The sequence below is a fragment of the Hyperoodon ampullatus genome (assembly GCF_949752795.1).
Source record: "Hyperoodon ampullatus genome assembly, chromosome: 5".
NCBI classification, from domain to species: Eukaryota; Metazoa; Chordata; class Mammalia; order Artiodactyla; family Ziphiidae; genus Hyperoodon; species Hyperoodon ampullatus.
Window position 1 is genome coordinate 15243629 of NC_136918.1, and position 144179 is coordinate 15387807.

General features: G+C 39.2%; 3 protein-coding genes across 9 annotated transcripts; 1 reads left to right on the plus strand and 2 right to left on the minus strand.

Annotated features, from left to right (window-relative positions):
- Window positions 1–2646: 2646 nt before the first annotated feature.
- On the plus strand, window positions 2647–42799 carry HPS3 (HPS3 biogenesis of lysosomal organelles complex 2 subunit 1; the record flags this gene model as incomplete). 7 transcript variants are annotated; one of them, XM_079704602.1, is made up of 17 exons in its annotated part: window positions 2647–2863; window positions 12683–13174; window positions 13722–13893; window positions 13994–14079; window positions 17192–17428; window positions 22062–22165; window positions 24745–24899; window positions 26282–26390; window positions 28977–29158; window positions 30184–30364; window positions 31301–31534; window positions 32527–32712; window positions 33054–33242; window positions 34298–34405; window positions 38339–38545; window positions 39147–39237; window positions 42672–42799. In XM_079704602.1, the coding sequence occupies 17 exons, from the start codon at window positions 2647–2649 to the stop codon at window positions 42797–42799; spliced, it is 3078 nt and encodes a 1025-aa protein (XP_079560728.1). The 7 variants fall into 7 exon arrangements, with proteins under 7 accessions (XP_079560728.1, XP_079560729.1, XP_079560732.1 ...); XM_079704603.1 differs by having other exon boundaries at window positions 17192–17384; window positions 22084–22165; XM_079704606.1 differs by having other exon boundaries at window positions 13079–13174; window positions 17192–17384; window positions 22084–22165.
- CP (ceruloplasmin) lies at window positions 37227–100047 on the minus strand (the record flags this gene model as incomplete). The annotated part of the gene is made up of 19 exons (XM_079704601.1): window positions 37227–37330; window positions 48899–49061; window positions 50606–50745; window positions 51170–51386; window positions 52854–52960; window positions 55720–55848; window positions 57162–57301; window positions 58811–59018; window positions 59848–60060; window positions 62196–62346; window positions 78915–79129; window positions 80165–80302; window positions 81461–81600; window positions 85535–85706; window positions 86996–87250; window positions 88856–89029; window positions 89392–89604; window positions 91402–91649; window positions 99902–100047. 19 exons carry the CDS (start codon window positions 100045–100047, stop codon window positions 37227–37229), a joined length of 3273 nt encoding a protein of 1090 aa, XP_079560727.1.
- Window positions 100048–127222: 27175 nt separating this feature from the next.
- On the minus strand, window positions 127223–143186 carry LOC307053682 (ceruloplasmin-like; the record flags this gene model as incomplete). The annotated part of the gene is given in 8 exon segments (XM_079705185.1): window positions 127223–127338; window positions 131526–131654; window positions 138998–139240; window positions 139919–140016; window positions 140018–140081; window positions 140584–140796; window positions 141947–142197; window positions 143032–143186. Coding segments are annotated over 8 exon segments (1269 nt in total).
- Window positions 143187–144179: the final 993 nt, after the last annotated feature.

Sequence of the window (144179 nt, forward strand, 5' to 3'; positions counted from 1 at the left end):
TATCAAAAGGTGGAGCCTTGGGAGGTGATTAGGTCATGAGGGTGGAGCCCTCATGAATGAGATTAGTGTGTTTTTGTTTGTTTGTTTGTTTTGTTTTGTTTTTTGCCACAGGCTTGTGGGATTTTAGTTCCCCAACCAGGGATTGAACGCAGGCCCTTGGCAATGAGAGTGCAGAGTCCTAACCACTGGACCACTAGAGAATTCCTGAGATTAGTGCTTTTATAAAAGAGATCCCACAGACTCCCTAGCCCTTTCCAGCAAGTGAGTACAGAGCAAGAAGTAAGCAGTCTGCAAACCTGAAGAGGACCCTCACCCAGCTATTCTATGCACCTTGATCTCAGACTTTCCAGCCTCCAGACTGTGAGAAAGTTCTGTGGTTATAAGCTGCCCAATTGGTGGTATTTTCTTATTGCAGCCCAAGTGGATTATACAGTGGCCATCTGCAAGGTAAGGAGAGAGACCTTAGGAGAAACCAGAACTGTAGACACCTTGATCTTGGACTTCAAGCCTCCAGAACTGTGAAAAAAAACTTTTGTTTTTTAAGCCATCTATTCTGTGGTATTCTGTTATGACTGCCCTAGCAGACTAACGTAGCCTCCCATAAGGAAATGATGACATGCCCACTGCTGCCCCTGCATTTGTAACAGGAATAGACAGCTCCTGTTTACAGCTATGGACAAACACGGAAACCAGGCACATTCCCCACCTTCCCTTGGCTGGCATGTCTAGTCCCTAAGAATCTTAGATGAGCCAGGTGCAGGTGTAAGGGAGAAGTGGCTATCTCTAGAAGGGATTGGAGTTCAAGGCTTTGAGCAAATCTCACTTCTTCCTCCAAAATAGACATTTTTAATGTAGGTGAAATTACAATAAAATTTTAGTCTTGAAATTTTAATTTAGTACTGAAATTGTCATTTTCAGGCTTGAAGCAGAAAATTAATCAAAGGAGGGTCATAAGGCAGGTATTTGTGGAGACGGGGGTATTCATGAGTGTTGTATCTAAAAGAATGAGTTGTGGGCTGTGTTAGGCTGGTTGTTTTCTACAGGAGCCTTCTATGAGTTTTCGGCCCCAGCTGGGGCTGACAAGAGCAACCTCCTTGTCCACTTCTTGGCCTCACTGACTTTGGTGAACTGTTGTCTCCCAGAGTCCCTATTGGTTGGGTGAAGGAGAGGCTATTACTTAGGGCAACTTTATTCATCTAGAGCAGCGGTCCCTAACTTTTTTGGCACCAGGGACCGGTTCTGTGGAAGACAATTTTTCCACGGACCAGGTTAGGGGGAAATGGTTCAGGCGGTAATGGGAGCGATGGGGAGCGGCAGATGAAGCTTCGCTGGCTCGCCCGCCTCTCACCTCCTGCTGTGCGGCCCGGTTCCTAACAGGTCAGGGACCGGTACCGGTCTGCAGCCTGGGGGTTGGGGACCCCTGATCTAGAGGGTTTAGGAAATGGAGGTAGAGTTTAATTGACTTCAATCCAATCGCACCTAACCTGCAAATTCTTAGAAGAGCTCATGAGGGTGACGAAAGGAAATTTTGCTTCTTCTTTTCAGTTCTCTCCCTGCATGCCAAAAGTAAGACAGCATCCCTCAATCCATACTGTACTTACATTTTTTTCTGTAATGAATTGGAAAGAGTAGCTCCAATACCTGCTTCATCTAAATCTGTTTTGTTTTTTTTTTAATTGGAATTTGCAACCAGGAGCTCCACATTGAGATGTCAGGAATTGGTACAGAATACAGATTAGAGGATAGTTTTAGGAGCACTGGAGTGAGAACCAGTGGATTTCACCCCTAGTGCATCTATCCTCTGGGGCTCGGACTAATCTTCTCAAATATTTGGAGTTCATTAGATGACATCCACAATTCTTCAGCAATTTTTTTTTTTTTTTTTTTTTGCCAAGCATGTTCAAGGCGCTGCTTTCCAACTAAACAATTCTGAAATTTTCAGTACTTTTGAGCAACTCTTCAGTGTGTTTAGCCGGGAGTTGAGCTGTGTGCACTCACTTCAGTTTTTTTTCTTTTTAATATTTATTTATGTACGGTGCATTGGGTCTTAGTTGTGGCATGCATGCGGGATCTAGTTCCCGACCAGGGATGGAACCCAGGCCCCCTGCATTAGGAGCACGGAGCCTTACCCTCTGGATCACCGGGGAAGTCCCTCCACTTCGGTTTTTGCAGCCCTGTTCTCCCGAAGCTCACAGGCTGAAGCAAGTATAAAATGGTACAAGAAACTGATGATCAAGCGTTTAAATGTACTCAAGGGTGTAAACATCTCCCCTGGTCCAAATCAGTAACGTGAAAAGACGAAGGGAAGGACACAGTAACCCCTGTGCCCACCAACTCCTGGGCGCGGAGGCGTAGTCAGCCCTGAGTGGCCTGGTCCAAGGCCAAAGGACTAAGGGCCCGCAGGGCGCGGGGGCGGCCGGGCGGGGCGGGCGCGACCTTTCCTCCGGCTCCACCCTCGCCCGGTAGCGGCCTCTTTAAGAATCCGAGCCGCTAGCGGGCCTGCTGGCACTCACGTGACTCCGCTCAGCTCAATCGCTCGCGGAAGTGGTCCAGCTTCCGCCTCCCGCGAGGGGGGTCTCCGGGTGCCCCCGCGGGGCGGGCTGGCCGGAGCGGGCACCGTCGGGCGGCCCGCAGCAGGTTGCTGTGATGGTGCAGTTGTACAACCTGCACCCATTCGGGTCGCAGCAGGTGGTGCCCTGCAAGTTGGAGCCTGAGCGCTTCTGCGGCGGGGGACGCGATGCGCTGTTCGTGGCGGCCGGTTGCAAGGTGGAGGCGTTCGCAGTCGCCGGCCAGGGGCTGTGCCAGCCAAGGTGTGCCTTTTCCACGCTGGGCAGGGTGCTGCGCCTGGCCTACAGTGAGGCCGGTGAGTAGCGGTGGGGTCAGGGGGCTCCTGGGCCCCGGATTGGGGCCTCCTTCCTAGAGGACCGAGCGACGCTTATAGCTCTGGATGGGGAAGTACTTCGTGCTTGCCGGATGGTCTTGCCGGGTCTGGCGGCTGATGGAAGGTGTGCGCTGTGCGGTTGTCCTGGCAACCACAGGTTAGAGCCTGCCTTTGGTGGGCGGGGGACGCTGATTGTTCCTGCTTCTCTGGCGTCCTCGCCGGGAAGTCCCTTGGTTGGGTGGCTGGATTCCACTCAACCCAGACACTTCACACCAAATAGACTTCTTTTAGTATAGAAAACAAGTACACACAAAAGTAGGGAGAATAGTATCCTGAACCCCCAGTTACTCCCATCTTCAACAGTTATGCCAACTCATGGCCAGTCCTTTATCTACTTCTTGTCGATTTTTGAAAGCTCACATTAAATGCTGATTTTTAAATCTGTATAAATAGAACTCAGGTCTTAGACCCCTTTTTCCCCAAACAGGGTAACAGCATCCACTACTCTTTTTCCACCAGAAACGTGAAGCAATGCCAAGGGGTTACTGTGTGGGTGTATCCCTATTTTAGAAAAATCCAACATTTAAAAATAGGTACTTCAGATTACAGAAAAATTCACCATAGGATTCTTTTAACTGCCTGATAATACACTTAAAATTTGAATCCTGCTTTTCAAGAGGGGTAAAGGTGTAAATTGCAGTATTTAGGGTGGAAAAGACTTTGGCTGAGGTACTTTACTAATAAAGTGGAGAGCATGAACCTGGAGGACTGGAGATCTCTGCCTAATCGCTACTCTGTCCGCAACTGATTAGGTGTGAGTTTATAGAAACTTCTGGGACTCAGTTTCTGTTTAAAAAAAAAAAAAAGAAGTAATTTGAATGCTAGATAAGTGATTTCCAGACGTTGGAATTTTGTGGATCAGCAAAGAATTGTGGGGCTACCATACACAGTATCTGACTGTTCATTTTGTCAAGATATATATTAAAAAAAATGAAAAGCCCTACTGTTTACCGTCATCACTATTTATACTGATAATAGGAGAAACACTTACCTCCAAACATTGGATGTCTTTCTTTATGGGCAACTTACTATACTGTTATTATTTTTTCTTTTTGATTAGTGAAGGCATCAATAGGGGCCTTCAGGCCCACAGACCAGTTTGAAAACCACTTATTAGATCTGTAAGTTCTCTTTCAGCAGAAGATTCTGATTTTGATATTTTTATGATATTATTCTCCTAATCATTTCACAATATTAGTAGTTTTCCCCATCCCACCTCCTTTTTAGACCTAGGAGTTCTCACCTTCAAGAGCTCTGCTGAGTGGCAAACTCACCAGTTTCAACATTAGTATGTGTGTGTCTGCTGGTGAGGGAGAGACAGACAGACACTGTTTACATGATTTGTACCATTTGTCTTCCAAATGGACATTTAATCTAGAATTGGATGTGGCAGGCATTATGTAAACCTCTAGCTTTCTTGCCTGTCAGTAGTGGTGATTCTGGGGAATCCTTTGATGCCACTACTTGTGTATAAGAATCACCTGGGGGAGCTTTAAAAAACCCAATTCCTGAACCACAACCTTAGAGAAACAGTGTGTTTCCTGGGGTGTGGCCCAGCATTGGGTGAGTCTGGTGTTTAGTCAGGATTGAGAATCACTGACCTAGAGCCTTACTGGCTGCTGTAGGCAGTGAGTAGTATGGTACTGAAGCCTTGAAAAACAAAGATATTTTTGTAATTCAGTTGGCTGTCTTAAGAAACTTCAGGAGTCCTGTGGTATGGCATTAGCATGAGTCAGATAGCTCAAGGGTAGCTTTCAGCTTGAACTTAATGCCTGGGTATAGCTTCTATCAATCCACAGGTAGTGGACTCCTAGGTATGCTGATATCCAGATAACTCGTCTTACACTTTTCAGCTTTTTCTTTTTCGTCTCTGTCCTTCCACTCACAGTAACATGGACATGGGGGTTCTTGCTCTAAGCCCAGGGTCTCCTCCACCCGCTACCCTGTCAAAAACAAAGTGAATCTTAGATCAGGGATTTATATTTACTGTAAATGCTTTGCAGGTCTCTTATCCAAACAGAAAACATTTTCAAGTTTTTTTTTTTTCCATTTCTAATTAGCAGGATGCCAGTCTCCTTTCATAAAGTTTGGGGGTATTAGAATGTAGGTCGAAATTTTGAAGGATGGGCCCTAAATATCATCATCAGTAATGGAAATTTAATATAGATTTTGTGTGCGAAGGGAGGAAGAGGAGATGTGAGAACTCGCTTTCGAGGGAGAAAGACCTGGTGGCCAGGGTTGAGTGCTGTGTGGGGAGCTCTGGTGCTGGACACTTGCTTATGGGGTGTCTGGAGGTGGTGAGGCAGAGGGGACAAGACCTTGTGGCCCTCAATGCCTGTCCTTTAGCACAAGTACATTAAAGAGCCCTAGAATGTCTATTATCTTCCCCCCAAGCCCTACCCTCCCTCAACTTTTTTAAAATCATAAAACATATTTTCATACGTTGTATGTTATTTCTGCCTTCTGATATCCATTTTGTCATAGGAGTGCAGCCTTTTCCTTAATCTGGTATTAGTGGTAACCAGGTTTATGATCTTGCTGCATAAAAGGAAAAGTTTACTTATTTTTTTAAAAAATCAATGACTCTCAGCTTAAGGATAAATATAAGAATGATTTTTTAATTTACTTAATGAAGACAGCCTGTTGTAAAATAAGTAAAATAAAGCCCTGGGTACATAATACCTTAAAAAGTTTAATTCCTTTCTCTTATAAAGGGCTATAACCTCCACAGAATCCTCTAGACTTCTATCTCCTTTGGAACATTTTGAGAGACAGCGTGAAATGAACATTGGCTTTTGAGCTAACCAGATTGAGGTTTAACCCCAGTGCCATCCGTTTGTTGGCTGTGTTGCCTTAGGCAGGTTACTCGGCTTATCTGAGTCTCAGATTCCTGATCTATAAAATGGAGAAGGGGATAATGTCTTGAAGAGTTGTGAGGATTAACTGAGAGAACTCTAAAGCTCTGTTCAAAAGGCTTACCAGGTAGACACAACAAGTTCTAGTTCACCATTTGTAAGACAAGTTATTAATTTGAAAACATATTAATATAAGACAGCATAGGCACTATCTATAGTTTTCGAATTATATATGAAACAGTTGGTTCCCTCTGTGCCCACCTTCTGGAGAGTTTTTGTCATAAATGGGTGCTGAATTTTGTCTAAAGCTTTTTCTGCATCTATTGAGATTATCATATGGTTTTTATCTTTCAATTTGTTAATATGGTGTATCACATTGATTGATTTGTGTATATTGAAGAATTTCTTGCGTTCCTGGGATAACCCCACTTGATCATGGTGTATGATCCTTTTAATGTGCTGTTGGATTCTGTTTCCTAGTATTTTGTTGAGGATTTTTGCATCTATGTTCATCAGTGATATTGGCCTGTAGTTTTCTTTCTTTGTGACATCCTTGTCCAGTTTTGCTATCAGGGTGATGGTGGCCTTGTAGAATGAGTTTGGGAGTGTTCCTCCCTCTGCTATATTTTGCAAGAGTTTGAGAAGGATAGGTGTTAGCTCTTCTCTAAATGTTTGATAGAATTTGCCTGTGAAGCCATCTGGTCATGGGCTTTTGTGTGTTGGAAGATTTTTAATCACAGTTTCAATTTCAGTGCTTGTGATTGGTCTGTTTATATTTTCTATTTCTTCCTGGTTCAGTCTCAGAAGGTTGTACTTTTCCAAGAATTTGTCCATTTCTTCCAGGTTGTCCATTTTATTGGTATATAGTTGCTTGTAGTAATCTCTCATGATCCTTTGTATTTCTGCAGTGTCAGTTGTTACTTCTCCTTTTTCATTTCTAATTTTATTGATTTGAGTCCTCTCTGTCTTTTTCTTGATGAGTCTGGCTAATGGTTTATCAATTTTGTTTATCTTCCCAAAGAACCAACTTTTAGTTTTATTGATTTTTGCTATTGCTGTCTTCATTTCTTTTTCACGTATTTCTGATCTGATCTTTATGATTTCTTTCCTTCTGCTACCTTTGGGGTTTTTTTGTTCTTCTTTCTCTAATTGCTTTAGGTGTAAGGTTAGGTTGTTGATTTAAGATTTTTCTTGATTCTTGAGGTAGGATTGTGTTACTATAAACTTCCCTCTTAGAACTGCTTTTGCTGCATCCCATTGGTTTTGGGTCATCGTGTTTTCATTGTTATTTGTTTCTCAGTATTTTTTGATTTCCTCTTTGATTTCTTCAGTGATCTCTTGGTTATTTAGTAGCGTATTGTTCAGCCTCCACGTATTTGTATTTTTTACAGATTTTTTTCCTGTAATTGATATCTAGTCTCTTAGCGTTGTGGTCGGAAAAGATACTTGATACAATTTCAATTTTCTTAAATTTACCAAGGCTTCATTTGTGACCCACAATATGGTCTGTACTGGAGAATTTTCCATGAACCCTTGAGAAGAAAGTGTATTCTGTTGTTTTTGGATGGATATTCTATAAATATCAGTTAAGTCCATCTTCTTTAATGTATCACTTAAAGCTTGTGTTTCCTTATTTATTTTCATTTTGGATGATCTGTCCATTGGTGAAAGTGGGGTGTTAAAGTCTCATACTATTATTGTGTTACTGTTGATTTCCCCTCTTATGGCTGTTAACATTTGCCTTATGTATTGAGGTGCTCCTATTGTGTGTGCATAAATATTTACTGTTGTTATATCTTCTTCTTGGATTGATCCCTTGATCATTATATAGTGTCCTTCTTTGTCTCTTATAATTTATTACAAGACTTTATTTTAAAGTCTATTTTGTCTAATAAGAGAATTGCTACTCCAGCTTTCTTTTGATTTCCATTTGCATGGAATATCTTTTTCCATCCCCTCACTTTCAGTCTGTATGTGTCCCTAGGTCTGAAGTGGGTCTCTTGCAGACAGCATATATATGGGTCTTGTTTTTGTATCCATTCAGCCAGTCTATGTCTTTTGGTTGGAGCATTTAATCCATTTGCATTTAAGGTAGTTATTGATATGTTTGTTCCTATTACCACTTTCTTAATTATTTTGGGTTTGTTTTTGTAGGTCTTTTCCTTCTCTTGTGTTTCTTGCCTAGAGAAGTTCCTTTAGCATTTGTTGTAAAGCTGGTTTGGTGGTGCTGAATTCTCTTAGCTTTTGCTTGTCTGTAAAGGTTTTAATTTCCCAGTGGAATCTGAATGAGATCCTTGCTGCGTAGAGTAATCTTGGTTTTAGGTTTTTCCCTTTCAGCACTTTAAGTACGTCCTGCCACTCCCTTCTGGCTTGCAGAGTTTCTGCTGAAAGATCAGCTGTTAACCTTATGGGGATTCCCTTGTATGTTATTTGTTGTTTTTCCCTTGCTGCTTTTAATATTTTTTCTTTGTATTTAATTTTTGATAGTTTGATTAATATGTGTCTCGGCATGTTTCTCTTTGGGTTTATTCTGTATGGGACTCTCTGTGCTTCCTGGACTTGGGTGGCTATTTCCTTTCCCATGTTAGGGAAGTTTTCAACTATAAGCTCTTCAAATATTTTCTCAGTTGCTTTCTTTTTCTCTTCCTCTTCTGGGACCCCTGTAATTGAATGTTGCTGTGTTTAATGTTGTCCTAGAGGTCTCTGAGACTGTCCTCAATTCTTTTCATTATTTTTTCTTTATTCTGCTCCTTGGCAGTTATTTCTAACATTTTATCGTCCAGCTCACTTATACATTCTTCTGCCCCAGTTATTCTGCTATTGATTCCTTTTAGAGTATTTTTAATTTCAGTTATTGTGTTGTTCATCACTGTTTATTTGCTCTTTAGTTCTTCTAGATCCTTGTTAAATGTTTCTTCTGTTTTCTCCATTCTGCTTTTGAGATTTTGTATCATCTTTACTATCACTACTGTGAATTGTTTTTCAGGTAGGTTGCCTATTTCATCTTCATTTATTTGGTCTTATAGGTTTTTACCTTGCTCTTTCGTCTGTAACATATTTTTTTGTCATTTCATTTTTTTTTTTTTGATGGGTGGGGCTGTATTCCTGTTTTACTGGTTGTTTGGCCTGAAGCATCCAGCACTAGAGTTTGCAGGGAGTTGGACAGAGCCGGGTCTTGGTGCTGAGATTAGGACCTCTGGGAGGCCTCACTCTGACTGATATTCCCTGGGGTCTGAGGTTTTCTGTTAGCCCAGCGTTTCGGACTCGGAGCTCCCACCACAGGACCTTGGGCCCAACCTCAGGTCTGGGAACCAAATCCCACAAGCTTTGTGTTGTGGCAAAAAAAAAAAAAAAAAAAAAGGAGCAGTACAATATCAAAGAATAAAAACAAAATAAAATTAGGAAGATAAAAACTAGATTAGGAAAAATAAAAATATAATTGAAACAACTGCAACAAGGTCAAATAAAACTGCAACAGAAAAAAGAAAAAAAGGTGGGGGGGAACAAGCCAAAAGGAGAGAGCAATAACAAAGTATAAAGAATAAAATAAAATGAGAAAAATAAAAGATTTATTAGGAAAAATAAAAATATAAATGAATCAACGATAATGAATCAGCAAGGTAAAACAGAACTCCAATGTAAAAGAGGAAAGAAGAAAAAAGAAGCCTTGGCTATGGGGGCAGAGTTTAGGCAGGGGTGGAACTTAGGCAAGGGTGGGGTTTAGGGTGGGGTGGGACCTAGGCTGGTGGGGGGGTGACGTTTTAGCATGGGGCGGTGCCTAGGCTCAGGACCCAGTTGCTGGTGGTTCCTCCTGTCCCCTTAGGTGTCCATGATCCCCCACCGGTGCCTGGTAGGTGCCTTGGTCATGCAGAGATGCAAATTCCTTGTCCTCCTAGTCCGCCATCTTGACTCCACCCCCTCACTTTTATTCTTAACGCGCTTAGTTTTGCTTTCAATTTTATGTACCTTAGTTCTGAGTTAGATCTGCAGATGTGTACAAATAGTTCATATTTATGTATTGCACATAATCATGCTGTTCAGCATTGGTGCTATACTGTATTATGTAAGTAATAAAAGCCATGTACAGAGGGTAGGAATGGGGAGTTATCGTTTAATGGATTCAGAGTTTTGGGGAAGATGAAAAAGTTTTGGAGATGGTGGTAATGGCTGTATAACAGTGTGAACATACTTAATGTTGTTGAATTGTACACTTAAACATGGTGAAAATGGTAAGTTTTATGTATATTTTACCACAATAAAAATTTTTGTTTAATGTATTTACTGAGGAAGATGGAGGCTACAAGGCATCTGTTGCCCCCAACTCCATCAGACTGCTTCTCTGGAACAGAGTGAGCAAATGTATGGTGCCTGCAGGGTATATTTAGGCATTCCACCAAGATCTCCGGGGAGAGAACAGGTACAGGCTCCACCTCTGTGGCATCAAAGGAGCCAGCACAGGAGAAGGTTTGCTTCTGTTGAAGGCTGGTTCATTCTGGAGGAGGAGGGGCTTGGCCAGCCCACTTGGTGTCTGCAGAAAGGGGCTGCCCCTGCTTGCTTGCTGCATCTGTATATGGGAAGTTCGTGTGCTAACAGCAGCATTTCAGTTTCAATTCATTGGAATAGGGCTTGTTTACCTAATAATGTTTAGCATATAGTAAGTTCTCTTTTTAGAATAACACTGACTTATCCCCTCTGACCCACAAAGTTCTAAAGATAAAAAATTTAAATGAGGACTTCCCTGGTGGCGCAGGGTTAAGAATCCGCCCTCCAATGCAGGGGACACGGGTTCGATCCCTGGTCCAGGAAGATCCCACATGCTGTGGAGCAACCAAGCCCATGTGCCACAGCTACTGAGCCTGCGTGCCACAACTACTGAAGCTTGCATGCCTAGAGCCCGTGCTCCGCAACAAGAGAAGCTACTGCAGTGAGAAGCCTGTGCACCGCAATGAAGAGTAGCCCCCGCTTGCTGCAACTAGAGAAAGCCCTCACGCAGCGATGAAGAGCCAATGCGGCCAAAAAAAAAAAAATTTAATTTAATTTAAAAACCACTAAAATAGAATATGTAAGTGTGTGTTTATGTAACTGCAGGACATAAGAGACTGTTTAAGCAAGTTAGGAAACACGGAAGCCAAGAAGGAAAAGACACATAACTGGTTACATACTATAAAAGATGCCATACAAAGTCAAACCATAGCAAAGTCAAAAGTCAAACTATAGACTACCAAAAATGATTTGCTATTCATGGCCAATGAAGGATTAATTATCACTTTTACCCAGAGAGCTGCTCTTCCTCGGTAAGAAAAATCAACTTAATAAAATAGTAGATAACTTGCAGAAGGGAAATTATACATGGCTGAATAAACATAGGATAAGATGGCCAGCTTTATAAGTGGTCTGGAAAATATAAATTAGAATAACCATTAGAGTCCATGTTTCCCCCATCACATGGAGTCAGTTCTAGTGAAGATATGGGGAAACAGGCCTGTTTAAACAGCACTGGTGACAACATGAATCTCTATTACATAATTGTGATTGTAATCTGGCAATATGTGTTAAAATTTAAAATGTACCTGCCCTTTGACCTGATAGTCTTACTTTTGAGAATCTGTGCCGTTGAGACTTACCCCTCCCCACTAAATAAATATATAGGTATAGGCCTATTTATTACAGTATAAAGTATAGTAGCAAAAAAAACCTGGAAATACTTGAATGTAGTATCTCAGTAGGGGAATTGTTGAATAATTTATGGCACATGTACATACAGGATATTTTGCAGATATTGAAAAGGATGTTAGATATCCATGTATCTAACCTGGAGGGAAAGATATTTGGTAATCTTTTGGTAATACATTGGTAATTTTTTAAAGTTGAAGATTGTTAAATATATTTAGTGTGATTCCATTTTGGTAAAAACAAAAACAAAAATGACAAACTACCACTCTATGATCTAGGTTTATATGAAAGAAAGGTTTAGAAGGACACGGGTTTAGGCTGTGTGTGTTAACATTGTCTCCTCATGGATCGGACTGCTGGGGAGAGATCATTATGCTTTTCATTTTGCACCTCTTTATCACTTTGACTTCTCACAACAAAGAGTAATTCCAAAATTACTTTGTAATTTAAAAAAGTCTAAGAAAATCAACAATTAAGGGAAAATTAACTTGGATTGAAATTTTATTTAATATGTATGGCTTTATCCTATTTCTCAGAGTTGACATGAAGATATGACTTTTTTTTTTTTTTTTTTTTTTTTTTGCGGTACGCGGGCCTCTCACTACTGTGGCCTCTCCCGTTGCGGAGCACAGGCTCCGGATGCGCAGGCTCAGCGGCCATGGCTCACGGGCCCAGCCGCTCCACGGCATGTGTGATCTTCCTGGACCGGGGCACGAACCCATGTCCCCTACATCGGCAGGTGGACTCTCAATCACTGCGCCACCAGGGAAGCCCCAAGATACGACTTCTGCGGGAAGGGGAAGGGTTGTAGTATAATTTCTGCTAACCTCTTCAGAGTTCCTGAATTTATACCTAATTTTAACATCACACTAATACCAAACTCTTTATGTCAGGAGAACTTTGTTAGAGCTGTAGATTCAGAGGTACAATAACACTTAGCGCTATCATAGGAATAAATCGTAGAATTTCTCTGTAAGCTTCATGAATAATTAATGGATTATCTTAAGACATTAAAATGGGGGGAAATTGTATTGCAGAATCTAAATGTCTATTAGTTAAAAATACACCTAAGATCCTGTTACTTAGAGTTTCGTTCTAGTCAATCTTTAATTCAAACATTCACATTAGATTCAGTTATAGTTCCTTTTCATGGTGCAAGGTAAGTGGTGGTTTCTAATTGCAAATTCTAAGTATAATCTCATTTCTTTCTCAGGAGACTATTTGGTAGCAATTGAAGAGAAAAACAAAGCTACGTTTCTACGTGCTTATGTGAACTGGAGAAGTAAAAGGACTGAAAACTCCCGAGTGTGTATCCGAATGGTCGGACATGACGTGGAGCCACCCTTCAGTGAAACCTTCAGAGACCAGATGTCTATTGTGGAAATGCCGCTTTCTGAGGCCCCCCTGTGCATTTCCTGTTGCCCTGTGAAAGGAGACCTTCTTGTTGGCTGCACAAATAAGTTAGTTTTATTTAGTTTGAAGTATCAGATCATTAATGAAGAATTCTCAATATTGGACTTTGAACGTTCTTTAATTATCCATATAGATAATATCACCCCTGTTGAAATTTCTTTTTGTATTGGATATGTCGCTGTCATGTCAGACTTAGAAGTTTTAATCCTAAAACTGGAGTCAGACCCCAAAAATGGAGAGAGTGTTAACCACCATCCACGTAAGATCAACAATCCAGTGAAACTGTCAGAAGGTAAATAATGAATTTAGCTTACTTTCTTGTTTTGGGTGCAGAGAAAACCCTTATTTCTGGCAATCTCTGAAAGGCTCTAGTATGTATATTACAAGCCACATTATTTATGATGTAGTTGGTCCTAATACATGGGATTTGGATTTATGATCTGGCTGCCCATATCTTATCCTGTAGCATGTAAATGTATTTCAACATATATTTGTCATGAGAAATAATGAAACAGCTGCTGCTGGATGAGAAGTTTCTGGTCCCAGTCCTCATATTTACTAGCTGAATGACCTTGGGTTAGGAATACCATCTCTGAGTTTCAATTTCCTCGTGTGTAAAATGGGGATGATAATATCCCATTGTACTTTATCAGTTGTGAGGGATAAATGAGCAAGTGCTGAGACTTTTCAAAATCATAGTGCTTTATAAATACGTGAGATGTGTGTGCATAAATTATTACTGTGTCTGTTTAATTGGTGGGAGGATATTGTGAAATCTAATTTGCATTGGAGGGGTACTTGGAGTTATTAAATAATTTTCTTCCATTTTATTTTTTAAGACATCAGTAATGAAACTTTGCAGCTTGAGTCAGATGATTTTGTTATCTGCCAAAAGCCCATGGAACTTCTTGGTGAAAAAAGCAAACAGTCTGGAATATCTGTTACACTGGAGTCAACAGGATTAGCTGATGAAAAAATAAAATATTTCCACGTTCAGCACCTGCTCTATAGGTATTAGAAAGCTTTTTATTCACCAGCATTTAGTATATATTTACCTACTTAAAGTACATGGAAATTAGATCTCTCCCCCTCTCTCTCTTTAAACTCACAGACGTTTTGCTCCTGATATCTCATCCTGTGTCTTGTCGGATGACATCAAGTTGCATTCACTTCAGCTGCTACCCATTTACCAAACAGGTAGGTATGACAGTGCTGCAGTGCAATGAGGTGAAAAGGCCCTCTGACGGGAGGGGAGCCCGGTGTGAGAAATAGATTAGCTTCTTCTACTGAGGCTCCCTGTGGCCTTGGGCAGATTCCTTAGCAAATAACAGTGAGTGCTAGAAAGGGAAGCCGTGACTGCTAGGAGAAGCCATGGAGAGGACGTGACTGACGGAACCCATTTCCCTTTTTGAAATGGTCACTAGGTCCCAGAAGGGAAATGGAAGCCCTGTTATAGCTGAGGTTCATCTGGGTCCAGCTGGGTCATTTGCCAGAGCTGCTTTTGATGGCCTTGTGAGCCAGGTGGGAGAATGTGGACTGAATGGAAATCCATTTATAGCCGTGGTTTTCAACCTTACTGCACATTGGCCTTACTTGGATGCTTTTTAAGATACTGTTGCCCAGTCTTTACGTGTTGGAGATTCTGACTTAATTGGTCAGCTATGCAGCCTGGGCATCAGTATTTTTTAAAACCTCCCCAGCAATATGATGGGCAACCGAGATTAAGAATCACTATTAAGTTTTGTACTTAGTCCTGGCCTGCTTAATATCTTTAGGAGTTGCCTAGGGAAAGATATGAATATTTTTCCGATTAAATGTGTTTGTAACCTTCATTATTATTTTCTTTCTTTTAGCAAACATTTACTGAGTACCTACTATGTCGGGTATTGCGCTGAATACTAGGGAACCAATAATGAGCAAAAGTAGGCAAAGTCCTTGTACTCAGGGAGCCTGTTGTCTCGTGGGGGGAGGAGGACATGAATAGAATGATCCCAAGAAAAAGTACACAATTACACTCTGACCTGTGTGCTCTGTGAGAGAGGAACCCTGTCTCGAGAGTGTATAACAAAAGATCCTGGCCTCCTCCTGGGGTCAGGGAAGGCTTCCTGAGAAAGAGGATCTGCAGAGTGAATCGGGGCTGATTTGGGGATAGGGTTGGTACAGAGGAAGCAGTGAAGGCCTTGTGGCCGAGGGAGAATCTTTGCTTGCGGAACTGAGAGAAGCAAGGGAGAGGGAGGTGTAACACGAGGCAGGAGACCAGAGGGCACACAGCCATCTTAGAGGGTTAGCTCTTTATCCAGGGGTTTCCTGCAGCACCTGGAACAAAAGTCCAAATCCTTTTCATGGCCTCCATGACCCTGACTCGGAGCTCTTCTTGTCCCACTCACCCTCTTACAATTCTCCATCCATCTGGCTTTTCTCTGTTCCTCAGATACACTGAGCACACTCTTATCTAAGACCTGTTATTTACTCTTCCAGTGCTCAGAAGGAACCTCCCTCAGAGCTTGCGTTACTTGGTGCCTTCCAGTTCTTCAATTCACAGCTCAAGTATCACCTCGCCACAGAGAACTTCTCTGACTTCTCTATCTAAACTGTCCCCTCTCCACATACTGCAGAGTTTGTTTATTCTCCACCCCATTCCCCCTCACTAGAATGAATGCAGTTACTTTGTCTTGTGCACTGTGGTATACCCAGAACCTGGAACAGTGGCATGTAGTAGGTGTCTGAGGTGTCTGATGGATGTTTACTTAGTGGACAAATGAGGGTATGGGTAGTACACATATGAGCTGGGCCCTGATGGATGAGTAAAATTTTTAAAAGTTGGACATTTTGGTAAGGTATTACATAAAGGGAACCAACACGGGCAAGGTGTAAAACCATCATGTGTGTTTAGAGATTAGCAAGCAGCAGCTCTGTCTAACTAGAGCACAGATGTGTGTAGGAAAGAAGAGGAAGTAGAAACTGGATCAGTTGCTTTGGGCCAATTGTGGAAAGTGCTGTAATTGAACTTTCTTCTGTTATTGATGGGTGTCCTTGAAGGGTATCAATCAGAGCTATATGTTTTTTTTAAAACACTTTGATTATGAAAAATTTCAAGCACACAGACATAGAGAAAATAGTACAGTGACCCCTATGTACCCATCACACAGCTTCAACAGTGTTGCCTCATAACCACCCCCCACCCCATGCCAGATTATTTTTATGCAAATCCAAGAGTTTATACCTTTTCATCTGTAAATATTTCAGCATGTGTTTTTAAAAGAAAAAGATTCTTTTATTTAAACAAACCCCAAATGTAATTTCGCATTTTTAAAAAATGGCTTGATATCATCAAATACCCATCAGTTGTTCAAATTTCCGTGATTGTCTAAAAAAAAATTTTCTGCAATTTAGTTGTTTGAATCAGATTCCAAGTAAGGTTCATACGTTGCAATTGGTTCCAGTGTCTTCTACGTCTCTTTTAATATGTAGGCTCTGCCTTCCCCTCTTTCTTTTTTCTTTGCAATTTAGTTACCAAGAAACTGGACTATTACTGCAGAATTTCCCACAATCTGGATTTTGCTGATTGACTCCCACAGTGTCATTTAACATGTTCCTGTATCCCCTGTATTTCCCTGTGATCTAAAACTGCATTGTTCAGTATGGTAGCCATTAGTCACATGTTGCAATTGAGCACTTTGAAATGTGACTAGTCTAAATTAAGATATGCTGTAAATGTAAAATTAACACTAGGTCTTAAAGACTTAGTACAACAAAAAAGAATATAAAATCTCAATTTTTTATTGATTGCTTATTGGAATGATAATATTTTGGATGTGTTGGATTAATACAATATATTTTTTAAATTTGGCCTGCTTTTTATTTTTAAAAAAGGGATTACTAGAAAACTTCAAATTACATATATAGCTCACATTATATTTCTATTGATGGTGCTGTTCTAGATAGGCTTGATCAGATGATGGTGATGATCATGATTTTTTTTTTGGTAACACAAGTAGTGTTGAGTTCTCTTGGAAGGTACATAGTATTAGGTTGGCTCTTTTTGTTAACAACCACTGGTTAATCAATGGTTGACAACCATTGATGGTGATCACCTAGATCTGTTAATTTATTAGGGGTTTCAAATGGTGATATTATATCACTCCTTTTTCTTTTTTTACTGGCATTCTTATATAAAGAGCAACTTCCCCTAAGCAACTCTTTGGTTCTCCACTTATAGACTTTTTTGCATAGAAAAGTCAAAATATTGGTTCCCTTTATTTACTGGTTTCATGGTTGGTTTGTTTTTTTGTTTGTTTTTTTCATACAGGGTTTCTTACTTCTGAGAGAAAAAATTCATCTCAGGAAAAAGAGTTGCTGAGCCTCTTTTGTTTTTTCTCATTACCTCATGTGGGCTATCTGTACATGGTTGTCAAATCTGTTGAATTAATGTCAGTCTACCAGTATCCTGAGAAGTCTCAGCAGGCGGTGCTCACACCACAATTTTTGCATGTCATCACAAGGTATGTTCCAGTCACTTGCTGGCTTTTGAGTCACTTATTTCTCTGTAAATTCTTGAGGTGCTTTCTGAATCCTTAAATGAGAATTATGTGCACCAGTGTATAGCACTATAAATTAATGATATACATCTGGAGGTTTTTTTGGTTCTTTTTTTAATGGCCCATACCTGCCTTTTCAATGTCAGAGATGTAGATTCCGGTTTTGCCTTTGTTTTATTTTCTTAGGCTGGATGGGGATCTTTCTAAGGAAGTATAAAGTTCTTCATGATGGAAGATTTTCATAGGGAATTCTAATGAAAAGTCAGTGGGGCCAGTAAGGGCATCTCTTTAGACTTTGTTTTAGATTTCCTAATTTTTTTTCACTGCTGTTCTGTCTTTTCCGTATGAGTTGAGTTAATTGATAATGGTGTAGGACTGTCAAGCGGCCAGAAAGACTACCTGATTCTACCCTCTGAGTAGTGTAGATGGGGAAAGAATCCAGAGGTTGGGGGTGGTCAAGATCATGTGGCTAACTGGTGGTGGATGTCTTCTGAGTTGCCTAACCCTAGTAATCTGGCATGTAAACTGGGTTCCTGAGCAGGGCTTTAATGTCATTTCCTTTTATCTCAGCAGTAAGTGATGCTTATGGTTTTATTTCCTGTTTTTTCAGTTTAGATTATAGTCAAGGCACTGCACTAAGCCCTCTGGCCAACCACCTGTGAATAAGGCACACCATCTGCTTTCTGAAGCAACAACATAAGAGAGGGCCAGAGACAAGGGACACAAACACTAGGAGATTAGTGAAAAATGTCTTAAGACTTCGTGAAAAGGGCGTAGGCTGTGGGAGGAGGGAAATTACTTCTAGCTGAGTCACACAGGTAAGGTTTTTGTGTTTGAAGTGAAGCCCGAAAGCTAGTTAGAATTTGACAGGTAGAGATTGGAAGAGAAAGACATTCTAGATAGAGGGAAAGGTATAAACAAAGCTATGTCCAGGTTTGCAGGAGTGTCCAATAATTAATTGCATAGGACAGTGATTTTTTTTTTTCAACTGAGTGGTAATATCAGAATCTCCAGCAGTTGCTGGAGTGTATTTCACACAGCACAGGACCCACCTGGAGATTCTGACACCCACTCCTAGCAGGGGTACTCCCCTGTCTTCTCACTCCCTGGTGTAGGGAGAAATGCTATTGTGTGTTCCTTAAACGAACAGTGTGGAGGTAGCTAGTCTTTTTAATTTCCAAAGTGTTGTATAGTTATGTCCTTTAAATGTAAAGGAGCTGAAGCATAGAGAAATGGGGAAAACAGTGCTGGGGAGAGAGCTCAGGGCTTTGGAAATTAAGGAATTTTTTGAGATTTTGACCAAAGAAAGGGATGTGAATAGAGCATTGCTTTAGGAAAATGAGTGGTGGCCACTGCGGAGGATGGTTTGAACATAGATAATGAGCTATTGGGATGGCTCAGTAAGGATAATGAGGGGTCGCATTTGGGCAGGGCAGTAGCAGTGAGAAGAGAAGGAAGCATGGATGGGAGAGAATTACAAGACTTAATGTCTAGTGGGATACTGGGAATGGAGAAGACATGAGAAAACCCACCAGTTTTGAGCCTGCTTTTATGAAAGAATAGAGGCTGCTATGGCATGGGGTGAAAGAAAAGTTTGGTTTAGACATTGGAGTTTGAGATGCTTAGGGAATACCAAGAGGAAATGTTGTTAGGTTTTTGGACACATAGGACTGAAGATTAGGGAAAAGAGGAAAGGTTAGATATTTTTATTACCAACAAAAAAGAGCTCATTATCAAAGTAGTGATCATGACCCCAAGAATGTGTAGACCGAGAAAAGTAGTTGGAGAACTAAACTGGTGAAAGTCATGTTTAGAAAGCGAGGGGAAAAAGAGAAGGGTCTGTATAAAGATGCCGAAGAATCCAGAAAACTATAGCTTCTCAGAAACCAAGGAAAAATTAGAGGGAGAAAGAAGGAAGAAAATATTTATTTCTAGCCCCAAATATTTATACAACAGACTATCTTTTATCCATCTGATTGCATAAATGTACAGGACACTGAGAATTTAGTGAGAGGACCCTCTAAATGCCCCTCCACCCAAAGTATAAGTCATGAACTAGTTTGGAATGTAGAGTCCCGAAAACATAGTATAGTGAGGGCTTGAGGAGACTTAAAATCTGTGGGTTTTGCCTGCTTCCAGGTGGGAAATTATTGAAGCTTTTCTTAATATTAGCACCAAAAGATACTCTGACTTATTAACTAATGATAACTTATTATCATTAACCTGACTATGGGAGCATTAGACATTAGAATAGCAGTTGTTATATATAAATTCAGATTCTTAATAAAGATTCCCCACCCCTATATTTAAAATCCTATATTGTTGAACTAATTTTTTTTTTTTGCGGTACGCGGGCCTCTCACTGTTGTGGCCTCTTCCGTTGCGGAGCACAGGCTCCGGACACGCAGGCTCAGCAGCCATGGCTTACGGGCCCAGCCGCTCACGGGCCCAGCCGCTCCGCGGCATGTGGGATCTTCCCAGACCGGGGCACGAACCTGAGTCCCCTGCATCGGCAGGCGGACTCTCAACCACTGCGCCACCAGGGAAGCCCTGTTGAACTAATTTTTACATATTTTTTATTTTACCCAATAGATATGTATTTTAGAAATATCTTGATCCATAAGTTTGTCTTGAAAAGGTTCTTGAATAGTGATGTGTTTATATACCCTTAAAAAAAAGCAATAAAATATTTTTTAAAAGCCTCTAAGAACAATATAAAATCATGTAATAAAATGTCATCCTTGTAGACATATATGAATCGGAAGGCCTCCCATAATCTGCCTTCTCAGAGTCAACCTTGTCAACACTTGGTCTATATTCATCCAACGTTTTTTTTTTTTTAAAGAATACACACACAACTGTGGTTTGTTTTTTAAAGAAGTGGATCGTATGATGTCCACTTTTCAGCAACTTGCTGCTTCGCTTAGCAGCGTATCCTGGACGTCTTTCCAGGCCAGCACACACTTCAGTTCACTTTGTTCTTCTCTTATACTGCTGCTTAGTATTCCAGCGATAGCTAGTAGCTGGATTAATGTTGCTGGAGGTGAGTCGGAGGATGCAGGCTTTTTATCTCTAGAACCTAAAGGTCATCTTTGTGGTCATAGCTACTCTGACCTGTCATTCTGGCCCCACTGCAGGTACTTCTTTTGGTTCCCAGTATCTCAAGGTCCCTTCTGTTCAGTTTCCTTCGTGAGGGCACCCTCTACCCCAGATTTCTAAGCGGTGGTGCTACCGTCCCAGCTATTGTCACAACTCCAGAGGTCACATCCTAGAGCTCTCTGGACATGGACACAGTTGACAGTGGGCTGAGACCAAAGTGGAAGCCCCAAGCAAACAGATGGAGAGTCCTGACTGATGCCTCTACATCGTGCCAAGTCTCGCAGCTGTGAAAATGTCAGAATGATTCTCTTGTTAGAGAAGTATTTCTTCTATTTTAAGGTTATTGTTAGATTTGCTTTAGTCCTTCATTTTTTTATTTCAATAGAGTTCATTTTTACTTCTCTCACTTTCTGATTTTTAAAAAAATTTTATTTATTTATTTGGCTACACTGGGTCTTTGTTGCTGCGCACGGGATTTCTCTAGTTGTGGCGAGCAGGGGCTACTCTTCGTTGTGGTGCATGGGCTTCTCATTGCCATGGCTTCTCTTGCTGCGGAGCACAGGCTCTAGGCGCACGGGCTTCCGTAGTTGTGGCTCATGGGCTCAGTAGTCGTGGTGCACGGGCTTAGTTGCATGTGGGATCTTCCCGGACCAGGGCTCGAACCCGTGTCCCCTGCATTGGCAGGCGGATTCTTAACCACTGCGCCACCTGGGAAGCCCTCTGATTTGTTTTTTAAAATCATTCCTGGGAACCCACGACAAGATGGGTTTCGTAGCAATTTCTAAGTTAACCATTGATGGTTTTCAATGTCACTGTTGGAGGGTTGACTTGTAAGTCTCCAAGCACTTACTGTGGGGTCTCCGGGTTGCTTTGCTGTGCAGATATAGCCTGGGGTTGTGGAAAGAGCTAGAGGAGTGTGAAGAGTGAGGAGACCTGGGGTCTAATTTAACTCCATTCTCCAGAGAGGACTTGGACCAATCATGTACCTTGCAGGCCCTAATCTTTAAAACCAAGCTGCTGGACTAGGTAATTCTGAATGTTCCTTCAGACAGTCTCTGATTTTCTCTTCTACCATTGGATTGGGTTTGCATAATCTAAGTGTGTTGCCCAGCATAATCCAGGCTCCATTTCATCCCGAGATAATAATCAGTAAACTTGGGTTCTAACCTTGGCTTTCATGGTCACCTCTCTGTACTTTGGGCAGATCCCAGGGGCATCATTTTGTCTATGAGATGAGGGTATTGACCCAGATCCATGGTTCTTAACTAGGAGTGTACATCACATGAGGAGCTTTGTAGAAATATACATGTCTAGATTCAGCCCCTAGAGATTATGATTTGGGTAGGAGTGAGGTGGGGACCAGTCATGTATTTAAAAAATCACTCCATAGGGTTTCTGAGGTACTCTCCTTGTTAAGAAGCAGCCTAACTTGTCAGCATTTGACAGATACTTGGGTCTTCCCCCACCCCTGCCATTGCTCTGTGCTCCTGTGAAATCCTCCCAACGGTGGGCACACTGGTTCCTGGCCTCCACTTGGTTCAGTGGCATCTCTCCTCTTCCTCAGTAACAACCTGCAGTGTTACACAGTGCGGTGCAGTGCGGCGGCCGCTCGGGAGGAGGACCCGTATGTGGACACCACCCTGAAGGTTAGAGCTGGCTTATGACGGTGCAACCTGAAGATCACAGTATGAGTTGCTTGCAAATTTGCTCTTTGTGTCTAAGCTTGGCAAACATTAAAGTCTTGTTTTTTCAATTAGAATGTTGGAATGTAAAATGATAAGCATTTTGTGATTCGTGGTTCAGCTGGTAATTTTTAAGATTACTTTGAAAACATTTTACTCAGAATTTAGATATAGTGCCTAGTTTTAAAAATTTGGTAAAGAATATATATATAGTGTAACTTCAGAGAGAGCACTTCACAACTATGGTATACTACAGTTTTATTCATCTAATAGAAGTATTGGTGGCAATTGTATAGAGCTGTTAGCAAAACAGTACAGAAATCAGTACATTCAGGAGCACAAAAGTGAATACAGCGCATTCAGATGATTTATTTATACTTTTATCAGATATGCCTTTAATTCTTGAATCATTTTACAAAGCCTTCAACAACTATCCTGTAGCTCTGTAGTTTTGATCTAGTGTAAATGGATATTCTAGATCAATATCCTCGTTTTTAGTGAGTAGTAATACGCTTAGTCTCTGAAAAGCTCTTGACCGCCAAATAAACAGAGGCAGTTTTATGATGAAATCCTCTGTTTTCTGACCTTGAATTTCTGTTCTCAGAAATACACTGATCGTTTGCATCATATTCCTCATGTGCAGTTTTACCTCTGGAGCATAAACTATTTGAATGGGTGTTTGTTGTGCACATCCGTGCTGTAGGGAACCCCCAAGTTATGATGGCCTCTATTTCACAGGTTAATGTCCATCTGGCACCTGGAACGCCTTTTTCTGGAAAAATGAGTGTTCAGTGATGATGGTGTGTAGTACCTAATGTGTCCGAGGCACTCTTCCATTGTCACTGTCACCCAAATTGTGATATGCACTGGCGTTTTCTGGAAATTGTGTCTGAGTTCCTTTTTTGCTATGGGCGGCCTATCACTTTCTGTTGCTGACCAGGCTTACTGCCTACCTTCAGCCTCTTGGGAAATAAGAATCATAGATTTCCCATGCCTTTCTGTCTGTGTTTAAGATATACACATAGCCTTTCCAGGAGATTTATTTATTCATTCATTTATTTATTTATTTGTGGTACGCGGGCCTCTCACTGCTGTGGCCTCTCCCGTTGCGGAGCACAGGCTCCGGATGCGCAGGCTCAGCGGCCATGGCTCACGGGCCCAGCCGCTCCGCAGCATGTGGGATCTTCCCAGACCGGGGCACGAACCCATGTCCCTTGCATCGGCAGGCGGACTCTCAACCACTGCGCCACCAGGAAAGCCCCTTGTTTTTTGTTTTAAACCTCAGAGAGACATAGGCTTGTGTAGGTAGTGATGGTGGAGTGAGGGGTACGTAACAGATTGAGGTAGGATCCATCTGCATTTGGAAATAAATCTCAGTTCTAGGCCTTCTCAGAGTCTCATAAAAGCAGAGGGAAGGAACACAGAAGAAAGGAAGGTAGAAAAGAGGAGAGATGGGCCGCTGGTGGGGAACGCTGCCCCTGAGGCCAGTCCTCCTGAAGGTGGAGGAGGGAAGGACGGTGACGATCACACCTCCCGGCTCCCCCTTCCCTGCGACTCCACCGTTCTGAAACCCTAGATTCCCCTGAATGAGCACACCATCATTCTGCTCCCTTGCTGACTCAGGCTCTGGGAGCTGCGGTGTCTGAGAAAGGTTTCACAACCTCAGAGTCGGGACCAAAGTACACGCGATCTTCATTTCCCTTTCCTCTGAGATTCTGGCTCAGCATCACCAAGGCCAACTTAACTATTCTTAGGAATGTAAAAAATAGATGGAGGTTTTCCCCCACGGGCTTTGTACAGAAGGGACGATGAAGACCCCAGAATGAAAACAGCATTAATGGAGGAGAGGGGAAGGCCTGGCAGCATCATTTTGTGAGTCGCAGAAAGAGCTCTTCCATTATCTTTCGTATCCATTCTACTTGACTGAATGGTCCCTTATAAGGACAGGAGGCTGGCTCTTGGTCCAGACTTTCCTACAGTTTGCCTGGCACACCCCAGCCTGTTGGCTGTTCCAGGCAGTGTTCACATCTACAGAGCTAACAGAGGCCATCGGAACATGAGAGTGTTTCGTACACACGCAACCACTAAGAAACCATTTTATGTACTCTACCTGAAGTACAGTGTCCTTTTATGGTGTCTCATTTTGTCTAAAGAGGCCACTTGAATGTACCCTGAGCCAGCCCACTGTTAGTGGGGAATTTCCTGGGTGGCAGGTAATCAGCCCAGGGCTGGGCTCCTGGAGGGTCTCTGTAAGGCAGAGAGTTCCCACAGCTTTGAGGGGCCTCAGGTGTACCCACTCTCTGCATTCCTTAAATCAAAGTCAACAGATACTAAGTAGCTCTTTGGCAGACACATGGATGAGAGAGTTGGTTAAATAGTTTAGATAGGATAACCTCTTACTCTGATAAGAATAGGAATTTGAATTATTTGGGGGGAGAGTGAGGGGGAAGGAGACATTGTATCAAATAGATAGATTTTTGAAGATTAAAATTCATGCACTTTATTCCTTAGCTAAATTTCCGATTTTTTTTTTTCCTTATTAGGCTTGCCCACCTGTCAGTATGGATGTCTGTGCTTTAAGAATACAGCTTTTCATAGGCTTGAAAGCCATCTGTCACTTTAAAAACCACGTTATACTTCTGACCAAGGCAGACCCTGAAACAATTCCAGAGAGAAGAGAGTCACCCAAGAGGCTTCTGTAAGCATATTTTGCATACATCTTTGTTGATATTTTTTTTAAATGAAAGCTTTGAATGATCAGATAGCTTTTCTAGGTGTTCTTTGTCCAGAGTAAGAAAAGAAGTTTCTGATGATCTCTATAATATCCTTTATAATTGACCTTGAACTTTTAGAAGAAGATGAAGTATAAAATTAGTTCAGTAAATATCTGTGGTGTTTTAGATAAGAAGTTAAAGGGCATGCCTTTTTGTGTAATTAACAAGGAAGAGAGAGCCTCTTATGCTGATCCAAATGACAAGGCTCTTTATTATTTGTCTTCTTTGGCCTTTAAGTGGCTACATTTTTATCCAAAGATTATTTTCTGGTATTTCAATGAAAAAGAAACTAACAATGCATTTCTTACCTTAAAGCACATTCATGATGTATAGATTATGTGTTAATCTACCTTAGAGTAAAAGTGCATTATTCTAATCTCAGGTTGACACTTCGGTTTTCTGCTTTCACATTGTTTGGAATAGAATGCTTAATTCCAGAGTAGTTAATGCTTCTATTCGATGTTTTCTATACTGTGAACTTAGTGGTAGGGAATGCAATCTAATCTGAACATTCCTCTATGGAAAATTAAGTTGGAAAGAAATCTGTTTGCAGGGGAGGAACACAGATTGTATTTCAAGTCAAACATTGTTTTCCATTTTTAACATAAGTTTAAGCTTTTTTGAATTATTTGTGCCTGTGCTTTGTTCCACCAGCAGGAATAACCAGGTTCCCTTGGGTAACTGCTCACTTAGAGTGTGCACAAAGTGGTCTGAGACTGACTGATCCTAAAAGCTTTCTGGCGAGAGGAAAAATAGCTTGTAATCTCACACTTTTGACATCTTAAAAGTATCATATATTTTTAAATGATTTTTTTAAAAAATTCTAATTTATTTGAAAATTCATTTGGTCTAGGGTCTGCATTTTCAAAAGATTGCATACTACAGAAAATGCATCATATAGTGAAAGCAAGAGATAAGATAGTGCTTCCAGCAGATGTTCAGTTCTGTCTTTTACATTTTCCCAGCAGCCCTGGCCTCATGAAGGCCATATCCAAGTCTTTCTTCCTTTTGAGGGGTCTTGCCTGTTCTGTGAACTTATTGCCTATTTAAGAATACTTGTGGAATGAATTGGAAGGGCTTGGTTTATCAGTCATGAGAGTGCAGTATGTTAAATGCTGTTAACAGGCCTACATAGCATTGTGCACTAATGTTCTCTAAAAATCGACTGTGTCGTTAATCAACAAAGAAAATACTAAATGAAAATGATATCATAGTTACAATATTTTAGGTATCTAATATTTACCATTTAAAATTCCTGTTTATTAATAATATGTCTTATAATTCTTGTCCTTTGTTTTGCTTTTAGTTCTGGAAAAGGTACCAGTGTTAATCTCAAAACACCTCCTGTAGCTGAGGCTGGGTGGAATTTGTATATTGTGAATACGATCTCACCAGTGCAACTGTACAAAGAAATGGTATTCCTTTCAGACTTCTAATTCTTATTTGTAGAAACTTTTAGAGTCTAATTGATGACTAGAAATTGATTCTAATTATCATACATTCAGAATGCCACAGCCAACCAGCTTCCAGGCTCTGTCTGACAGTGCAGTGTATATCTTCACCTTCTTGTTTTCACAGCTCCTGATATTTGATGAGCCAGGAGAAATTCCCTTCACTAAAATAAGATTCCCTTGTTCATACCCATTCTCCTATGAGAATTGATTAGCCAGTCTAAACATAAGTAGCCTTTGACCTTTATTTTGAACCCTAGCAAAGAGAACCATGAAATGGAGCCCAAAGAAATCTTAGATCATATGTCCCTGTCTCATGCTTCTTTGAAATATTAGCAGATAGTCCCAGGGCACTGCAGCACTTGTAGCATTGTCCCATAGGCATCCTTATTCCTCTTCTAAGAGTGACAACTGTCTACTCATCCCTGACAATTGTTATAAACTCTTTATTTTGAAATAATTTCAAACCTACAGAAAAGTTGCAAGAATAAGAATAGTACAAATAAAACCTGTGTATTCCCCATACAGATTTGCCCATAGCCAACATTATACTCCCTTTGTTTCTCCCTCTCTTTTCTTCTTTTTTGCACTCTTGTACTTTCTAAATGCACAAGCACGCATGTATATTTTCTCCTGATCCATTGGAAGGTATGTTGCATACGTCATAGCCTAAGGCCCCTAAATATTTCAGTGCATGTTTCCTAAGAATTGAGATATTTGCTTATATAACCACAGGACACACATATGCTTCAGAAAATTTAACAATGACACAATACTTTAGTCTACGGTTCATATTCCAGTTTTGTCAATTGACTCAATAATGGCCTAGTCCCCCAGCACCTCCCGCCCCAGGTCCAGGATCCATCAAGTAATGTATTTAACTGTCATGTCTCTTTAGCCTCCTTTAATCCAGAATATGTTCACAGCCTTTCTTTGTTGTATTAAAAAAAATTTTTTTTTGTTTGTTTTTTGTTGAAGTATAGTTGACGTACAATATTATAAGTTACAGGTATAAACAAAGTGATTCACAGTTTTTAAAGGTTATAATCCATTTGTAGTTATTATAAAATATTGGCTATATTCCCTGTGTTGTGCAATATATCCTTGTAGCTTATTTATTTTATACGTAGTAGTTCGTACCTCTTAATCTCCCTCTCTTATCTTCACTGGTAACCACTAGTTTGTTCTCTGTATCTGTGAGTCTGTGTCTTTTTTGTTTTATTCACTAGCTTGTTGTATTTTTAGATTCCACTCTTTGATTTATAACAGTTTTGAAAAATATTTCTCCCCCTGCCACCTTTTAAAAATTTATCTTTTCATTTCATTTCATTTCTCATTTCATATCATTTCTCATGATTAGATTCAGGTTGTATATTCTTCTTCTTGGCCAGAACATTGTGTAGGTGACGTATCTTTCTCAGTATCACACTGGGAGGTGCAGAATATTCATTTTCCCTTCACTAGTAGTGTTAATTTTGGTCATCGGGTGAAGGTTTTGCCTGATTTGGCCCTGGCATTTTAATGCTGATGATTTTATCAGTCTTGTTCTGTGTTTTCAGTCTTGCTTAATTGAAAGTCTTAGACTCATCTAGGTGATTTGCCTACTGGAGTCTAAAAATACCGATTGACTCAGATTAGCTAGTGATAATGTTTTAAAAATTTTTTTTATTTTTAGCTGCATTGGGTCTTCGTTGCTGTGCGCAGGCTTTCTCTAGTTGTGGTGAGCAGGGGCTATTCTTTGTTGTGGTGCGCAGACTTCTCATTGCAATGGCTTCTCTTGTCGCGGAGCACGAGCTCTAGGCGCTTGGGCTTCTGTAGTTGCAGCACGCGGGCTCAGTAGTTGCAGCACACGGGCCCTAGAGTGCGCGGGCTTCAGTAGTTGTGGCACATGGGCTCAGTAGTTGTGGCTCGCAGGCTGTAGAGCACAGGCTCAGTAGCTGTGGCCCACGGGCTTTGTTGCTCCAAGGCACTTGGGATCTTCCTGGACCAGGGATCGAACCCATGTCCTCTGCCTTGGCAGGCAGATTCTTAACCCCTGCACCACCAGGGAAGTCCTACCTAGTGATAATTTTAGTAAGCCCGCTGTGAGTTACAGAAATAGATGTAGCAGAACCTAAATTCACAGATTGAAACTAAGATAAAGGAAGCATACTCAATCTGAATTTGAGAAAGATTTAAATCATAGAACTTAAAAATAAAGTTAAGGTTTTCAGATATGTTCATTAGCCTTATCAAATTGTGATCAAATTATTGCTAAGTTAACAGTATTATTAGTATTACAGTATTAATTGTACCTTCTCTAATGATTAGCACTGTTTAACAAGAGAATATTTATAATCGTGTGTGTTAAACTGGCTCATAGATCGTGGGGGAAAAGAAAACCACTTTATCTAGGCCTTATCAGAATGATAAATAACCACTTTTAATTTTTAGGATTTAATGTGTTCAGATATTGATTTTAGTAACCAACTGGATAGATATTCTTAAGAACCGGGAAACTTTGGGGAGATGTCTAAAGCAACATTAGCTGCTTGCCTTTTTTTGTGTTAGGTAGACTACAGTAACACCTACAAGACTGCAAAAACGCAGGGCTGCATCCACCTTCTCAGCGAGGCTCACCTGTTAGTGAGAGCTGCCCTGATGGATGCCAGTCAGCTGGAACCTGGAGAAAAAGCAGAGCTTTTAGAAGCATTTAAAGAAAGCTGTGGGCACCTTGGAGACTGCTACAGCAGGTTGGTGATGCTACTTGGAAACTTGTCAGAGAAGCCATCCTGAGCTTCCGATGTGCTTACTAACTTTTCCACCTCTGGCAGTTACCTGACAAACGGGAGGACGCATGAGGGGAGATGGTTTAGTTATTCATTTATGCCACGGCATTTGTTTAGCACATCCTGTGGGTCAGGTACTGGGCTAAGCTTAGAGAGATGAGCACGACCTGTTGCCTGCCTTCAAGGACTTACAGTTTATTGGATGAGCAGTTCATGAGTCTCCCATCAGTTAATTTAGGAATTTGAAGTTTCTTTTCAGACCTTTGGGCGGGGGTGGGGCACGACCAGTGAACATCCCTGAGACAACCGTATTACTGTTAGCTTTAAGGGAGAGATACTAGTTGGACACTCTGTGATTTTAATCTTAGTAGTCAGTGCTTTTATGATGTCAGAAAAGGACACTAGGATCAATAGTGATTTCTCTTTTTGAGAATGATTTTTTTATGTTAATAGATTTAATGGTAACCATTACTCAATATTTCAGCTTTTTGAGGAAACTTTAAAAAAACTTTTTAATGGAGTCATACATGTAGAAGAGTACACAAGTAATAAGTGTACAAGTCACAGCAATTTTCACAAAATGAACAAATCCTGTAGCCATTGTCCAGATGAGAATGATCTTTATAATTTTTTTCATATATAATTGTTTCCAAGGCTTACTTGACCCATGGGAGTCATTATAAATTAATAAAAGACTTTTCCTACTTATAAACACCATTATTTTAGAGCCATGTTATGAATATTAAAATTCACTTAATGAATTGTTTTTGTTTTTCTTATGAGCAAGCAAAAAGAAGCTACATTAATTAGAATGACTTTGCAGAACAAAACTCAAGAGTTTGTTCCAACTCCTAATGGCCGTAGAAAAGTATTTTGAGATTTATATCTTCTGGAAATCATGATCTGTTTTATTATTAAATGTGTTAGACATCCAAACTTAAACATGACAAATCTGAAGTTTTTTTTTTTTTTTACTTCCTTCCCCTTAGGCTTGACACCCAGTATTCCCACCTTGCCTTGCCATACTATAAGATGTCTGGTTTGTCTATGGCTGAAGTTTTGGCCCGAGTGGACTGGGCAGTAGAGGATGGATTGCAGAAATACGAGAGGGGATTAATCTTTTACATTAATCATTCACTTTATGAAAACCTGGATGAAGAATTAAGTGAAGTGAATACAGTTTTCTATTTAGTTATATCTAATATTTTTAATTTTTCATTTTAGCAATTTATTTTATGTAATTCTGTTGAGAAATCAAGTTCCAAGTATTTTTCATTGGTATTATAGTCTTTTTTTTCTGAAAAAGGTAACTAGATTGTGCCCTTTTCTTCATTAATAATACTCAGAATTACAGCTTGGAAAATAACTTATAATCATCTTCTCATACTTTCTCATTACATAGACAGGGGGGTGTGGTCCACTGTGGATGAGTGACCTGCCCAATGTGACAGTGGCATGTCTTTAGAAGAATGACATAGAACCTGGGCTTTGCCTGCCTTCTTCTCATCTGCAGCCCTTTTCACAACCCTAGTTGCCCCACTCTCCAGGTGTCCAAAGTTTCCCTTATGAAATCCTGGCCCAGCAACCTTCAGACATTATTAAGGATCATTTTTAGCTCCTCATGTATTTTTAAAGAGTTGAATGCCAGTATGCAAAGTTGGGTATTGTGATACCAAGTGTTTTAAGGTTTTAAGAGAAATGAAATTTTCTCTTATAAATATTAAGTATATTTTGTACATTAAATATAAGTAAATTTTGTATTAAGCAGTAATTTTCTATAATGGACCTTTGAGTATAATTTAATCCAATATTTGTTTTCTTCTTCTGAACTCTTGTTAAAATTAGAAATGCTGGCCACAACTTGGTATACACTTTCCCTGCTTTTTCTTCATTATAACTCAGCAAAGAGATCACTTTAGGTCATCTCAGCTCTCCCATGCTATCACCATCAACTCTCTTTTTAAATCGAAGCATAGTACTGTAATTTTATCTTAATTGGAATGTTTGTATCTTGGCTTTTTATCCTTTTTTTTTTTTTTTTTTTGCTGATTTTGTTGCTTTCTATTGGCTGACTGACCTTTTATTTCTTGTTTACTCTAACCAAAGGAATTGGCAGCAAAAGTGGTTCAGATGTTTTATGTTGCTGAGCCGAAGCAACTGCCCCATATTCTCTGTAGTCCTTCTATGAAGAATATTGATACTTTAACTGCCATAAGCTATTTAAGGAAGCTGGATACTCCTGGATTTTCATCAGTCTTAGTGACATTGACCAAGGCAGCAATGGCTTTGAAAATGAGAGATCTTGACATGCACAGAAATGAAATGAAAAGCCATTCAGAGGTACGGTGCCCTGCCTGGTATTAACAGCAATCTAAAATAGGACTCAGTGGTCCTGAGGTGTTTAATTTTCTTCTGACTTCTGTGTAGCTCATTTTTTTCTTAGTTGTAAAGGAAAATAGACTTAATATTAAAAAGGAAGTGGCCCAAAGTGGGAGTGCTTGGGCTTTGGATTTGGCAAATGAAAAAGAAAAATGAAAGATAAATGGCAGCAATGGGTATCCAAAGACTTTTCAACTTAGTGTCAGGTATGTTCAGAACACAGTGCTTGGCAGTGAAGAGTATACAGGCTCTGCCCTGAGCTGACAGTCTGACCTGGCATGAGGGGGTGGTGTGATTTGTCCCTGAAAACAGAACAGTGATGTATATTCAAGTACAGTAAGTAGGTTATTAACCTTGAGTCTTAGGAGTCCAGTAGTTGCAGAAATAGCCTGCATTTGGGAAGATCACAAATGACTATGGGGGAGATTAGGCATTTGAATGGTGTATCAAAGAAAAGGTAGCTTCTCATTGGAAGAGAGGCCATTTAGGGACATAAGCCAAAAAAGTTAATCACTAGAGAAAGAAATTAAGAAGTGACATTAATTGAGCACTTATTATGTCTCAGGTCTAACCAAAAAGAGCAGGAGTGCTTTATTGCTGTACAAATGGCACATTTTATTATGATGAGGAGAGCAAGTCAACACTAAGATGTCCTCTACTTTGAAGAGTAGAATTCTAGAAAGATGAATTTTCTTTTCATAATTTTGAAAAATCCTATATAGATCTAAATTTAAAGCTGTCTACAAAATAGGACATCTTGATGCTTAATTAAGTAACAGTAACTTCTACAAAGACAGTTACCAATGATGTCCTTAGAACTTGTCTTTGTAAAGAAAAAATTAAGATTACAATAAATTATTAATGGCTTATCATTGATTCTTGAATTCACTAGCGTGTACTTCCAAGATGAATGCAATGTTTATTCTGTTCCTAAATTTTTTTTTAATCTGAAGATGAAGTTGGTATGTGGCTTCATTCTGGAACCTCGACTATTGATTCAACAGAGGAAAGGACAGATTGTTCCAACTGAATTTGCAGTTCACTTGAAGGAGACTCAGCCTGGATTGCTTGTGGCTTCAGTCCTTGGCTTACAGAAGAACAACAAAATTGGAATTGAAGAAGCAGATTCCTTCTTTAAGGTTTGTCACTTTGAAAATGCAATTGTTCTGGATGGCCTGATGAAGTTGGTGGGGGGATGGGAAGCAGAATAAGAGAAGTGAGTTTTCAGTTGTTTATTGAAAAATGAGACTTACACATAACCACTTATAAAAGTACAGATTAAAAAAATGTATCTAGAAAAATTCTGTTCATGCAACCTGGAGTCTGTTAAAATGTCTAAATTTGCTTTTGCCACGGCACTAATGCTAGAGATAAATTATTGAATACATGGCCCACATGATGGAGTGCTGTTCAGACCAGCTGTAACTTGATCAGTACTATATTTATCTGAGTTATGGGGGCTTGTTTCACTGTTCTCAAGGTGCTTTGTGGTAAAGATGAAGATACGATTCCTCAGCTCTTAGTAGACTTTTGGGAAGCTCAGCTGGTAGCATGTCTCCCAGATGTGGTACTTCAGGAACTCTTTTTCAAGCTCACATCACAGTACATCTGGAGATTATCTAAGAGGCAGCCACCTGACACCACACCATTGAGAACATCAGAGGATCTGGTAAGATAATGGAATAGTACAGTGAATTAAACTTTATGTACATTACACATTATGATAATGACCCTTCTTATTTTTTTTGTTTGTTTGTTTTTGGGGTTTTTTTGTGTTTTATGTTTTTGTTAAATTTTTATTTCTTTTTTATTTTAGTTTTTGTTGACCCTTCTTATTTTTAACGGCATAAAATCAGTCATAATTCATATTACCGGATATCTTTTTAAAGCAAGAGTTAAAAATACATTTAAAACTTGTCTGTGAGTGAAGTTGCCCACATTTTAAACACTTTTGTATCCTAAAGAGCGCCTTCTACTGCTCCTGTATTACTCACCTACAGTGGTACTTCAGTAGCCAAAGTGTGGGAGAAAGGGCTTTTCCCCATATCCATCTGTGCTCCCTTAGGCGACAGTCATGAAGTGGAACATGAGAGAAGAGACATCTGCAGACCTCCCTGCTGGGAGAGGAACTGCAGAAGGCTTGTGGGAGAGAGACTTCCTTACCAGACTTCCATTTCCTGTCAGCTGCACAGACAAGAGCTGTTTCGCAGTCTGCAGCAGCCCTAACAACTCTACTCTTATCCTTCCTGTTCCCCCTGACCCCCGGCAGCCCCTTTGTCCCTCACAGTGACAGAGTGGCTAATGTGGGTTTGCTTGAATAAGGGAGTCTTTACGGGAATTGTCTTGAGAACTTATGGAAGAGATTTTGCCTCCCAAGGGAAGTAGTAGAAATAAAAATTATTTTCAGTATTACTGTTAACTTTTTTTGAGTGTAATTAGCTTAAAGGAAGTATTGCCCTTTTTGTGAGAAGGTGCCTCTTTGCAGTTTTTTGAAAGTTAAAATATTAGGAAATACTTAGTAAGGATTTATTCAGTGAGAAGCAGCAAAACTAAAACTTTTTCCAGGGGAATACATTCTAAGACTTTCTTCCCATTACCAGGAAAATGTATACCTAATTTTGGGACATGGCAGAATATTAGGGATTGCTTGCTGTTTGTGGGATGGATGAAGAAAGTCTTGTTTTGTTGTATTTTTGTTTATGATAAATTTCTTTTACATTTTAGATAAACACCTGTAGTCATTATGGCTTAATCAGTCCGTGGGTTAATGTCTTATTATCATCTGAATCCTTGGCTGATAAAAATTATATGGAAGACCTTTCAAAATTACAGGTAAATAAAAATGCCTCCTTTTCTTATGAATATGCATATTACCATATAGTATAGCACTTAAATTTGGTAAGACCCTGGGTGTCCAGTTAATTTAGAGTGTATAATTCTGGGGACAGAATCTATAGGTAGGCATACTCAGGAGCTCTGGAGGGAATTCCTGCCTCTGCCTGAAACTGCTGACGGGAAGTCTGGTTTTGTTGCCAGTCGGTGAGTGAGCTTCCAAGTCCTGTGACTCTTGCCTCATTCCCAGGATGTGCTTGAAAACACGTTGTGAAATGAAAGTATGGCAAATGTTTCGCAGTGTTTTCATTGACAAGATTCACTTTTATTTTAGCGTTCGCTCACACAGTTTAGGCCTCTAGACCACACTAAGCACTACTATCTGTCTTACAGGAAATAGGTCAAAGTAGCTAGCTTATCTGGCTCCTGAAAGGATTTTTTTAAAAGTAAGAAGTATGATCAAGAGAATGTAGACCATCCTGCTAGAATTCTGAACGTGAGTGTTTCTGACTGAGAATGAGAAATAAAGTCCACATTTGACTTGGTGGGTTGGGCTGGGCTCAATGTGGATGTGATTTTGTTTAATGTAATCCGTGGCCCAAGGACTGAGTATAATCCTCACATCTGTTGTGTTTGGTCTTCCCAGTGTAGCTGCCAACACATGAAAATTGAGATTTCACATTCAGAATTTTGAGTTTCAAGTTTCTCTTTGAGAAACTCAGCAGAACTTTCATTCAGCAGTAACCCTGGGCCCTCACTGCCTGAGACCTGACGGTTGGAGCCACCTACTGGCTCCCCTCCTTGGGCAGTGCTCGTGCTGGCCTGTCTGCCACAGTTCCACCTCCATGTCTCCCTGGTCCAGATGCCGAGTGTCTGGCATCCATTTTCCTTATACTCAGCCGCCTTCGTGCATTTTCATCATCTGGTTTTCATCCTCTGGTTTGGCCTTGTTAAGCTTTTGAGTTTGCAACCCCTGATTTACTCGGGGAACTTAGTGGAAGTGTGGTTATTGCTTATAGAAACCAAAATGTCAAATTGGGGATGGGGTGTCAGGATGCGAAGCTCAAGAGACCATATTGCTTAGTCTTAGCCTCTAGACAGCCTGTGATGTCACCAGGAATGGAGTTACTTACATTTTTTAAAAAAATTGCCAAAGGAGGTTCTTGTTGGTTCTTATCTCTAGTACCCTTATGATACAGAGGCTGCCGAGCACTTAGTCTCAGATTTGTTCATTCCACAAATATTCCTCAATCGTGTACTGTAAATGTGATTGATGTACAGAATTGGACGAGGCAGGCAAGACCTTGCCCTCCTATAATGTATGTACTAATTACATATTTAAAATGCTAATTGTAATAAGTGCTATAAAATATCCCCTGATAAATCTTCAAAGCATATTTATAATCTCTGCTTGAAAAAGTATAATTCAGTGATCTTTAGAATCCATTTTAAGGTATTTGAAAAGGGTATCTTGGGACTTCCCTGGTGTCACAGTGGTTAAGAATCTGCCTGCCAGTGCAGGGGACATGGGTTCGATCCCTGTTCCGGGAACATCCCACATGCCGCGGAGCAACTAAGCCCATGCGCCACAACTACTGAAGCCCACGTGCCTAGAGCCCGTGCTCCGCAACAAGAGAAGCCACTGCAATGAGAAGCCCGGGCACCGCAACGAAGAGTAGCCCCCGCTCGCCGCAACTAGAGAAGCCCGCGTGCAGCAACGAAGACCCAAGGCAGCCAAAAATAAATAATAATAAAATAAATATATTTATAAAAAATAAAAATAAATAAATAGGGTATCTTCTTTCTGGGAATCATTGCCATTAAAGGATAGAAAGTTTAGTCAGTCTAGACTTTTCTAAATCCTTTTCCTAATTATAACTCTTTCTAAATTATCTGGGGTCAATTTGTCTTAGTCATTAAGAAAAAACTAACCATCAAGAAACAAAAAGATCTCTCCTGCTCTCACCTAGAGGAATGGAGAGTCAGTTCAGAATCACTTGGGGAGCTTTTTCAAAATTGTATGACTCCCCTCTACCCACCAGCTCACCACCACCACACAGATTTGAGATAAACCTTTGTCTCTTGTTCTTAATCACTGTAATAGTATATTTGTGCAAGAATTAAAAACAATCTATAAATCATCTATGTGTCAAAAAGCCACTGTTCAGAACGACACAGTAACTAGTAAATGCCGTGCCTTTTACCAGAATTGTCCTGGTCTCCTCCCCCCGCCTCCTTGCCATCCACCCCTCTGAGAGCCACAGGTGTGACTGTGTAGAGAATTCTGTGGGTTCCAGCCCTGCAAAGTCAGCTGAGCATGAGGGATCTAGATCAGAAAGGGGAATAAATAGTGCCTGTGTTGGGGGTGGAGAGTCCATTTCCAATATTGAAAAGAAAAAAAAAAAAGGAACACACTGCTAAGCAGCAGACAACACTAAGAGTATTTTAAAGAGTGGTAGTAACCTGTGGGCCATTTTTTATCCAGTGATATATGTGTTGTCTGGTGTTTCTTATTTTGAGGGGTTTTGTTTGTTTTGGTCGCCCTGTGTGGCTTTGGGATCTTAGTCCCCCGACCACAGATTGAACCCGCGCCCTCAGCAGTGAAAGTGTGGAGTCCTAACCACTGGACCGCCAAGGAATTCCCTGGTGTTTCTTATTTTTAAACTTCTTGATGATATGGATATAACTACTTAAAAGTTCATTTTGTACCACTTTGACTCATTTCACTTTAACCACCTTATTTCATATTTGCTATCTTATTGGCAGGAAAATTTTCAGATGAAGGTGAATATTAAACTTGCAGGAAGGAGAGGGACCAACCTTATTTTCCTAGCCATTCCTTGGTAGATATTTGGAATAAAATCACGATGCTGACTGTAAATGGATAGTTCATGTTCCATGTCCTCCTGTGAGTCTGAGAAGATGCTGTAGTAAAAAGGATACAAGAAGAAGAAAATCAGGATATGAGCATTTCATTTTTATCCAGAAGAAAGGGAAAGCAGAGATTATTTTGGTGGCAGAATCAAAAGTAGTATTTATAGTTTAAATGTTTAAAAGTAAAATATTGTCAGGTTCTGACTACTGAAATAATAGCTGCTCTGTGTCATTCAGGTTGTAGCAAATGGTATTGATACAAATTATTAAGTTCTTAATGATTGCTGTAGTTTTCTTAAATGTTAACTTTTACTTTTGGTTCTTTGTGTAGTGCATGCTTATTATAGAAACCTTGGAAAATACAGAAAAGTGTGAAAAAGAAAAAAAAAGTTGGCTTTGTCCTCCCATTCCAGTGAACTGGTCTCTGTTTCAAATTTCGATGCTCTTCCAAAGGCATTTCTAGATGTGCATGTACCTATGTAGATTTTATAAAACTGATCATGCTCTGAATATAATTTTGTATTGAGATTTTTTACTAATTTTATCATGAGCATTTTGTCCTTTGGCCTTTGAAAACAATTTTGATAGCTATAAAATATTCCATCATTTGAATATATCATAATTTATTTACCCATCCCTTCTTATTTAATGTTTAGATTTCTTCTAGTTTTTCAGTATTATAAATATTCTTGAGGTGAACATCCTTGGACATAAATCTTGACCACCATGTTGATTCTATCCTAAGGATAGAATCTTAAAGCATTCTCATTAGTTTAAACTTACAGTCTATTCAGAGCAAACACAATCATGTTATTTTAAAAAATCATAGCTTTGTATTAAATAGATTTTTTTTCTTTAAACTAGAGGTGGTGTCAAGATTATTTAATACTTTGGTCTAATTAGACTTACTAAGTAAATATATGCGTGTGCTCTAAAATTACATTCTTTTTTTTTTTTTTTGGCGAGTGAGATTTATTCTTTTTAAAAACTGTATTCTGTATGTTGTGCTTTAGTTTTTTGGGTGCCTCATTCCATAACATTTCACTTTTCTGTTCATAGTCTCTCATATGTGGTCCTTCATTTGACATAGCTTCCATTATTCCATTCTTGGAGCCACTGTCAGAAGACACTGTTGCGGGCCTCAGTGTCCATGTTCTGTGTCATACGCGTTTGGAAGAGTATGAACGGTGCATAGACAGGCTGTTAGAGAGATGCCCGGAGGCAGTCATCCCATACGCTAATCATGAACTGAAAGAAGAGAATCGGGTATGCTTTTCAGATTACGGTTTTAGGCTTTATCAGTGATAATCAAATGTTAATCTTGTCGCCTTATCTGCAATACGGGGACAAATTATGCCAGTCCAACCTCACAGGGCTGTGTGGGTTAAAAGATCATACATGTTACATGTTTTGAGTACCATTAGAGGCTGTTAAAATTTATGGTGCTTGTATGTTATCTTCACTAAAGGTCTCTTGTTTGGCGATGAAGTAGGCTATTACCTGAAGATTTGGAAAACATAATAAATGATGGGAAAATTCTTTGTGGACTATCTGGTCTTTAGAAATTAGAAGAGTTTCTGACTTTAGAACTTTCTTCCTACCTAAAAGATGAAAACAAGACACGTCTATGTTTCTTCTTGAAAATAGCGGTGTACATATGTACAGTGTATATATTATTAGATTTTCAAGTTACAGATCTGACTTTTATGTTCTAGCTTAAGCAGAAGACTGTTCTAACAAAGTCTGTTCCTTAACCAAGATGATGTATTTTTGCCCTGGGCTTCCCTGCACTATCTTTTTCTTCTTGTTGGAAATCTGAATGTAAAATGCATCAAACTTAAAAAGTATTCATTTTTCCCTAAGATAGACTTTGTGGTGGAAAAAACTGCTGCCTGAACTTTGTCAGAGAATAAAATGTGGTGGAGAGAAATATCAACTTTACTTATCATCACTAAAAGGTAAAATAATCTTTTTTGCTTGATTATAAATTGAATTGAGGGTACTCATTTCCATAACTGGCTGAAGGCTTGCTGTCTCATTTTTCATGTGATTCTCAAGTGTGGGGAAGAGGGTCTTCGCAGAATCAACTGGAGAGCTTATTTTTAACATTCATGTGTTCTCGCCACCACATTTGATATTCATTTATCTCTTTTAGCTCTAGAGCTGATGCTTTTAAGTTAATCTTTCCAAACACTTAACAAATTATCACAGTCAGAGAAACTCACAGCCTCAGTATTTTAAAAATTGGAATAGCCATTAAAGTCCATTTTATATTAATGGTCTGGGTGCTTAATTTACTTCATGTAGGAAATTAAAATTATTATCATTATTAATCGTGATTATAAGCAAGTACTGAGGAATGATAAATTTCTCAAAGATTTAGAAGTGTAGTGTGTCTAAATTATGCAGTATTTTACAGCGTAGGTAGTTATTGTTTGAATTTTTATAATTCATAGTCATTTATAAATCTTGATAGCTATATGGTTATCAGTTTCGCTACTCTTGTGTGTTAATATCACCAGTTAATGGTTGGCCTGATGACAAAGGTATGGTTATATTGATACCAGTGTGCATAAAATATTAGAAGTTGACAGTGTTGGAATTGTATTTTCCAGCTGAGGGAATTGACTTTCAAAGTGTTAGGCAAAGCCAAGTGGCCATTGGATGGTGTTTTTCTGGAAATCCCCATTAAGTAAAGTTGTCTGTTTGTGATTGGGAAGACAGGGAGGGGCCTTTATACTATTTGTCCTACCCACCTGTGTGATTTTTTTTTTTTTTTTTTTTTTTTGCTATACGTGGGCCTCTCACTGCTGTGGCCTCTCCCGTTGTGGAGTACAGTCTCCAGACGCGCAGGCTCAGCGGCCATGGCTCACGGGCCCAGCTGCTCTGCAGCATGTGGGATCTTCCCGGACCGAGTCACGAACCCGTGTCCCCTGCATCGGCAGGCGGACTCTGAACCACTGCGCCACCAGGGAAACCCTCTGTGTGATTTTTTGGTTGTCAGAAGGTGGAAGTGTCAGGTGTTCGATTGCCCAGCCCCATCTGCATCAAATTTATCACATAAATTTGAACTGATGATTCTTGTTGGTCGATCACTTCCGGTGCAGATAGCCCACATCTTCACGCCCCGGTGACATCATTATCTTAGTCAAACGACTCCTTCATCCTTTTCTGATCCACACCCACCAACTCATAACTACCCCATAATCTTTCCTCCATTTTTCTATGTCTTTAATATGTGTGTATTCACACACATGTGCATGTATAGTATGTGTGTGGCTTATGGGACTAAATGCTGTGTGTGATGTACCTTTATTGTAATACCTCCAGAGCTGTTACAGTGTTTTATTCATTTTTCATGTTGCACTTTCCTTGCCAGCAATGTGCTTCTCTATACGGAGTATTCTATAACTATTTATGGATTTGAAGGGAAGACACCTGAATAACCTCAGGTCCGTTTTCATGGGGAGTCTCTCTGTTGGCAGCTGTGGTATACCAAGAAGGGACCAGGATTGGAATTAGGAGAATTGGAACTGAGTTCCAAGTCTGCTACTTACTGAGTATCCTGAAGCAAGCCAATTTTTTTTAATTGCCTGGGACTAATGGGAGGTTCAGGACTGACTGTAGAGTAAAATGTTAGGCAAAAATTGCAAAATGGTGAGGTTGGAGATGGAGGTCAGGGACTTACATAATATGCTTAGGAGCTTGGATTTCTTACTCTCTAATGCAGCATTCCTCAGCCTTGTCACTGCTGACATCTTGGACCAGATAATTTGTGTGTAGGTGTCCCCTGTGCATTTTAGGATGTTACCAGCATCCCTGGCCTCTACTTACTAAATACCAGTAGCACTTGCCCAGTTAAAACAGAAATGTCTCCAGCCATCACCAAATGTCCCCTGGGGGACAAAACTGTACTAGTTGAGAACTGTTGCACTAATGCAGAGCCATTGAAACTGGGGTTAGTGGTTGACTTCTTTGTTTCAAGGCAGTACTACTTATGACTGTTTTTGTGACAGTGAGCTGTGCTTATTAATAAAAATTCTAGTACTATAGTAAATTACAAAGTTTAAAAAGTCATTTTAAACTTCACCAGCCAGAAATAACTATTTTCAACATTTGACACGTATTTTCTAGACACACTGGAAGATTTAAAGTACTCTATGGATTTAAGATATTGACTTTGTTCTTGGAGTTGTAACCTGTATTAGCCTTCCACTAATTGGAGGAAGAGGAGAATAGAGCAGTGGCAAGATTTTTGTTGGCTCTATACCTACTTTACACTGGCCCCCACCTCAGTTTTTTGTATCTAGGATACTACTTACAGGTTCCACATTTAGGCAAAATAAACTAGTTTGATAGGAAAACCTTGGTAATTCATGGGTTTTACAAATTAGTTAGCAGTTATTGTTTATTAAAGTTCTATTTTGTGTCAGATGTGCATCACTGTATTTTAAATTAATTCACAAAGGGCTCTGGAAGCTAGCAGATGGTACCACTACATTATAAATGAGGAAACCAAGACCCAGGAGGTTGACTTTCTTAAAGTCACCCAGAGCATAAGTAGAAGAGTGTGATCCCTGCCCGAGTCTGTACGATTCCAGAGCTAGGGAGCTTTCTCATACGTCACACTATTCATTAACTTCTTAGCAACAAGAGCATGTCATTCCTTTGTGTAAGGGATGGTTTAGGTTGCTGGATATTGGACAGATGACTTTGGATGGATGCACACACACCTGAGCCGGAGATTTTATATTTCGATTACTCTGCAAATAGAATAAGTGGTGGGCATGCAAGACTCACACACGGAATGGACTGAAGAAGGTTTGGGAACATTGTTCTTAAATGTCACCCCCTTCTCTTCCCAGCAGAGGGCAGCATGCATGCATCGAGAAACAACAGAATCATAAAATTACATAGTTACCTTTACAAAAATGTTTACTAAATTGCTTAATATTTAAAATATTCATTAGAACACATTATTTTGCAGTTTGAGAAAAAAGTAAATGGTCTTGAAAACAGATTTGTGCTTATTAATAACATAAAAATCTTATAATTGAGAGGAACTGATTTAGGAAAATGTCATCCAACAATTAATAGTATTTCCTGTCCTAGCAAACAGTCTTTATAAATCAGCTGCAATATAGTCCTAACATTAAAAACAGTGTTCAATTGACTGTGTTTTCCTACAAATGATTCTAGAAAGAATAAATAAGAAGTTGTTAGAACCATAAAGCAGTCTGTGGATTTAAAAGACTGGTTTTTTGGGGTTTTTTCCTCTCTCGTAGTTATAACATTTTGTCACCTGAATTAGCTTCTAACTGGTTGAGTGATAAGAGAATAGTATGAAAGACAGAATTTCAGTTCTAACTCAGATATTCTTTCCTACAAACAGAAATACTGTCAGTTGTTGCTGTGGAACTACAACTAAGGGATTTCTTAAATGTCCTCCCAGAAGATGGCACTGCAGCATTTTTCTTGCCATATCTTCTTTACTGCAGTCGAAAGAAATCATTGACTTGAAGGTATCATTTGAAATATACCACAATGGCATATGAGACTGAATTTTTCAAAACTGAATGCCAGATAAAAATATATATATAAAGGATTTTATATTGAATATGTACATATATTGCAAATGCCTTCAGGCTGCTTACCTCAGTGGTATTATTAGTTTCATAATTTATGACCTGAGTCCATTTAATTGTCCAGAATGTAAAAAAGCTACAAGATATAGGATTTTCCTCAAAGAAGGCATATATTTTTAAAGGTAGAGACTGACTTCTATTCCAAGGAACATCAATTTACTGTTGTTGGAGACATGACAATCTTTTTCATCCCGGGAACACAAACAATTTGTAAGTATGCTCGAAAGAATGTCATTCCAAGTGGTCCACAATTTAACCTTCTTGATTTTTCCAGATTTTTCTACTGGGCCACTTTTAAAAACAGTTATTTTCTTTGAGAAAGATGTTAATGTTTTCCCACAGTAAAAGATTTCAAACTTTATTTTCTTGTTACTTTTAAAATTCATGCTAAGTTTCTCTCTGAATCAAACGAAATAGAAGTTTACAAAGCTGACTTTCTTCTTGTCTGGCTATTAACATGATTTGTTGAGTGCATGTCTTTCAGCCAAAGCCTTCTTTCCATTTTTTGTTGATGTGTACTCTTGCTCTTTTAGCCAGAGTGTATGTGAAAATAAAGAAATATAAAGAACTGTGTCTTTTTTTTAGCCTCTTATTAAATAATTTTGAGTCCCAGTTCAGTTCATTGATAGTGTGCTTTGACTTTCGTTAAGGCTGGGCAAAAATGTTACTCACCTGATGTTTGCACAACGATATTTTGAAAACTTTTCTCCTGATGGCAACATTCGTCTTTGCCAGGATTTAATTTATAGATTGTTTCTCAACTCTGCCTTTCTCCAGTTCCATATTAACTTCTTTTGATCATCATTTCGAGGGTTCACAAAACTCAGATTGGCAACATTTTATTTTATTTTAAAAATTTATTGTATTTTATTTAAACATTTTAAAATTTAAAATTAACAAAAAAAATTTACCAGCTTTATTTAGGTATAATTGACATCTTCAAAGGGTACCCTGTTGATTTTCTATTGCTGCTGTAACAAATTATCACAGGCTTAGTGGCTTAAAACAACACAAAATTAATTATCTTACAGTTCTGTAGATTAGAAGTTCAATATTGGCCTCACCGTTTTGAAATTTTATTATTAATATTTTATTTTATCTTGTTTAATTTTTTATTTTACTTCCTCTACACCTGTGCCCCTATTCCACTGGTCCATTAGGACTGTTGTCAGCAGTATGTTAGAGGGATTGATGGGAAGCCAAAGTTTGGAAACATTTCATTGAATCTTATTTGTTTGTTTATTTTTTTATTTATTATTGAAATCATTGAATCTTAATAGTGATCCTTTGAGGACTGTCCAGGACAACATCTGCTCATAGATGTTTTTTTTAATACAGTTTTGTAAAGCCCTAATGGTGGTGATATGTGTATTAGAGTCAGTCATGTGTCGTAATACAGTCTATTGATCTTTTCATATGAAACAGTGTAACGCAGTTATCCTCATAAATGCACAAAAGTATATGTTTTCAGTCTTTTTTTTTAATGCTTATAGCCATTCCAAGTAAGCCTTCTATTCAACACTTTCACATACATTGTTATGAATCATTGTTTTTTCTTTTTTTTTTTTCACTTATCACCAATTTATTTCTTTCATCCAGACTTGGTCTCTATAGAAAAAGAAATTTTAAGACCATTATTAAAAATAGTATATATCATATGGTTTAAAAAATTGGCACATGGTGTTTTAAATATATTCTAGTTTTTTAAAAGTTATTTTCTTTATTCTTGATTCATTTATATTTTTCTGCTCTTTATATATTTAAAACACATCTCTCACTCTAGTACTGCTTTATTTAAAGACAAATTAACTTTCCTCCCTGCAAGATCTTTATTTATTATCAAGGGAAAATTTGTCATTTTATAGTGGAGAAACCTGGCAGACACCACCATAAATCCAAATGCTCAAAATGAACACAACCAGTAAGGGAACAAATCAACATCTTGTGTCCCTTGACATGTATGCTGAGAAAACCACAATATCCCTTCTGTGAGAATCTTGCCAAAAAATGCATAATCCGAATCTGATCATAAGAAAATGTTAGACAAACCCAAACTGAAGTCACAATCTACAAAGTGACTGCCCTGTATTCTTTAAACATGTCAAAGTTAGGAAAGACAAAGACCAAGGAACTGCTCCAGACTAAGGAGACAAGAAGACATGTCAGCTGAACTCAGTGCATGAGTTGGATTTTCTTTTTCTCTGAAGAACATGATTAGAATAATTGGTGAAATATGGAAGGGGTCTGTAGTATTGAATTGTTTTTAATTTCCTGATTTTGATAGGTATACTTTGTTTAGGTATAAGAATATTCTTGTTTTTAGGAAATAGGAGTATATGTATTTACAATATCTGTAATCTGTGTGTGTATAAAGAGATACGGAGATAGAAGAAAGGATGAGAAAGTACATGATGCTGTGCAAAATGTTAACATTTGGGGAATCTGGGTAAAGGGTATACAGGAATTCTTTTGATACTGCTCTAGCAACTTTTCTATAAGTCTGACGTGTCCAAAAAAGTTTTAAAAATTCCTTTTTATTGAGTTAATATGTGGTTAGATATTTACCAAGCAGGGTATTGGATTGGATTTGTGTACCTACTAGAAGTACAGAGTATACACTCCCTGCCTATAAGGAACTTAAAGCTAAGTAAGCTTTTCCCCTCAGACAGCTCCAAGAGGTTATCTGACTGTCATGGAAGTGTCAGTCTAAAAAAAGTACCTTTTATATTTGTCAGAGGAGGTCTTTATTATGCTTCCTCTGGTAGAAATAACACGTTACATTAAGCATGACAGGATATCCGCAATTCTTTTCTAGTGATTTTTTTCTTTGTGGAGAAAATTGTCTCCCTGTGCAAAATGTTGAAAGATTTCACTATAACTTGATTTCTCCCTTGTCTCTGTCATGGTAGGCTGAAATTCTAAGATTTAGAATTAAGGTAAACTTGGTCAAAGCTTTATCAAACTTTCATTTAAAGATAATTCAGACTGATAAATGTGGCTCCCCATTTTTCTGTGAATAGTTCAAACTATCTTTTTTGTTCATTACTGCTTCTTTCAGTTCCATGCAATACCTTTTCTCTTTGTAAAAGTAAAATTTCTCTTTAATATTTTTCTCCAACATGTGTTTTGACTTCACATTGCTATTTGTTCTACAGTTTTTAGTAGGGCTTTTAAAACAGTCTCCCCTTTCTTAACCAAGGAAAGAGTCATTTCCCTTATCTCCTCCCAGGCTTATCCTACAGGAGGAATTTTTTCATGGTCTTTGTGTGTAGGCTTAGCCTGTAGCAGCATCCTCTACATGTCAGGCATTTGCACACATGAATTTCCAGAATGCCTGCCTTGGTATTCCTTCACTTTTGATTATCAATCTGAGCAGGACCATCCTTTTGTGTGGTTTACATGTGTGCTAATGTCCTTTAAGCTCTACTTAAGGTTTTCTTTGCCATGTCTGCCTTTTCACCTTGTTCAGCAGTTACTGGCATTAGACCCAGTGGTTTATATGTTTGTCTGAGTCTTTGGTGTTCTGGTGCTTTCAGTACCACACTTTGTAATAAAAAGTTTTAGTGGAAATAGTTTTTCATGTTAAGAGGTCTTTGTGTAAGACCCAGGAACAGAAATTAAAACTTTTCATTTGCACTGACAAGTAATCTTTCAGTGATGTTTAGGTTTTGAAATATATTTACTTCTGTATTTTCTTCCATTTATATGTTCCCTTTTATGCCAGTGTGAGGAGGAAACACGAGTTGTTTTCTCTACATCATTTCCCCTCATTGGATTTGCCATTGCCAATTCCAACAGTTCTGAACTCAGAAGACTCAGGAAACACCAAAGCCTGTGACCAAAAAGCAGGAATTTTACTTTTTTTTTTAACCTCAGTTTTTAAAATTGAAGTATAGTTAATTTACAATGTTGTGTTAGTTTCAGGTGTACAGCAAAGTGATTCAAATATATATGTATTCTTTTTCAGATTCTTTTCCATTATAGGTTATTACAGGATACAGAGTATAGTGCCCTCTGCTATACAGTAGCTCCTTGTTGTTTACATATTTTATGTATAGTAGTGTGTATATGTTAATCCCAAACTACTAATTTATCTCCTGCCCCTGTCCCCCCCCACCAATATTTCCTTTGGTAACCATAAGTTTGTTTTCTATGTCTGTGAGTCTATTTCTGTTTTGTAAGTAGGTTCATTTATATAATTTTTTTATATTCCACATATAAGTGATATCATACGATATTTGTCTTTGTCTAACTTACTTCACTTAATATGATAATCTGTAGTCCATCCATGTTGCTGCAAATGGCATTTTTTTATGGCTGAGTAATATTCCATTGTGTTTATGTATGTATGTGTGTGTGCATGTGTATATATATATATATACACACACACACACCATATCTTCTTTATCCATTCATTTGTCGATGGACATTTAGGTTGCTTCTGTGTCTTGACTATTGTATTGATAAATAGTGCTATTTTGAACATTGGGGTGCATGTATCTTTTCAAGTTAGAGTTTTCTCCGGATATATACCCAGGGGTGGGATTGTAGGATTATAATGGTAACTGTATTTTTAGTTTTTTAAGGAACCTCCATACTGCACCAATTTACATTCCCATCAACAATGTAGGACAGTTCCTTTTTATCCACACCATTTCCAGCATTTTTTATTTGTAGACTTTTTAACGATGGCCATTCTGACTGGTGTGAGGAGATACCTCATTATAGTTTTGATTTGCATGACTCTAATTATTAGTGATACTGAGCATCTTTTCATGTGTCCATTGGCCATCTGTATGTCTTTGGAGAAATGTCTATTTAGGTCTTTTGCCCATTTTTTTATTGTTTTTTTTTTAGATGAAGCTGTATGAGCTGTTTGTATATTTTAGAAATTAATCCCTTGTTGGTAGCAGGAATTTTACTCTTTATATAACTCATTTCTTTAGTTTTTAGTGTTTATCAATAAAAGGGCTGCTTGTTTTCCTGTGTTTTTATTATGTGTGTGTATATGCATGTGCCTGCATAGGAGGGAGTGGTCTTGCTGGGGTGGGCGAAGCAGCAAGATTTTAGAATCTAAAAATAGATTCTGTTTTTTTTTTCCTGGATCTTTGCTATGGTCTAAATGTTTGTGCGCCCCCAAAATTCATATGTTGAAAGCCTAATGCCCAAGGTGATAGTGTTAGGTGGTGGGGCCTTTGGGAAGTGATTGGGCCATGAGGGTGGAGCCCTGGTGAATGGGATTAGTCCCCTTATAAAAGAGGCCCCTGGAGAACTAGCTTGTCCCTTCTGCCATGTGAAGGTATAATAAGTCTGCAACCTGGAAAAGGACCCTAACCCAACCATGTTGGCACCCTGACCTCAGGTTAACAGCCTCCAGAACTAGGAAAATAAATTTCTGTTACTTATAAGCTACCCAGTATGGTATTTTGTTACAGCAGCCCGAATGGCCTAAGACAATCACTGACAAAACAATAATCAGTAATTCCTCCCCTCCCCCAGAAGCACAGAAAGACACTGTTCTGCCTGATTGACTATTTGAAATTATATTAGTTATATGGGTTTTTTTTTTTGTGGGGGGGGATGCTTTTTCCCGTACCAGGTACTTCCTAGAAAAAAAGTTAATGTTTTCTATTAAGAAAGAAATTAAATTTTAAATGTCTTTTGTTAAGTCACAACTACTCTCTTACACATGTCAGTTTTAGGAATATTAATTACACTGCATCAAATTGGTGTCAATTTGTATTAGTTTAGAGACTATTGGTGCTGTTATCAGTACCAGCTATCAGAAGATAAGCAGTATCCCACACCACTTAGCAGTAAAAAAAATTCCTGTTTGGAGGTAGAGAAGGAAGAAATCAGGGCAGCAAATTCAAAAAAACTTCATTTGGGGGGAAGTATTGATATATAGGCAAAGTAGTACATCTTAATTATATTTGTGATATATACCTTCTAGAATTACTAAGTGGATATTCACCTTCATTTGGTAGAACAGTGTAAGTAGTTTCCATTCCAGCATGAATGTGGTCAGTCACATGGCAGTGGAGTAACCAGATTCCAGGTGTTTTTGGAGACATTTCTAAGGTTTGGTATGTCCCAGGGAAAATGTCGAAGACATCAGAACTATAAACGCCCCTGTGCTTAATTAGAAAAATATAATGTTTATTATATGTGAGAGTTCATTCAAATAATCTTTCATTGGCCAGCTCAGGGATATTAGAAAACGGATAAATCTGTTAAAAAAAGAAAGAGAGAGACCCTGCACATTGCTATGTCTAATACAAACAATGAGGTAGTGGTCTTTGCTAAACCCTTCGCACTGCGGGCTATTAAATGGGTGTGAAGGAAAGATGTGATGAAAGTGAATTCATCAGTCAGGAACATCTGACTCTGGTTTGCCTTTTTTTTTTTTTTTTTTTTGCGGTACGCGGGCCTCTCACTGCTGTGGCCTCTCCCGTTGTGGATCACAGGCTCCGGACGCGCAGGCTCAGCGGCCATGGCTCACGGGCCCAGCCGCTCCGCGGCATGTGGGATCCTCCCGGACCGGGGCACGAACCCGCGTCCCCTGCATCGGCAGGCGAACTCTCAACCACTGCGCCACCAGGGAAGCCCTGGTTTGCCTTTTTATCAGAGCACTTAAGTTACACAAAGGAATTTAGCTGTGGCCTCATTTCAGTCTTAAATCTCACTCTTGCCGAACCTACCCTAGATGAGCTTGTCTGTTGAACTTTAAGGCTGGTAGGTAATGAAGGGAGCAGGAAAGGAGGCCAATGGAGAAGCCCAAACCAGGGGCAGTTCAGGTAGAGTCTTGACAGAGTATTTGGGCGGTATTTCGGCAGGGATGGAATTGAAAGCCTGCTAATAAGTCAACCAAAAAGCAATAATAAAATGGTTCTGCAGTGTGCTTTGTGGTTGCTTCTGAATTTTCTATGTTAACGTGAAGGTAAGACAAAAGCATTTCCAAAAGGGTTATTGATTCCTGCTGAAATCAGCACTGGGTGAGAAGTCAAAGTAGGATTGAGATCTAGGGACCAATCAGTTGCTTGACACCAAACTGCCAATCTTGTTCACTTCAGGCCATTTAAGATCCAGAACTTAGAAGAGGCAAAGGTTGTAAAAAGTCTTGTCTCTACTCTCTAATCCATCATTATGTGAACATTCCTACCCTCTCTGCTGACAATTCTATTCAAAGGCCTTGCCCGGGAAAATGTGAGCAGAGCTCCAAGAAAATCCAGTAAAAACGAAATCTAAGGGAGAGCCCAAGGTGTAAAAAGTTTCATAATGGCGATTGAAATTGCTGTGTGCCACACTCTGAAAATAATTTAGTTGTCTCTCTCTTTTTTTTTTATTGGAGTATAATTGCTTTACAATGTTGTGTTAGTTTCTGCTCTACAACGAAGTGAATCAGCTATATGTATACCTGTATCCCCTCCCTCTTGGACCTCCCTCCCATCCCCCACCCCCATCCACCCATCTAGGTCATCATAGAGCACCGAGCTGAGCTCCCTGTGCTATATATATTTGACATAAATGCAATACCATGTGTAAAATAGATAGCTAGTGGGAATTTAGTTGTCTCTTGAAACCTTAAACTTTTCATAAGTCTCTCTGAGGAAATATTTTCTTCATTTGCTTTAAAACATTTTCAGATAGAGCAGGAATAATGACCATGGTTGGCCCTTACCTGGTATTGGAAGCTGTGGCCATGGAAATGTACCGAATGCAAGTCTATTTCATTGCCCATTCCCATCAGATACCAGTTGACTTCATCTCCCACATGCATTGTGAGGCCTTGTAAGTTCCCAAACATTCTTCCATTAATAGCTGGGGAAGACACATGAGTTTTTATTACCTTCCAGGATATTTTAAACCGACAGCTATTTCACAGAAAATAGGTTTATTAGGTTAATATATGGGATCTTTTTGAGAGAACAGAACTTATTTCACTACAGATAGGGGAAATGGGTACTTTAAGGTCAATAATATCACACTGCTTTTATAGTCACTTAGCACCAAAAGCCTTATTCCTAATTTTGCATTTAAAAGGGAATGAGACTTTGGAACTGGGAGAGAAGTTAATGGATGATTTCGAATATAGTCCCCTTTTTGCTTTGAACAGAATTCTGCCTCACATGCAAAGTGTGGCAGAAGTGGTTTATTATAAAATAAAACAAATGAATAGTTTCCAAAGTAATTTTATTTGAAAGAAGAAAAGGGAAAAAATGGGTTTTAGAATAATGTATCATACCATGCATTTTATTGCTTTCTATGAATTCATCATTGGCTTTGTCTACTTTCTCAGGGTGATCAGAGTATGTTTTGATGTTGTCATCTAAGTACCAAGATTCATTCTCATCAAAAACAAGAAACAGAAGGGAAAATTCCAGTTTCTTTATGGGATTGTATACTTGCAAGTAATGTTTCCGACAAACAATCAGTGGGCCAATTAATCCACTATAGAGATCCTGAAAACAAGCAAAAACTTAGTCATCCTTTTGATATAGGTCTGGATTTTAGAGAACTGGGACTTTATCCCCCATGACCTCAGGAACTTTGGAGAGACTGATTTAGGTAGTAGACTTTGCCCCACGTGGTTCTGTCAAGTCAGTAAATTTCCACTTGGAGTAGTTAAATTGGAACAATGTCAAATTTGTGTGGGTGATGCTCAAGTAACAGAAATGTGTTGCAGAGGCCAAATATTGGCTCAGCTAATGAGCAGCAGTTGAAAAGAACCCCAAGTGAACAGTGCTGGTTTGCTTATGGAATCATAAGCCAGGCACTATGCCAGTCACTAAAAATCCAGAGATGAATCAAACAAAGACCCTACCTCCTACTAGGGAAAGTAGATGAATAGAAGAAATGAACCACTTGCTGCGATGGAGGTACAAAAAGTGCCAGTGAACACAGGGAACACCACAGTGGACTTAAATCTACAAGAACTTTGGTTTGGCTGGGCATCAGTAATGGCAGATTAGATCTTGAATGGCCTTTGAGCTGTATTATGTTCTGGAATTTTAGATTTTGTCTTGTGGGTCATAAGTAGTCATTGAAAAATTGGACATGGAATGGCAGTATATGCATTTTAGACCAGTGATCCTGGTGGTAGAGTGAAGGAAGGTTTGGATGGGGAAGAGACTGGAGACTAGGAGGCCACTGCAGTAGTTGAGACAAATTACTAGCACCTGATCTGTGGAGATAGAAGGAATGGACTGAGCTCTGTATAGGTGGGTGAATTGCCTGGGTGAGCCAGGGGTAAGAATTAGATACTCTATATCCAGGGTTCTAGCTTGAACAAATGACTAGGTTTGGTACTTGTGCTATTTATCACAACTGGGAATGTAGGAGGAAGTGGAGGGAGATCTCAGTTTCCACTGCAGACTTGCTGAGTTTCTGTGCCTGTGGGGCATGCTGGTAGAAGTGTTCAATAGGCAGGTATACAGACAGGTCTGAAACTCAGGAGAGAGATTTGGACTAGAGGTTTAATTCTACAAAAGAGTCTTGGTACATGTTCTGATTTACAGTTGTTGAGTGCTTTTTTGGCTTTGAAATATTTAATCAAACAGTAGCTGTAGCTGTGCTGTGATTCACTGCTGAGATCAGCATTTTTATTATGTGATAATAGAACTCTGAAATCATGTACCTCAGTTCTTTAGTATGTATTTTCATATCAAAGGGAAATAGAATACCATATTAATATTTAATCCTGTGGTACCCATAATCAGCAGTTACAGAGTTGATACATTTATAACTGTATCCTTAAACAAACCAAAAAGAAAACAAAAAAACAAAAAACCCAAAGTGAATTTCAGAGCAGCTTACTTTCCTATAATTTTAACATAGAATTGGACCACAGGAAAACTCTAACCTCATCTTCCTTCAACTGTGTGTGTATTTTGAGAATTTGCACAAAACACAAATGATTTAAAGTTTACCTTAACCCGATCCACAGTTGAATAGTAAGCCCATGGAATACAAGGAGAATCATCTATTCCAGCTCCAGATCTTTCTGGGATTTTCCATACGTAAGTGCGAGTTTCACCTAAATTAATCAAGTGTTAATGTATCTGGTTATATTTGGTATGTATTTGATATATGTATGTCAAATTGTTATCAAAGCCTTGATAACCAAAGACCCAGAAACTGGAAATGTCAAAGTAATTAGTTTTTAAAAGCAGCAGTACTCAAAGTTGTTTTCAAGAATTTAGTTTTACTAGAAGGAAACATAATAACCTGCATTATTTCAGAGATGATGAAAGTCAGGAGCACACAAGATATTTGCTCTAAGTTATAAAGTTAATAAATAGCAAAAGTACAACTTAGATCACAGGCATCCCAATGCTCAGACCTGTGACCATCCATTACTATTTGTTGCTTCTCAGAAAACAGGCAGAAGTTTCATTGTCTTCAATGATGAAAGGAATATTAAAAAGGAAAATTGTTACACCGCCTGCCTTGTTTCCTTTTTCACCATTATCCTCAGTGATTTCACAGTTCCTGGCAAGGAACCATTAGGCCGCTTGATCTCATGGGTCACTGACCTGTCGGTGACCTCTCTTGTCCGCCCCATTCTGTCATACCATACACTGTTCTGTCACAACTCTGTCACCTACAGGACACGACCACACCCTGGACCTTCACACTTTCAAGTAGCTCCACCCTCATATCTTTCTAAGGTCTTTACCTTCTTCCATTTGCCCTGGGCTTCTCTCCAGCCTGATCTTTGCTGCCAGTCACCTCACGGCATCCTGTACAACTACTCAGAAGACCTTGACTTTCAGCCGTGGCCGCTCACTGCCTGTTTATGCAGACCTCACCATTATATATTCCTGCTGTCAGAGTTTAATTAGCTAGAATTTGACAGACTTTTACGAGGGAATCAAGCAGGACTTGAGGGATGGTCTCGGGATATGGTAGACTTTTTCCTTTTTCCTCAAGTCCTCCATCATACCCGCCCCTGTGTCCTTACCCTTTTTGTAAACAGAATGTTTCACTGAAAATTTAAAGAGTAGATTCATCACCTGAACATTTTGTCTCTTCATCTAAACTCCTTTTGTCTCTTCTCCATTCCCCGCCCCAACCTGCTCTGCCATCAGTGTTTGATGCCCAAGCCCTGGGCTTGTCCTTGATGCCTTCCCTACCAACCAACCTTTCAGCAGGTCCTTTTAGCACCACCTTTAAAATGGAACCAGAATACAATTCACCACTTCAGCTGCTTCTACCCTGGTCCAAGTCTTACTAATTTTTTACCCAGATTATTGCGATAGTCCCCTAACTGATCCTTGATTTCTGGCCTTGTCCCCTACCGTCACTTTTTCACACACCATGCCCCGGGCCGCGGGCGGGTACCTGTCCGTGGCCTGTTAGGAACCGGGCTGCACAGCGAGTGAGTGAAGCTTCATCTGCCGCTCCCCAGCGCTCCCCACTGCTCACATTACCCCCTGAACCGTCCCCCTCCACCGCCCCACCGTCCGTGGAAAAATTGTCTTCCACGAAACCGGTCCCCGGTGCCAAAAAGGCTGGGGACTGCCGCTTTAAAAAGTGTGCATCGGATCATCACTTTCCAGCTCAAACCCTCCCATGGGATTTCAGAATGAAATGTAAGGTCATAACCATGGCCTCTGATGTCCCCCTCCCTCCTACTGCATCCGGCTCCCTGACCTGCCTACATTTCATCTCCTCACATTCTGCCCCTGTTTGCTCTGCTCTGGCCTTTGGCCATTCCTCAGACACACCAAGTCCACTTCCATCTCAGGACCTAGAATGCTCTCCCTCTACAACTCCCTGAGGCTCATTACTACTCATCATTCAGGTGTCTTCACCAGTGGCACCTCCTCAAAGAAGCCCTCCTGACCAACCCCCTACCTAAAATAACACCCTTTTACTTACTTTCTCTCATCTGCCTTAATCTTTTTCATAGCACTTTCTACAATTTGATATTATATCTATATTTATTTACTGTTTATCTTGGAAGAATGTGAGGGTCATGAAGGCAGGGCCTTTTATTTCTATTCCCCTATACTGGCAAGACCAACTCTCTAGAGTAATTTATTTTTTCTCACTTGATATATTTTGAGAACTGCTAAATTACTGAGAAATGGTCCTTTCCTAGAAGCCACCTTTTTTTTTTTTTTTTTTTTTTTAGTTTCTGCTTTATAACAAAGTGAATCAGTCATACATATACATCTGTTCCCACATCCCTTCCCTCATGCATCTCCCTCCCTCCCACCCTCCCCATCCCACCCCTCCAGGCGGTCGCAAAGCACCGAGCTGATCTCCCTGTGCTCTGCGGCTGCTTCCCACTATCTATCTACCTTACATTTGGTAGTGTATATATGTCCATGCCTCTCTTTCGCTTTGTCACAGCAACTTTCTTAAAGAGACATTTACTGAGTTCCTAGTCCATGCCAGATATTGGGCTAGATTCGAGGGATGTGAAATTCCAAGTGGCACCATCTGCCCTTAGGACCCTGTCTTTGGATACAGGCATGGAAACTTTCAGCCACATGATAGATGCTGTCTGGGATGTGTTCTAGCTGAACCTGGGGAGATCATCTCTGCTGACTCAACCTTGAGTATGTGTAGGTGTTCAGTACCATCAGATTTTGTTCTTTACAGTTCTGTGGATTTTTTTTTTTTTTTGGTATGTGCATGTAGGCATATATCACACAGCCACATCTCTGTGTGTGCCCTCAACCAGCTGCTGCTTCACTCTCTCTAGACGCACTCATGTGGATAACAGGTGTTTGTGGAAAAGCTGTAACGTCTATTAAAATGTACCCCTCCCCACACTGTGAATACCTGGTGCGGTTGGAGTCACTGTAGAACTCTCCGTTTTCACCCCATGGGCGTGTATTGAGTAGGACCTTGTGGCCATGTTTTTAAAGATAATATTAACTTTGTCTCCAACATCTGCATGAAGTTGTGGACCTGGCAAGAGTGAAAAGGAAGACTGGCTTATACACCTATCAGATTGGAAGCTCTAACTCAGTAATAAAAGCAAAGATCAGGTAACTTTTTTATCGTTAAGGATGTTGTCTTTGTCGTGTCCCTCCTGCCGCCTCGCTTCATGCTGTAGTACTCTTGGATTGATACCCGGTCCCAGAGGATTCAGGATAAAAACACTAGTTATGGCTGTCTCTAAAGATGGAGACTATGGGTGCATCTCTCATCAAGAGTCCTAGGGGAGCTTTTGGCCTGAAAGTTCTAGACCTTCCTGTGAATTAAGGACAGTACCGCCTTTGAAAGGATGGGTGTGGCTACCCCACCCATTCCTACCCTCTAGCCAATTTTAGCTTGTCTCCTGCCTGAGAAAATTTCTGTGACCCAAAAACAATGCCACTCTCCCTTGGGTGTCTTACTCACTCCAGGGACGGAGGATAAGAAAGCCCCAGGGAATTCTGTTAGTGTAGGAACACAGTGGGCTTGGGAGTGGCTTCCCCTTCCCTTGATGATTTTAAAGAAAATTCCCAAGACCAGTGTTGGTGGAGTTCTTAGACATTCTGTCTTAAAGTGATTCCTGAAAAATTGAAGTCAACTTTTCCCCAGCCTTGTGCACCACAACACGTTTCCCTTTTCCTTATTCCCTTTTTTATATGTATACTTCTTCTTAAAGTTGATCATTTACATCTTAATTTTAAAAGTAAATAGCTATGATTTTTTTTTGGGGGGGAGTAGTAGAATAACAGGGAGAACTTGGTTAAGAATTTCAGTAGAAAGAAATTTCTAGCAATTTCATCAAAAATAAAGGCATCAATTTGATAAATACAAATATATATAATTTCATTAGTACATGGGATATTTACATTGTTTCTGATAGAAAGAAGTAATATTTTCTTATGCCATATTTTTAGAAAATATAGCCTTCTCTTTTTTTTTTTTTTTTTTTTTTTTTGCGGTACGTGGGCCTCTCACTGTTGTGGCCTCTCCCGTTGTGGAGTACAGTCTCCGGACACGCAGGCTCAGCGGCCATGGCTCACGGGCCCAGCCGCTCCACGGCATGTGGGATCTTCCCGGACCGGGGCATGAACCCGTGTCCCCTGCATCAGCAGGCGGACTCTCAACTACTGCGCCACCAGGGAAGCCCTAGGCTTCTCATTTTATTAAATAGATTTTTTCATTTTTATTTGAATAATGTTAATAAGTGAACCAAGAAAATGAAGCCCATAGACATGGACTGACTCTCACCGCATGGATTACCACATCACCAACCCACAACCGATGAACTGGAGCTAGGGCAGTACCTAGAATTCCCAGGTGTTCTTCTTCAGGTTTTCTCTCCTCAGGAACTTGGAATGTGCTGTCAGTGAATTGCCGATACACAACTTTCTTGTACTTTGAGCCTATGTAAAATTCTTCCTTATCTAAAAATGCATTTGGAAGACTTAAAACACATACACACACACACACACACACACACACACACGACTAAGGTTAGTATTTGTCTTAAGGAAAGTGGAAGTTAAGTTTTAAATTTTGAATAAAAATATTTATTTATTTAACTATGCTAGTTTTTAATATCATTGTCCCATTTGAGCAAGAAAGAATAAGACTTTAACGGTAGACAGGTGTGGTAGAAAGTGTACCTAGCTAGGAGTGGAGTCATCGGAGTCCTGGCCCTGACTCTTGTCACTAGCTAAAATGATGTCTAGCTAGTCATTGCCTGTCAGAGCCTTAGTTTCTTCATCCCTAAAATGAGGTATTCAAGGGGATTCCCTGGCAGTCCAGTGGTTAGGACTCTGCACTTTCACTGTGAGGGCCCAGGTTCAATCCCTGGTTGGGGAACTAAGATCCTGCAAACCACGCAGCATGGCAAAAAAAAAAAAAAAAAGAAAATGAGGTATTCGATGAGGTCGTCTCTAAGTTTTCTATATGGCTCTAAAATGTTATGAGTCCAGATTTCATCAATGAAGTGTTCTCTGCTTACTGCAGTGTTTCTGGTCTATAGGAACAGAAATGGCCTTTTTATCCAGCCATTCCCTGATCTAAAGCTTTCATTGACTCCTAACGGCTCTGCATACTTTTAACAGTTCTATCCCAATCATTAAAATAAACTTATACTCCCTTACACCACAAATCACACTCACCATGGCCGTCAAACTGACCAGCTAACCACCTGCCTTGCTGTAGGTTACCAGTCATGTTGTACACCCCAGATCTGAACACAAGCCCACCCTGATCTCTCAAATCATATCACCAAAGGGTTAGTGCATAATGGGAGATGGTAGAGGGGAGAGTGCTTGGCAAAGTATAAAAGAGCTACACCTGGAAGTGTCAAGTGATGCTACTCTAAATGTATTGTTTCTGAAGCTCCAATAACCATCCTTTAGTTATATTTGTTCACTGACCTCACTTTTACATTTCCACAGCGTACATGTTATTGGTGGGTTTTGAAGCATATTATCCTGTAAGTTCTTAGAGAGCAGAGACCATATCTGCTCTAGTGCCCTCAAGAATTTAAAATATTCTTCCATATATAATAAATAGTTTTAAGAATGTGAAATAACTGATTACTAGACTCATAATGAAATATCTGGACTAAAGATAAGCAACAAATAGTTGGTAAAGAAAATTATTTTAGCTCTGAATGTAGGCATTAATTTTGGTTTTAGTTTGAAAATCTGACAAGGGCACATGAGTATGAGATGAGAGTCTAATAGAAAAGAAAGTAAGATGAGTAACTGCCAAGAATCAAATGAGATCAATGAAAATTTTCCTGTGAGAAAATTGAGAGAAGCAGAAATGAATGAGGAGGGTCCCTAGGAAGCATTTTGTTGTTGTTTTTGTTGTTATTGTTTAATGCAACTGTTCATTGGTTTTTAATTTAGCATAATTCTTACTTCTCTGAAAGAGAAAGCTAAAAAAAATTGGGAATCAGAATCTGGAGAATTACTTTAGTTCTTGTAAATGATGCAGCTCCTTTTCCCATTTCCTACTTGGGGAATAATCCCATTCCACCTCCACCGCTGCGATGTAGTAGGTCCTTTCTCCCAGGTAGAGGGATGAATTCTTAGATGGCTGACTGCACTGGTTCACAGTGTATTTTTGTTTCATGCCACCTGTGTAGTGATCAGTTGTGAGGCACTCAACATCAAAAGTCCCTGGAATGGTAAATAAAAAGGCAGTTCACCTCCTCCGAGTATTTCTACCCACCTTTCCCTATCAGTCATCAGCCCCTTCCCCTTCCCTATTTTTCTTCATAGTACTTATAACCACTTGATATACACATTAATATACTTGCTTCTTGTCTGTCTCCCTGCATTAGAATTTCATCTCCATGAAAGCAGATACTTGATATATCTCTTTTGCTCACTGTTGTATTTACATTTGCCTAATAAAGGAAAGGTGACACTGAACATGTCCTGCGTTTTAGTGGCATCTAATGAACCAAATAAAGCCTGAGGCAAGTTAGCATATTTTCATGTTTTGGTTAAAATTCTTTTTTGTTTTAGTTTGTTTTACTCATTCAGAGACAGTTCTGTCAGTGTCTCTGAATTTGCATGGCTAGAGTTCTAATATAGCCTATTCAATTGTAGACAACTAATAAGCCAACACTACATCTAGGGTACAGAGACATGACAAAAGGTTTAGATGCAAAGCCTTTGTGGGAGTCATTCCTTTCTAGTCTGATTTGCCAGCTATCTTTAAAGGCCCATAATTGAAAAGGAGACCATCTTGAGGATTTGACTAGGTTGAAATGGGAGAAACCTCAGTACACTTTTGTCACTCCCTTCCCTCCCCCCAACAAACAGGAAATGGACCTTTCTGGCACATACTTAGCTGACAATAGCCCAGACATATCTTCCAAGGGAAGGAAGAGTAGTTGGGAGGCTTGGGGAAGGGATGAGCTTATCATCCAAGACTGAATTTTAAACTGAAACCACACAAATCGATCCAAGAGAAACTTGTCTTGACTTTAAAGCAATATACCTTCAGTGTCAGGCTGCATGAAGAGCCTCAGACTTGTATGAGGGAAGAGGTTTGCTGTGTCTCTCCTTTCTCCTCTTGACAGATAAGTGTTTCCTGAAAAGTATATCCCGTGTACATCAACCTCATTTCCAGCACTGAATAAATACCACACAACTGAATCTCCTTGGCACATATTGAGACCAGGCTGATTCCCGTACATGAATCCATTCATGGCTGTAAAGGTTGGGAAATGATATTTTGAAAGTGGTTTAATCTTACGTCCTACTTCATGACAACCTCCCAGACTTTCCAGAGCCAACTGGGTTTATTTAATTTTTAAAAGACCCATTCAGGCCTGCCCACCCCTTTATGTGTCAGGAGTGTCTCTGCAACTCCTTGCTGTACCCAGCACTTCCAGGCAGGTCTTGGCTGAAAGGCGTGGAGCTGAATGCAGGGTTCTTGAAGTTCTGGGCCCTGGGAATCTCACTGTTCTTCCCAGCGAGTCACTTCTCAGTTCTCTCAAGGGCCATATTTGTGAGCACCAAAATGGGTGGATAATAACACCTCTTCCAGGGCACTGTAGGCTGGGAATGTGTTTGTTGCTCTAGATGGAAAATTCTCTGATTCGTCTTGAATAACAGGGAAGAGTATATGCAGGAAGTTTCCTCTCACCACTATTTTATTTATATATAACTCTTTACCATCTAGTTTGATAGATCCTTTTATTTATTTATTTTTTTGTTTATTTATTTATTTTGGGTTGCGTTGGGTCTTCGTTGCTGCGCATGGGCTTTCTCTAGTTGCAACGAGTGGGGGCTACTCTTTGTTGCAGTGCGTGGGCTTCTCATTGCAGTGGCTTCTCTTGTTGTGGAGCATGGGCTGTAGGCGCGCAGGCTTCTGTAGTTGTGGCACGCAGGCTCAGTAGTTGTGGCTCACGGGCTCTAGAGCAAAGGCTCAGTAGTTGTGGCACACGGGCTTAGCTGCTCTGTGGCATGTGGGATCCTCCCGGACCAGGCCTCAAACCCGTGTCCCCTGCATTGGCAGTTGGATTCTTAACCACTGCACCACCAGGGAAGTCCCTCACTGCTATTTTTAATACATAATATTCTTGACTCCTCCAAAATGCAAAAATGCAAAATCAAAGGAAGTATTTTAAAGATTGTGGGTGGTGCGACTATTATCAATCCAATTTAAAAAACAACATCAGGGCTTCCCTGGTGGCGCAGTGGTTGAGAGTCCGCCTGCCGATGCAGGGGACACGGGTTTGTGCCCTGGTCTGGGAGGATCCCACATGCCGCAGAGAGGCCGGGCCTGTGAGCCATGGCCGCTGAGCCTGTGCGTCCAGAGCCTGTGCTCCGCAATGGGAGAGGCCACAACAGTGAGAGGCCCACGTACCGCAAAAAAAAAAAAAAAAAAAAAAAATCAGTTTGTAATACTTTACTTTTTTTCCTTCTAGTTACAGTGATTTTCATATGTTGTCCATTAGTGGCGTGGACATTATGATCAATCAGCTCGCTATATCTAAACTCTAACTGTATTTTATTTTTTTTAATTTTATTTTTAACAGCTTTATTGAAATACAATTCACATACCATATAAGTCAATCATTTGTTTATTTTTGGCAACACCCTCGGCATGCGAGATCTTAGTTCCCCTGCCAGGGATTGAACCCATGCCCTCTGCAGTGAAAGCACAGAGTCTTAACCACTGGACCGCCAGGGAAGTCCCTCTAACTGTATTTTAGAATTACACTAGGAGTTAATCTGATGCTGTTTCAATTAAATAAAGGTCTCTGGAGGTTGTCCTGAGGATTTAAAAAATAGTTTTAATAGTTTGTTAAAACTCCTAGGGGATTCTTACATGTAGTCAAGGATGAGAATCATTGAAGTTCTTGACAGCAGAGATCATAAAAGGAGCCTGTCATTATTAAGCCATAGATGAGAAAAGCATCTAATCCAGTAGCTCTCAAATTTAAGCATATATCAGAACAACCTGGAGGATTTGTTAAACAGATTTCTAGCCCCACACCCAAAGTTTCTGATTCAGTAGGTCAGGGATGGAGCCCAAGAATTTGCATTCCTAACAAGTACCTGGGTGATGCTGAGGTGGCTGACCCAGGGACCACATTTTAAGGACCACGCATCTAATTGGCATATATTGTATGTTTTATTATTTTGAATTAAGTGAAACAAAGATTCAATTGACTTATATGTTAAATAATCAACAGTATTACCCTTAGAGCACTATGGTATTTAATCATTTATTGAAAATTAATCAATGGGCAAAGCTATTAGTATTTTGGTTTAATTAAAAGCATTACAAGTGCAGCACTGAAATAACTTGATATTGGTGGATGATACAGTACTTACAGTGCATCTTATTAGATTCCTGAAAGTCTTCATTTTCCTTATCCACCTGATCAGGTGCTGTTGTAAACATTTTAATATTATCATCCAGGAGTAAACTCTCATTCTCATCAAACACTGTAGGAAACAAATAGAACTCCTTGTCTACATCCTTCTGTAAATCAAAACAAGAACAATGAGGTGAAGACAGAATAAGTAAAGCAAAAAGACTTCCATATATGCAATACTATTTATGCACAAACATGCTAAAGGAAGGACAAGAACTGAAGTTTCCATTCCTGTTTGAAAATGGAGCTCACAATATACCGTTGACCACCAGAGTTTTGACTGGTATCTGCGTAGTAGATTTTTGGCTCAACATGATAATCTAAGCCTCTCTCTGCACTTAAAAGTTCCGAGTCTCCTCTCCCTACCTTTCTGCCAGCTCTGCCAATTTCACTTGAACCCACCCCCAAATTGTTAAAATGGGGCAGGGGTTTTGTGCTTGTGCTAGAAATTAGGGAAGGTGCTAGTCACAGTCATGAAAGCTCAAAGAATTCCTGTAAAGCAGAGCACACAGAAGCAGATACATCTTAAGTGAAGAAATAGCCTGCAAGTGAGTTGGGAAAAGAATTCACACACAGATTGGTTCAAGATGGCAGAGTAGAAGGACGTGCTCTCACTCCTTCTTGCAAGAGCACTGGAATTACAACTAACTGCTGAACAATTATCGACAGGAAGACACTGGAACTCACCAAAAAAGATACCCCACATCCAAAGATAAAGGAGAAGCCACAGTGAGATGGTAGGAGGGGAGCGATCACAATAAAATCAAATCCCATAACTGGTGGGTGGGTGACTCACAAACTGGAGAACAATTATGCCACAGAAGTCCACCCACTGGAGTGGAGGTTCTGAGCCCCATGTCAGGCTTCTGAACCTGGGGGTCTGGCAAAGGGAGGAGGAATGCCTAAAATCAGGCTTTGAATGCTAGCGGGATTTGATTACAGGACTTCGACAGAACTGGGGGAAACAAAGACTCCACTCTTGGAGGGCACACACAAAGCAGTGTGTGCATCAGGACCCAGAAGAAGGAGCAGTGGACCCCATAGGAGACTGAACCAGACCTACCTGCTAGTGTTGGAGGGTCTCCTGCAGAGGCAGGGGGTGGCTGGGTCTCACCATGAGGACAAGAACACTGCCAGCAAAACTTCTGGGAAGTACTCCTTGGCATGAGCCCTCCCAGAGTCTGCCATTAACTCCGCCAAAGAGTCCAGGTAGGCTCCAGTGTTGGGTTGCCTCAGGCCTAACAACCAACAGGGAGGGAACCCAGCCCCACCCATTAGCAGACAAGCAGATTAAAGTTTTACTGAGCTCTGCCCACCAGAACAACAGCCAGCTCTACCCACCACCAGTCCATCCCATCGGGAAACTTACTCAAGCCTCTTAGATAGCCTCATCCACCAGAGGGCAGACAGAAGCAAGAAGAACTATAATCCTACAGCCTGTGGAACAAAAACCACACTCACAGAAAGATAGACAAGATGAAAAGGCAGAGGGCTATGTACCAGATGAAGAAACAAGAAAAAACAGCTAAATGAAGTGGAGATAAGCAACCTTCCAGAAGAAGAATTCAGAACAATGATAGTGAAGATGATCCAGGACCTCGGAAAAAGAATGGAGGCAAATATCGAGAAGATGCAAGAAATGTTTAACTAAGACCTAGAAGAATTAAAGAAAAAACAAATAGAGATGAACAATACAATAACTGAAATGAAACTACACTGGAAGTAATCAATAGAAGAATAACTGAGGCAGAAGAACGGATAAATGACCTGGAAGACAGAATGGTGGAATTCACTCCTGCTGAACAGAATAAAGAAAAAAGAATTAAGACACCTAAGAGACCTCTGGGACAACATTAAACGCAACAACATTCGCATTATAGGGGTCCCAGAAGGAGAAGAGAGAGAGAAAGGACCCGAGAAAATATTTGAAGAGAGTATAGTCAAAAACTTCCCTAACATGGGAAAGGAAATAGCCACCCAAAGCCAGGAAGCACAGAGAGTCTATACAGGATAAACCCAAGGAGAAACATGCTGACACACATAGTAATCAAATTGGAAAAAATTAAAGACAAAAATTATTGAAAGCAGCAATGGAAAAATGACAAATAGCATACAAGGGAACTCCCATCAGGTTAACAGCTGATTTTTCAGAAGAAACTCTACAAGCCAGAAGGGAGTGGCATGATATACTTAAAGTGAGGAAAGGGAAGAACCTACAATGAAGATTACTCTACCCAGCAAGGATCTCATTCAGATTCGATGGAAAAATCAAAAGCTTTAAAGACAAGCAAAAGCTAAGAGAATTCAACACCACCAAACCAGCTCTACAACAAATGCTAAAGGAACTTCTCTAAGTGGGAAACACAAGAGAAGAAAATGACCTACAAAAACAACCCAAAACAATTAAGAAAATGGTAATAGGAACATACATATTGATAATGACCTTAAACATGAATGGATTAAATGCTCCCACCAAAAGACACAGGCTCACTGAATGCATACAAAAACAAGACCCATATATGTGCTGTCTACAAGAGACTCACTTCAGACCTAGGGATACATACAGACTAAAAGTGAGGGGATGGAAAAAGATATTCCATGCAAATGGAAATCAAAAGAAAGCTGGAGTAGCAATTGTCATATCAGACAAAATAGACTTTAAAATAAAGAATGTTACAAGAGACAAGGAAGGACACTACATAATGATCAAGGGATCAATCCAAGAAGAAGATATAACAATTATATATGCACCCAACATAGGAGCACCTCAATACATAGGCAACTGCTAACAGCTCTAAAAGAGGAAATCGACAGTAACACAATAATAGTGGGGGACTTTAACACCTCACTTACACCAATGACAGATCATCCAGACAGAAAATTAATAAGGAAACACAAGCTTTAAATGACACAATAGACCAGATAGGTTTTTTTTTTTTTTTTTCTGTATGTGGGCCTCTCACTGTTGTGGCCTCTTCCGTTGCAGAGCACAGGTTCTGGATACGCAGGCTCAGCGGCCATGGTTCACAGGCCTAGCCGCTCCGTGGCATGTGGGATCTTCCTGGACCGGGGCACGAACCCATGTCCCCTGCATTGGCAGGCAGACTCACAACCACTGTGCCATCAGGGAAGCCCGACCAGATAGATTTAATTGATATTTATAGGACATCCATCCCAAAACAGCGGATTACACTTTCTTCTCAAGTGCACATGGAACATTCTCCAGGATAGATCACACCTTGGGTCACAAATCAAAACTCAGTAACTTTAAGAAAACTGAAATCATATCAAGCACCTTTTCTGATCACAACACTATGAGATTAGAAATCAATTACAGGGGAAAAAAACATAAAAAACACAAACACATGGAGGCTAAACAATACATTACTAAATAACCAAGAGATCACTGAAGAAATCAAAGAGGAAATCAAAAAAATACCTAGAGACAAAGGACAATGAAAACACGAAGACCCAAAACCTATGGGATGCAGCAAAAGAAGTTCTAAGAGGGAAGTTTATAGCAATACAAGCATACCTCAAGAAACAAGAAAAATCTCAAACGATCTAACCTACACCTAAAGGAACTAGAGAAGGAAGAACAAACAAAACCCAAAGTTAGCAGAAGGAAAGAAATTAGAAAGATCAGAGCAGAAATAAATGAAATAGAAATAAATAAAACAATAGCAAAGATCAATAAAACTAAAAGCTGGTTCTTTGAGAAGATAAACACAAATGATAAACCATTAGCCAGACTCATCAAGGCAAAAAGGGAGAAGACTCAATAGAATTAGAAATGGAAAAGGAGAAGTAACAGCTGACACTGCAGAAATACAAAGGATCATGAGATATTACTACAAGCAGCTATATGCCAATAAAATGGACAACCTGGAAGAAATGGAAAAATTCTTAGAAAAGCACAACCTTCCTAGACGGAACCAGGAAGAAATAGAAAATATAAACAGACCAATCACACGTGCTGAAACTGAGACTGCGATTAAAAATCTTCCATCAAACAAAAGCCCAGGACCAGATGGCTTCACAGGCGAATTCTATCAAACATTTAGACAAGAGCTAACACCCATCCTTTTCAAACTCTTCCAAAATATAGCAGAGGGAGGAACACTCCCAAACTCATTCTATGAGGCCACCATCACCCTGATACCAAAACCAGACAAAGATGTCACAAAGAAAAAAACTACAGGCCGATATCACTGATGAACATAGATGCAAAACTGCTCAACAAAATACTAGCAAACGGAATCCAACAACACATTAAAAGGATCATACACCATGATCAAGTGGGATTTATCCCAGGGATGCAAGGATTCTTCAATATATGAAAATCAATCAGTGTGATACACCATATTAACAAATTGAAGAATAAAGACCATATGATCATCTCAATAGATGCAGAAAAATCGTTTGACAAAACTCAACACCCATTTATGATAAAAACTCTCCAGAAAGTGGGCATAGAGGGAACCTATCTCAACATAATAAAGGCCATATATGACAAACCCACAGCAAACATTGTTCTCAATGGTGAAAAACTGAAAGCATTTCCTCTAAGATCAGGAACAAGACAAGGATGTCCACTCTCACCACTATTATTCAACATAGTTTTGGAAGTCCTAGCCATGGCAATCAGAGAAGAAAAAGAAATAAAAGGAATACAAATTGGAAAAGAAGAAGTAAAACTGTCACTGTTTGCAGATGATATGATACTATACATAGAGAATCCTAAGATGCCACCAGAAAACTACTAGAGCTAATCAATGAATTTGGTAAAGTTGCAGGATGCAAAACTAATGCACAGATGTCTCTTGCATTCCTATACACTAATAATGAAAAATCTGAAAGAGAAATTAAGGAAACACTCCCATTTACCATTGCAACAAAAAGAATAAAATACCTAGGAATAAACCTACCTAGGGAGACAAAAGACCTGTATGCAGAAAACTATAAGACACTGCTGAATAAAATTAAAGATGATACAAACAGATGGAGAGATATACCATGTTCTTGGACTGGAAGAATCAATATTGTGAAAATGACTATACTACCTAAAGCAATCTACAGATTCAGTGCAACCCCTATCAAATTACCAATGGCATTTTTGACAGAACTAGAACAAAAAATCTTAAAATTTGTATGGAGACACAAAAGACCCCAAATAGCCAAAGCAGTCTTGAAGGAAAAAAACAGAGCTGGAGGAATCAGACTCCCTGACTTCAGACTATACTACAGTAATCTACAGTATTATAGTAGACATACAATAGCCAGTAAAGCTACAGTAATCAAGACAATATTGTACTGGCACAAAAACAGAAATATAGATCAATGGAACAGGATAGAGAGCCCAGAGATAAACCCACACACCTATGGTCAACTAATCTATGACAAAGGAGGATATGCAATGGAGAAAAGGATATACGGTGGAGAAAAGACAGTCTCTTCAATAAGTCGTGCTGGGAAAACTGGACAGCTACATGTAAAAGAATGAAATTAGAACACTAGCTAACACCATACACAGAAATAAACTCAAAATGGATTAGAGACCTAAATGTAAGACCGGACACTATAAAACTCTTAGAGGAAAACATAGGAAAAACACTCTTTGACATAAATCGCAGCAAGATCTTTTTTGATCCACCTCCTAGAGTAATGGAAATAAAAACAAAAATAAACAAATGGGACCTAATGAAACTTAAAAGCTTTTGCAAAGCAAAGGAAACTACAAACAAGACGAAAAGACAGCCCTCAGAATGGGAGAAAATATTTGCAAATGAATCAACAGACAAAGGATTAACCTCTCAAATATATAAACATCTCATGCAATTCAATATTAAAAAAATAAACAGGGGTTTCCCTGGTGGTGTGGTGGTTGGGAGTCCGCCTGCCGATGCAGGGGACGCGGGTTCATGCCCCGGTCTGGGAGGATCCTGCATACCGCGGAGCGGCTGGACCCGTGAGCCATGGCCACTGTGCCTGTGCTCCGTGGCGGGAGAGGCCGCAGCAGTGAGAGGCCCGCGTACCACAAAAATAAATAAATAAATAAATAAATAAAAAATAAACAACCCAATCAAAAAATGGGCAGAAGACCTAAATAGACATTTCTCCAAAGAAGACATACAGAGGAACAAGAAGCACATGAAAAGCTTCTCAATATCACTAATTATTATAGAAATGCAAATCAAAACTACCATGAGGTATTACCTCACACCAGTTAGAATGAGCATCATCAGAAAATTTGCAAACAACAGATCCTGCAGAGGATGTGGAGAAAAGGGAACCCTCTTGCACTGTTGGTGGGAATGTAAATTGATACAGCCACTATGGAGAACTGTATGGAGGTTCCTTAAAAAACTAAAAATAGAATTACCATATGACCCAGCAATCCTACTACTGGGCATATAACCAGAGAAAACCATAATTCAAAAAGACACATGCACCCCAATGTTCATTGCAGCACTATTTACAATAGCCAGGTCATGGAAGCAACCTAAATGCCCATCGACAGATGAGTGGATAAAGAAGATGTGGTACATATATACAATGGAATATTACTCAGCCGTAAAAAGTATGAAATTGGGTCATTTGTAGAGACGTGGATGAATCTAGAGACTGTCATACAGAGTGAAGTAAGTCAGAAAGAGAAAAACAAATATCGTATATTATTGCATATATGTGGAACCTAGAAAAATGGTACAAATGAACCGGTTTTCAGGACAGAAATTGAGACACAGATGTAGAGCACAAACGTATGCACACCAAGGGGGGAAAGCCACAGGAGGTTTGGGGTGGTGGTGTGATGAATTGGGAGATTGGGATTGACATATATACACTAATATGTTTTAAATGGATAAGTAATAAAAACCCTCTGTATAAAAAGATAAAATAAAATTCCCAAAAAAGAATTCACACAATCTCCAGCCATCTGGACATTCTCACTTCCCCTTCCCCTATCCTTGGTGATAAATAAGGAAGCAGAAACGCAATCTGGTCTATGGAATGATTCAGTAGTTGACAAGAAGGCAACTGGTCTAAAGAATCAAAGCATATGAATCCCTGAGGAAACTTATTCTCTTAAAGAAGAGAAAATTTGAGAGATTATTGCATATCTTTTTCCTGAGATCATTTTTTTGGATGAAAAACATGCTTATGAAATTTTAAAAATCCAACTAACCTGAAGGTTAGATCCTGCAGATAACTGAATCAATGATGTGGATGGTCTTAAGAAAGCTCCCATAAGTCAGAAGAAAAGATTCAAAGATGAAAAAATATATACCTAGTAATGATTTTAGAGAGAAATTATAAAAGGGTGAGACATAATAATAATAAATAATGGTGGAAATATTCACCACTATAAAGGGAAAAGACTAGAGTATTCAGATTCAAAAACTTCACTGAAAACAAGACAAAATTAGTAATATAGACCTATACCTAAAAATGTACTGGTAAAATTTTTGGATTTCAGAGAGAAAAATTTCTACAATAATCCATTTTAAAAGTTACCATGGACATTGGACTCCTCTAGTACAATAAATGTCAGAGGAAGTTAGAGTAGCAATTACATTTTTTGGGGAAAAGATTATGACTGAAAAATTCTATACAGGCAAAGCACAACAAAGTGACATTTTCAGATGTGTCAGGATTCCAGCAGGGAACTTCTATAATCACCTACATACTGACCTGCAGAGAAAATTTCAGTGAAAAGTTTACAGGTCACGTTTCCTAATTATAATGCAACAAAACTGAAAATTACTCATAAAAGGACAAAAAATTTAAAAAAAGATAATATTTTGTCCAAATAACTCAGATCAAAGAAGAAACAAAATTGAATTTCTAAGAATTTAGTAAGTAATGTCCATGAGAACACTACAAGTCATAATGTATGGAATATAATTAAACATATAAACTGAGAATCTGAAATGTTTATTTTAAGCAAAGCCAAATAAAAATATTGTAAATATCTGAAAATTTTAGAAAAATAAAAAGAAGAAAAGAGTTAATAAAAGCAAAAGAAATTTATAAAAATGTAAAAGTATTAAAATTCTTCCCAATTTATTTAATGCAGGTAGTACAACTATGATATATCACTAAAAAAGCAGACAGAATCTAAACTAATATCACTTATAGCTTAGATGAGAAGTTCTAAATAAAACACTATCAAATTCAACACAGAAATAAATTTTAAAAAACACATGCTCAAAGTAATATTTTTTCCCCAGAAGTGCAAGGATGGTTCAATAGGAAACTCTTAATGTACTTGGTCACACTTATTGATCAAAGGAGAAAAGATAGGTAATAATTCAAGGAAATCTAAAAATAAATTTTTATAAAATTTGACATTCTGGCAGTAGCTGTTCCTTTTGTGTTTCCCTCAGATTTTTGCAAGGCTGCCTCTTTAAAATTTAGATCTCACCTCAAATAATACTTCCACATTATCTAAACTATAATTTCTATTCACTATCACATTACCCTATTTTGTTTTTTTAAAACACATATCACTTTCTGAGGTTATTTTTATTTTTTCTGTTTCCTTATCTCCTCTCCTTTCCATGCCATCACTCCCTTTGCCCCTTCCTTTCTGCTACACCACACACTAGAATATAAACTCTGTTAGAGCAGGTCTTATTTACCAATGAATTCTGTGCCTAGCACAGTACTTTTTTTTATTTTTGGTTTTTTTTTTTTGAGCAGCTCAAGTGATTTTAAACAGAAAACACAGTGCCAGTAAACCAGAAATACAATAAAAAGTAACAACTAATAGCCAATGTCATATTTAGTGGTAAAATAATAGAGATATTTTCATTAATCTCAGACACTAAACAAGGTACTATTTAACTTACTCTGAATATTTTATCCAATCTGAAGCCACATGGCTAATACGTGAAAAAACCAGGATGAGGACTTTTTTTTTTTTTTTTTCTGGCTGCACCTTGCAGCATGTGGGATCTTAGCTCTCCGACCAGGGATCAAACCTGCACTTCCTGTATTGGAAGGGCAGAGTCTTAACCACTGGACTGCTAGGAAGGTCCCCAGGATGAGGACTTTTAATAGTTCGTGTAGACCTTCTTGTCTTGTGACTCTTTCATTTGACAAATGAAGAAAACAAAATATGTAGAGAAAAAAACTCACATTTTAAACCTCAACTCACTGAGTATCAGTTCCTCTTCTGTAAAAATGGGGATAACAATACTTAGCCTCTTGGGTTGCTGTGAAGGTTCAATGAAGTAAAATGTGCAGAAGTGCCTCAGTGGAGTTCAATAAACATTAGTCTCCTTTTATTCCTTTCCAAGGTAAGCACAAGATAAAAGAATGGAATTTAAAGGTAGAAAACCAGGGACTTCCCTGGTGATCCAGTGGTTAAGAATACGCCTTCCAATGCAGGGGACATGGGTTTGATCCCTGGTTGGAGAACTAAGATCCCACATGCGGTGGGGCAACTAAGCCCGTGCCACAACTACTGAGCCTGCGCTCTCTAGAGCCCGTGCACCACAACCAGAGAGAAGCTCACGCACCACAATGAAGAGCCCACGCACCACAACAAAAGATCCCACATGCTGCAACAAAGATCCCACGTGCCACAACTAAGACCCAATGCAGCCAAATAGATAAATAGATAAAAAAAATTTTTAATGGTTGTAAAAAACTAAAAAAAAAAAGGTAGAAAACCATTTTTTTCAGTAACATATTTAAAAATTTTAAATGATGGCATTACCATTTATAATAGACAAATAAAAATAAAATATCTAGGCATACACTCTAAAAAATCCAAAACCTATATAAGGGGAACTAAAAAATACTCCTGAAAAACACAATAGTAGACCTGAACAAGTGGAAAGACATATGTTCTTGTGCAGGGTTACTCAACTTTATAATAATGGCTGTTTTTCCTAATTTAATTTGTATATTTGAGACAATCCCAATAAAACACTCTCAGGATTTTTTTTTCTGGAGCCAGATAAGTTTTTACAAGGTTCATTAGAAAGAATAAGTAAGCAAAAATGGCCATTAAAATGATGAAAAAAGTGCCTTGAGGTATGGCTACAAGTCATTTAAACACATTATAGAGGCTCTGTAATTATAATAGTGTGGTATTGGTGCATGAATAGATAGAGAACAATGGAATAGAATAGAAAATCAAGAAATGGACTCAATTGTGTATGAAAATTTAGTATCTGATAAAGGGGAGCATTTAAATCAATGGGCTAAAGTGTGACTTTTAAAAAAACATTATCTATTTATTTAGGCTGCATCAGGTCTTAGTTGTGGCAAGCAGGACCTTCACTGCCACATGCAGGACCTTCATTGTGACCAGCGGGCTCTTAGTTGCAGCGTGTGGGATCTTTAGTTGTGGCATGTATGTGGGATCTAGTTCCCTGACCAGGGATCGAACCCAGGCCCCTGCATTGGGAGTGCGGGGTCTTAGCCACTAGACCACAAGGGAAGTCCCCTAAAGTGTGACTTTTTAATAAATGGTGTTGAGATAACTGGATAGCCATTTAGAAAAAGATAAATTTGATCTATTCCTTAACTGTACACCAGCATAAATTCTAAATGGAACAGAGACTTAAAAGTGAAAAATGTAACCTTACAAGTACTTGAAGGCAGAATGGGTGAATTCCTTTATAACCTGAGAGTTGTGAAAACTTTCTTAACCATGACTTGGAATCCATTAACAATAAAGGAAAAGATGGTAGAAGTAAAAATTTCACATGGTAAACAACAACATCCATAAGCAAAGTATAAAGGCAAATGATAAACTAAGACAAAAAATATTTACAACTAATATCTCAAACAAAGACTTTCTATAACTAATATATAGAAAGCTTCTAAATCAGTGAAGAAAAATAACCTTATAGAAAAATGGGATAAAGTTATGAACAATTCATGGAAAGAAGTGAATATAGTTCTTAACGATTTGAAAAAATGTTCAATGACTAATAATAAGAGAAACACAAATTAAAATTACAGAGGTACTGTTTATGTCCTATCAGACTGGTAAAAATCCCCAAATTTGACAATACACTTATGAACTGTGGAAAACAGATAATCTAATCTCATACCTGGTGGGAGTATAAAATGGTACAATTCCCATGGAAGGGAATTTGGCAATATCTAGCAAAAGAGTACATGTGTTTATCCTTTGCCCCACCAGAACCAAATTTATCCCAAAGACATGTTGTCAAAATACAAAGAGACATATGAACAAGGCTACCTGTTACAATGTATTTGTAAGAGCAAAGACTGGAAAGAGCGCAAACGCCTGCCAAATAGTGGACCGATTGTATAAACTGAGGCATGTCTACACCAGGGAGTAATATCCACTGTAAAAAACGATGAGGAATATTTCCATATATTACAGTATAAAGACTTACAGATTATATTGTTAAGTGAAAAAAGAAAGTTAGAATATGAATACATACACACACACATTTGTTTCTTAAATAAAATAAATAAAATAAAAGAATTCTTTTATTCTTTAAATAAAAGAATAAGAGTTAGAGAAGAAATCAGTGACATTGAAAACAGTAAATCAATAGAAAAAAATCAGTGAAACTAAAACTGATTATTTGAAAAGATCAATAAAATCAATTAGTCTTTAGTCAGGCTAACTAAGAAAAAAAGAAAGAGAACACGAATTACTAATATCAGAAATGAAATATGGGATATTACTACAGATCCTATGAACATTAAAAGAATAATAAAGGAATACTATGAACAAATCTATGCTCATAAATTTGATAACCTACTTGAAATGGATCAATTCCTTGAAAGACACAATTTGCTAAAACACACAAGAAGAAACAGACACTCTGAATAGGCCTGTATCTACTAAAGAAATTGAACCAATAGCTAGTAACCTTCCAGAACAGCCCAGAAGTGTTCACTGGTGAATTCTACCAAACATTTAAGGAAGAAATTATACTAACTCTCTTTAAATCCATCAGAGGACAAAAACAGAGAGAATACTTCTTATCTCATTCTAGCAGGCCAACATTACTCTAATACCAAGACCAGAAAAAGACATTACAAAAAAACTAGAGATGAATAACTCTAATAAATATAGATGTAAAATACCTTAAAAAATTAGCAAATAGAATCCGAAAATGTATAAAAAGAACTATACCATGACCAAGTGGGATTTATCACAGATATTCAAGCCTGGCTTAACATTCAAAAATCAGTTAATGTGATCCATCACATCAATAGGCTAAAGAAGGAAAGTCACGTGGTCATATCAATAGATACAGAAAAAGCATTTGACAAAATCCAACACCCATTCATGATCAAAACAAACAAACAAACCTCTTAGTAAAATAAAATGGGGGAACTCCTCACCTTGATAAAGAATATCTACCAAAAAACTACTGCTAAGATAATACTTAATGGTGAGAAACTAGAAGCTTTCCCACTAAAATCAGGTAAAAAACAAGGATGTCCCCTCTCATCACTCCTTTTAAATATCATACTGGAAGTTTTAGCTAGTGCAATATGACAAGAAAAGGAAATAAAACGTATACAGATTGGGAAGAAAGAAAGTAACTGTCTTTGTTCACAGATCACATGATCATCTACGCAGAAAATCCAAAAGGACTGACAAGGTAACTCCTGTAACTAATAAGCAATTATAGCAAGGTTACAGGATGCAAGGTTAATATACAAAAGTCAATCAATCTCATATATACTAGCAATGAAAAGTGGAATTTGAAATTAAAAACAATACCATTTACATTAGCATCCTCCTAATGAAATACTTAGTTATAAATCTAAAAGAATGTGTACAAGATCTTATATGAGGAAAACTAAAAACTCTGGTGAATGAAATTAAAGAAATAAATAAATGTTCATGGATAGGAAGACTCAATACTGCCAAGTTTCAGTTCTTCCTAACTTGATCTATAGATTCAATGCAGTCTGAATCAAAATCCCAGCAACTTATTTGTGGATGTCTACAAACTGATTCTAAAGTTTACTTGGAGAGGCAAAAGCCCCAAAATAGCCAACACAATATTGAAGAAAAATGAAATTGGAGAACTGACACTCCCCAACTTCAAACCTTACTATAACACTCCAATAATCAAGACAGTGTGGTATTGGTGAAAGAATAGATCAATAGATCAATAGAAAGAATAGAGAGCTAAGAAACAGCCACATAAATTTAGTCAACTGATCTCTGACAAAGGAGCTAAGATAGTCTTTTCAATAAATGGTGCTATAACAGATGGATATCCACATGCAAAAAAATGAATCTAGACATAGACCTTACACTCTTCACAAAAATTAACTCAAAACAGCTCATAGACCTAAATGTAAAGTGCAAAACTGTCAAACTCCTAGAAGATAACATAGGAGAAAGTCTAGATGACTTTGGATATGGCAATAGCTTTTTAGACACAACACCAAGGGCACAATCTATGAAAGAAAGAATTGATAAACTGGATTTTATTAAAATTAAATTTTATGCTCTGAAGAAAATATTGTCAATAAAATGAGAAGACAAGCCACAGCCTGGGAGAAAAATATTCACAAAGGATACACCTGATAAAAGACTGTTTATCAAAACATAAAAAGAACCCTTAAAACTCAACATTAAGAAAACAACCCAATTAACAAATGGACGAAAGACCTTAACAGACAAATGTACAGATGGCAAACAAGCATTTGAAAAGGTGCTCTATGTCACATGTCATTAAAATACCAATGAGATACCACTACACACTTATTAGAATGGCCAAAATCTGGAACATGACCACACCAAATTCTGGCAAGAATGTGGAGCAATGGGAACTCTAACATTCATTTCTGGTGGGAATGCAAAATGGTACAGCCACTTTGGAAGAGAGTTTGGCAGGTTTTTTTTTTTTAATTAAACATACTCTTACCATATAATCCAGCAATTGGGTTCCTTGGTATTTCCCCAAAGGAAACGAAAACTTATGTCTACACAAAAACCTTCATATGGATGTTTATTCATAAAGCAGCTTTGTTCATAATTGCCAGACAATGGAATATTATTCATCGTTAAAAAGAAATAAGCTACTGAGCCATGAAAAGACTTGGAGGAAACATAAATGTATATTATTAAGTGAAAGAAGCCAATCTGAAAAGGCTATACATTGTATGATTCCAACTATATGACAATCTGGAAAAGGCAAAACTCTGGAGAGAGTGAAAAGACCGGGTTTGCTAGGAGTTGGGGGTTGGAAGGATGGGATAAATAGATGGAGCACAGAGGACGTTTAGGGCAGTGAAAATACTCTGTATGATACTGTAAGGATGGATACATGGATCTACTCTGTTGAGGATGTTGATATTGGGGGAGGGCGTGTGTGGGGGAATAAGAGGTATACTGGAAATCTCTGAACTTTACCCTCAATTTTGCTGTAAACATTGAAGTGCTCTAAAAAATAAAGTTAATAAAAATAATAGTGAAAAATAAATAAAAGAATAAAGTTTTAAAAAGTTATCTATAGTGAGGGGATAGGTGACAGGAAAGAAAGGATAGACGCTAGATTTCTTTGAATTTGCTTCTTTTTGTAGATACAATGTTGGAGTCAGGCAAATGTTTTATGTAATTATAAAATAATGTTACAGTTTAAAAAGCAATCCCTAAAAGATAAATACATTAAAATAAATAAATAAATAAACCTGTGTATCCAGTGGGTGGCAAAACTCCACAGGGAGGAACTATTCCAAGTGACTTTAAATCTGTAATTTGACTGAACATCCTTAGTGCGATCCACTCTAAAGACAAAAAGGGCTGCAAAACTGTTTTCAATAATTATATTGTTGGCTGTAGTGTTGTAATTGTAATCCTGAGACTGTTGTGTCTATATTGTGGGGTGAAATGAGTGCATATTTATGCTGGTATTATTGAGAACTCAGCTTTTTCAGTGCAGTTGAAGGGAGATACAGATATAAGATCAATGAGGTTAAGTAAACAAACAAACAAAATCCATAGACCCGAATTTGAATAGTAAGTATCAGTATGAACCCATGATGAATTTTATTTAAAAAACATTTTTTTCAATTCTGCTCACTGAAAAGGCTTAGGAACAATGATTAATACAATAGCACTGAGCACCCCTAATGTCCTGACTGTAGTTTTAAAAATAATTTCTTACTGAAAAGAACCAGGACTTTTTGGGAGAAATGACTGATTTCAGGTCTGGCTCAGAAAATGTACAATATGAACCTGAAATAGCTTTTTATACTAGAAGTCAAAGAAGCTTCAAAGACTACTAAGTTCAGGTAAAAATGAAGTCAACCTGAGCAAGTCTCCCAGTGGCAAAAAATAGGACATTTTGAGCATCAGTAAGTATAATAGTAATGAATTGAAGCATTCTAAATATGCTTAAATCCATGAGTTTACAATAGTACTTAAAAATAAACTATTAAAAACCTTTGAAGTATGTTAGGAGAGAACTAGTAATTCTAAAACTTGTAAATAAAGGGAAAGAATCAAGCATTTGTCATTCCTTTCTTGTATAACACAGGGCAACCAAATAGTTCATTAAGAGAGGTTTCTGTTTATACAAGTATAGTAGCTAATAAACACAGAAGGAATGATGGAATCAAAATATTACTATTGTTCAACACCTGATTCGTTTATGAATCTAGGAAATGTTTATCAGTAGCTGACAACATCCCCGACTGAGAGACAAGTATACATTATATACTCCTTGATCGAGGTACCCAGTACCACACATGAAGTAGTATTGCAAAAAATAAAAAAATCTAACCTGAATCTGATCAAGCTTGTAGATCTAGCCACTGATTTATAGGAAATAGAGTAAAAGAGAAAGAAACATGTTAAATGACACCACAGGAATGCAATCAGTAAAATCTAGACATGAGCACTTCTACAGGATAAAAGACTTTTGCAACAGAAAAACGCAAGGAAATATCTTGAGAAACATATCAACTGATTGTAATGTGTGTAATTATTTGAGTGCCTATCCACACAACAAACTTGAAACAATTAAAGGACAAATGTTCAATTAAAATGTGAACATTGATTGGAAATTTGATGATATTAAGGAATTATGATGATGCTTTAAGATGTGATAACTGTATTGAATGCATTTTTAAAAGAATCTTCTCTTTTAAAGATTTATATTAAAATATTTATTTTAGAGCTAAAAACAATGGTGGGATTAGGGATTTCTATTTCTAGATCAAAGGGTCATTTTCCCATTTCATTTTTTTTTTACTTTATTTTATATTGGAGTATAGCCAATTAACAATGTTGTGATAGTTTCAGGTGCACAGCAAAGGAACTCAGCCATACATATGCATGTATCCATTCTCCCCTGAACGCCCCTCCCATCCAGGCTGCCACATAAAAAATATTTTAAGCAATATTTCCTTAGTGAATGTTGAGTGACTTATTATCATTAATAGGTGATTTTTTGAAATGTGTGTGTTGAAGTCTAATGGTATCATAATAGACTTTGGATTCCAAGGAAAATCTTGTTTCCAACTCATCCTGGAACAATCACGTTAGCCAGAGAATCTCTGCACAATATAGATATAAGCCTAAGAAAAAATTATAATAAACATTAGGCGTGGAACCCTCACTGCCTCAAACCCCAGGATTTTCCTTATAATAATGATAATTCAAAGGGACTGGAAAATCATTTTCGTTTTCCCTCATTGGACTTACCAGTCTCCCATTTGCAAGTAAACTTCCTTTCCTGCATATTTTCATTGGCCCGATAAGCCCAGTAAATATATCTTTGGTGGGATCCACAGCAGAATAATACATCTTAGCTAGACAGACAGGATCTTTGTAAGTGGGTCCTACTTCTTTGGGGACAGTCCATTCATAGGTGAATGTTCCTTTGGGTACCACATGGGAGGCTGAAGGAGGAGTCGCATCTGTAAGAAAGGTCACACTGGAGAGGTAAAGTATGCTTTCTAATGTCATCATTTGAGCCATGGAGTAGACTGCATTTAGTCTAGGATAACCCACTTCTGTGCTCCTTTTATGAATTCGAGTGGAATCCTACCAGTGTCAGGTCACAAATGGGAATAATTTTCTCCAGGAAGTCTCCTCTAAACCTCTGTCTGAGATTGGTGCCTGCTATAGTCTGAATGTTTATGTTTCCCCAAAATTCACATATTGGAATCCTAATGTGCAATATGATGGTGTTCGAAGTGGTGTTTAGGAGGTAATCTGGTCATGAGAGTGGAGCCCTTCTGAGTGGGATTAGCGCCCAAACAAAAGAGATCCCACAGAGTTCCCTAGCCTCTTCCTCCACGTGAGGATACAAGAAGTCTGAGACCCAGAATAGGGTCTTCATTTGTCAGCCTTGACATACAAAAATACCTAAATACTTTCATGTAATGGAATATTTTGTATCACTGAAATTATATTTATAAAATGTTTATAGTGCTAAGAAAGCAAACTCTGGGTATAAAATTATAGTGATAAGTATATTTATATTCTATGATCTCAAACACATGTAATTATTATTTACACAGATCAAAGAATGGAGGACATACAAAAATATAATAGTGGTTGTCTATAGAACTATGGATAATATTTTTGGCTACACCTTTTTATATTTTTTAAATATTCTAAAATGTACATCTAATCTTATAATTGCAAGAATATTTTTCAAATTTAACAATCACCCAAATAGAACTCTGGAAATGTATAATTGATGCAATCCAAATAAGTTACTAGCAGCATTGTCAATAATCATCCAATTAAGGTAGGACAAAATTCCACAAACATATTGGAAATGGTAGGAAGAGATTTACTTGCTTCCTGGCGTGATTCTGAGAACGGTATATGAGAAGTTTCCTCAGAAGTTCCGGCCTTTGGTTTTTGCAGGACAATTTTCCCGGGGGTGACCAGCACAGTAGGTTATTAAACATTATTGTTTGGTTACAGAGTGTTGTACTCACTTCTGCTTGGGCTGTAGTACGTGCCCTCATTGCTTTTATCGACGCTCACCCCAATCGGTTCAATACTGAGGGGATATGTTCCTTTGTTATGGAAGGTGACTCTGATGGTGTCTCCCACCTCTGCTGAAATGACAGGACCTAGGGACAAAGAGAGAATTATTATCCTCCCTGATATATAGCATACAGAATGCATAAGACAGTTGTTTTCTTTGCCTTGTCCTCTGGCAAGAACCACTGGAAGCAACATGCTTATTGTTGCAAATGGAAAGCTTGGTTTTTAAAAAGTCCATTATCTATTTGACATGAGGAGGCCAGAAAAAGGTGAGAGGGGCTTTCTTAGTTAACTTCAGGTAATGAAATTTGTTACCATTTTTATCCAAGTTAGTTCCCAAGCTTCATACTCTATAAAATACTATTCAGAGTATCTACACTCTCCTCACCCTATTTTTCTGTGGACCAGATGTGTGTTATTTGTCCAAAGAGTCAGGAGAATGCCATAAACCTTGACCACCCAAAGGGGGTAAGTTAAATTGTCTTGGCTGTGAAACGTAACACCACTGTTGTGGATTTCCCATCACCAAAATCAATATTATTACTAAATATAGAACAAACACACAGAAATATAGTACAAAAATATTTTATGTAATATATAAAATGATACTTATTGAAAGCTTCTTATGTGCTCTTCCGAGTGTTTACGTGAATTAACTCATTTAATCCTTACAACAGCTTTATGAAGTAGGAACTATTGTTATTATTGTTCCCATTTTACAGAAAGGGAACAGGCACAGAAAGCTGAGTACTTTCAAAGGTAACACAGCTAATAGGTGAAGAGTGAGGACAGTCTGAAGCCACTCACTTGCTATTCTGTCCAAGTGCCTGAGCAAGAACAGGTCTCTGGGCTCTGCCTGGGGGCAGCCTGCAGGAGGCTCTAAAACAATCCCAACCTGTCTCATTAGTAGCTGAATTTTATTTCTAAGGGAATGTACATTTGGCTAAAAGCAGAAATAGCTTTACCGTCTATTTAAACAAAGTCACACAAACCCCTTACCTCTTTGAAGAAAGAAAAAAATTAATCATTTGAAGTCAGCCTGGCTTTTAATGATGAAGATTTACTATGGGTAATTTACATTTGGAAAAGTAATTAGCTGCTGCATTTTATTGATGATTCCTCTTCCATGTCCATAGTTTATACGTAGAAATCATGCGACAGGTTCTGTAGCTTCTGTTCTTTCTGAGGTTGATGGTAGCTCAGGGGAAGAGTACATTAGTCATATGTATTCTGCACAGACTCACCCAGGATGCCAAGATGTTCCTCTTCAGGGCCTCTCTCCTTTCGATTTGTAAAGGAGGCATCTGTGTACTCACGATAAACCAGCTTTTTATATGAGCCTCCAATTCTTGTAGAACCATGTTCAAAAAATACCTCTGAATCACTGCCAAAAGAAAAAAGCTTTAATTCTGGAGTTGAAAGCAGAACAGAGCCAGGTTGTCACATAGGATACTAACTGAAGAGAAAAATTCTGACCTGTGCTTAGAAATTACCCATTATTTACCAAATACTCCTCAGAGGAGCAGATAGTACTAGGCACCTTATAGAAGGATGTTAAGGGGTGGAGACTCACAGCATAGAGATTTTATTTTTTCAAGCGAAGTGAAAAATATTTCAGGAGGGTCCATGTCAACCCCTGACAGTTAATAAATTGTCCTACAATAGAATCTTTTTTTTTTTTTTTTGCGGTACTCAGGCGTCTCACCGTTGTGGCCTCTCCCGTTGTGGAGCACAGGCTCTGGACGCGCAGGCTCAGTGGCCATGGCTCACGGGCCCAGCCGCTCCACGGCATATGGGATCTTCCCGGACCGGGGCACGAACCCGTGTCTCCTGCATCGGCAGGCGGACTCTCAACCACTGCGCCACCAGGGAAGCCCCTCATTACCTCTTTTTTGAACTCGGTGTCTATTAGACTGAAGAGGTCTGTTTCATTGTTCCTTCAGGGGAATTCTCTCGGTCTTTTAACTGGGAGTGGTTCCCCTGCTTCTTCGTTTGCTTATATTTCTCTTACTCTGTGAGTTTAGGAGAAACAGTTAGCTACCGTAGTCTTGGAAGGTTATTTATATGCGGGAGCATCCCTGCGTAGCTTGTGTGGTTTTACTGTTTTCTGGCGTGAGGGCCACTTTCAGTTGGGATGCTTCTACCTCTTTCCTCAGCACGTGCTGGCCCTTCTCCCCTGCATAGAGGGCGTGCAGCTGTGGTAACCGGCGTGCCCTCCCGGGCCCGGTGATGGCGGAGGCAGCGATTGGCTCCCGGTTCTCTCAGCGGTGGAGGCCCAGCCCGCCCCCACCCCTGGAGCTCGTGTAGGCAGCGTCCTGTTGCCTGAGAGCGCATGCGCGGGGAAAAGGCGCTCCTTTGGCAGTTCTGCCCCTCCCCTCCCGCAACCCCAACAATGGCACCCTGCCTTCAGGCTGTCTTCGCCAACCCCAGTCCTCTCCCCAGGTCTAACCTCCAAAGCCTGAGCTTCAGCCGCCAGTCCCCACCCACACGGGTGGACGAGTGTCTCAGGCTGGGGAGCTCAGGGTGGAGGTACCATCCATCCCTGCAGGTTTCTCTCCATTTTACCATCCGCAAACTGGTTGCTGCGCTCTCCTCCGAGGCTCCGAAGCTCCCCCTCTGTCCTGGCTGATCTCCCCGCCAGTCAGGGGACTTGCCAGGTTGTAGGAACCTTTCTTCTTCCACAGCTGCCTCCCAGGGGCACAGGTCCTGTCCCAAGTTCTTTCTCTCTCTCTCTTTTTTTCTTTTTTCTTTTGTCCTACCCAGGTACGTGGAGATTTTCTTGCCCTTTCAGAAGTCTGAGGTCTTCTGCCGGCGTTCAGTAGATGTTCTATGAGAATCGTTCCACATATAGATGTATTTTTGATGTATTTCTGGGAGGAGGTGAGTTCCACGTCTGACTCCTCTGCCATCGACTCCCCATTCTCCCCATTTTATAAACGAAAAAATGAAATCTCAGAAAGGCATTTGACTTGCCAAAGCCACCCCATTCAACAAATGTATGGAACATCTGCTCTTTACCAGGAACCCTGTTATATGCTGATGACATACCCATAAGCAAGCTGGACCCATCCCTGTCCACATGGACTTTACATCTGTCCCAGAAGACAGACTACAAATCAATCAATATAATAACATGTAATAAGCACAGAGTGTTAGGAAACATTTCTCCTGGGGTTGGGGAAAGTGATGGGGAGAGGCCCCAAAGGCTTTCCAGAGGACGAGTTTCTTTAAAATGATCTAGAGGAGAAGTGGAGTTAAAATGATGGAATATGTATGCGGAGAGAAGGGGGCGGGTATTTGCAAGGAGGAAACAGCCTGTGGGAAGGCTCAGAGAAGACAGCAAGCATGGCATCTCTTATAAACTAGGGCAGGAGCATAGCAGGCAGGGTAGGGTGACGGGTCAGCAGCCTGCTTTTAAAATCTCAATGAGAGGTAGTGATGACTTCAGAGGTATTAGCAAAGAGGTTGGAGAGAAGCAAACAACTTTATGAGATATTTAGGATATAATGAGGCAGCATTTGATGAGGAGAGAAGGAGGGATTAGTGAAGGAGGGAGGGAGTCAAGGGTGGTGCTCAGGCTCTGGGCTTGAGCGACGGATGGATGGCGATACCATTCATGCAGAGAGGGAAGCTCAGATTTGTGGGGAAGACAATGGATTCAGACTTGGACATACTGATTTGGAGGAGGCTCATCCAAGTGGAGTGTCCACTAAGCAGTTCAAAATGCAAATCTGCAATTTATAAGAGCCTTCCGGGCTGGAGATACAGCTTTGGGAGTCATTGCAACTGAATGTCAGTGTGGCGGGGACTTAAATCTCTGCTTCAGTAGTCACAGGCTTGGGTAGTCAGGCCCAGCTATTGACCTGTTGTTTGCCGTTGAGTGAATCACTTAACCTTTCCAAGTAGATGCATGGCAAACAAAGCTTCTCTAAAGAGGTGATGTTTGGGCAGAGACTTGGAGCAGGGGTGTGGCATAATCTCACTGACATTTTTGAAAGATTGCTTTGGCTGTTTTATGAGGAATGTACAGTAGGAAAGGAAGACTGAGGCAGGAAGAACAGCTGGGGGGCCGTGGAAGTCATCAGACATGTACCAAAGGTAGCTTGTATGCATCAAAGGACACTCTCAAGAGAATGAAAAGAAAACGTACAGAATAAGGGGAAATACTTGCAAAGCAGATATATCTGATAAGGGATTAATATCCAGAATATAAAAAGAACTCTTATAACTTAACAACAACAAAAAACCCCAAATAACCCAATTAAGAAATGGGCAAAGGACTTGAACAGACATTTCTCCAAATTGCCAACAAGAACATGAAAAGATGCTCAGAATCACTAAGCATCAGGGAAATGCAAATCAGAACCACAATTAGATACCTCTTTGCACCTGTTAAGATGGCTATTTTTTTTAAAAATGGAAAATAAATGTCGGCAATTAGAAGAGAAATTAGAACCCTTGTACATTGCTGGTGGGAATGTAAAATGGTGAAGCTGCTGTGGAAAACCATATGGTGGTTCCTCAAAAAATTAAAAATAGAATTATCATATGATCAAGCAATTCTACTCCTAGATGTATACCCAAAAAAACTGAAAGCAGAGACCTAAACATATACTTGTACTCCAGTGTTCATAGTGGCATTATCCACAAGAGCCAAAAGGTAGAAGCAACCCAGATGTCCATCAACAGATAGATGGATAAATAAAACATGGTATATGAATACAGTGGAATATTATTCAGCCTTAAAGAGGAATGAAATTCTGATACATGCTACAACATGGATGAACCTTGAAAACTATACTAAATAAAATAAGCCAAACAAAAAAGGACAAATATTACATGATTCTACTTGCATAAGGTGCCTAGAATAGGCAAATTCATAGAGACAGAAAGTAGAATAGAAGTTATCAGGGGATGGGGAGTTTTTGTTTAGTGAACACAGCATTTCTGCTTGGAACGATGAAAAAGTTCTGGGAATGGACAGTACTGATGATTATACAACCTAGTGAATGTACTTAATGCTGCTGGATTTTACAATGCTATGTTTTCAGAAATGGAAAGCAAATGAACTGATCTAATTGTATTCAATGTTTTCTGAGAGTTTTGTTGAGCATTTGAAGACTTTTAAATCTATTCTTTTTCATGCACTCAGAAGTCCTATTTCTCAAACTTGGACTCACTACCAAACCTTAATAAATATTTAGCAGTCTAGTTACTCAATTTCAGGTACCAATTAAAATTTTAATCACTGAATCAGCCTTTTATGATTTTTTCGGGGGGGGGCATATTTTGAAATACTATCTTTTTTTCTGAATTACCTTCCAGGTGCTGTTAAGTTTTCTTTGGTGAAGGTGTCTATGCCGGAGGGTGCATAGTTCCAGATGATTTCCTCAGCAGCGATGTAGTAGTGTCTAACGTGTTTGCCACGGATATCGTTCTCAGATGAAGGCTTCTTACAGTCTTGTACCCAGAAAAAGGCCTGCAAACCAGCTGAAAACCACACAGGAGGAGACACTGGTTAATGAAGTCAATGTTTGTCTCTCCTATTGCCTTGTAAATTCTGCTGGTGAAATGACAGATGGAAACTGAAGAAATAGATAGCTAGAAAAAATACTATAAACTAGAGTAACCAGTTGTATATAAATCACTCATGGAAAATTCAAGCAGTGAAAAAAACTTCTCTATATGGCACAGAGAAGTGATACTACTAGTGTTTTTAAAAATGTGGAACCAGTTTCTGTGGGGTTTTGCTTGGGAAGTCTTTTGATGAGAAAGAAAAAAAAGGACACATTAATAGATAAGTGATGTGGGGAGAAATGAACTTTCACCATTTAATTTCACTTTTTTGGGGGGGCCATGCCACGTGGCTTGTGGAATCTTAGTTCCTGGACCAGGAATTGAATCTGCGCCCTTGGCAATGAAAATGCAGAGTCCTAACCACCAGACCGCCAGGGAATTCCCTTGTTGTTTTATTTTATCAGTGAGTCAGCATTGAAATAAATAATGCTTTAATGAAAAAAAATAGATAAGTGATGAAGAGATGCTCTGCCATATTTTAGGGGATATGATGGGGTGGAGGGGGAGGAATAGAATGAGCATGTATTATTATTGTTCTCTTAGATAAAATGGTTATACACCTGCTGTGCTGTGCCTTCTGCTGCCATGATCACATTTGATGAATAAGATCATGTTTGAAAGTCAAAGTAACATACTCAAAGACCCAGATTAAACCTAATTTCTTCAGAAGACCAATACTGCAAACTAATATTTTTCAAGAACTGGGGATATTTTATTATCTTATATTAAAGAGATGGAGGAGAGATTTAGCATGTTAAACTAAGGAATAGCTGGACTCAAAGGACAAAGTTGGTTATATTTAATAGAACAAGTCAAAAAAACCACAACAAGCTACTTTTCAGCACAATATACAAATCTTCTGGTGTTTAAAATATTGTGTATTTTACAAATCTCGAAAGCTGTATGCAGTATTATACTTTTAGGGTCGGACTACACATCAGGGCCAATTTTTTCTTCCAAAAATTAACATATTTTGAATTTTTAATTACTTTATAAATGCTCCAGTCTTTCAGTCTTTTTAAAAAATTACATTATGATGCATACTGTCAGAGGAATAAAATTAAGTTACCAGTTCAAAGCTCAGATCATTCCAAAGTTATTTAGCTTTAGATTCTGATTTCCAATAATCAGCCCATTAATAGTGTAACTGAGACATGACTCTTTTCTCAACTGACAGCTAATTTCAGGTAAAGATGCCTTACCTTTCAGATGGTTTAGATTCTGACAGCTAAGCATCCATTCTCCAGGGTTCTGGGCCACCATAAAAGCATCAAAGAGGGTAGCAGGAAAGAGATTGATTGTATCAACACGGTAGTTCTTATTAGTCAATGCTTGCCCGTGGAAGAAAGCTGCATGCACATCAACTTCATTACCCATACCAAAGAGATACCATTTTACTCTGTCCTCAGCACACATGGAGAGTCCTGGGAGACTTCCAAAAGCATATCCATTAACAGCTGTAAGTCAAGAGCAGAGATTGTGACTAACAGACATTGGTGACTGGGATATTGATGGTTACCTCTAAATAAAATCAGTTTGGGATTGAAAATACCTGGCACACCTGCTGCTATTCTTCCCTCCTGTACCCACATCAGACATTGTTAATCAATCACAATACTCTTTCATTTTGGACCTGAATTCAGCCTCAAGACTTTTGTCAACACAATATTAGCACATGAACACAACACTGAAGATGAAATCTATTTGCTCTCTTTGTTATAAACTCTACACCTTGGTATGTTCATGTGTATATTTGTAAATACAAATGTGTACATATATGCATACATACATATATAAATGTGCACACATATAGTAAATAGAAAAAACACTGAAGTTTATTTAGGAATCAATCATGTATCATGTTGTTGTTGGTTGTATGGATGATGTCAGTGTTTTTTCTTATTGTTTATCAGAACTTTTCCAATTTTCTACAGTGAATGTGAATTGCTTTTGTAATAAGAACACAAGGGAAGCTTTTTTTTTTTTTTTTTTAAAGATTGAAAGACAAAATTGGAAGAAATATGAAGGAGGAAAGAAGAAATGCAGGGAAAGGACAGTAGGAACAAGTGACCAGAGCCACAAAGACCTAAGAGGTGAAAAGCAGGATAGCCTGATTCTTCAAAGAAACTAAGGGCCACTGCTCAAACTGAGAGGTCCTAGAATTAAGGTAGAAATCAGTTCTGGGAAGTATTGCGAGGTAACCAGATGCAACAGGGATACCACACCAGACCTAGCCAGACTAGAAGTTTGAGTCTCTAACACCTATTTTGGTTAGCACATAACAGAGGTTGGATTAAAATATGGAAAGAGGATCTTTCAGCCAGAAATAAGCAAAAGTTGGAAATAAAAATCCGTACTATGTTAATTAGTTAATTTTTCTTCTTTGATAGTACAGTTATTTTTGTGTCCTCAGTTTCTGAGTAAGGGTTATTTTTAAGAAGCTAAACACAAACTAACAAAAATCTATACTTATTGGTTTAGTTCGTATTAAGGGATTTGATTTTTTATGCAAATTCTGAGTGATGGACTATCTTACTAACCCCATTATTTTGTGTCTGAGAATCAAGGAGAAGCCCAGGCAGTAAAGAAAACATTTTTAGAAGACATAAAGTGAACTAAAATATAGGGAAAAATGATGCAAGGTTGGGGGGAGTGGGTGGTGAAGAACAATATGTATGTAAAAGAAATACCTTTTAGAACTAGTGGTTTGAACTATTTTCTTAATTATAGTGCAATACTTTACAATATAATTTAATAATTTTAGGCTGCCTCAAATAATTTTTAAAATGAGTTTGGAGAATAAAAAATATACAAATATAACATGCATATACATTTAACCATAACTGATAATGGTTTGGAAACAATTTGATGTATCCAGCTTTACCTGGCTCAGAGTTTTGATTGGACCTGTTTAGCTGAATATCAAGTTGCACATCCAATATGCTTTGTTACCAAGGGCATAGATTAGAAACACGCTACTTATTCATGTGAGGGAATAAGAGTAGCAGAATTAATGGACCGAGAAAAATAAGATAAAGTTAACAGATCTTATGTAATCTTACAATACATTCTGTTACTCTCCTGGAAGTCTTCATTGTCTTTGTCAACATTCTCTGGTTCAGAGCAGTAGGTCTTAATGTTGTCTTCTAGGTACCAGCTGAGATTTTCATCCACAACAGAAAACATCACCACAAATTCTTTGTCAATATTTTTTTCTTCTTCTTTATCCAGAGAATCTGAAGTGAAAATTACTATTTCAGTAGAACTTAATTTTTAGCATGAATTTTAGCATGTGATTTATAGTTTAAAAAAATTTTGTATTTATTTTCCTAATAAACCAGAAATCTAAACCAATCACTTCGGTTTTATAGACTTGGAAACATTTAGGGAATTTACGTTCAGTAACCTGAATGTTGTTCCATGTATCCATTTTTCTCCTTACCCTTCCCTGCTCTTCCTTTCTTTTTTTTCTAGACTCACTGCCTCTCTACCTTACCTACTCAATCATAACACATAAGACTTAAAGTATATTTAAAAAACAAACCTCCCTCTCTACTGTCTTTAGTCATTTATTGTGAATAATAATGAGAAAATGTACCTTTTTTACAGTGTATTAAAGGTCCAATGAGTCCTGTGGCGATATCTCTTGGAGCATCAATGTGGGAATGGTAAATCCTGGTCACACAATTGCTGTCTTCCTCACCAGGACCTTGTTCTGGGTTGGCATGCAATATGTACATACACTGTTCACCTGGCTGCACTTTGTCGTCTGCTTTTTGAAAACCTGTGGTGTTATCAGGGTAGATGGCCCCTAGGAAACGACATGCAATGAAATTACAAATTGAATGTGTTTGAGCTTAAATGAGAAAATAGATGGTCTATTAATTCATTCAGCAAACATTTATTCAACATCTAGTATGTATCCCCTTGGGAACGCAGTGGTGTTCTATCTGAGCACAGAAGAATAAAAGGCAAATGGCTACAGGGTCTGGAAGTTTCACAGAAAATGTTATCATTTTTTATACTTGACTGAGTCTTCAAGGAGCAGTAATAGATATGTCAGCAGCATAATGACTGTTGGTTTGCAATTTAAAGAACCACTTTTGCCCTGGGGTTATGGTTTGGAAGTAAGAGCAAAATGGCTACTTTCTCCTATCACTTGAAGCTTCTTGTATGATATCAGATTTTTGCCTTTGAAGTTACCATGGGATTGTTTAATTTTGTAAATTTCCGAACATATGCAAAAGTTGAGAGAATAATATAATGAACTTCCATGTGCGCAACAGCCCAGCTTTAACAATGATCAACTCAAGGCCAATCTTGTTTCATCTATGCCCTCACCCACTCTTAACAGTGAATTAGTCATCATCAGTGAATTATTCTAAAGCAAATCCCTGACATCATATCATTTCATTCATAAAAAATTGAGTATGTATCTCTAAAAGAACTCTTTTTTCTTCTAACATATCCACAATACAATGACCATACCTTAAAAATGATTGAAACCAAAATATACCATGAAATTGTAAAAAATAAATAAGATGGCAGTCAACTTTTATGCTATGAATGTAACTGTTTGGTTTAGAAAAACAAATTTAAAAATATAGAGGATCAAAACATTCACCCTGTAAAGCAATACCTCTTTTAAATAGAAAACCAATAATTAATTAAAACTAATTTTATCCTAATTTCCAAACTTGATCCTTATCATTTCAATGAACATGGCCTCAGCATTTTTGCCTAGGAAAATAGCTGACATTTATTGAGCTATTATTGTGTACTCTCATTGTCCCTATTTTATAGATGAGAAAACTGTAGCACAGAGAATTTAAGTTAACTTGTCCAAGGTCATTCAGTCAATAAAAGGCAACACTGCACTCAAACATTGATCTATTAATTTTGAAGCTCTTGTTCTTAATCACAACAAAACACCATCTCCCTTCATCATCATCACCATCATCATCATGTACTAAGAATGAGATCACAAGCACCAAATCTAATATTTGTTCTTCCTGTACCATCTTTAAGGATTCCAAGTCCTACATTCAAATGACCTTTTGGTTAACTGTGTCTCAGATGTGACTCTGGGACCATCCAACCACCTGCACTACTTGGCTACTGTATGAGACTACTCATGCTGCCTTAGCTGGGACAGAGTTTATCCAAAGTTAGGATGGAAGGTGACAGTGGCTACAGTATGTTCACATGTAGGAACTTCAGAGATAAGACAATCCCCATCTTGGGTCCTGTTTCTTCCTTCTGGCTTTTTGTCTTTTCCAGGCTTTAATGCACACTGCCCATTTCTCTTATTTTGACCATTTGTCTGGAAAGGCGTTGGGCTCTGGGAAGGAGGTCCCAGCTCTCACTGACTCTCACTACATGAGTCCACACAGAAATTCTAACACATTCACACTTCACACAAAACAAGTACAACCCAGAGAAACACAACATTATTAGGATGAACCAAAATACTTATTCATAAAATAGTTTAGAGCTAAACAACATAGTACAGGTCTTATCCAGGAGGAAAGTCCATAATCTCAGAAATTAAAAAGTGTTCCTACTGAAAAGGAAGAGGAAATTCCAGCTACATATGAGCTGAACTTACCCTCATGTTCCTTATAGTAAGTCATTCCATGTGCATGAAAAGTATAAGGCCTAGAGGCAAAGTTTTTTAAATGTACATAAACTGTATCTCCAGTTTCAGCTTTGATAATAGGGCCTAAAAACCCCAGCCAGACAGGTTTCTCTATAATCGTCCTAAAGGTTTCATTTGTGTACTGAAGATACAGGGCCTTCCTGTAGACTTTTCCAATTCTGTTGGGGCCATTTTGAAGATAGATATTGGAATGTTCCCTGCAAAGGAAAAGAAGACAACTCTATTAGAAGCCATCACTTCTGGGGATAACATTATAATGAAAGAGAAAGGAATGACCATATCATATTAAATGTTTGCCAGTTGTTGTAGGGATGCCTCCAAAAAATGAAGAGGAGAGCTGGCACTTAGCCCTGTTATTTTAATTATGTGAGGTGTCACACATCAGCTATATGGCAGACCACCATGTGTGGATGTGCCATAAAAATGTAATGCAACTTACCAGAGTATTTCCTGTAAGATTTTCATGGTAAAACACAGAGGCATTGTGGAATAGAATACAAAATTAAAGTGAAATATTAAAATAAAGCAGTTAATGAAGGCATTTCTCACTTACGGCATACCTCTTTCAGCCACTGGAAAAAATCTGAGTTTATAAGCATTCAATCTGGATATGTGAGGTGTGAAAGTGAGTGCATATATTTTTCCTAAAGTAAAACTAATAATGCTAAAGTAATTCCATCTTTTTAATTTCTTTTAGCAAAACTAAATCAAAGTTGGAATTGATTCATCAATGTGTGTGGGTCTTAAAATTATCTTTGCATTTGAATTACCCCTGTGGTTTTTTAATCCCTTGCTAGCAAAAATACTTGAACATTGAATGTTTATATTCTGGTTAGTGGCTGATTAATAGTTGCTTAAAACTTTCCTAAAAATATCAGCAAATTGAATAGTAGCCAGGAAAAAAATGAAAAGAAAGGAAAGCAAGTTTGATATTCAAACTTTTTAACTGATTCTTAAGTTATTGTGCTTAATGCAAGCCCAGAGAGTTCAGTGGGATCTATCTGTGGGCAATGCCATCTAGCCATTCAGGGGAACCCACTTAAAACCTGGGCTTTGGCAAACCCTTCCACAACCGAGGTCTCCTCCACTAGAATAAAAACTGCTAACCCCAGCTGATGGTCTGGGGTTTGTGTTTGTCCGTGTGTGTGTGTGTGCGTGCCTGTGTTTTGCCTACTTTGATCTCGGTGACCTTTGACACCTTACCATTTTCCATTCAACCCATATGAGGTCACATAACCTGACTGAGGAGAAATAAACTTTGTCTTGTTTCCTCAGCGGGAAGCTCATCAGAAAGAGTGAAGGGTACTTTTCCATTCTCTCTTCAAGATGAGGGCAGGGTTTGTCTGGGAGCTCTGGACTTTCTCTGTTGCAAGGTCCAAGTTGAAAGATCTGTTTTTTTAAAAATCTAGGGCTCTGGCCTAAGTTTCTTAAGTTTTCATGTGCACAGGAATCTACTGAGGACCTTGATAAAATACAGGTTCCTAGGCCCCAGCCCCACTGATGCTGCTTCTGTGCTGCTGGTGTGAGGGTCAGGCATCTGCCTTTGCTAACAAATACCCCTGTGTGTTCTGATGCCGTTCTTCGTTCATGGGCAACCTGAGTAGGGGAGGCTGCACAGGGAAGGGGAAGAAAGCGGCCCAGTCCCATAGGCAGTGGGATTCCTGGAGGACATGAGACGGAAAGGTGGCAGGTTCTGTTTCCAGGCCATACCCTGGTTGTGGTCAAACGTCTGCTGGCATGGCAGCATGGAGGCACCAGATTGAGCCTGAGTGCTGGGACCAGTGAGCAGGGCCACTTGGCAGTGGTCCTGGTGACTGCGTCTGGGCATTGGGAACAGGCTTTGGAGATAGTAGAGCCCCCGTGTTCTGAATTGACCAGGGGGTTTCAACAATGAGCATCTCATAGTTGTCACACTAGGGACCCCAAGTTTTAAAATCCTGGATTGTTTAAACCCCAGGATTCTCAACTTGTTCACTGAAAGATGAATGAGATGGGGGTCCCTTCCCCTATCATGGTGGGAGAAGGGCCAAGCTGGAAGTTAGAAAAATAAAGAAGTGACATCTTTTGTACCCGGGATGGCAAATCCATGCTTAGGCTTTTATTTCTCATATTTGTTTTCATTTTCTAATTGTTTGTTGAAGTTTCCATTTTGTTAGAACCAAACAGAAAAAAAAAAAAATTAAGAAAGGCTCTGAGAGACTTCGAGGACATCAAAATACATGGGAAAACATTCTTCCCTGGAAACTGCAGCATTAGTATGGACAGGAGTATTCTTAATAAATAGATGTTTTACCAACAGCAAAATTCTGAGGCACTGAAGGCCACTGAGATTAAAGGCAGATTCATCCAGTCCACACTGCTGAGAGGAGGTCAGGAAGAGGGCAGTTCCGTCAGGCACGCAGCGGCAGCTGCAAAGCTTACAGTGCAAGGACAGAATTACTCTTGGGTCACTCCAGAGGACCCTGGACAACTCTATCTCACACAGGTCCGTCTATGCCTCGGGGTAAATTTTCTCCAGTGTCTGTACACACTCTTATTGCTAGGGGATTGGCCCCAATGATATTTAAATAGAGATTCTAATCTGTGTTCTCTCATGCTCTGTTGATCCATATCTTAAATAAAGCCAGAGTTTTAAAATAGCCCTTAAATTCTTAAGGCTTCATTTATAGTGTGTATTTATATTTCCTAAATGTGCCTCTAAAGCATTAAGGAATATGTCACATCCCTTTTCAATAAACTGTAGCAGACTTTGTCAAAATGCTTTCATTGTATTGAAATGCTCCTGTATTAATCATTTCCTGAGATAGGAGGAGCATTGTCTAAGTTTTGGGATTCGTTTTTACGTATACAAAGATTTTGGGGGGAGGGGTGTGAAAATTACTTTAAAAAGTAATTGATCTGAAATCATAATCTATCCAGTATTTTTAACATTTGGAATTCCTTTTATACACATAGCAATATGCAAAATGTGTTTCCCATCTTGTCTTTTTTTCGGAAACAAAATTAAATCTTAACCAAATTGGGAAATATTTCACATCATGTGATAGCTTGGAGGAGGCCTGTTTGCTTATGCTCTGTCTCCAAAGAAACATCAAACTGTCATTAGGGAATGTCTATTTAACTTTAAGAGCATGGCTTTGGGGACAAAGTATCAGTTACTGGAAGCTTGCAGGAAGTTTGCCAGTCAGATATCCAGTCAAAAAAATCTATTATGGTTGTTCTTTGACCCAAACAAGTAATTCACATTAATCATAGTTCTTTCTGTTGGCAACTGTAACATGTTCTCTTCTATTCTTTACAATAGATATGTCCCCCTCTCAGTAAACACATCCTTCCTTTTTAGCGCCCCCAATTCCTATAATCCTATAGCAATTCCTCTAATTTCTGGTAGATTCAGACCCAGAAGTGAGTTTTTAATGGTAGAGGAATTAAAACATTTTAACACTGCCTTAGTAAGATAATAATAATGCTACGCCCTCCCATAAATTCAGAGTGCACTCAAGGGGGCCTTGGTTTATGTTTAGCCATGGTTACTAAAATGTGGGTAATACACGTGAAAAGTTTCTGGATTCTTAGCTTCATTAATTGAGACATAGTATATTAGTTTTCTCTTGCTGTGTAACAAATGATCATAAAGCAGCTTAAAACAGCACCTATTTATTATTTCACAGTTCCTTGGATCAGAAGTCTGGCATGGCATGACTGGGTTCTCTGCTCAGGTTGTCACAGCTGGCATCAAGCTGTTGGTTGGGCTGAGTACTTGTCTGGAGGATCTGTGGAGAAGTCTACTGCCAATCTCACTCAGGTTATTGGCAGAATTCAGTTCATTATGGTTGTAGGACTGAAATTCCTGCTTCCTTGCTAGCTAGCAGATGAGGACCTCTCCCAGTTCTTTAAGACCACCCATACTCCTTCCCAGTGTCTTCTTCCATCTTCAAGTCAGCAACAGTTTGTTGAATCCCCCTCAAACCTCTTTGAATCTCTCTGACTTCCTTTTCTTCTACTAGAGAATTCTCTGCTTTGGACTAGACCCACCCAGATCATGTCCTTAATTTAAAGTCAACTGTATCATTGAATATAACATAAATCGTGGGAGTGATATCTCATCATATTCACGGGAGTTTTAGGAGTTCTGGAGTTTTAGGGTAGGATATCTTTGCAGGTCATTTAAAAAATTCTGCCTAGTACACATAGGAATCACAAGGAAAACAGTCAAAAATTAACTGGCAGGCAAAGACTTAACCTGGATATGCATAGCACAAACTCAAGTGAATTATAGGTTCTCACTGGCCTGGCTTCATTAACACAGCATGAAAATGGTACCTAGGTGTCAACCCTCTTTTGGATATGTTCTTGGGGAAAATAGCAGCTCTGATAATAAATTGTAGAGCCTGAAATGTATAAAATGGTGTAGTTACTTCATTAGTTCCTGCACACAGGCTGTCCTATATGAAGTGTTTATACCACACCAGATTTTGCTTACTATTTTTTATTTGGCAACCTTGGAATATGAGTCATCATAAGCGACTTTTCCAGATAACTATAGCTCATAATTATACCTCTTTAAGAATTATTTTAAATGTTAAGACTATTTTTGAAGGGGTAAAATGAATGCCTTCAGTGCAAGTTTTTTCTTTAAAAATGTTTTGTTTGCTTCCTTGTTTTCTTAAACAGGGTGTACTGGGAAAAAAATAAACTTCTTTTCTGATAATGATAGTAAACATTAACATTTATTGAATATTTATGGTATCCTGATCACTCAATATTATAATTATAATACTTATTATTATACCATAGTGTGGAATGTTCTTGGTTTGTTCTCTATTTCTTTGGGTAAATTTTCTTTCTGTTTTTTTGTTTTTTTTGTGGTACACGGGCCTCTCACTGTTGTGGCCTCTCCCGTTGCGGAGCACAGGCTCCGGACACGCAGGCTCAGCATCCATGCCTCACGGGCCCAGCCGCTCCGTGGCATGTGGGATCTTCCTGGACTGGGGCACGAACCCGTGTCCCCTGCATCGTCAGGCGGACTCTCAACCACTGCGCCACCAGGGAAGCCCTCTTTGGGTAAAATTTGAGCTGTCATTTCTTCTGGTCATTGGGTCTGCTTATGATGACATCTTCACTATAATATTTCTGATTTATTTCTTAAACCTACAATGGGCTGGAAAACTAGGTAACAATGTTTTGTAAGAACTGTATGTTAATTAAGAGTCACCAAGCCTGAGTGAGAGCCTATGAAGTTAGTGTAAAAGGGTTTTGTGATGGCTGTTCTTGTGTTTAAGTATTTTTTTCACTTATTTCTAGCATCCTATAGGTCACCAGGAAAAAAAGTAACCTGAAGATAACAGGAGTATTGCTACTTATTGCTACTATGTAGCCAAAAGTCAATACATATTTAATTAGTGTCTACCAAGGGCCCAGAACAAAGTATTGCATTTGCTAATTGTTTTCATATGTATGTCTTTTATTCTCATTTAAGTACAAATAACTTAGGAGCAGGAACTATATTTTATAGATCTTTACTTATTGATTTGTTGAAATGACAGATAAGGCATGGACCTAAGTAAATGGTGGTGCTGAGCATAAGTAAATTACTTTCTACCTCACCCCATTAGAAATAACTATTACTGATATGACAAAAAAAAGTAAACTCTATTTTCCTAGTTAAAAGAAATCCATACATTTTCTCTTTTATATCTGCCAGTGTTTTCAGTTCCACTAACCCACATATAACTCCATAAACTGACTTTTCTTATTTCATTGTATCTTCTGATTTATTTCACAGTGTGAATCTGTCCATACTAGGAGCAAGGGAAATTTTTTACAACACAGCCTATAATTTTGTCTAGCTTCCTATATACTTTTATTCATTCACTTTCATTTACTCATAAATATATTTATTTAGTGTCTCCTATGTTCTAGGTACTAGTGATCACTGGTGCATGAAACAGTTGGAGTTTCTGCCATCTCAATACATACTTTCGTCTTCATTGTTCCAGACCTACAAGGTCAACATCAGCTTAAACCTAATTCTTTGCCTAACAAATATCTTGCACTCTTTCAACCTGTTTCTCAGCCTATTTATCTCCACTCCTTTTTAGCCTTCACACAACGAGTGTCAGTAATCATGTCTGGTGATATCACATCAGTCTTTGCCATATGTTGAAATCCTAATCTCTAATGTGATTGTATTAGGAGGTGAGGCCTTTGGACGTGCTTAGGTCATGAAGGTGGAGCTCTCATGAACAGGGTAGATGCCTTATAAAAGAGGCTCCAAAGAGATCCTTAGTCCCTTCCACCAAGTGAGGACACAGTAAAAAGGCTATGAACTCGGAAGAGAGATGACCATGCTGGCACCTTGGACTTCCCAACCTCTTGAACTGTGAGAAATTAATTTCTGTTGTTGATAAGCTACCCAGTCTGGTGTATTTTGTTATAGAAGGCTGAATGAATTAAGCAGCTGGACATTCTGCAAATCTGAGACAAAGAGGAAGCAAAAAGTTGCTACCTAAACTCATCTATACAAAAAGGTTAGCATAGTACTGGCAAAATTGCTAAAGGCCTATTCAGTATTTGCTGTTCAGATGTATTAAAAATTTCACAGAGTGAGCATTGTCATCTAGTGTTTGCACAACTCTAGGCTGTTGCTGAAGCAAAAGAAGATGATCAAGCCAATGCTGTGTACCCTCTCCAGCACACATAGGACACTAGAGTATTTAATCTTTTTTTTTTTTGATTGTGCTGTGCAGCATGTGGGATCTTAGTTCCCCAACCAGGGATCGAACCCACGCCCCCTGCATTGGAAGCGAGAGGGCTTCCAATCTTAACCACTGGACTGTCAGGAAAATCCTTAGAGTATTTAAAAATAAAGGAATTCTCTTCCCTCCCTGCAAAAAAATTCTTAACAAAGCCTTTTTCTCTTCTAAATTTCTAGAATTAGAGAAGATTTTACTGAAGTGTGCTTGGGGCAATGTCTTGCACTTAGTTGATGCCCAATAAAACTGATTTTATTTGATTTTTGACCATGAATAATGGCAGAAGGATGGTGGGTGAGGGCGTGGAGTAGGACAGTACTTTTTTTCCCCTACTATGTCTGATCTTTTAAAAAATGTGTCTAGTTTCCTTATTAAAAAATGCATAATTTATATTATGTTTAGTTAGGGAAAATGCTGAATGCATACAAAATAATGGTCCTTATGAAGCTATAAAAATATGTTATGTCCCTAAGAAGAGAACAGTAGCTCAAAACCAGGCTTAAAAAAAATAATTGTAAAATATACTAGTTTTATTTACAATTAGTTATCTTTAGGTCAGAAACTTTCCTCACTGCATATTACTGAATTAATAACTTAACAATTAGGTATTATTATCAACTTTGAAAAATTTCAAATGTACATAAAATTAATGAGAATAGTGTATAACCATCAACAGAGTCAATGTTATGAAATTTGGCATACTTTATGGCCAATTTTTAAAGATACAATCTCAGCAGTTAATGGTCATTGGGTTCATTTGTCACCATTAACATACATTTTTAAGTATCACTATTAAGATACATTTATCATCTTTAAAATATATTTTCACCACTAAAATACATCTTTAAATTTTGTGAATATTGGTTTTGAATAACAAATTTCAATTTGGTGTTAAATTTTTAACTAACATTATTAAAAGTGATGACCTCTGTATAGAAAAACTTCCAGCACAAAAATCTTCAAGGAAAACTATACCCCTGGTTTTTCATGTGGTGGATGTTGCTGGAAATAAGGGACCTTTCAACTGAAACAAGAAAACATTTAAGTTACATAGAGCTTTTTGAGGAGGCATTATAATAACTATCTCACATTTTTTGCACATGTATTATGTGCCAAGGACTGTACGAAGAGCTCTATGTGCACCCACTCTTCAAACAACCCCCAGAAGTATTCTCATTATCTTCATTTTACAGGTTAGGATGCTGAGTCTGAGAAAGATGAATGTAATTAACAGTCCAGAGTCACCCAACAAGTATTAGGCAAAGTCATATTAAAATTGTATTTGATTTCTATAAGTGATTCTTTGAAGGATTAAAAAAACTTTTATTTTTACCACTAGTAATCAGTAAATGGTATAGGAAATATAAAATTTTATACAGTTATTCTTTAGATGAAAGAACTTCTGCATAAACAGAAAAAAAGACTGAACCCTGATGGGAGATGTGATAAGAACCAGAGGGGGTAATAAGAAGCCCACACAGTTCCTCAGGACCAAGTGGAAAAGAGTAAGGCAGCCTCTCAAAAAACAAACAAAATCCCAGGAATTAGAGATTTATTAAAGTGTCTATTGTTTCAAGTCCATATTTTGCAGTTTTTGTATATACAAATTAAAGAAATATTTCATCTTATTGGCTTTATTTTTTAATCAATAATTTATAAATTTGGTCTATAATCAAGAAAAAATAGTTACTTACGTGTCAACTGAAATAAGTTTCTTTTCCCCATGGTCAGAGGCATAGTCCCAAGTTGTTTCAATAATTCCAATGTAATAATGTTTATCTTTCGCCCAGGCTGAGGCACTACATAAAATTAGAAAAATACAGAGCAAGGAAATCTTCATTTTTTTTCCCTCTTGGAGCCTGAGAAGCAATGGAATGAAATCAGAAGCCGGCAACTTTATAAATAAGCCTTTCTCCCTTTATTTACTTGATGGACAGAATTTTTTGTTGCACAAGACGAAATTATTTCGTTAAAGCAAATAACATTTTCCACTTCAGTTCAGTTCTCATAAACCCAGGGAAAACTTCGTTGTCCATTGCCAGGATTCTCTGATTGCAAATAAAAAGTCAACAGTTATTGTTGGAGGTGCTGGAGTGCGTATAACTCTGTGCTTCTACCATTCATTGTGTAAATTCCAGGAGGGCAAAGACCATGTCTAAATGCTCCTTTTGTTCTTCCAACAATATGCTACAATACAATGCTCTCTTTCCTTTCGAAAAGCCTAACAATAACTAGTTACAACTTTAAGCTACAAAACATGATATTTAGCATGCTAGATTTAAGTACCCTCAAATAAGAATTTATTTTGAAGGCTTTATTTATTTTGTAAGCTCCGAACACATCATCATAGAAAGTTTATCAGATTATTGTGTATTGCTATATGCAAATAACTAGCAGAGAATAACAGGGGTTGATGATTCTGTTTTAATTATCAAAGAAATCAGACATAAATAAACCTGTCTTCAAAGGCAAAAGTTGATTTTAGTAAAGAGAAAGAGCTCTAGTTTATTAACCTGGGGTTTCTCTCTTTGATGTGGACATGAATTTGGGGGTAAAAGACTTTTTATTTTTTAGCTGAAGAAAATCCTGATGATAACAGTGCACATTTTGTGCTGATGTAATCTTTTTCTCTAGAATACCTCAATGCATTATGTAAGTATTTGCCAAAAGGTGTTTATAGAAATTGATTGGTATAGGAGAAGGCACCCCAATGTTTGAATGATTCATTCATTTAATAAGTATTACTGAATGAGCCCTCTGTGTGCCAAACACTGTTCTAAACACTGTGGGGATACAGCAGTGAATAAAACAGACATGAATCCCTACCCTCGTCAACTTACATTCTACTGGGGAGAGACCAACTATATACAAATGAAGAGTGAAATATTTATTATTAGCAACAAGTGCTACAGAGAAACATAAATCAGAGAAGGAGACTGAATGCTAAGGAAAACAGCAGGATAAAGATCAAAATCTGATGACACCATGTGACCCCAAGCAAGATACATACTTGACCCCAGCCTCAGTTTCCTCATCTTTAAAATCTCAGCCTCAGAGGGCTATTGTCCAAATTAATTGAAATGACCCATGTTAGGTCACATAGTGGAGATTCTCCTTTCACCAGCTAATAATAATCTTAACTAATTATCTTGATACAGAAAATTGAGTCACAATGCCCAGGATGTCCCAAGACCTCCTTCTTGAGGCACCTTAAACAATTGTGCCCTCATGCCCACTGAGAGGACCTGAATGGGGCTAAAATCTTGCCCAGACTCCACTGGCCAAACCCTGTGTCTTGCAAGATACTGTTCCTTTTAAAAATTGGTGCCCAGAAAAGTTCCTTTTTTCCAAATGGTCCACACAGAGAGAACATCTTTTAGTAGTTTATTCTTGTAGAGGGGGCACATTTTTTTAGGGGGCACTTTTTAATTGGCATGAAGCCCCTGTATGAGCCAGTGTATGGCTGATGGTGTAAATGATGCCATCTTGGGACTGCACAGTTCCTGTTCTTCCACTGACCCTACCCAGGGCTGTACTATGCGGGAAATCACTTATCTATCATTGAGGGCTTTGTAGTTAATAGATATTGTTTAATGATCTTCAGATCCAGGTGGCCTCTATGCCCTGAAGACCTTCACTGATATATTGCCAGTGCCCATGAGACTAGTTTCCCATTCATAAATCTTGACTTAGAAATGTGCCTCCTGTTTCCAAGCAACTACCCCCATACCCTAGGTTAACTATAAAATTGTCCCAATGGCCCCTGGGTGGTGTGGACAGCAGCTGTGAATGCTTCTGGATCCTTGTCTGCCAATCCTACCCTGTGAGGAATTTACTCTATAATAAATGAATCCATTGATTGTATGGAGCTGCCTGCCTCGGTTTCTGGTGTCAAGATACCTTCTCAGTTCGTGGGCACTTTCCATCTCCTCCATCCTCCAACAATTGGTGAGCCAGCCAGGAGACAGAAAATGACACAGGAGTGGGTAAAGGGGTCATGCTGGGGGAAAGCCCGCTGTGGTGGGGGAAATCCCAGGCTGGCCAACCTCTTCCATGTGGGGTGACCTGGCTAGGTTTGTGGGACACTTTGGGCCACTGTGTGAGTACAGGATGCCTGGAAAATGCCAAAGGGCCTCCTAGATATATTGACTGAAGCAGTAGGAAAGTGAAAGTGGAAAAAAAAAGTGAGCAAGCTATCTCAGCTGTTGCATGGCCTTCGTTATATGCTCTAAGGATTAGTACAGAAAAGGAATTACAGCTCAGCAGGAAACTAGAGAAGACTAAAGAGATTTTGTTGTTAGACAGGGCTGTCCAGAGGGCATGTTCTGCCACTTCTGACCTCATGTCAAAGAAAATACAACAGGAAGAGCATATTGTAGTGACGGCATGTAAGATAGATAAAATGCAGGGTGGTAGGCTGCCCCACTCAAAGGTGAGGACTGTTATTTCACAGCAGAACTGGGACTCCAAGAGGTGTGATCCTTGGGATAATGACTTGTCAGAAGATGAAGACATAATTATAGAGGAGAAAAAGGAAGCACAAACTCTGATCCAAACTAAAATGTAGGCCACTAGGGAACCAGGAGATAATTGAGAGGATATCCCTACAAGCCCCAAAACAACAGTGCCAGAATATTCCTCCACTGAGTTAATAGAATTAACCGGCAGGTTTAACCAGAAGAGTAGGGAAGGAGTAGCAGCCTGGATGCCCCATTTATGGAATACTGGGGGAGATGGCATCATGTTAAATGGGTCAGAAATGTCTAAAATGGCCTTAGTTATAGTGCAGCCTGGCCTCTAGCAACATTTCTATGTGGCCGAGGGCGCCTAGCCAACTTGAGTGAGTTGTGCCGTCCCCACCCCTAGGATGACATCTATAGAAGAGTTACAAGAAGTAGCACGAGAATTAGGAATGAAGCAGGCAATCAATGTCCCTAATTTCTGAGGACCTAATAAGGAGTTATTTACAGCAGGTATGAAGGAGCGTTTCCAGAAGACTACTCCAGGAGCTTGGTTAGTGACCTTGGTTAGGGACCTTAGTTTCAGTTTTGGCCCCAATTGTTAATCAACCCATTCAGATGATTGTGGCCATGATAGCTGATTTAAGTGAGACTGAAAAGATCTGACACAGGGGAAATAGATCGGTAGGTAACACCAAAGAGAAAAAAAAAAACCCACAGTGAGGAAATTAAAGGGACTCAACTAGAATTTCCCACAGCAATTATGGTAAGAACTTGTATTAACCAGGACCCCTAAAGAGAATAAATATAAACAACCGAATTCGGTCCTTTTAACCTTATAGAAAGCATTACCCAAAGAAAACCAGTTTACTCCCCTGACAGCAAGAGGAAGGGGCACAAGCCCACACTCTACCACTGTGGAAAGATGAAGATCAGGGGTGGATACCCCCAGTTCTAGGGATCAGGGCTAGATACCAGGGTTACTCCTTGGTATGGTTGCTCCTTGGTATGCTCCTTGGTAAGGGGTGACCAGAGACCCAGTGTTGAACTATTTATTGGTCCTGCACCAATAAAATGACTTCTCTGGATTTAGTAGATACTGGTGCCCAGTGCACCCTGATCTATGGGAATCCATCCAAGTTCCAAGGGGAAATATGACCCATTGATGGATATGGAGGCCAAATGGTGCAGGTGAAACATGTGAGCTTGAATGTACAAATTGAAAGATTAACTCCCCATGTTTTTCTGGTTTATATTTCACCCATACCTGGATATATTTTGGATGTGGATGTCCTACAGGACCTGGACCTCACAACCACCACCAGCAAGTACTGCTTAAGAATATGTGATCAAGGGCTTCCCTGGTGGCGCAGTGGTTGAGAGTCCGCCTGCCGATGCAGGGGACGTGGTTTCATGCCCCAGTCCCGGAAGATCCCACATGCCGTGGAGCGTCTGGGCCCGTGAGCCATGGCCGCTGAGCCTGCGTGTCCAGAGCCTGTGCTCCGCAACGGGAGAGGCCACAACAGTGAGAGGCCCGCGTACCGCAAAAAAAAAAAAAGAATCTGCGATCAACACCGTAATTGTGGGTCATGCTAAATGGGACCCTGTAAAGTTGCCCATCCCTGGGAGAATGGTGGCAATGAAACAATATCATCTACCAGGGGGACCGGAAGGAATAAAGGCTACCATCATGGGATTAGAGAAAGTAGGGGTTATAAGACCAGCACAAAGCCTGTTCTATAGCCTTATGTTGCTGGTGAAAAAAACCAAAGAGCACCTGCCTTATGACAGTAGACTATAGAGAATTAGACAAGGTAACACCCTGTATCTATGCAGCAGTTCCAAACATAGCCCAACCCTTGGATAAAATCTCCTTTTCTCTCAAGACAAACCACTGAGTCTTATATTTATCTAATGCCTTTTTCAGCATACCCTTAGTTAAGGGGTACCAGGACCAGTTAGCCTTCACGTGGGAAGGGAGGCAATGGACCTTTACTGTCTTACGCCAAGGTTATCTGCACAGCCCTGCTATATGTCATGAGATGGTGGCCCAGGACTTGGAGAAATGGGCTCTCCCTCCCTTTTTGGCTCTCTGTCATTACCTTGATATCATGTTAACCTGTGAAGACTTGCTCTCTCTTTTCCAAGCCGCTGCATCTCTTCAGGGACTTTCAAAAGCAAGGGAATGGGAGGTAAATGCTGACAAGGTGCAAGGACCAGGACAGTCAATAAAGTTCTTGGGAGTTATGTGGTCTGGTAAGACTAAAGTGATGCCTGAGGCTGTTATTGATAAAATACAGTAAATCCCCTACGTACGAACCTTCAAGTTGTGAACTTTCAGAGATGTGAACATGCATCTGGTTCCAGCAAGGAGCCGGAACCTGTGCTATCAATGTGAGGTGTGAATGAAATTGCAGCTTGCCCTCCATCTCCTACTGCTGACGATCCTTCAGCTCTACCACCTCCCACCTCGTCTCCCTCCTCCAGTCAGTAACTCTTCTTGCCTGTTCACTCGATGCCAGCCCCTGGATGCCAGCTGTTGTACTGTACTACTGTACTTTTCAAGGTACTGTACTGTGAGATTAAAAATGTTTATTTTTGTGTTTGTTTTTAATGTATTATTTGTGTGAAAAGTATTATAAACCTATTACAGTACAGTACTTTATAGCTGATTGTGTTCATTGAGTACCGAGGCTAACTTTATTGGACTTACGAACAAAATTGGACTTACTAACGCACTCTCATTACGGAACTTGTTTGTATATAGGGGACTTACTGTACAGGCATGTCCCATGCCCTGCAATGTAAAAGAACGACAAGCCTTTATAGGTCTGCTAGGGTACTGGTGGTCTTTTATTCCCCACCTTGCCCAGTTATTAAGACCCCTATATGCTTCAGTGAAAAAGGGAACAGTCGAGGACTGGAATATCCCACAACAAGAAACTTTTAAAAAGGTCAAGTTGGTTGTCAAACAAGTTCAAGGACTGGGGGTGTTGATGCCAGATGCAAGTTGTGAATTGGATGTAAATATATATCTGGAAGGGTTTGGATGGTGACTGTGGCAGCCACAAAATGGGAAATGTGTTCTGCTAGGATTTTGGTCTCAATTATGAAAAGGGGAGATAAGCGATATGATCTTACAGAGAAACAATTGTTATCAGTTTACCCAGCCTTACAACAAATTGAGGGGCTAACCACCGACCTATGCATCAGCGTCAGTGCACAGACTTCCCTGTCTGGATGGATTAAGGATAAAAGGGTGGCTTTAGGTTTATGGGAGTTGAAGGTCTCATTTTTCTGGCTGCTACAGGAGCTCCCACCTGGTGTTACTCTAATTCATTGGCATTTAAATTAGTCTCTCCCTCCCAGGTCGCTTGGTATCCTAATCCTATGGGGGACCCTGGGTCTCACTTTCAATCCAGTCTTTTATATTGGAATGGGCCCCACACAGACCCAAATCACCTCTCCCAAAGCATTAGCACAATATTCCTCCTTACTGGGAATTCCCCATAACCTTCCCACTATTAAGTCCAGGTGGTGGGCCAATCATATATGTCATGGTGGGAATGGCTGACATCTATTTTCCTTCTCCAATACATAGATGTAAGTGCTAAACTAGAAATCCAGGCATTAGCACAGTTTCCCAGGTCAGCTTTGAACGACTCCCACCAGAGCATCCCTCTATTAAACGAGGAAATCACTCACCTGAAAAAGTGGTGCTGCAAAACCGATGGCTTTTGATATGTTGAGAGCTGCTCAGGGAGAAAACTCGTGCCTTTTTAAAAAAATTTTTATTTTACTTTATTTTATACAGCAGGCTCTTATTAGTTCTCTATTTTATACATATCAGTGTATACATGTCAATCCCAGTCTCCCAGTTCATCCCACTCCACCACCACCCCCCCGGCCCCTCTTTCCCCGCTTGGCGTCCATACGTTTGTTCTCTACATCTGTTCTCTATTTCTGCCTTGCAAACTGGTTTGTCTGTACCATTTCTCTAGATTCCACATACATGTGTTAATATACGATATTTGTTTTTCTCTTTCTGACTTACTTCACTCTGTACGACAGTCTCTAGGTCCATCCACGTCTGTACAAATGACCCAATTTCGTTCTTTTTTATGGCTGAGTAATATTCCATTGTATATATGTACCTCATCTTCTTTATCCATTTGTCTGTCAATGGGCATTTAGGTTGTTTCTGTGACCCGGCTATTGTAAATAGTGCTGCAGTGGACATTGGGGTCCATGTGTCTTTTTGAATTATGGTTTTCTTTGCGTATATGCCCAGTAGTGGGATGGCTGGGTCATATGGTAATTCTATGTTTGTTTTTTTTAAGGAACCTCCATATTGTTCTCCATAGTGGCTGTATCAATTTACTTTCCCACCAGCAGTGCAAGAGGGTTCCCTTTTCTCCACACCCTCTCCAGCATCTGTTGTTTGCAGATTTTCTGGTGATGCCCATTGTAACCAGTGTTAAGTGATACCTCATTGTAGTCTAGATTTGCATTTCTCTAATAATTAATGATGTTGAGCAGCTCTTCATGTGCCTCTTGGCCATCTGTATATCTTCTCTGCAGAAATGTCTATTTAGGTCTTCTGCCCATTTTTGGATTGTGCTGTTTGTTTCTTTAATATTGAGCTGCATGAGCTGCTTGTAAATTTTGGAGATTAATCCTTTGTCAGTTGCTTCATTTGCAAATATTTTCTCCCATTCTGAGTGTTGTCCTTTCATCTTGTTTATAGTTTCCTTTGCTGTGCAAAAGCTTTTAAGTTTCATTAGGTCCCATTTGTTTATTTTTGTTTTTATTTCCATTGCTCTAGGAAGTGGGTCAAAAAAGATCTTGCTGTGATTTATGTCAGAGAGTGTTCTGCCTTTGATTTCCTCTAAGAGTTTTCTAGTGTCCAGTCTTACATTTAGGTCTTTAATCCATTTTTTGTTTATTTTTGTGTATGGTGTTAGGGAGGGTTCTCATTTCATTTTTCATTTTTTTACATGTAGCTGTCCAGTTTTCCCAGCACCACTTATTGAAGAGACTGTCTTTTCTCCATTGTATATCATTGCCTCATAGATTAGATGACCATAGGTGCATGGATTTATCTCTGGGCTTTCTATCCTGTTCCATTGATCTATATTTCTGTTTTTGTGCCAGTGTCATATTGTCTTGATTACTGTAGCTTTGTAGTATAATCTGAAGTCAGGGAATCTGATTCCTCCAGCTCCTTTTTTTTGCATCAAGACTGCTTTGGCTATTTGGGGTCTTTTGTGTCTCCATACAAATTTTAAGTTTTTTTTTTCTAGTTCTATAAAAAAATGCCATTGGTAATTTGATAGGGATTGCATTGAATCTGTAAATTGCTTAGAGTAGTATAGTTATTTTCACACTGTTGATTCTTCCAATCCAAGAACATGGTATATCTCTCCATCTGTTTGTGTCATCTTTGATTTCTTTCATCAGTGTCATAGTTTTCTGAGTAGAATTCTTTTACCTCCTTAGCTATGTTTATTCCTAGGTATTTTATTCTGTTTGTTGCAATGGTGAATGGGATTGTGTCCTTAATTAACTTTTTGATCTTTCGTTGTTAGTGTATAGGAATGCAAGAGATTTCTGTGCATTAATTTTGTATCCTGCAACTTTACCAAATTCATTGATTAGCTCTGGAGATTTTCTGGTGGCATCTGTAGGATTTTCTATGTATAGTATCATGTCATCTGCAAACAGTGACAGTTTTACTTCTTCTTTTCCAATTTGTATTCCTTTTATTTCTTTTTCTTCTCTGATTGCCATGGCTAGGACTTCCAAAACTATGTTGAATAATAGTGGCAAGAGTGGACATCCTTGTCTTGTTCCTAATCTTAGAGGAAATGCTTTTAGTTTTCACCATTAGGAATGATGTTTGCTGTGGGTTTGTCATATATGGGCTTTATTATGTTGAGGTATGCCCACTTTCTGGAGAGTTTCTATCATAAATGGGGGTTGAATTTTTTCAAACGATTTTTCTGCATATATTGAGATGATCATATGGTTTTTCTTCTTCAGTTTGTTAATATAATGTATCACATTGATTGGTTTGCATGTATTGAAGAATCCTTGCATCCCTGGGAAAAATCCCACTTGATCATGGTGTGTGATCCTTTTAATGTGTTGTTGGATTCTGTGTGCTAGTATTTTGTTGAGGACTTTTGCATCTATGTTCATCAGTGATATTGACCTGTAGTTTTCTTTCTTTGTGACATCTTTGTCTGGTTTTGGTGTCAGGGTGATGGTGGCCCCATAGTATGAGTTTGGGAGTGTTCCTCCATCTGCTTTATTTTGGAAGAGTTTGAGAAGGATGGGTGTTAGCTCTTCTCTAAATGTTTGATAGAATTAATCTGTGAAGGCATCTGGTCCTGAACTTTTGTTTGTTGGAAGATTTTTAATCACATTTTCAATTTCATTACTTGTGATTGTCCTGTTCATATTTTCTATTTCTTCTTGGTTCAGTCTTGGAAGGTTATACCTTCCTAAGAATTTGTCCATTTCTTCCAGGTTGCCCATTTTATTGGCATAAAGTTGCTTATAGTAGTCTCTTAGGATGCTTTGTATTTCTGCGGTGTCCATTGTAACTTGCCCTTTTTCATTTCTAATTTTATTGATTTGAGTCCTCCCCCTCTTTTTCTTGATAAGTCTGGCTAAAGGTTTATCAATTTTGTTTCTCTTCTCAAAGAACAAGCTTTTAGTTTTATTGATCTGTGCTATGGTTTTCTCTGTTTCTATATCATTTATTTCTGTTCTGATCTTTATGATTTCTTTCCTTCTACTAACTTTGGGTTTTGTTTTTTCTTCTTTCTATAGTTCCTTTAGGTGTAGGTTAGATTGTTTATTTTAGATTTTTCTTGTTTCTTGAGGTAGGCTTGTATAGCTATAAACTTCCCTCTTAGAACTGCTTTTGCTGCGTCCAATAGGTTTTTGTGTTTTTTTTTGGTACATGGGCCTCTCACTGTTGTGGCCTCTCCTGTTGCAGAGCCCAGGCTCCAGACGCGCAGGTTCAGCGGCCATGGCTCACGGGCCTAGCCACTCCGCAGCATGTGGGACCTTCCCGGACCGGGGCAAGAACCTGTGTCCCCTGCATCAGCAGGTGGACTCTCAACCACTGCACCACCAGGGAAGCCCCATCCAATATGTTTTGGATCATTGTGTTTTCATTGTCATTTGTCTCTATGTATTTTTTGATTCCCTCTGATTTCTTCAGTTATCTCTTGGTTATTTAGTAACATATTGTTTAGCCTCCATGTGTTTGTGTTTTTTACATTTTTTCCCTGTAATTGATTCCTAATCTCATAGCACTGTGGTCAGAAAAGATGCTTGATATGATTTCAATTTTCTTAAATTTACCGAGGCTTGATTTGTGACCCAAGATGTGATCTATCCTGGAGAATGTTCCGTGCACACTTGAGAAGAAAGTGTAATCTGTTGTTTTGGGATGGATGCCCTATAAATATCAATTAAATCTATCTGGTCTATTGTGTCATTAAGGCTTGTGTTTCCTTATTAATTTCCTGTCTGGATGATCTGTCCATTGGTGTAAGTCCCTCACTATTATTGTATTACTGTCGATTTCCTCTTTTATAGCTGTTAGCATTTGCCTTATGTGCTGAGGTGCTCCTATGTTGGGTGCATAAATATTTACAATTATTATATCTTCTTCTTGGATTGAGCCCTTGATCATTATGTTGCGTCCTTCCTTGTCTCTTGTAACATTCTTTATTTTAAGGTCTATTTTATCTCATATGAGAATTGCTACTCCAGCTTCCTTTTGATTTCCATTTGTATGGAATATCTTTTTCCATCCCCTCACTTTCAGTCTGTATGTATCCCTAGTTCTGAAGTGGGTCTCTTGTAGACAGCATATATATGGGTCTTGTTTTTGTATCCATTCAGCAAGCCTGTGTCTTTTGTTTGGAGCATTTAATCCATTCACATTTAAGGTAATTATCTATATGTATGTTCTGATTATAATTTTCTTAATTGTTTTGGGTTTGTTTTTGTAGGTCCTTTTCTTATCTTGTGTTTCCCACTTAGAGACGTTGCTTTAGCATTTGTTGTAGAACTGGTTTGGTGGTGCTGAGTTCTCTTGGCTTTTGCTTGTCTGTAAAACTTTTGATTTCTCCATTGAATCTGAATGAGATCCTTGTGGGGTAGAGTAGTCTTGGTTGCAGGTTCTTCCCTTTCATCACTTTAAATACATCATGCCACTCCCTTCTGGTTTGTAGAATTTCTGCTGAGAAATCAGTTGTTAACCTTATGGGAATTCCCTTGTATGTTATTTGTCATTTTTCCCTTGTTGCTTTTAATAATTTTTCTTTGTCTTTAATTTCTTCCAATTTGATTACTATGTGTCTCAGCGTTTTTCTCCTTGGGTTTATCCTGCCTGGGATTCTCTGCATTTCCTGGACTTGAGTGGCTATTTCCTTTCCCATTTTAGTGAAGTTTTTGACTATAATCTCTTCAAATATTTTCTTGGGTCCTTTCTCTCTCTCTCTTCTCTTTCTGGGACCCCTATAATGTGAATGTTGGTGCATTTAATGTTGTCCCAGAGGTCTCTTAGGCTGTCTTCATTTCTTTTTCTTTTTTCTTTTTTCTTTATTCTGGTCCACAGCAGTGAATTCCACCTTTCTGTCTTCCAGTTCACTTATCTGTTCTTCTGCCTCAGTTATTCTGCTATTGATTCCTTCTAGTGTATTTTTCATTTCAGTTATTTTTCATCTCTGTTTGTTTGTTCTTTAATTCTTCTAGGTGTTTGTTGTTTAATTCTTCTAGGTCTTTGTTAAACATTTCTGGTATCTTCTAGATCTTTGCCTCCATTCTTTTTTTGAGGTCCTGGATCATCTTCACTACCATTATTCTGAGTTCTTTTTCTGGAAGGTGGCCTATCTTCTCTTCATTAATTTTTTTTCTGGGGTTTTATCTTGTTCCTTCATCTGGCACATAGTCCTCTGCCTTTTCATCTTGTCTATCTTTCTGTGAATGTGGTTTTTGTTCCACAGGCTGCAGGATTGTAGCTCTTGCTTCTGCTGTCTGCCCTCTGGTGGATGAGGCTATCTGAGGCTTGTGCAAGCTTCCTGATGGAAGGGACTTGTGGTGTGTAGAGCTGGGTGTTGATCTGGTCTGCAGAGCCCAGTAAAACTTTAATCTGCTGGTCTGCTAATGGGTGGGGCTGAGTTCCTTCCCTGTTGGTTGTTTGGCCTGAGGAAACCCAGCACTGAAGACTACAGGCTCTTTGGTGGGGCTAATGGCAGACTCTGGGAGGGCTCCCGCCAAGGAGTTCTTCCCAAAACGTCTGCTGCCAGTGTCCTTGTCCCCTTGGTGAGACACAGCCAACCCCCACCTCTGCAGGAGACCCTCCAACACTTGCAGGTAGGTCTGGTTCCGTCTCCTATGGGGTCACTGCTCCATCCCCCTGGGTCCTGGTGTGCACACTACTTTGTGTGTGCCCTCCAAGAGTGGAGTCTCTGTTTCCCCCAGTCCTGTCGAAATCCTGCAATCAAATCCCACTAGCTTTCAAAGTCTGATTCTCTGGGAATTCCTCCTCCCATATTGGACCCCCAGGTTGGGAAGCCTGACGGGGGGCTCAGACTCTTCACTCCAATGGGTGGACTTCTGTGTAATTGTTCTCCAGTTTGTGAGTCACCCACCTGAAGACAGCGGTTATGGGATTTGATTTTATGGTGATTACACCCTCCTACCATCTCATTGTGGCTTCTCTTGTGTCTTTGATGTGAGGTATCTTTTTTGGGGAGTTCCAGTGTCTTCCTGACAATGATTGTTCCGCAGTTAATTGTGATTCTGGTGCTCTCGCAACAGAGAGTGAGTGCACGTCCTTCTCCTCCGCCATCTTGAACCAGTCCTATCCTTTACTGAAAAGAGAATGCAGTCATTTTGGCAACTGTATTTTCTTTAATCAGAGTGAAGCTAAAGCAATGACTTTCAAACTTTGGTGTCTGTCAGAGTTTATCAGGCAGGGGTCTAGGCATCTGCATTTTTCTCAAAGCTGTCGGGAGGGACAACTGGCCCCAAGGCTATGCAATGGAAAGTTGTGAGGGCTGCTGTGGCTTTGGACCTCAGTAGACCTCAGACTGGGGCCCCATGTTCTGTGTCAGAAACCTGCACAGCTTAACCTGGGGCTTCTGGAAGGCTACCAAAACTTGTACCTTAATGGGACAGGAATGCTGTACATATATGCCTTCATAGGAATCCAACATAACTGATTTACTGTCCTGTGTGAAAACGGTCAGTAATCAAATGGTTTCCTTTGCTGATGCCTTTACCTCTGACTTACTTCTCTCCTAGGTAAATGGGGAAGCGTCGTTCTTAATGTTCTTTTATGTTTAGTAGGAATCGTTGTTCTTGCTCCTGCTCATCTTGTTGCTATGGGTTTGGAGCGCAAGCCACCCTGGATGTCTGGCCCTAGGGTCTATAGGGAAGAATGACGGATAAGACTGTGGAGCCATCGGGGCTTCCCTGGTGGCGCAGTGTTTGAGAGTCCGCCTGCTGATGCAGGGGACACGGGTTCGTGCCCCGGTCTGGGAAGATCCCACATGCCGCGGAGCGGCTGGGCCCGTGAGCCATGGCCGCTGAGCCTGCACGTCCGGAGCCTGTGCTCCGCAACAGGAGAGGCCACAACAGTGAGAGGCCTGTGTACCGCAAAAAAAAAAAAAAAAAAGATTGTGGAACCATCAATTTGTTGGAGGTGGAGTGTACGGCTGTTGTCATAATTGGTGCCATCTTGGGCTCATCCAGTTCCTCCCGTCCTGCCACTGACCCTATCCAGGACTGTAGTACATGGGAAATCACTTCTCTGTCATCAAGGGCTTGGTAGTAAATAGATATTGGTTAATGACCATTAGGTCCAGGTGGCCTCTGTGCTCTGTTCGCCTCCAGTAATGAAGACCTTCACTGACATATTCCTGGCAAACCATGAAACTAGTTACTAATTCATAAATCTTGACTTAGGAATGTACTTCCTTTTTCCAAGCATCTACCCCCATACCGTAGGTTAACTATAAAATTGTCCCAACAGCCCCTCAGCGGTGCAGAGAGCAGCTGCTGGGAATGCTTCTGGATCCTTGTCTACCTAATCCTATTCAGCAAGTGAATTATCCTGTAATAAATGGATCCATTGATTATGTGGAGCTGTCTGCCTCATTTTTGGGTCTCAAGGTAACTTCTGAGTCATGTGGACACTTTTCATTCCCTCTGTCATCCAACAGCTAGCAAGTTTCCAGGCATTTTCTTTATTGTTTTTTTAAATTTATTTATTTTATTTATTTTTATTTTTGGCTGTGTTGGGTCTTCGTTGCTGCGCACAGGCTTTCTCTAGCTGCAGCGAGCAGGGGCCACTCTTCATTGTGGTGCACAGGCTTCTCATCGCAGTGGCTTCTCTTGTTGCGGAGCATGGGTTCTAGGCACGCAGGCTTCAGTAGTTGTGGCTTGCAGGCTCTAGAGCGCAGGCTCAGTAGTTGTGGCGCATGGGCTTAGTGGCTCCCCAGCATGTGGCATCTTCCCGGACCAGGGCTCGAACCCGTGTCCCCTGCATTGGCAGGCGGATTCTTAACCACTGCACCACCAGGAATCCCTCCAGGCGTTTTCTTCGTACTCATTTTCTACTCCATGTTCAAACTCAGCCCTGTGGGATGGAAGGACAGTGATCAGAGCACAGCAACAATCCCCGAAGTCACATTTTCCAGAAAATTCTATCACCCCACACAAATGCTCAGATAGTTACTGAGCTGAGGGCTCCAGAATATATACTTATAACACTCATATTTGTGGTGAAATGAAATGGTTAAACAGTAACATCCCTGACCAGTGCAAGTAAACATTTTATGGTGTAATACAGGAAGAGTCATGAAGTCATATTTCTGTCCTGTTTTGAGACAGCTGACCTTCCCATTAAAAGGCAAGTAGCTGCTCTGTGGCAGGAAGTGGGGAGAGGGCTGTGAGCCTCAGGACTCTGTCACTAAGAGGGACAGGTCACTGAGGGCTAATAAGCAGCCAGTCGTGGACAGACTTAACACTGCAAACCTCCTCACAGTCATTCCGGAGTTGATACTTAAAAGTGAACTTAGAATAATGTTGCACTTGAGAATTTCTGCCCTCAGCATAGACTGGGGTGAGACAAGAAGGTGGAGGAGCCACCAGGAGAGGCTCAGCTTACTTAAAGTATTTTGGGAAAGAGAAGAGAGGAATCTAGACCAGACCAAGCACCCCTTCCTCTTAGCTGTGTCTATCAGAAGGTTTTCACCTCAGAACCCCAGGGTATAACTTTGTAGCTTGTTATAAATAATTACTATATGCCCGAGTTACCCAAGTGAAGTTACATGTCACAAGTTTTTTTGTTTTTTTTGGTTTCTTTGGTTTTCTTTTTTTTTTTTTTGGCTGCACCACACAGCTTTTGGGATCTCAGTTCCCTGACCAGGGATTGAACCCGGGCCCTCAGCAGTGAAAGTGTGGAGTTCTAACCACTGGACGGCCAGGGAATTCCCACATATCACAAGTTTTAATCATTTTCCACAGTTTCTTTTCTTGTCGGCTTAACGATTTCTGGACTGGGTGGGTCGTCTCTGCATTTAGCACTCGAGATTCTAAATGACTGGTAATGAATAAAAACAAGGAAGCAGTCTTCTTTACAGAATATCGCTCCAGCTTTATTTCTCTCTGGCAAGATGCAGTCTCTTGTCATCTCCAATACTCCTGCTTATACTCTCTAATTTGTTTCTTGTTGACCCATGAGAACTAGCTCTAAACCTCTACTCCATGACATCAGAAAGCAACCACCCAGGACAGTGCTTCACTTTGTGACAGCAGGAGACACTGAATATAAAATAGCAGGTCATTCTGGCCATGACCAGTCAGACCACCACGGAGCTATCTTTTTCACAAGAAGTTGTGTAACTCTGGAATTTCATCAGTGAGTGTGGTCACGTACAGAACTTTGATCATGAGTCCCTGACTTGACCTAGTGCAGTGCGAGTTGGCTGAGCCTCTTCTCCACTATTGATCAGTTCAGGACTGTGCTGGGAGTGATCGCGCAGGTAGGCCTTTGATTGCTCCATGCCCTTTGGCTGCCCGTTAGTGGGTCAAGGTCCTGCTCATCACCTTCTGTCAGGTAAAGGAGTCAAAGACAGAGGAAGAGAGAAAGCCAAAACTCTAATCTAGCAAAAGCCTTGATGGTATTGGTGTCTACAGTGGTATTGAAAGGGGATTTTTTTTTTAATGGCATAAGGATTTCAATTACTCCTTCATTCTTGTTCTCTCGATTCCCTTGAATGATGTAGAAATCAAAGCATATGATTTATTAACAATGAAAAAGAACCACAATACTAGAATTATTTTTGCAAAAGATTAAAGACTAGCATTCACAAGGTTTGATTACAAGAACCTCACTGGGTGACTTTCTTGAAAGGTCTTCCTCCCTTGTCTTTCAGGACTGATTCCCTCTTGCTTCTATTCCATGCCGGGCTAATAATATACTCAGTGCAGAGCTTAGCACTTTGATTTGTGCCCTGGTCTTAATTTATAAAAGGTCACTGAGTGATGACACGAAGAGGCCAGCGCCACTGAAAGAAAAGTTCATTGTGACTCACAGTTAGTTCCCCTAGAAATGAGAGGCAGACGTGTTACACGGCCACACGAAGAGGCACCAAAATTGTTCAGAAGCAGGAACCAGGGGAAAGCATAGGCGGCCACAGCATTCATTGCAGTTTCTATGAGAAAGGCAAGGCAGGGCACAGTAGACGTTTTAGGATTGGTTACTTTGAACAATTCCAGCAGGCTTTAGAAGCATAGGGACTGTATTTGTCTGGTACTTGTCTCAGGTTGATTTAGGGCAAGGGAGGTATTGGCTTGGTGCATGAAATCTAGATAAAGGAGGCTGTTGGCGATATGGACTTGAGATTGGCAGGTTTGTGTATAAAAGTCTGGCTCACCAACAAGTTGTTTATAATCTCTAGGAATTAACTAGCTCTGGGAGTGGCAGTCCCTCCCCAGCTAGTAAGGTCCCCCAAAGATGTCCAAGCACCATCAAATATTGAAAATTAAAAACATAATTAATACATGTTTCATTTCAGAATTAACTATTTATGTGACTCTCTCCTCAGTTAGACTGGGCCTCCTTGGGACAAGCAACTATGCCTTGTTTTCTATTGAATCCCAAGCACTTAGCGTAGAGCTTGACACATAACTTAATAAATATAGAAAGAACAAACGAATGTAAACTGTAATAATAGTCATTCATAATTATTAGATGGTTACTGTATGCCGGCACTGTGTAAAAGCCTTATAAATTTTATCTCCTTTAATTCTCACAGCAACCAATTAGACAGATGTATTAGTTTTTTATTGCTGCTGTCACAAATGGCCACAAACTTAGTGGCCTAAAACAACATAAATTTATTATCTTACAGTTCTGTATGCCAGAAATCTGACATGTGTGTCACTGGGCTAAAATCAAGGTGTCAGTGGGGCTGTTTCTTTTAGGAAGTTCTAGGGGAGAAGCTATTTGCCGCCTGTTCCAGTTTCTAGAGGCTGCCCACAATCCTTGGTTAATGGCCCCTCCCATCTTCAAAGCCAACAATGGCAGGCTGAGTCTTCCTTACATTGCATCACTCTGACCTCTTTTGCCTCCTCTGGAAAATCTCCTTATCTCAAGGTTAGTTGATTAGCTAAATTTAATTCCATCTACAACCTTAATTCACCATTGCCATATACAACCTTAATTCACCATTGCCATATAAGATAACATACTCACAGGTTCCAGGGATTAGGATATGGACATCTTTCTGGGGGCTATTATTTTGCCTACAAGATATCACTATTAAAAAACACACAAAATTCAACTGAGTAAATTTTTTTTTTTTCGGTACGCAGGCCTCTCACTGTTGTGGCCTCTCCCATTGCGGAGCACAGGCTCTGGACGTGCAGGCTCAGCGGCCATGGCTCAGGGGCGCAGCCGCTCCACGGCATGTGGGATCTTCCCAGACCGGGGCACGAACGCGTGTCCCTTGCATCGGCAGGCGGACTCTCAACCACTGCGCCACCAGGGAAGCCCCTGAGTAAATTTTGAAGATCTCATTGGTTTTATTCAGTGATTCGTGAATAGGGCAGCATCGCATCTAGCAAACGCCAAGGAAAGAAAGGAGCGCCAAGGAGCTGTGCCAGATGAAAGACTTTTATAGGCAAAAGGGAGTGGAACAATGACGTGATACTAGCAAAGAGAGGATTGTCGTAGTAAGGTCCTCTTCCTTTCGGGGATGGCAGGGGTCTATCAGGTAGACAACCTCACTAGTACTGACCAGGTAATTCCAGATTGACTGGTTTAAAGTTCCATTCCTGGGAGAAGCCAAAACTGTAATTTTAAGTATTCAATCCCCGTTTGGTGACATGGGGCTTAGCATATGTGAGTCAGTTTGGGGCCCATTCTCCCTCTCTTTTTTTTAAACAAACACCACGGATATCTTCATTTTACAGATAACGAGACTATGGATGAGAGACATTTTATATCTTGTCCAAAATGCCCCAGCTTGTGACTGGGTGGCTGGAGTTCAGTTACAGGCTTGCCTCCCAGAGATGCACTGTGGCCTGAGGGCATTAGAGCATGGCTCCACACCACGGTAGGCAGGCCCTCCAGGTTTCTCCACCCTTTGGAAGAATGATGTCCAGGCTTTGGTTGGCAGCTGACGGATTCAGAACCTTCTTTTTGTCAGTTTACATAAAGATGACCAGGTTTAGAGGGCTAATTGATTATTTTTTAAATTTATTTATTTTGTTTATTTATTTTTGGCTGCGTTGGGTCTTTGTTCTGTGGCCTCTCTTGTTGCGGAGCACGGGTTCTAGACGCGTGGGCTTCAGTAATTGTGGCACACAGGCTCAGTAGTTGTAGCACGTGGGCTCAGTAGTTGTGGCTTGTGGGCTCTAGAGCATAGGCTCAGTAGTTGTGGCACATGGGCTTAGTTGCTCCGTGGCCGGACCAGGGCTCGAACCCGTGTCCCCTGCATTAGCAGGTGGATTCTTAACTGCTGTGCCACCAGGGAAGCCCCGGCTAATTGATTTTAAACAAACTTGGAGAATAAATCAATATAATAATTTATTCATCAAAAAGAAAAGGAAGATGGGCTTATACTATTGGCCTCTTAAAAACTTTGTTTATAGACTTAGAAAATATTTTGGAACAAAGCAGTCTTGGTAAGTATAGAATTTGAGCAGAGCAGAGGAGTGTATTTTCTTTTTCTTTTTCTTTTACTTTTTTTTGGCCACGTCACGCGGCTTGGGGGATCTTAGTTCCCTGACCAGTGATCGAACCCGTGCCCATGGCAGTAAAAGTGCCAAGTCTTAACTACTGGACCGCCAGGGAATTCCCAAGTGCATTTTCTTAAAGCATATTCCTTTAGTTTTTTTAATTTTTTAATTTTTTGTACTAACAGTATTTCTGTTTAGATAATGGGTACTCATCGTTAGAATAGAGCACCTTCCAATAGTCATGCAGGAGACACATCCCACTGATGCAGCCTTAGTCTTTGACTCTTCCCTGTTAAGAATGCATGCAGATGCCTACCCTTCCACTCAACTCCATTCACAAAGTCACATTTCACATATCCATTAAATCAGGGTTTATTTTAATAGACTATCTTCCTGTCTGTCTCTGAATCCCAAAGTCTAGGATTGTGTTTTTAAATAAATGAATGAGTGGACGAATTAGGCATTATTCTTGGTGAGATTTGGGCACCATCTTTTGCAGTTTCTTAAAGAATACTCTAGTTTTATCAGTAACACTTTTTAAAAACTCTCAGACTTGGATGTTTCTTGGGGTGGATGCGGGTGGTAGTTGCATCTTTTATAGGTTCTGATTAGTTTGAAATCAAAGAATGAAATAGTATTGCTAATTTTGTCCCATGTTACAATAACATTATTATTATATTGATTTTTTAAAAGTCTTCTTCTGGAGACACATATTGGAGTATTTTGGGGTGAAATGATATGATGTCAGGGATATGCTTGATAATACTCCAGGTATTCATGCATTACTTGTGAAATTCAGAGGTGAAGAGTGAAAAGAATGAAAAGTCTGATTTTTGTTTCAATTTTCATGTTGAACCCTTTTGTTTAACCAATTCCTGCTTTCAAATATTCTTACTAATTATCTAAGGCAGAGGCTTGTTGGCCAACCCACAAGATATTTCTAAGTCCTTCTCCCTGTTATTTCTACTATAGAGGCTACAAACCTTGTTTCCAGCCTTCCTTGGAATTAGGAGTAGCCAGATAATATTTATGACCAATGAGACATAAGCAGAAGTTGGCTGGGTCTCCTTAGAAGATTTTTTGCTTTCTTGATAAAATGAAAAGATGTGGTTGGTGCTACTCCTTTTTTCTACTTCTCTGCCTTCAACCTGAAGTAATATTTGGAGCCACAGGAACCATCTTGCAACCATGAGGCAACAGTCATGAGGAAAAGGCCAAGGACATTAGAGACACTGGCCCTCATATCATCAAATTGCTGAATCAACCCAGCAGCCACCTATCTCCTAAATTTTTAAAAAAATTTGAGACAACCACCATTGATAATTCCCTTTTAGCTGGGTTTTCTGTTAGCAGAAGGCATCCCAACTGTTAATATTGCTAGATGCAAGGACAGGGCATGAGTCCTTATTTTTGGTTCTGGAAAACTGGAGCTTATACATTCTGAAAACTGAAGTCTTCCAATCCTAAGGCACAGTAGAGTATATGGATTTGCATTTAAATACTGATTCATACACTCACCCATGATATGAGGATTTCATTTTTCAAATATTTGCAAATGTCCTCGTTTAGGGTAAAATCTTGGATGGTGTGTTTTTTTTCTAACCAAGCCAGACTTCTCTTTATACCTGCTCTTTTTGTCCCTCTTGCCTACCCCCATTGCCATTTGTTAAAAGCCTGGTTATACCCCATAGACTCTACTCCAAGGACACAGCCTACAGAAAGAGGAAGCAGCTCAAAGATTAAATTTGCCAAGAAAACTTTTATTTCGAGCTAGTTTTCCTGGCACATTGCCATGAAAGTCTTTAGACAGCCCCTCCTACACTCCTTCATCCCTGAAGTTTTTCTTCTTCAGCAACTTTAGCTAAAATGGTTACATACCTTTAAGGAAAAAAATATAAGGTTTATATAAGTCTTAAGAACATCCTTAAAATGACTACCAGTGCTTTTGCAAGAAAAAATTTGCTTACTAAATTGATAGCAACATCACTGTCCCTTTGCCATGTGGACAGAAGACCTGAAGACCCAATTTTTTGCTTTAGAGTATTTGTAACACAAAAATCTAGTTTCCCAGAGAAACCATGTTATAAGTGAAGGATTTATTTTTTGGACAGCACACGGAAATCTCTTTTATTAAGGGCAGGAATAAAGACACAGACATAGAGAATGGACTTGAGGACACCAGGGGAGGGGGGGAAGAGGAAGCTGGGATGAAGCAAGAGAGTGGTACTGACGTATATACACTACCAAAGGTAAAATGGATGGCTAGTGGGAAGCTACTGCATAGCACAGGGAGATCAATTCGATGCTTTGTGATGAGGTAGAGGGGTGGGATAGGGAGGGTGGGAGGGAGGCTCAAGAGGGAGGGGGTATGGGGATACATGTATACGTATAGCTGATTCACTTTGTTGTACAGCAGAAACTAACAAAACATTGTAAAGTAATTGTACTCCAATAAAAATGTGAAAAAAAATAATATGTTAGGAGTTTGGGGTTACCATATATACACTACTGTATATAAAACAGATAACTGGGACTTCCCTGGCAGTCCAGTGGTTAAGATTCTCTGCTTCTACTGCAGGTGACACGGGTTTGATTCGTAGTTCGGGAACTAAGATCTTGCAAGCCGTGTGGTGTGGCCAAAAAAATAATAAAATAAAATAAAATAGCTAACCAACAAGGACCTACTGTATAGTGCAGAGAACTATACTAAATATTTTGTAATAACCTATAAGGGAAAAGAATAAAGTATATATATATATATAATATATATATCTGAATCACTTTGTTGTACACCTGAAACTAACACATTGTAAATCAACTATACTTCAATTAAAAAAAAGAATAAATATGAATGATTATAGGAATAAGAGTAATAATTACTATTACTGTGTTAATAATATTATTCTTGGTATTAATATGATGTTGCAGGTAAAAATTATATTTGGGGCTAATATGTTTTTGGTTTTGTGAGAAACATGGTCTTTGTATTCAGAGTGGACCCCATGGAAAAAATATCCACAAAACTCGAGAGTGGCACAGCCTATTGTAAATAGTGTATGACATATATGTTCAATAGTTTTCCTGATTTTAAAAGTAATTTAGGGCTTCCCTAGTGGCGCAGTGGTTGAGAGTCCGCCTGCCGATGCAGGGGACATGGGTTCGTGCCCCGGTCCGGGAAGATCCCACATGCTGTGGAGCAGCTGGGCCCGTGAGCCATGGCCGCTGAGCCTGTGCTCCGCAACGGGAGAGGCCACAACAGTGAGAGGCCCGTGTACTGCAAAAAATAAAATAAAATAAAAATAAATAATAAAGGTACCATAAAGCCAGTTCACACCTAGTTCCATATTTTAATTTGATAACAAATCTTAAAGGAATAGTAGAATTGGAAGGCCACCATTTGTAATCCCCATTATAAAAATTGAGTCAGGCAAGGATCATCAGTGGATCCTTTTTAAAACTACAAGATGAAAAATTGTTGTAATAAACTATACAAAAAGTTACTTTACAGATTACTTATTAATTACAATAGGAAGACGATACTTTTAAAATGGGGAGAATGGTACACATCACCTTCATAAAGTTATCAAACTTAGCCTTCCCAGTATTAGGACCTGCTGACCTTGTGTGCCTCTTGATGTGATGTAGGAGGAGTACACAGCATCACCTATGTAGTGCTCTTGCCAAAGGTGTTTGACAGGGATACAATCACAAGGAAATGATCAGAACAATACAGAATATGGAACGTTCTACAAAATTGACCTGGACACTTCAAAAACAAAATATCATGAAAGATCAAGAAAAAAAAGGAAAAGGTCTCCTGATTTTAGGAAAGATATTACAATGACGACCAAATGCTAAATATAAATGATTAGATCTTGGATTTTAAAAAGTTACAAAGAGCGTTTTGGGAACAACTGGTGATATTTGATTGGACTGTATGTTAGATTGTATTATTGAATTAATGTTAATTTGAAGAAGGTGATAACGTTTTTGTGGTTGAGGTAGATTGTCTTTATTCTTAGGATGCACATGCTTTAGTATTTACGAGTGAAGAGTCATGATGTTTGCAATTTACTTTCAGTTGGATTCAGAAAAAATATATATATAGAGAGAAAGCAAATGCAGCAAAATGTATATGAGTGTTCAAGGAGTTTTTCTTTTATGTTACTGAGAGTTTGAAAATTAAAAAAATAAGTTGGGAAAGAAAGGGTAAAACTAAGGATGATTATAGTTGTTTTATTTACTTATTGAGAAGCAACAGAATAGAGCAAGAAATGCAATTCATATATTCAGAAGCATTTATCAAATGTCTGTGGGATATAAAAAGCTAAAGGTATAACTATTTACTTGCAGCAGATATATTGCAGATTGTATGTATTGAACCTCAGTTCTGGCTTGGTCATTTCCTTTCCTGTCCTGTTATCTTGCCATGCTGCCCCAATAACTGGATTACAAGGTACCACAGTAACTAAAGCTACCCAGGCCTCTTACCTTGTATTGAAAGCTGTGGTCATGAAAGTGAACTGTGTGCAGGTCAAACTCACCCCCCATGCCAATCAGATACTAATTCACTTCATCCCTAACATGAAATGTCAGGCCTTGGTTATTTCCAAACTTTCTTCCATTAATTGCTGTGGAGGACACAGTTTATTATATTCAACAAGGATTTGAAGTAATATGTTTTTTTAAAAAGTACCATGATATTTTCAGAGGCCATGAGGGTTTTAAAGCCAGCCTAAGGAAGCTGTTAAATATGACCAAGACACCCATTCATGGGTGTGTCTAATGCTAGATAGAGAGTTTTCCTTGCCTGAGGAAATGAGGCACTGCCTTTGCTTTAACATAATCGGGTTGGTCTAGAACAGTTCACAACTGAGGATACTTTCATTGGTGGATACTTAAATATATCTATATATTTAAAGTATACTTAAAAGTATCGCAAGAGGCTTAGAATATTAGGAATGTGTTCCCATTTAACTGTCTTACATCAAACCTTCATGATCTGTCACCAGTATGACTGGAATGGCCATTTGCCTGAGGTCTTGTCTCGCCCCCTCTCTAATCCGCTCAGGTGTGGCTTCCAATGGTTAATGAGAAGAAAATATTAAAATTAAAAAAAAAAAACCTCTCTCTTTATATATATCCTCCTTTGTACTTTTCTACTTTGTGTGCATCTTTGGAAATGCAGAGAATATGTTATTACAGTGGCACAAGCATATATTTAATGACCATATATCTATAGAGCTTGGGCTCTAACACTTTTAGCTGATGGAGGGATGTAACAGAAAAAAACTAGGAGACTGCTTTAGATCAGTGCTTCTCAAACTCTGATGTGCACGTGGCTGGGGGAATCTTGTTAAAATGCAGATTGTGATTCACCGGGTCTGTGAAACCTGAAATTCTGCATTTCTAACAAGCTCCCAAGGGATGCTGCTACTGCTGGACCACGGACCACACTTGGAGCATAAGTGCCAGAGTTGTTCCAAAAACACACGTCTATTCCTATTGTTCGCTAGCTCAGTGCTCTTGAAGCCTTTAGTACAGTGGTTCTCAGCAGGATTTCCTCCTCCAGGGGAGTCAAGGCCCAGAGACAATGTTTAGTTCTCACAACTTGGGGGAAGGGGCTACTGGCATCTAGGGGGTAGACGGTATGGATGCTGTTAAACATCCTACAATGCACCGGACAGCCTCACCACAAAGAGTGATCTGACCCAAAATGTCAACAGTGGCAAGCTTGAGAAACCCCGGTTTAGATCAAGTTTAAATTGTTAACAGGGTATTCAGGGTCTTCCAACCACAGATGGCTTTTTCTTTCCAGGTGCTGTGTGACTTAGCTCACCTTCTTCTTTCCACTTGGAAGGTCATTCCCCTCATTTTCTACTAGACAGACTCACAGGCATCCTTAAATACTCAACTCAAAGTTCTCCTCCCCTTCATGAAGCGTTTTTCGACCTCCCAAATAAGAATTTAAAACACAGCACTGTTTATATTTCTGTCACGGCATCTCCTCAAGTCAGCCTTGTACTGTGGCAACACACGGAACCACTTGAGAGACGACCCATCTTATGGCTTTTGTATCTCCGTAGGGCCTAGGACAGTGCTTTGTGCCCTCTGTGTTGCTTATTAAAGACTATGGATAGAATGGATGTTGTCCTCGAATTAATTTTAAATTTACATATATTTCTTACAGGGAGATAAAACCTAAGAAGTTGAAAACGATCGTATTTGGATTTGCCTTAGTTAAGGATTCCTTAACGAGTCGTATCCCTGAACTTCCTCAGGTGAAAGGATTGGGACCTGAAGTTTGACTAAGACTGTGGTAAGTGAGATTGTTTATATGCTTTTTTATTTGAATAATTGTCTTATTACTGTGATTCTAGATGAGGGGGGTGTAGGTCATAAATAAGGAGAATCTAGTCACAATGAATCTATAAAAGAGTTTTGGTTGATGAGCATGGGATTTTGAAAGGTTCTGCCTATGAAGGTCCTTTGGTAATGGTGGTGCGGAAGAGTGGGTGGGCCATGTGCTCTTCAGTTTGCCTCAAACCCTAGCTCTCCCTGAGTCCATCCAGGTAAAATACTTAGAAGAGCCTGTAGTCAGTCAGACCCTCCAGAAACGATAGCTGATCTCCTCGGTTTTACATTGCCTACAGGGCTCCAGAGACATGAGAATTCACAATGCTGCTAGGACAGTGGTCTGCAGTCTTCATGCCAGTTCCAGCCCACTCACTGCCCTTTTCTCTATGGCTCGCGAACAAAGAATGGTTTTTAAATTTCTAAACAGTTGGGAAAAATCAAAAAAGAATAATATTTCCTTACCTGTGAAAATTGTGTGAAATACAAATTCCAGTGCCCATAAATGCAGTTTTATTGACTTTTACTTACATTATTAACTTACCACTTACATTTGTTTACGTCTTTTCTGTGGGTGCTTTTGTGCCACAAGGGTTGAATAGAAGACAGCACATGGCGGAGACCCTACGGTCTACAAGCCTAACTCTTTACCATCTGGCTCTTGGTCCACGTGGCCTGCACCCCAGCTCTATATGATCATGTTCTTTAAACTGTTCTGAGAGTGACAGATGTAAACCTTTGTCTGTTTCCTTTGGGCAGAACAACCTGTAGGCTACAGTCAGTGAGTTAGTGAGTGGGCATTACCGTGAATTTACTTGCTGAGGTCAGGAGTAGCATCACTCCTGTCTACTTGGTTTGATTCTTGAGAATAGGTATTGATGTCTTCTTCAAAGTACCAGGATTCATTCTCATGAAAAATCATGAAGTGGAGAACACTGTGAACTATGCTGGCTTTGGTGTCTTTTCAACATACGATCAAAGGACCTACCAGTCCACTATTAAGATCCTGGAGAAGCAAAGCAAGATGATGAACTGTGCCCACAACTTTCCCCAGTCAAGGAAAAGAGTGGAAACAAGTTTTAGTTTGAGTGAGGTCAGATCCTGAGTTTTGAATGAGTGTAAGGAACAAAATATTTGACATGCTAAATTCTTGATTGAAAAAAGTGATCATCTCACTCATTAGAGTTGAGGTCTAAAGAGAACAACAAACTCCTGAAAGGGATTTTAGACACATTCCTTAGTGGATTTAGCTCCATCTTTGAAATTTTAATTAAAAAACAGAACTTCGGTTTTAATTAGAAGTCCTTGGAGCTGGAGTTGGTTGACAGACGTGTCTAAAGGTTTCAGATCCCCCCCTCTGTGATGCCTCTCCCTCCGCAGCCACTCTCAGCTGGGAGCTTTGGTTTGTTTATATTTATTTTGTTTTGGGGTTGAATGTCTGTGTCTGTTCTTGGTTTGGTGGAGAGTAGGCCAAAAATAACTAAAAGACCAAAGAGGGAACTCTTTTGCTTTTTCTTTTTTAAATACAAATAAACTGGAACTCCAGAGTTGAGAGTTTTTAAAAGATATATACTAGGTATGCATTTATTTGTCACTAATCATAGAATTTTAAAACTCCATGCTTTGTTTTCTGGAACCCAAATCTTATTCAGTGAAACAAAGAAGGGGGTATTATCATATAATTTTACATACATCTATATATATTCCAACCCACTATAACATTTTGGAAAATATCCTAAATCTAAGTAATCATAATGTACTAATTTAGTTTGCTCTTGAAAAATGCAAACCTGTGTAGAATTAACAACTGAGCAGTATTTAGAAAGTTTACATAAAACTAAGACTTTTTAAAAAAGAAAAATAAACTCCTTTCTTTCATTATAATTTCTAAGAGGAGCTAAGATAAAAACTGGGATTTAAAGTTTAGCTTAGCTTAACCACGTCCACAGTTGAATAGTAAAACCAAGGTACGCACTCAAAGTCCTTTGAGGTAGGATCAGCTCTTTCAGGAATCTGCCAAATGTATGTTCGGATCTCTCCTGAAATAGGCAAATACAATGTATTTAAATAGAATCTTTTAAATCACACTTCTTTATGGAGAACCAGATTATGAACAAACTCTAAAGCTATACAAATGTTAAACAGCATAGTCTTGTTTTTACTTCCAGCTCTACAGCTCCTTGCTTTGTGGCCTTGGTCAATGTGTTTACATGTTCTGGACTTCTGTTTCCTCATGCACATAAAATGGGGATTTAGCGATTAGACAAGATGGTGCAAAGGAAGCCCTTGGTGTTGCATTACCTGGCCCACAGGGCAAGGTCGATGTCACTATCAGTGTTGGCTATTATGTTCTCAGTGTTACAGGATCAAAACTTTATAGAGATTTTGCTGTTGAAACACATCAGTCATTAAATATCTAATTCATTTGTTCAATGAATATTGATTGTAGTGAAGATAACTCATCCTTTGACATGTGACAAAATTGTTTTGAATCACAGCTCTGGACCTTCCCATTTGTGGATCACATGCACCTCCTTCCCGCCCCCAAAGCTGTTTGCATTAGCCCGACTTAATATAAATCCTCTTGACTCTTGCAGGAAAGTTCTTTTGGTCCTCACCCTCACCCCTTGCTATATCATTCTACATCTCCCCTTTCCAGAGGCTTAAGTTAATTTTCCCAAGCACCTGTGACATAGTCTTCCTTCTCCACTAACCAACCCCATCTTCAGCCTCCCCACTTCCAAATCTTTAACAATCATCTTACTACTAACCCTCCCCTTCCAGCACACCACGCAGTGCCAGGAACACATCATGTACTCAGAAGTGTTTGTGAAATGCATGTAACATGATCCTTTCCTGACTAATTAGAACAAAGTGCTGACTTGCAAACTCCCTTGATAGGAGATTCATGTTGGTCCCACCATAGGACTGTCTGCTTTTAAAATCAAAAGAGAATATTTCACGTACCATCAAAGTCTATCTTCAGTCCCTCTGCCCCACAAATCTTTTTTTCTGAATTTGGCTCTTTCCTTGATACCCTTAATTCCCAGAACTACTTATGTTGGTGGGCAACTATGGAGGACATTTTGGATGCCCCTTTCACATCCCTCTTGAAAAATGCTCCACCAGGTGTCAATAGCCATGCCCCCAATCCCTGCATCGAATGACTGAGGCAGGGACATAAAGGTCCAGCTTTCTTACCCCAATTCAAGAGAGTTGAGGGCCACCCAATCTTTGGAATTTCTCACAGGGTTATGGCTGTGACTTCTATTGAGCCTGTATCCTTATTAAAACTTTCCTCCTGCCCAATTCTGCTTCTTTCCTTTTTTCCCCCATAGTTATTGACCCCAAGAGCACTACCTGCACACGAATCTTCATTTTAGAGTCTGCCTCCTGGGCATTTATATTAAAAAGTATTCATTTTCTTTGAGTTTAGAATGCTGAGCAGGATGCCACATGTATAGTGGTGATGCCACAGTGATTAGCACATGAGGTTCATCCCTTTTTCTTACCTGCTTAACTCTCTCCCTTGCCCTCTCCCTCACACACTGCATCATGTACTCCACTCCTACTTTAGCACTTGAGTTGGAGAGAATGAACATAGCGCAAATACCTGACAGCTGGACAGGTAAAGAGGCGGGAGACAGGGTGGCCCTAGAGGAGAAATTGTATACACTGGCGGGTTGCATACAAATTGTATACACATGGTGCCCCATCCTGGAAGCAAACTCCATTTGCAAAAGGAACTTCTTTCCCAAACTTGTTCTTCAGGCCCTTCTTACTAGTCCACTAATCCCTCTCATCTGGAACTACACCCGTATTTAAGAAAGAACATTAGCCCCACAGTCCTGCATAAAAGCTTTGGGGCTTTTCTTTCTCCCAAAGCAGTTACCTGGCTGTGTTGGAACAACAGTGGAATAGTTTGTCTTCACTCCAAGAGTGGTGTATCTTTCCATCTGTTTGTGTTGTCTTCAATTTCTTTTCTCAGCATCTTATAGTTTTCCGAGTACAGGTCTTTTACCTCCTTAGGTTGGTTTGTTCCTAGGTACTTTATTCCTTTTGATGTGATTGTAAATGGGATTAATTTCTTAATTTATTCCTTAATTTGTCTTTCTGATATTTTGTTGTTAGTGTATAGAAATGAAACAAATTTCTGTATATTAATTTTGTATTCTACAACTTTACCAAATTCATTGATGAGCTCTAGCTGTTTTTTGGTGGCACCTTTAGGATTTTCTATGTTTAGTATCATATCATCTGCAAACAGTGACAGTTTTACTTCTTGTTTTCCTGTTTGGATTCTTTTTATTTCTTTTTCTTGTTTGACTGCTGTGGCTGGGACTTCCAATACTATGTTGAATAAAAGTGGTGAGAGTGGACATCCTTGTCTTGCTCCTGATCTTAGAGGAAATGCTTTCAGCTTTTCACCATTGAGTATAATGTTAGCTGTGTGCTTGTCATATATGGCCTTTATTATGGTGAGGTATGTTCTCTCTATACCAACTTTGTTGAGAGTTTTTATCATAAATAGATGTTGAAATTTTTCAAAACTTCTTCTGCATCTATTGAGAAGATCATATGGTTTTACTCTTCAATTTGTTGATGTGAGGTATCACACTGATTGAGTTGTAGATATTGAACCATCCTTGCATCCTTGGGATAAATCCCACTTGATTATGGTACATGATCCTTTTAGTATATCATTGAATTTGGTTTGCTAGTATTTTGTTGAGGATTTTTGCATCTGTGTTGATCAGTGATATTGGCCTATAATTTTCTTTTTTGTGATATCTTTGTCTGGTCTTGGTATCAGGGTGATGATGGCCTCATAGAATAAGTTTGGAAGCATTCCTTCCTCTGCAATTTTTTGGAATAGTTTAAGAAAGATAGGTGTTAACTGTTTTCTAAACGTTTAGTAGAATTCACCTGTGAAGCTATCTGGTGCTGGACTTTTGTTTGTTAGGTTTTTTTTTTTAATTTTAATTGATTCAATTTCATTACTGGTAATTGATCTGTTCATGTTTTCTATTTTTCTTCCTGATTCGGTCTTGGAAGATTTTATGTTTCTAGGAATTTATTCATTTCTTCTAGGTTGTCCATTTTATTAGCATATAATTATTTGTAGTAATCTCTTATGATCATTTATATTACCGTGGTGTCATTTGTAAATTTTCTTTCATTTCTGGTTTTATTGATTTGGGTCCTCTCTCTCTTTTTCTTGATGAGTCTGACTAAAGGTTTATCAATTTTGTTTATCTTTTTGAAGAACCAACTCTTAGTTTCATTGATCTTTTCTATTGCTTTTTGAAATCTCTATTTCATTTATCTCTGCTCTGATCTTTATGCTTTCTTTCTTCTACTAACTTTAGGTTTTGTTTGTAAATTGGAACAACCATTATGGAAAACAGTATGGAGGTTCCTCAAAAAACTAAAAATAGAACTACCATATGACCCAGCAATTCCTCTCATGGATATATATCCAAAGAAATTGAAAACACTAATTTGAAAATATACATGGACCCTAAAGTTCATAGCAACATTATTTACAATAGCCAAGACAAGGAAGCAACCTAAGTGTCCTTCAACAGATGAATAGATAAAGAAGATGTTATACACACACACACACACACACACATACACACACAATGGAATACTCACTATAACAAAGAATGAAATTTTGCTATTTGCAACCACACGGATGGACCTGGAGGGTATTACGTTTAGTGAAATAACTCAGACAGAGAAAGGCAAATACTATAATATCACTTATATGTGAAATCTAAAAAATAAAACAAACTGGTAAATATAACAAAAAAGAAACAAACTCATGGATATAGAGAACAAAATAGTGGTTGCCAGTGAGGAAAAAGAAGTGGGGAGAGGCAAGATAAGAGCAGGGGAATAAGAGGTACAAACTACTATGTATAAAATAAATAAGCTATAATGATATATTGTATTGTACAGTACAGGGAATAAAGCCAGTATTTTATAATAACTATAAATGGAATATAATCTATAAAAATTTTGAGTCACTATGTTGTACACCTGAAACTAATATAATATTGTAAATCAACTGTACTTCAATTAAAAAAAATATGGCATGGCATATAGTAGGTATTCCACAAAACCAACCAACAAACAAAAACAGGAAAAAAAAAAAGAGCAAACATTAGCCCCACAGTCCTGCATGAAGCTTTGGGACTTTTCTTTCTCCCAAAGCAGTTACCTGGCTGTGTTGGAACAACAGTGGAATAGTTTGTTTTCACCCCATGAGCATGAATAGAATACGGCCTTAAGCCATTATTTTTAAAGACAGCATAGAGTTTCTCGCCAGGGCTAAGAAATATTATGGGACCTAGGAAATAGAAAAAGGAAAATGTGTGGATAGTTGTCATTTATTTAAATTATGAGTCATCTGTCCCCTTAAGTATATACACAGTGACTTATTCTTTTCCTTAACATGCAGCCAAATGAAACAAAAACACATTTAACAAATGGACCATTGCTGGTTTATGACACATGGTTTTTGCCTTTAAGTCGTCTAGAATTTTTATAAGCTCCAGCTCTAGAAAACTTACTTCGATGAGCATCAGTTAATGCCTATGAAAACACTCAATTTAGAAGTGGAACACTTTATTTTCTTTCTTGACCAACCTCATTATTTAAGACTTTTATTCTTTTCCCCTTTCACCCTCGTGGAGGATTCGGAGAAGCTGCAAGGCATCTTCATTGACCCAGGGCAATTATCTCTCTCACAGAGTAAAGACCCTTCATTTTACTCTCTCTCCCTTTCAACCCAAGCCAAGAACTGGAGGTGTATAATTTGTTATAAAATTTCTTTCTATTTGGAGGCAGATTGAATCTGTGGCTCTAAAAATTCTGAAACAGAGATGGGTTTGAGATGAACTAAGCAGAAAGAACTCTCCTTAAACTTGTGCTACAATTACTAACATCAGAGCCTTGAAGAGACTTTGTGGACACTAGATGCTAGCGAAGTAAAGCAACTCTTTGCCTCCCATGGCAATTCTACAGTCTCAAACACTATACTTGTTTTTCCTTTTCTAAAAAGGGTGTTTTTTTTGTATAAATAATAAAGGAATCTAGAGCATCCTATTTTGTTATTTATCTTAGTACATTTGGCCAGAACCCTAGAGAAAACAAATATGATGCTGTTACTAAAGATAAGAGCCCACTCAAAAGCACTGGGAACTGGATAGAATAGATCTCTCTCCAGGGGTTGCAAAGCCCGAGAGGCTGATGAGGAGCCAAGAAAAGTAAAAGTTTTTCCCCGTCAGCACGTACATCCATCTTCTCAGGGTCCATGCCAGAAAATGGACTCCAATAGACACACAGACATCAGGACTGAAACAAGATTTGGGTGTATGGAAATGCCATGTGACTTCTGGAAATACTAGGCAATGTATGGAAATGCCATTTGACATATGAAAACATCGTGTGACTACAGAAATGCCATGTGACTTATGGAAACGTTATATGTGGGTGCCTGGGAGTGACTTGTAGGTTTCCTAGCTGATCTGTCAAGGGTGGAGGAAAAGGCTGTAATTTTCCTCACTCCTGGACAGAAGATGAAATTAAATCTTGACAGAAAATTAGTAAGAAAACACAAGCCTTAAATGACACATGAGACCAGATAGATTTAATTGATATTTATAGGACATTCCATCCAAAAACAGCAGATTACACTTTCTTCTCAAGTACATACAAAACATTCTCCAGGATAGATCACATCTTGGGTCACAAATCAAGCCTCAGTAAATTTAAGAAAATTGAAATCATATCAAGCATCTTTTCCAACCACAATGCTATGAGATTAGAAATAAATTACAGGGAAAAAATGGAAAAAACACAAACACATGGAGGTGAAAAAATACGTTACTAAATAACCAAGAGATCACTGAGGAAATCAAAGAGGAAATCAGAAAATACCTAGAGACAAATGACAATGAGAACACAGTGATCCAAAACCTATGAGATGCAGCAAAAGCAGTTCTAGGAGCGAAGTTTATAGCAATACAATCTTACCTTAAGAAACATGAAAAATCTCAAATAAACAATCTAGCCTACATCTAAAGGAACTAGATAAAGAAGAGCAAACAAAACCCAAAGTTAGTAGAAGGAAAGAAATCATAAAGATCAGAGCAGAAAAAAATGAAATAGAAACAAAGAAAACAGTAGCAAAGATCAATAAAACTAAAAGCTAGTTCTTTGAGAAGATAAACAAATTTGATAAACCTTTAGCCACACTCATCAAGAAAAAGAGGAAGAGGGCTCAAATCAATAAAATTAGAAGTGAAAAAGGAGAAGTTACAAGGGACACTACAGAAATACAAAGCATCATAAGAGACTACTACAAGCAACTCTATGCCAATAAAATGAACAACCTGGATGAAATGGACAAATTCTTAGAAAGGTTTAAGCATCCAAGACTGAACCAGGAAGAAATAGAAAATATGAACACACCAGTCACATGTAATGAAATTGAAACTGTGATTAAAAATCTTCCAACAGGGCTTCCCTGGTGGTGCAGTGGTTGAGAGTCCGCCTGCCGATGCAGGGGAAACGGGTTCGTGCCCCGGTCTGGGAAGATCCCACATGCCACGGAGCGGCTGGGCCCGTGAGCCATGGCCGCTGAGCCTGTGCTCCGCAACGGGAGAGGCCACAACAGTGAGAGGCCCACATACCACAAAAAAAAAAAAAAAAAAAAAAAAAAAAAATCTTCCAACAAACAAAAGTCCAGGACCAGATGGCTTCACAGTGAATTCTATCAAAGAGAAGAGCTAACACCCATCCTTCTCAAACTCTTCCAAAATTTGCAGAGGAAGGAACACACCCAAACTCATTCTATGAGGCCACCATCACCCTCACACCAAAAGCAGATAAAGATACTACAAAAAAAGAAAATTACAGACCAAATCACTGATGACTATAGATGCAAAACTCCTCAAAAAAAATACTAGCAAACAGAATCCAACAACACATTAAAAGGATCATACACCATGATCAAGTGGGATTTATCACAGGATACAAGGATTCTTCATTGTACACAAATCAATCAATGTGATACAACATATTAACAAACTGAAAACTAAAATCCATATGATCATCTTAATAGATGCAGAAAAAGCTTTTGACAAAATTCAACACCCATTTCTGATAAAAACTGTCCAGAAAGTGGGCATAGAGGGAACCTACCTCAACATAATAAAGCCCATATATGACAAACCCACAGCAAACATCATTCTCAATGGTAAAAAACTGAAAGCATTTCCTCTAAGATCAGGAAGAAGACAAGGTTGCCCACTCTCACCACTATTATTCAACATAGTTTTGGAAGTTTTAACCACAACAATCAGAGAAGAAAGAGAAATAGAAGGAATACAAATTGGAAAAGAAGAAGTAAAACTGTCAATGTTTGCAGATGACATGATACTATACATAGAGAATCCTAAAAATGACACCAGAAAACTATTAGAGCTCATCAGTGAATTTGGTATAGTTGCAGGATACAAAATTAATGCACAGAAATCTCTTGCATTCCTATACACTAACAATGAAAGATCAGAAAGTTAATTAAGGAAACAATCCTATTCACCATTGCAACAAAAAGAATAAAATACCTAGGAATAAACCTACCTAAGGAGGCAAAAGAACTGTATTCAGAAAACAGTAAGACTCTGATGAAAGAAACCAAAGATGACACAAATAGATGGAGAGATATACCATGTCCTTGAATTCAAAGAATCAATAGTGTGAAAATGACCACACTACCCAAAGCAATCTACATATTCAATGCAATCCCTATCAAATTACCAATGGCAGTTTTTATAGAACTAAATCAAAAAATCTTAAAATTTGTATGGAGACACAAAGGACCGTGAATAGCCAAAGTATCTTGAGGGAAGAAAACAGAGCTGGAGGAATCAGACTCCCTGACTTCAGACTATACTACAAAGGTACAGTAATCAAGACAATATGGTACTGGCACAAAAACAGAAATATAGATCAATGGAACAGGATAGAAAGCCCAGAGATAAACCCACGCACGTATGGTCACCTTATTTTTGACAAAGGGGTCAAGAATATGCAATGGAGAAAAGACAGTCTCTTCAATAAGTGGTGCTGAGAAAACTGGACAGCTACATGTAAAAGAATGAAATTAGAACCCTCCCTAACACCATACAAAAAAATAAACTCAAAATGGATTAAAGACCTAAATGTAAGGCCAGACACTATCAAACTCTTAGAGGAAAACGTAGGCAGAACACTCTATGACATAAATCACAGCAAGATCCTTTTGACCCACCTCCTAGAGAAATGGAAATAAAAACAAAAAGAAACAAATGGGACCTAATGAAACTTCAAAGCTTTTGCAAAGCAAGGGAAACCATAAGCAAGATGAAAAAACAACCCTCAGAATGGGAGAAAATATTTGCAAATGAAACAACTGACAAAGGATTAATCTCCAAATTTTACAAACAGCTCATGCAGCTCAATATCAAAAAAACCAAACAACCCATTCCCAAAATGGGCAGAAGACTTAAACAGACATTTCTCCAAGGAAGATGTACAGATTGCCAACAAACACATGCAAGGATGTTCAACATTAATAATCATTAGAGAAATGCAAATCAAAACTACAATGAGGCATCATCTCACAACAGTCAGAATGGCCATCACCAAAAAATCTACAAACAATAAATGCTGGAGAGGGTGTGGAGAAAAGGTAACCCTCTTGCACTGTTGGTGGGAATGTAAATTGATACAGCCACTATGGAGAACAATATGGAGGTTCCTCAAAAAACTAAAAATAGAACTACCGTATGACCCAGCAATCCCAGTACTGGGCATATACCCTGAGAAAACCATAATTCAAAAAGAGTCATGTACCACAATGTTCATTGCAGCTCTATTTACAATAGCCAGGATGTGGAAGCAACCTAAGTGTCCATCCACAGATGAATGGATAAAGAAGATGTGGCACATATATACAATGGAATATTACTCAGCCATAAAAAGAAATGAAATTGAGCTATTTGTAATGAGGTGGATGGACCTAGAGTCTGTCATACAGAGTGAAGTAAGTCAGAAAGAGAAAGACAAACACCGTATGCTAACACATATATATGGAATTTAAGGGGGAAAATGTCATGAAGAACCTAGGGGTAAGACAGGAATAAAGACACAGACCTACTAGAGAATGGACTTGAGGATATGGGGAGGCGGAAGGGTAAGCTGGGACGAAGTGAGAGAGTGGCATGGACATATATACACTACCAAATGTAAAATAGATAGCTAGTTGGAAGCAGCCGCATAGCACAGGGAGATCGGCTCGGTGCTTTGTGACCACCTAGAGTGATGGGATAGGGAGGGTGAGAGGGAGGGAGATGCAAGAGGAAAGAGATATGGGAACATATGTATATGTATAACTGATTCACTTTGTTATAAAGCAGAAACTAGCACACCATTGTAAAGCAATTATACTCCAATAAAGATGTAAAAAAATAAATAAATAAATGAGTTACAAGTATGAAAAAAAAGGGGGGTTAGCTATAACACTGTTAGTGAAACAAGAAGGTGAAAGCTATTTAAATATCTATCAGTAGGCAAATGGTTAAATAAATTAGGCTATATCTCAAATATGGAAAACTATACAACTGTTTAAAAGAGTAAGTTAGAGGTATAGGGAATGTCATGGAAAAGATTTGAAGGCATATGGATGAGTGAAGAAAGCAAGCAGCAGAATAAAGAAAAACCTATTATATAAAAATAATAGCCTATTTTTTAAAGTTATATAATTAAATAAAACTTATATGCAGTGTGATCTACTTATGTAGAACAAAACACAAAACAATAACTGTGCATTTTTTTATTTCTACATGTTCATATATATTGTATGAAAATGCATGGTAAACAGGTTTACAGGTATTCATGCAAACTTGCTTACAGGGTTTATTCTCTGAGAGGGAACTGGGATGGTAGTGGGGTAGGGTTAGACTAAAGGTCTATTCTTAAACCATTTCTCTAAAGGTGAACACAAAATCTGATTCTTCTCTTTCTTTTTCTTTTTTTGCTAATTTTGGTAGTGTAAACTCTCCGCCTTGGCCAATTTGAAGCTACCACAAGTTTATCAGCTGGCTTATTTAATTTTCAACTCTCTGGAGGTCCTATGAGGTGGCTCCCAGATACCATATTAGACTTTCACTCTTTCTGTCTGCTGCCGCCACCAAATTCTCCCTCCCTCCTTCACTCCCCCCTGCCCCGGCTCCTTCCTCTTTCTTTTCTTCCTTTCTTTCCAGCAAGTCTATTCATGTATTCTTGTAATTCCTAAAAACAAAACAAAACAAAAAACCAAAACCAAACAAACAAACCCCCCAAAACTGTAGGTCACAGGAAGAGAAGAAACACAGGGGAAGGCTATGGGGTCCATCAGCCAAAGAACTTTCAGAAGCTTTCTCAACTGTGCCTAGGCTGACCCTATATTTTTCTGCAGAGTTGAGGAGGAAAGACCTGATTTAAAGGTAAGATCTGTGAACGAGGTAAATAGGAGGAGTGCGGCTGAGTGTACATTTTAACCTTTAAAACATATGTTAAAACAATATTTCTTTCTGAGAACCTTTTTATCATTAAATTCTGTCGAGTTATTATAGCTGTGTGTGGGTCTCCTTTTTCTCACAACCCTGGGAGGGACACAGCACATAGGAAATCCCAATAAATACTTGTTGTTTAGTTGTTTAAATAATTAATTGAAGTATGATGCTAACCAACGTATGGGACTTAGAAAAAAGAAAGGTTTTTCTCAGAGAAGTAAACCCCATTTTTTTTTTTCGGTATGTGGGCCTCTCACTGTTGTGGCCTCTCACTGTTGTGGCCTCTCCCGCTGCGGAGCACAGGCTCCAGATGCGCAGGCTCAGCGGCCATGGCTTACAGGCCCAGCCGCTCTGCGACATGTGGGAGCTTCCCGGACCGGGGCACGAACCTGTGTCCCCTGCATCGGCAGGCGGACTCTCAACCACTGCGCCACCAGGGAAGCCCAGTAAACGCCATTTTTGTACAAAAAAAAAAAAAAGGAAAAAATTCTTCAGTTCTAGTAACAATCATGTTTACTGATTGAGAAATAAAACAAAACATTTACATGATTATATGTAGAGTTTAGTCATATTTATGAATAGAGAAGATCAATAACTTCATAACAGGCCTTCCTATCATTAAATGTGAAGTGTGATTGAAGAGGGAAATAAACTAAAATAAGGAGATTTACTGCGTACTGGATTAGAATTACTTGGTCCTGCATAATTCCTGGCTCTCATAAAGTTTTGGGTAAGTGTTTTAACCTCTTGGAACTTGTATTCTCAATTTTTAAAAAAAGGTGTAATAATACATGCTCTGTCTGACACTCAGGGTTTTCTTGTAAGGCTCACCAGCTAATGAATATAAACTTCTATTTTGTAAAAACAACAACAAAAATAATCCCTATATACCTAAAAGGGTTTATTACCATAAAGTTAAAGGTGTCAGAGACGTGGATTCTAGTCCTAACTGTGTCACTGACTTTCCAAAAGGCAATCTTATTACCTCCCCAATGGCAGTTTCCCCCATTTGAAAGATGAGGCATTTGTAATGGGTTGTAACCCTGGGAGTCCCCTGACCCTGTATTATGTAAAAGGAATAAATCCCTACCACGTATCTGACAGCCCAGCATCCACTCTCCAGCACCCTTGGCCACCAAGAAGGCATCTTGCATTGAGGCAGGGAAGACAGTGACGGTGTCTTTTCTGTGATTCCAAGAGATCAGAGTTTGTCCGTGGGTAAAGATGGAGTGTGTGTCCAACACACCTCCCATGCCAATAAAATACCACTTAACCCTGTCCTCTGCACACATGGTGAGATTGGGCAGATTTCCATACATGTATCCATTTATTGCTGAAAACAGACGTAGATTAACCTATCAAGCATGTTAGATCAAGGCCACATGGTATACATTCTATGCATTTTCTCATCACATAAGCCTGGCAGTATCATCATTGTTCTCATGCATAATCTACGACAGGAGTGATTTATTTTCCAAAAAAAGAGGCCATAAGCATTGTTTCTGATTAAAGCTGAGGAGCACACAAATTGAGAGGCAAGAGGAGGAAAAGTAAGCTAAAAAGCGGGAAACAGTGAAAGGGGGAAAAGAATAGAAAGAAGCTAAGTCCATGGAAGAAGAAAACAAGGATAAAGGTGACTGAGATAACAGCATCTTTTCTGAAAGGTTCTACATAGAAACACATTTCCATAAGATATCTGGTCAGTTATGTCTTTGTTCTTCTTTAATATTTTATTACCTTAAAATTACATCTTTGCTATGCTGTCACCACCTACTTTTGATCTATATCAGATGTTAGAAACAAATGCATCTGTTTAACTTTACTTGCTATGAAACTTTGGAAACCAAGAGGATTTACTAGATGACTTGCCTATCAACCAGCATACCCAGGGTAAGAAACTGGGAAATAAAAACTCATTCAAACAAACTCAAACAAAGGGAAATCACGAAATAGAGTCATAGAAGTTAGAATTATAGGGTGTAATGAATGAGAAAATTCTTTATAATCTTACAGCACATGAGATTCCTCTCCCAGAAGCCAGAATCTCTAGCATTAACTTGGCCAGATTCAGTATATATATTAATATTGTCATCAATACACCAGCTACGCAGTTATAGAAAACATCAGAACGTAAGACTCATGGATATTTTTTTCCATGTCTCTATCCAGGGTTCCTGAAACAAAACAGCAAAACAGCAAAACTTCCTCTTTGTAGAAATTCTTTTTGCTAGGAAATAAACTAGTGATTCTAACTGATTCAACTCAAAATGTAAAAGGAAAATCTTGCACCTCCACAGACAGAAACCTAAGGAACTGAGCATGCAAGGAACAGGCAGACAGCCTCTCATCTCCCTATTTCCTCCCACCCTGTGGGTTCAACACTTCTCTGTAGAAGGGTGGCAGAGTTTTGTGTGAAGGTGGCTAAGGTGACAATTACGGGGTTTGACTACCATCTAGTGTCCAACCTGCACTCTTGGACTTGAATGGAGGCATTGGACTCAAGACTGCCATCTAGAGCTCAGAGTTCCAATGGCAACGTTACTTTCTTGACTGGAGAATCAAGGTCAAGGCAGGCAAAGAGAGCTCATTTGATAGCAAAATTCTACTGGAAGAGTGAGGGAGACCCTACGTATCCTGGTTGGCTCTATTGCTACAATGAGATTTTTAAAATGTAACCTCTTTTACAAGTCAGAATTGGTCCAAGAAGTCCCGAAGCCACATCTTTTAGAGTTTCTACATGGGAGTGGTACATCCGTGTCATGCAGTTACTGTCATCGGAACAAGGCCCCTGAGTTGCTTCTACAAACCACCCATAAGTATACTCTGTCCCTGGCTCTAGCCGGTCATCTTCCTTTTGCGGGCCTGTAGTGTTATCAGGATAGAGAGAGCCTAGAAAACAACCTGCAGCGTGGTCACAGTAACCACCAGACGACACTGTTTTGAATGTGACCCATGCTTTCTCCATTAAGTCATGAATGTACGTTAATTTGTATTTTTAGAATAAAGTGTGCATCTCCACCTTCCTTTCTCCTGCCTCCTGTCTCCCTAGATCCCCCTTACTTAGTTTCTACCTGAATGCACACCTTGGCCAGTTTCCAGACTAAATTGGAATGAGTCAGGCGGCACATTAACAGACCATCATCACCTTTATTGATAGATTCCACACATATTTATTGTGTACCTACTATGTGCTAGATCTTGGACACAGAGAGCTAGGATCCTGAGTTGACCTCCATATTTTCTATACTGCAGATCAGACTTTGGGACCCAGGGCCTCAAGAGCATCCATGTTATCTACAAGCTGCCCACAGGCATCGGGAAGTGGCCTTCTGCATAGCTGATATTATACTGAGCTACTACCTAGTCTGAATCTGGCGTCTTGCTCTCTTTTTTTGCTTCCTCTCCTAGAATTTGGCTTCAGATCTCCACCTCTGGAAGCCGGAATCTGATAGTTATAGGTAACATTCTTTCATTCAACAGAAGACTTTGAAGCATGACCAACCTATCGTTTATCATCTTTTGAGACGACCTTGCTCCATGTTGAACACAAAACCCTATTTGTTAGCTTTCTCTTCCCTTCCTTTTTCCAACACCATCAGGCAGTTGTGAATGTGAATGTTTAGGGGAGAAGACACTGTCTGGAAAACAGTGACTTCACCTGACAGTGATGTTTTCCAAGAAGCTAATCCTCATCCACCAGGAAACGGAAATGAGATGAAGGCAGAACAATGTTTCTGCCAACCTAACATTTAGCTCATGAGTGTCTCCTACCCATCCCCCAATTATTTATGTATTTACATGAGAGAAAAGTGTGTTTTCTTTTCCAGAAATTGCACTGGGTGCGGGGGGAGGGTCCACTCATTTCAAATGAGAAATTAAAGAACAACCTGGGATATAAAAATTAAAGGCATCTGAGGTAAAAGTCCACATTCACCCCGAACTACTCCTAGTTCACAATTACCTTGCTTTTCCTGAGGTTTGGGGCTCATGCTCTTCATAAGCAAAAGCTCAGGAATCTAAGGAAAGGGGACCCACTTACCTTCGTTTTCTTTAGTGCAGTTGATTCCGTGAGGATGGAAACTATAGTTTCTTGAAGCAAAATCTTTCACATGTACACAAACGAGGTCTCCAGTCTCTGCTTTCATGATTGGACCTAAAAATCCCAACCAAGATGGCTTCTCAATGATCGTTTGAAATGTATCATCCATGTACTCAAAATACAAAGCCTTTTTATAAACAGGTCCTATCCTATCTTGGCTTTGCTTTAGATATGTTTGGGACTGAAACTCTCTGTAAACAAACAAACAAGAACTTGAACAATGTTTGACTGGAAAGAAAACAGTGTTAAATCAACTGAAACTAGAAGTAAGAAGCGTTACAGCCTAATTTTATAGAGCAAACCCAGACACTGGTGAAAACCTAGGAGGAGTCAAAAACAGGGTAGTAGGCAAAGAGAAGTTTGGAAGTTCTGGTGAAGAGATCAAATGCAAGTGTAGCAAGTAATATACATGGTATTTCGGTTTAAATGACTTATCAAATTCTTTGTACTGAACCACGAAAGATTTCTAACCCTACCCTGAGGTTACTTTAGCTCTCAAGCATCAGATCAATCCCTACAAGTTAAGATTGTTTACTCATTTCAATGATTTATGGATTTGTTGGTAGAATTGGGGGCAACTTGGCACACAAACATAGTAAATCAGAACCCGACTCATAACCTCTAGATTTCCTCGTCCCAATTATCTGAACAGAGAAATCAAGAAGAGAGCTGCAATTTTACAGTCTCTGCCATAGACTCCATATGAGAAGGAAAAGTGTTGTTTTACATCTTAAGCACCACTCAAACAAAATCGCTGATAAATACAGAATTAGAGATGATCCCTGAAATATGCATCATGAGGGCAAGAGTGACAATAATCCCAGGAAGGAGCAATTTCTGATTTATATTAATAGCTGTCTTCCATGTCATGCTTATACTAAAAATTCAAAGGAAGCGGTTCTAATAGCGAGTGTGCCCTGAAAGGGTCAATCATGGAAAATTCTTTAGCAGTATTTTATCAGTGAATAATAATGATCAACGTTTGCTTCTGATAGCAGCTTTTTCAGTGTGAAGGTATTACTTACTGATCTTCTGAAATAAGCATTACATTGAGCATATATTTACCAGTAGGAACATAATTCCGAGTAGTTTGTCTAATGCCTATGCAGTAGTGCCCCTCTATTGTCCAACCTGGAGAACTAATAAAAACCAGAAAGGTCAGTGGTAAAAGGATCTTCATTTTCAAACCTTGCTCCTGGATAGGCTAACTGAGTGATGTTTGCCTTCATTTTATAATCCAGATGTTCTTCCTTTATTTGTGTCTGTTTACATAGATCAGGGCTGCAAAAGAGCTCATCAAACACTTTGTCTACATATATGTCACTTCCATTCCAAATGCATTTAGTTTTCATTAGTCAGGCCAGGTGAAATGTGGCACAACACATAGAGAATACTGGTTCTTGACCCAGTGTACGTTGCGAATTAAGAGCTTGTTGAATTACCAGGTAGATGGGCTACCCAGATCATCCATCAACCCCTAACGATTCTTATCTATTTCTGGATTATAGGAATCACCTCTAGTCTAGTCTAGTCTACAGACATCCCCCTCTTTCTCAATTCATTATGTTACCAAATCAGATTTATTTGCCCGATGGGCACCAAGTCAAACGCTGAGACACCAAGGTTTGCATCAAAGAAAAGGTTTTTTTGCAAAGCAGTCAAGTGAGAAGAGAGAAGAACAAGTCTCAAATCTGCCTCCTCAAAGGCGAGAGGCTTGGGATATTTATGAGATAAAGAAGCAGGGTGGTCTGAGACTCGGGGGAAGGTGATTGGAGGTAAGAAAAAGGTGAAGTAACTGTTGTTCTGTGCAGGTAAAAATGAGCTTCGTGTTTCTTCATGGGACACATGTTCAGAAAATTGTGGCATTAGTATGTGCTGAAGGTGGAGTTTTTGGCCCTCTGATGTCAAAAGGTCACCTATCAGACACTGGAGCAGGCCCAGGTGAGGGATCGGTGGTCTCAACGGGTTTGAGCTGGATGAGAGGTGACTCCTTGTTTCTGAAAAACAACTTGGGCACACACCTTAAGGCTAGAGGTACTACTTATGGAGGGTGGTGAAGTGAGTCTTGTGGTACCTTGTCTAAGCTGCGTAAAGCTTGGTGGGTATGCAATCTTGCAAGAACAAAGTGAAGACGGATTATAATTTTCTAATACCTAGACAAGCTAGTTATTGT